Source organism: Grammomys surdaster, unplaced genomic scaffold, assembly GCF_004785775.1.
Source record: "Grammomys surdaster isolate TR1022 unplaced genomic scaffold, NIH_TR_1.0 126131, whole genome shotgun sequence".
Lineage (NCBI taxonomy): Eukaryota > Metazoa > Chordata > Mammalia > Rodentia > Muridae > Grammomys > Grammomys surdaster.
Genome location: NW_021620939.1, coordinates 4955313 through 5082717, shown reverse-complemented (window position 1 = coordinate 5082717; position 127405 = coordinate 4955313). Strand labels below are relative to the sequence as shown.

General features: G+C 43.2%; 2 protein-coding genes, 1 non-coding gene and 1 pseudogene across 5 annotated transcripts in view; all 4 read left to right on the top strand.

Moving 5' to 3' along the window:
• Positions 1-16131: 16131 nt before the first annotated feature.
• LOC114611987 lies at positions 16132-16633 on the top strand (annotated as a pseudogene).
• A 2049-nt stretch (positions 16634-18682) lies between these two features.
• Rad54l2 (RAD54 like 2) lies at positions 18683-118073 on the top strand. Its single transcript, XM_028756631.1, has 22 exons — positions 18683-18763; positions 56290-56480; positions 87483-87681; positions 89891-90030; positions 90686-90802; positions 91307-91533; positions 92925-93107; positions 93557-93690; positions 94650-94846; positions 97065-97407; positions 98299-98476; positions 99910-100161; positions 100380-100498; positions 102185-102303; positions 105585-105684; positions 106650-106855; positions 107232-107404; positions 108459-108655; positions 110427-110626; positions 112403-112492; positions 114323-114415; positions 116457-118073. Exons 2-22 carry the CDS (start codon positions 56342-56344, stop codon positions 117449-117451), a joined length of 4401 nt encoding a protein of 1466 aa, XP_028612464.1. The 5' UTR covers positions 18683-18763; positions 56290-56341; the 3' UTR covers positions 117452-118073.
• On the top strand, positions 104607-104709 carry LOC114612022. The gene has a single exon (XR_003709927.1). It is a non-coding gene; the product is annotated as a U6 spliceosomal RNA (small nuclear RNA).
• Positions 118074-124527: 6454 nt separating the features above from the next.
• The window catches only part of Tex264 (testis expressed 264), a 26944-nt gene continuing 24066 nt past the window's right edge, over positions 124528-127405 (top strand). The window contains exons 1-2 of one of the 3 annotated variants that reach the window (XM_028756726.1): positions 124528-124644; positions 125471-125539. The gene's annotated coding sequence lies outside the window, so the exon portion shown is untranslated. Of the gene's footprint in view, positions 124645-124667; positions 125234-125470; positions 125540-127405 lie in introns of those variants that run through there. The other 2 variants (XM_028756725.1, XM_028756723.1) reach the window with 2 other exon arrangements.

Sequence of the window (127405 nt, the reverse complement as noted above, 5' to 3'; positions counted from 1 at the left end):
TGCCTCTCTGCCTCTCTGCCTCTCTGCCTCTCTGCCTCTCTGCCTCTGCCTCTGCCTCCCAAGTGCTGGGATTAAAGGTGTGAGCCACCACAGCCCGGCAAGGCCACACCTTCTAATAGTACCACTCTTTATAGGTGAAGCATTCAAACACATGGGTTTATGGGCTCCATACCTATCCAGACCACCAGACCACCAGTTCCAGGATAGCCAGGACCATGTAGACAAACGCTTTCTCAAACAAACAAAAACATGAGATAGAGTATCACCAGACATTGTGCTACACACCTGTAATTTTAGCACTCAGGAGACTGAGGAACCTAGGAGGGTGGTGAGTTTGAGGCCAGTTGAGACTATATAGTAAGAACCCCCACCCCATCCCCATGATTTCTCTTTGTAGCCTTGGCTGTCCTGAAACTTGCTTTGTAGACCAGGCTGTCCTCGAACTCAGGAATCCACCTGCCTTTGCCTCCTGAGTGCTGGGATTAATCCTAGCACCACCACCCATCTTAAGACCTGAAGTGGAAATTTCTGGTTTCTTTGGAGACTTGGTTGTGTCATATGATTTTTTTTTCTGGAAACTATCTTATCAAAAAGATGTTTTTGCTGAAGCAGACACATGGGAGGATGTTTTGTTGAGAACAGACATGTGTTGTTTTTCTGGAAGCAGCCTGGAAAAAGGGCATGTGACGTTTTGGTAGAGCAAATACTTGAGAGAACACATGATGTTTGGAAAGGATATAAATGTAACCCAACAGACAGTGGACAATGCTAGGTGGTATTGGTATCCCTTGCCATTCTTTCCTGTTCATCAATGGGCTTTGCTGATGCTAGTTTTTGCTGATGATGCTGAGTGGTATTGATTCGCCTTACCATTCTTTGCTGGTCATCGTGTGTCATGACTTCATAGAGAGAAGTGCACAAAAAAACAAAACAAAACAAAACAAATCCTTCTGGTGGTGTTCCATCAGCTTGTTGCTGCTTCTTAGGACTTAGGCTGATTGGCAGAGCCTTGAGGTTTCTTCCAGATCCACCTGCCATTGCTGATTCGTGAATGGTGTTTGCGAGTGGATGGAACTGTTGCTGCAGATTCATTTGAACTGAACTGCTGATATCCTGACAATGTAGATTGGATTTGCTCCAAAACACTATTTCTAAACAGGTCCACATCCTCCTTTGCTCTATTAACCTTTCCTTTCCACTACCTCTGGTGAGTGGTGGACTAGAAGGGGGGTTAAAACATTTATGAACTCCAAGCCAAGCAGTGGTGGCGCATGCCTTTAATCCCAGCACTTGGGAGGCAGAGGCAGGGAGATTTCTGAGTTCGAGGCCAGTGCCTGGTCTACAGAGTGAGTTCCAGGACAGCCAGGACTACATAGAGAAACCCTGTCTCAAAAAATTAAAAATAAATAAATAAATAAAAATAAATAAAAATGAAAAAAAATTTTTAAAAATTGAACTCTTATTAAAAGTAGGTTTTGAAGCCGGGCGGTGGTGGCGCACGCCTTTAATCCCAGCACTTGGGAGGCAGAGGCAGGTGGATCTCTGAGTTCGAGAGTTCGAGGCCAGCCTGGTCTACAGAGTGAGTTCCAGGACAGCCAGGGCTACACAGAGAAACCCTGTCTCGAAAAAACCAAAAAAAAAAAAAAAAAAAAAAAAAAAAAAAAAAGTAGGTTTTGAATAATCTAAGCCTACAAAGACCCTTTTTCAAAAGAAAGACACAGAGACAAACAGACCACACACATACACACACACTCATTTTGCTGCCTAGGCTGGCTTAGAACTAGAGTTCAAAACAATCCTATCTCAGCCTGCCAAGTATCTAGGATTACTGGTATGTGGCACTGCACCTAGCTGGCTTTTTGTTTCATTGCTCTCTCTGACCCATGTTTCAGCTGCTACCCATGGGAGGGAAATCCAGAGAATCAGCCTTTTCTCTCGGTATGCTGAAGCATCAGAGCCTTTGTCACTAGCTCAGCTATGGGGCTTAGCTGATGCTTGCAAGCCAGGCCTTTGGGAACAACCACTGATCTGTCAGGACCAGGGCTCTCTATACTCTCAGACATCTAAAAGGCATGTGAACCCACCCATTTTATGCCATCTCATGCACAGTGTTATGGCTTGAATATGAAGTAATATCATAGTCTCCTATATCCATCCTTAATCATTGATTGAACTAAAGACACATTGCTCTATCATGCTCTCCTGATCTCACCTCTGAATGGGTAGGTTGTTTTATACAGAGGAGGATGGAGCCAGACACAATAGTCTAAAAGTGTACTTTCAAAAGTCTGGAGGCTGAGGCAGGGGTACAATGAGGTCTAGGCTAGCCTGGATTATGTAGTAAGACTCTGTCTTAAACAAACAAGAGAGGGGGAAAAGGAAGAACAAACCCACCAATGCTGGAAGTGCACTAGCTTTTTATTCTTACTCAGGTGGTGGCTATGTCTCTTCCCCATTGGCTGGAATCCTCTCTCATAATCTTGATTATCTAGTCTGAAAAGAAATGGCCCACCACACCAAATGGAGGATGGGGAAAGAATCACTACTTCTGGGAGAAGAGATCCCTGCTCTAGACCATCAAATTTCGAGAATGGAGCAGTGGGCCTCCGTGTAAACAAAATCAAGGGGGATTAAAACATTTGCATAAAAGTCTTACAAGATAGAGGAGATAAAGAGTGTACTTCCTTGTCCTAAACACAAGCTTTATAGTATTTGAAATCTTCTATTTGATATTTCTTACACTATGTAGCCAAGGGCCATCCTTGAAATTTCAATCCTTCTGCCTTAGCATCCAGAGTGCTAAAATTATAGGTATTTGCCACCATACTCAGATGTAATATGAGTGAAGTATTTCCTCCCTTGAGTTCCTGCTGATAGTTATGTGCTCACAGGAGTTAAGGTTTTATTATAATTAACATGTGTGTGTTTGTCTCGCCCAGTAGCCCCAGGGGCTATGTGGCTTTGTCTTTGTATAACAATTCCCCAGAGTGTGTTGACTGAAGCAGAATCCCCTTAGGCATACAAGGAACTAAAGTCTCCCCTGGAATACATGCTGATTGGACCCAACCCTGTACCAAACTCTCAGGCTATTGATATTGACCCAGCTGGGCCTATCTAGAGCAGACAAAATTCTATGAATGAGCCGGGCGGTGGTGGTGCACGCCTTTAATCCCAGCACTTGGGAGGCAGAGGCAGGCGGATTTCTGAGTTCCAGAGTTTGAGGCTAGCCTGGTCTACAGAGTGAGTTCCAGGACAGCCAGGGCTACACAGAGAAACCCTGTCTCGAAAAACCAAACTAAAAAAAAAGAAAAAAGAAAGAAGAATACAGAGGTTGGCTACATTTTATCGGAACTAAAGGACTTGTACATACATTTAGCAACCCAAACTTCACATTAAGCACTCTTTTAATTTTAATATTAGATTCCATAAACCTACAATTGATAGATTCATACCCTTTTAGTATGGAATTAGATACTTAGAAGTACTAACAAAAAATTATTCAAAAGGTTCATTTTTGCTTGTAACAATAAATTAGTTGAAATTCCAGCTTTGAGCTCAAAGAAGGCTTTCTTTTGATATAATTTAATTTCTTTCTCGGCACAGGTTCTCATTCTATGGTCTTGAACACATTATATAGGCCAGGCTGGCCTCAAGTCATAGCATCCTTCTACCTGAGCCTCTTAAATGTGGAGATTATAGGTGTCAGGTGTAAGCCACCATACCTGGTTTTGTTTTGTCATGTTATGTATTGTTATATTACTACAATGTTTGTTTGCTTGCTTGTTTGTGTGAAACAGAGTATCACAGTATCCCTGGCTTGCCTCTAACTTGTAATGCAGCTGAAGATGACCTTGATTTTTTTTTTTTTTTTGAGACAGGGTTTCTCTGTATAGCCCTGGCTGTCCTGGAATTCACTCTGTAGACTGTCCTGGAACTCACTCCGTAGACCAGGCTGGCCTCGAACTCAGAAATCCACCTGCCTCTGCCTCCCAAGTGCTGGGATTAAAGGTATGTGCCACCACTGCCCGGTGATGACCTTGAACTTATGATTCTCCTGCCAAAGTTATGTTTTAAGTTTAAATTACTGCACTTAAGATATCTATAAAACAAAAATCCTTCTAACCAGTAGGGCAAGTAGGCTGCACTGCCAGACAGGGGAAAGAACCAGTGAGGTGGGGTGTGCTCAAACCCCAGGAACCTCAGAGATCAGAGAGGAAGGTAGAGTGGAACTGCCCCCTCTCGGCCTCTCATGTCTGCTGTGGAACACACAACCAGGACCACCAACTGGGAGGACCATGGGCAGTCAGTCATATAATGCAGCACCTGGAGTTCTCCTCCATGCAAATAGAGCATCATCAACATCCCAAACTCAGCCAATAGAAAACATTTACCACCCTCCCAAATCATCCATCCCACTCCCCAAGATTCATATAGTCCCTATCCACATGGAATAAGATACACGTTATTTCACTGAGGATCGTCTGAGAGTGGCTGTCTATACTGAGCTGTAACACTTGGAGGAGAGTTCCCTCTGCTGAAGCATTCATCATGGATCTTGGACCCTCCTGGCTGGCCAGGTTCTCCCTACCTGCAGAGGCTCACTCACATCATAGCAGCGGGTGCTTAGCCACATCCAAACCTCTTTATTCCTCTTTTAAGAACTTTAACACCTCCAGCATTCCAGGCTAGACAGGAGTCCTGCTTATCCCAGACTCTGTTTCACCTTCCTCAGTCTGGCATCTCACACCCCAGAAGAAAGTGGGCAGACTGTGGCCCACACTAACCTGTAAGCCCCACTTGCCCAAGGACAAATAACTTCCTGTAATGCAGGGGGCTGTTCATGTAAGATAACAAGCCACATGTTTTCACTTCTGTGAACAGGTTTGGTTGCCCCAACACCACAGGATGTACTTGATCACATGTAGGTGGGAGGTACATAGACAGAAAGTACATCAGGATGAATGCTTTCTCCCAATTGGACAAAGGCAGAAGAATATAAGCCTGATGGGCTTTGTCTTTATAAGCACCTAACTATAGTGGTTCTGGTCATTTTCTGGGAATTCTGGGTATGTACCAGTGAGTATCCATCTTCTTAGTTTGTATTGAATAAAGCTCATTTCAAATTTGGTTTAAAAACTCCGGTAGTGGTCTTATTTTCTCCTGGTGGGATTAGCAATGTGTCTACCTCCTAAGTGCTAGGATAAGGATCAGTCCGTTACTGTGGTACCAGAGTGGCCCAGGGTTACAGAGAAAGGGTTGAGGGAGCTTCAACCCTAGATACCTAGAACATGAAGATGGCAGAAGTTGGCTACCTCCCTGCTCCCAACCTGGCACCATAAAGCCAGCATCAACTCTAGTAAGAATTATTACCCTACAAGCCCCTACGTATGTAGAGGAAGCAGCACCCCTGCCCTGGCCAATGATACATGGCTACACAAACTTTGCTCCAGAGACCCTGGCCACCTCCCCAGAGGCAAAAATATCTCCCTGACCCCACTAAATAGAACCAGTTCTCCGAAGCTGTTCCCAGATGTTTTCATTGTCTACACACTCATTGCCCCACACTGCACTCACCTTTGCCCAGCTAAGCTTCCCTCTCTCCAGTCCAGTACAGTGTGTAATAGGCCTGGCTCCCCTGAGTAGGAAGCTTAACTGGAAGCTTGACCCAATGTGGATGTTAACAGGGTCTCTGCTACAAGCAGGTGACAGGTGAGCGCCCCAGCCTTCTGGCATTTGCCCAAAGGCCCTAAGCCTCCCCACACTGAAGGCTGGCAGTCTATCTTTTCCTTCTTTGATTTTGGTTTGCACAGTGGCATTGGGTTTAGGCACATTGAAAGAGCAACTGACACCTTCTGGCAAAGGCTGCTCCTTGGCATCGTTAAAAGGCTCCAAAACCTCTGTCTAAACCTTGACAGCCCGTATGTATATTGGCAATAACCCATATGTATGTATATATATATGTATATAGGCAATAACCTGTCTTCTATCTATCTATCTATCTATCTATCTATCTATCTATCTAGTAACATACCAACCCTTAAACACTACTAAGGTAGTTGCCATAACTTTAAGAACTGTGGCCAGGCTATGTCTGGGACTTTGAAGAGTCTCCTGGCAGCCGTAAGGCTGTGGGAACATTCTCTGGCCCTGGAATTTCCTTTCCTTTTCTGTCATGGGAAATACTCTATCCCATCAAAAGAAACCTCAGATTAGGGAACTATGGGCCCTATTGAAATCCCATGCAATAAAACTCGCCAGAAAACAAGCCTCCTTGTTTTGGGAGGAAGTCTTTGAACTAGTGCAGTGTATGGCCACAGGAGATCTTACAGGTGTGACTCATGGACTCCAGTCGATTACCTCATCTGGTATGAAGACACCCAGGAAGGTAAAATTCCCTCCATCTATTTTCTGCCTATTATAGCTTCAACCTGCCAATGCATATGAACCCCTAACATGGGACCCACTAAGGATGTGGCATTCCCCTCATTCAGTCAAGTCTGTGAATGATGGTCCTAAAGACTGCCCTGTCTTAGATCTCACAGCCCTTGAATGGGAAATTAAAGCCATACATGAAGCCATCTCCTCCTCAACCTCGACACCATGCTCTTGCCAGGTCCAATTCAGTTTATATCCCCCCCACACACCTATATGACTCCTTGGAGGAAACCCAACATAAGCCTTTGGCCTCATCTATTCTTTTTCCTCCTCCAAGCCCCACCCCACCACAACTACCCTAACCCTAATCCTAACCCTAACACACCCTAACGTTTACCCCTACCCTTACCCGTATGCTAACTGTACTCTTATCTCTAACCCAACCATCGTCCCCCAGAACCCTGCCAAGACTGAAGGAAATGTTGCATAAGCCTTCAACCTCCACCCCGACCCTCATCATACAACAACCTTTTTAATCTCCACAATCCCATTACAGAGGTAGAAAAACACCACTTCAGCATCTGGATAACTCTGCCTCTCCCTCTACTGTCCATAAACTTCATGACTTTCCTATGAGCCTGGAATTTCATACATTTCCAGTCAATGTCCACCCCTTGTGGACTAAACCACTTAATTAGTATCCCTATCAAGCTACAGATTTAAAAGAATTCAGATAGACAGTCAAGGAAGATGGTATTCACACCATTGAACTAAGTCTCTCTTCCAAAGGAAAATTACCAATCTAAACACGCCCTGAGATTGGCTGGACATCTGTGGCTTTTCTCTGTTCAGCCCAGTTTTTATCTTCTGGAAGGACATTCATGTCCTAGTGACAGCCACCCAGACCATGCGCCCTCCACAGACTTCCCTTTCCTCTGTTCTTCTTTATTTTTTTTTAAGATTTATTTATTTATTTTATGTATGTGAGTTACACTGTTGCTCTCTTCAGACACATCAGAAGAGGGCATTGGGCATCAGATCCCATTTATAGACGGTTGTGAGCCACCATGTGGTTGTTGAGAATTGAACTCAGGACCTCTGGAAGAGCAGTTGGTGCTTTTAACCACCGAGCCATCTCTCCAACTCCTCTTTCCACTGTTTTTATGGCTGTTTTTGTTATTCTCTATTCTAACTCTGCCAATGCCCAGCCTCTTCCTAACCCTTCCAATACCCACCAGTGGGGATTCTTTTTGAGGCAGCCTTATAACAAACACAACAAAATCATAGGAACCAGGACTGCCCACTTGAAGGATGCCAGACCAAGACTGTGATTCCTCGATATTCTGATTCCATCTCCACTGCCCCCACCCCTTTCCTCTGCTTTCTTTACTGAAAAACAGGTGACTGTCTCCAGGAAGCCTCCACATATGGAGGTTGCCGATGTTGGAGGTGCCGAGTTGAATCCACCAGTCATGGTGGCACCATTCTTGCCAACCTTAGTAGGCATTTTCAGCTTTCCATTTCAGACCCCTGGAACAAATGATGGTGAATGAGAGTTGAAGGTAAGCTCTACCCTAATGGCTACACCAAATGCCTCGTAACCGACCTGCATATCTCTCACTTGCTTGTCCCTGCCTCCAAGTTGGTCTTTACCTACATTAACATTCTTCAACAGGAGGATCAAACTCAAAAGGAGGTCCAAGCTACCCTCTCCTGGGTACAATACATCCAATATACAGCCATTGTCTTCCCCTAGCCACCCACTCTAACTCCTCTCAATGCCTTTTCTTCTGGGCTTCCCTCTTCTAGCCACTATTGGCAGCTATTTCCATTAACATTTTATGAACCCCGTGGGCCTTCCCCACACAAAACTTATAAAACATTCCTCTTTTTCATCTATCCTTCCCCCTTTGCACGTAGGGCCCTCTTCAAAGTCCCATCCTAAAGATCCCTTAACATCACTGTCACCAACTAGCCAATGTGGTACCACTGCCACCCTGCTTTCCTCTGGTGCAATATTACCAGTCCCTGCATTAGGCCCCCCTTTTCAAGGTTTCTGCAGCCCCATAATGATTGTTCCCCAGAGTTATCTTTATGAGCCCAAAGAACTCATTTTACAGCTGGGAGAGAAGGGAGGTCTTCATCTCTCTGCTCATTGGATTGGGTCTCACTATCTCACTGGGTGACATGGGAACCACTGGAGCAGCCCTGGTCCGAACATACCATCCCACATGCGACTTCCAGGATAAGTTTATTCCATGTATTACCTCTTGAGTTCCTCCAGTGACAATCACCTCCCTAGCAGGGGTTGTTCTACAGAATTGGAGAGCTCTGGCCTTACAGAGTCTTGAACAGAGAGGGACTTGAACTGTGTTGGGGGGAAGAATGTTGCTTCCGTGTCAGTGAATCTGGATTTGTGGAACGAAACATACAAATGCTCAAAGATCTCCAGCACAACCTCTGGGCATGCTATGCACCCAGCACCCCTACCCCACGGTACTCAAAACCCCCTGATGGCTTGACTCCTCCCCATCTTTGGTTCTGCATTGGCTTTTGGGATCCTCCTCCTCTTGGCACCCTGCCTCACTGAATTTCTAAAACAACAAACAACAGACTAATAGCATTGCAACCAACCAGGTTCTGTTTCAGTATCAAACCATTCCCAACATAGACGTTGACTATGATACTGCTCCTTTATAAAACAGGGAGGAGCTGTAGGACCATGATGGCCCAGGGTTATGGAGGAAAGGTCAAGAAAGCTTCAACCTGGGATACCTCAGACGTGAGGATGGCAGGAGTTGGCTACCTCTCTGTTCCCAATCTAGCACCATAAACCCAGCTCCCCCAACACCAACCTTAGCAAAAAGACTAGTTATAGTCTCACAATTAAACTTAAGCGTTTAACTGTTAAAGAGTGTGTTCTAGATTAAAAGATGGTTTTCAGATGGTAATACAAGTTAAAAATCAAAGATGATTGAGGTAAACTCATTAAGATAGATGATACTTTATTTAAATTGCTACATATAATAGACTAGACATTATAAATGTATATCAGACTTTATAATTTTCACAATTGTTATAATTATATTCAATTTATATCTGAGGAAAAAGAGCCATAGACTAAAAAGGGAAATTGTTGAGGTTTGATTTGTTGTCTATTGTAATGCTAAGTGCAGGACCCCAAGACCTGGAGTCTGCACATAGACTCAAGTGACCCTACCCCCAAGTTATTTCTGATTGGTAAATAAAGATGCCAATAGCCAGTAGCTGGGCAGAAGAGACACAGGTGGGGTGTAGGTTTTCTGGGCTTGGGGTTGGAGGAGAACAACAAGGAGAAGAAGAAAGGCAGGGGAAGGAAAAAAAGTTGCCATGGATTAGGTGAGCCATAAAAACGTGGACCTGAGAGTGGCCAATCAAACTAAGAGCAGCCCAGATGAAACACAATAAGTAATAACTCAGGGTTATTGATAGGAAAGTAGATTCTAACAACATACAGGGTAGTATCTGCCCAGTTATCTTGCTGTTTAAGGCTTATTGTAAATATAAAGGTTGTGTGTGTCTTTTTCTTTTTTTTTTTCCGAGACAGGATTTCTCTGTGTAGCCTTGGCTGTCCTGGAACTCACTCTGTAGACCAGGCTGGCCTTGAACTCAGAAATCCACCTGTCTCTGCCTCCCAAGTGCTGGGATTAAAGGCGTGCACCACCACTGCCCGGCATGTGTGTGTCTTTTATCTGGGAACTAAATGGCCAAAGGCAGGGTAGAAACCTTGGGTCCGGATTAAATAATTTCTCCAACATGAAATTAAGCAGAGCAACTCAGAAGAGGCTAAGAGAGAGAGGCCAAGTTGAATCAGTCAGGTTGAAGAGGAGTTTTGAGCCAGAGCAGCTGAGTTAAACCAGCCAACAGAGTTAAAGAACTAGAAAGGATGAACTTGTTCAGCAGCGAGTCTCAGAGATTGAAAACATTCTAGGCTTAGATTAGATTGTATTAAGGCTAGAAGCTTCCAGAACTGGGTTAAGGTTAGCAGACAAAAGTAGTAAGATTCTGAGATGACAATTACATCAGGAGAATAAAGATGATTGCAGGCATGAGTCATCTTGTTTTCTAGTGTTCTTCCTTTCTCTCCTCAGAGCTCAGCCTCTCCTTTTTTATCCAGAGGTTCCTCATTCATGTCACATGGAGGAAATGTTTGTTCTACCACCTTCCCCTAGAGCATCATTATATCTTTATTTTCCCTTCCAAGCATGCTTCCCCCCCCCCCACACTCATGCTTTTGGTTAAGACTTCCTCATCCTTTTCTTAACATTAAAAGTAGACTATTTATTTATTCATTTTTATATATGTGTCTTCCATGTGTGTAAGTTCACACGTGCATGCCTGGTACTCTCTGAAGTCAGAAGAGGGCATCAGATCCCCTGGAACTGGAGTTCCAGTTATAGATGGCTGTGAGCCACCGTATGGATACTAAGTATCAAACCCAGGTCTTCTCCAAGAGCAACAAGTGCCCTTAATTACTAAGCCATCTTTTCAGCTCCAAATTCCTTATCCTAAAACTCCTTACCCTTCTTTAGCAAGAGTTTTTCCTTTTTTTTTTTTTTTTTTTTTTTTTTTTTTTTTTTTTTTGGCTTTTCAAGACAGGGTTTCTCAGTGTAGCCCTGGCTGTCCTGGAACTCACTCTGTAGACTAGGCTGGCCTCAAACTCTCGAACTCAGAAATCCACCTGCCTCTGCCTCCCAAGTGCTGGGATTAAAGGCGTGCGCCACCACCGCCCGGCTTGCAAGAATTTTTCCATTGTTCTACATTTCCACCTCCTGCCAGAGAGCCTCTGCTTGCCTCAGAGAGATCTCTGCTGGAATTAAAGATGGGTGCCAACGCTATCTGGCTCTGTGCGCGTGTGTGTGTGTGCGCGTGTGTATGTGCATGTCTTTAATCTCAGCACCATGGAGGGAGAGGCAGAGGCAGGCAGATTTTTGAATTTGAAGCCAGCCTGGTTTAGTGAGTTCAGGACAGTCAGAGTTATAGAAAGAGACCCTGTGTTAAAATAAACAAATACAAACCAACCAGTAAACAAAATAAAAGAGAAATACAAATGGGTAATCATAGCTGCTGAATGTGAACCAAGATGATACAGAGTCTTAGGATTTCTGTTACTGGGATGAAACACTGTTGACTAAAGCAATTAGGGGAGGAAAGGGTTAATTGGCTTACAATTCCACATCGTTGTTCATCATGTAAGTAAGTCATGAAAGCAAACCAGACAGGGCAGGAATTCGGAGGCTGGAGCTGATGTAGAGGCCATGGAATGCTGCTTACTGGCTTGCTTTTCATGGCTTACTTAACGTGCACTCTTTCTTTTTCCTTTGAGACAGGGTTTCTCTGTGTGGCCCTGGATGTCCTCATGGTCCCTTTATGGATCATTCTTATGGAACTATATTCCCAGTTGAGGTTCTCTCCTTTCAGATGACTGTAGCTTATTGACATCAAATTAGCCAGCATAGACAGATTTCCTTTTCTGTCCTCCACTTTTGCGATAGAGTCTTGCTATATAACTCAGGCTGGGCCGGGCGGTGGTGGTGCACGCCTTTAATCCCAGCACTTGGGAGGCAGAGGCAGGCGGATTTCTGAGTTCGAGAGTTCGAGGCCAGCCTGGTCTACAGAGTGAGTTCCAGGACAGACAGGGCTATACAGAGAAACCCTGTCTCAAAAAACCAAAAAAAAAAAAAAAAACCAAAAAAAAAAAAGAAAAAAAAACCCACTTAGGCTGGTCCAAAATTTACAATCTAGTGTGGCTAGCCTCAAACTAGTGATCCTCCTGTCTCATCCTCCTGGGGTTTATAGGCATGAACCATTAACCCCAGCTCCGGGAACAGATTTCTGTTTGTCACATTTTATAAATTAAATTTCTCAAAAGAATTTTTGGACAGAGTGCTTTATTTGTTTTAGGACATGGTTATAAGCATGTGCTCTGAACTCTTCCCCTCTTTAACCCTCCAGCTTTCCTTTTCCATCTTTGGGGTGGGATGGTCTATAATTTTAACACTGTTGATGTAAGGATTAAATAAATAACATCTGTAAGATATATAAAGCCTTGCCTGGCATGCCCTCTTCCCAGCATCTAGCACATTGTTCAGAGTAAGATTGATAGCTGGTAAATAGCTGCAGAACGGGGGATGTTATGGCCTCACTCCCGTCCCAGGCCTTGAATACTGAAATGGATTAAACAATGTCTCCCAGGAGACTATAATCTGGGTGATATGAAATGTATGCAACTAGAAAATGGGGGCGGGTAGTCCTTACGCCAGGGTGTAGCTCATAGGTAAGGTTGCTTTTCTAGCATACACAATGGCCTTAGGTTTGATCTCCAGCATGGAAAGCTAAAGCCACTATTTTAGAGGAAACAGACTATGTCTTGCTGGTCATGGTGGTGCAGTTAATGTATACCAGTAGTCCCAGCTACTTGAGGGACTCAGGTAGAAGGATTGCTTGGGCTTACAAGTTCCACACCAGCCTAGGCAACGTGCTGAGACCTTCCCCCAACCCCCCTTTAAAAAACCCACAATAAAACTCAAGAATGGGATTGCTGGCATATTTGTTTTATTATTTTATTGGGTTCTTATACATCTACCCCCCTTCCAATCCTCATTCCATCCTAATCTCTCCCAACTCCCCAACACTGGGTAGGAGAGAAAGAAGGTTAGAGGAGAAAGGGGGCATAGACCTCTATACGCCACTTCCTGCTGACCATGGGGCAAGTCCAGTCTTTGTCTTCAGAATATCCAACAATCTAGCAATAGTGAACACAACAGCAGTGGGCGGCGGCAGTAGCTGCCTGCCACAGGCCCTCTTCTCTCGGGGCTCTTGAATTATTTATACCCTTCTGGGGCTCTGGCATTTATACCCTCTCCAGTGTCCCCAGAATTAAACTATCTGTAGCTATCAAAACCCATGCTCCTCCCCTCCTCGACCCGACCGAGCATGAGACAATCATAGTTAAGGACTGTGGACAAACTGAAGCAGCCCCATATCCCCACACATACTTGGGATTTAAACACAAACATATTCATATACATATATACCATACATACATATTCATAGTGGGTGGGTTTTTTTTTAATCAAAACTCACTACAATGAGATGGCCGTTGAAAAAAATAATACAATTCTCTGTCACATTTAAACGTGTTTTAGAGGGACAATGGCTTTGGTATTCAGAAGTGGGGGTGGGCCAGAAGTCTAGCTGGTGTAGGCACTACTTGGGGTTGGGCAAAACACAGGAAAAGAGGAATTCTTTCCCCGCCGGCAGGTGTGAATTCATAGCAATGAAGGCCAAGCTCTGTCTCTCCCTTCTCTTCCCTTGTAGGGGTTGTGGGACCAAGCTATCAGACTATCAGACTGGCATAAGAATGTGTGAAGAAAACAAAACAAAACAAACAAAAAAAGAATGTGTGAAGCAGGGCATGCTCAAACCCCTAGAATCTCAGAGGTCTGCAACGGTAGGAATGGAGCTACCCACTCCCAATCTCCAGTGACTGCTCTTGAGACCATCAACTGAGAGGACCAAGGGTACTCAGTCACTAGTCACTTAGCTTAGCACCTGGAGTTCTTCTCAGTTCTAATGAGGTACCTAGATAGCCTTAGCCTTTGGCCAGTGACCTTCCCTTCCTGGATGTTCTCATGCCCTTCCCCCAAAAGTATATAATCCCTGGTTCAACCCGAATAAGATGTATGCATCTACATCCACCCCCAATAAAGCAATGTGAACAAGGAGGGATTGTCTCAGAGAGCTGCTTCATTAAAGATCGTCCCCGGGAAGGCTTTTGCCTAAATAAGCCTTGACATAAAGACTCCAGAAGAAGACTTTTCTTTCTTCTCCCGCCCCTCCAGTACTGCAGCACTTGCTCTCAATCGGACTGGATCCCTGGTTCCACTTTCGCCTTCCTGCCTGATGTGCAGATGCCCTAAGGGGAAATGTGGGCCAGGACCCCAGTTCCTGATTTTCTCTCCAGGTGGAACACTGGCAATGTGCGGGTACTCAGAGGAGACCGGGAACCACTGCGTTTGTCCCAGATCCCGCTTTCCCCTTCTGGTCTAGCTGTGGACTCCTGGACTTTGCCCTGTCTTCTCTGGGCAGGCGTATTGGCAGCGCCCAACACTTCTGGCAGACAGGCAGAACTCGATACCACACTCCCCTCCAGTCTCCTCTTCTCTCTCCTTCCCTCCCCTCCCCGCCCCGCCCGTCCTCTCATATTTGGCGGCCTTTCCCTCCTCTCTCCTCCGTCCCCTCCCCCTCCCCTCCCTTCTACTCTTTTCTCTACCCTTCCCTTTCCTCTCCCCCTCCCCTCTCCACATTCCTGCTCTCTCCCTCCTCCTCTTCCTCCTCCTCTTCCTCCTTCTCCTCCCCCTCCTCCTCTTCTTCCTCCTCCTTCTCTCTCCCCCACTTTCTCTCTTGCCCTTCCCTTCCCCTCCTTTCTCTCTTCCTTTTTTGAGATGGCTAGCCTTAAATTAGAACTTCTCCTACTGTTGCCTTCTAGGTATCAGGATTCAATTTGAGTTTCCAAAAAGCCTAATCCATTTTAAATTTCACGAGGAAAACAAAGTAAAACTTTCTCTCTCTCTCTCTTTTTTTTTTTTTTTTTTTCGAGACAGGGTTTCTCTGTGTAGCCCTGGCTGTCCTGGAACTCACTCTGTAGACCAGGCTAGCCTCGAACTCTCGAACTCAGAGATCCGCCTGCCTCTGCCTCCCAAGTGCTGGGATTAAAGGCCTGCGCCACCACTGCCCAGCTCAAAGTAAAACTTTCAAAAATAGATCCACTTGACTAAGGCAAGGAAGAAGGTCCCAGCTCTTTTAACCTTACTTGAATGAAGATCCATCAATAGACACCTATATGTATAATCATTCTGGGGATGCATCCTGATCTAATTCACTTTCATACAGATGAATTTGAGGAGATCACGAACCCCAAAGATGACAGTGAAGATATAACATCATTCAAGTAGTCAGGGAAGTTCCAGCAGGCAAAACAGTAGTGATGTTTCAGAAGAACAGTGGCTTCCTGGGAAGAAGGAATAGAAGAGACTTCTATCACTAGGGGAGCCATTTTTGGTTCTTGTTACTCTAAGCTCAGCTATGGAAGAGAAATAAGTTCTTCACATAAGCTCACATGAAGAGAGGTAAGGCTTCTTTCCTGAGCCTCTGGCTAGTCTTACCAGTTTCATTTTTATCCCTATGGTCCTTTATGGGACTATTATCTGTACATATTTATCCCTATGGTCCTTACAGGACTATTATCTGTACATATTTAAACTTTTGTAATTTTGAGAGATGGTTCTAATAGATGGGCTGGTGCCACAGTTTTTAACCCAAGAACTCGGGAGGAAGAGGAAGGCGGATCTCTAAGTTAAGGCCAACCTGGTCTACAGGGCTATACAAAGAAACCTTGAGTTAAAACCCCTACAACACCACAAATAGAAAGAAAAAAGAAAGAAAGAAAGAAAGAAAGAAAGGAAGGAAGGAAGGAAGGAAGAAAAGAAAGAAAAAGAAAACAGCCCAGGCTCTGTGACAATCCTCCTACCTCATTTTCCCAAGTGCTTGGACTTCAGGCATATATTATGGCAAGTTTTTTAAACTTTTCAACTTTTATTTTTTTGAGTAAGGTTTCTATGTGTAGCAGCTCTGGCTGTCCTGGAACTCCATCTGTAGATCAGGCTGGTCTCAACTCACAAGAGATCTGTTTGCCTCTGCCTCCAGAGTGCAGAAATGGCACCTGGCAAGGGGAAGGAAAAGAAGGAAGAGCAGGTCATCAGCCTTAGCCCTCAGGTGGCTGAAGGAGAGAATGTATTTGGTGTCTGCCACATCTTTGCATCCTTCAATGATACCTTTGTCCTTGTTACCGATCTTTCTGGCAAGAAAACCATCTGCCGAGTGACTGGCGGAATGAAGGTAAAGGCTGACCAAGATGAGTCCTCCCCCTGTGCAGCCATGTTGGCTGCCCAGGATGTGGCCCAGAGGTGCAAGGAGCTGGGCATCACTGCCCTGTATATCAAACTCTGGGCCACAGGAGGAAACAGGACCAAGACCCCTGGACCTGGAGCCCAGTCAGCCCTCAGAGCTCTTGCTCGCTCTGGGATGAAGATTGGGCAGATTGAGGATGTCACCCCCATCCCCTCGGACAGCACTCAAAGGAAGGGAGGTCGTCGTGGTTGCCGTCTGTGAACAGGACTTCTCAAATTATTTTCTGTTAATAAATTGCTTTGTGTAAGCTAAACAAAACAAAACAAAAAAACAAAAAAACAAAAAAACAAAAAAAAAACCCGAAAAGTTTAGGCCCAGGCAAGATAGTACATGCCTTTAATCTCAGGAGACTGAGGCAAGGAGATTTCTGAGTTCAAGGTCAGCCTGGGATAAAGCAAGTCCCAGATTCAGGTGTGGTGGTACACACCTTTAATCTGGGCCACACCTTCTGCTGGAGGCCTACATAAGGATATTGGAAGAAAGAAGACTCTTCTTTGACTGCTTGCACTTACTTGCCAGCACATCTGTTAGAACCTACTTCTACAGAAGACCAGCTTAAACAGCTAGCCTCGTGGGACTGAGCAACTACTAGATTCTTGGACTTCCCATCCACAGCTGCCCATTGTTGAGTTAATTGGACTACATACTGTAAATCATCACAGTAAATTCCCTTAATATAGAGAGATATTCTATTAGTTCTGTAATTCTAGAGAACCATGACTAACACATCACCTCTTCAACTCTTAAAACCAAGTTTGCTTTATCTGTCATCCAAGGGAGTCCCTACTAGGAGGACAATGGAGAAAATGAAGGACTGACCTCAGGCTGCAAAGGGAAGTAAACCAGGTTTGAGGCATGCTTTGCCCATTTACAGCCCGGGATTAAGTTGTTCTTACAACAGCAAAGAATCTGAGCATGCAGTTCTCTAACCCATGGTCCTGCTTTTCAAGAGACACTAGAATGGTTTTAGACATCAGAACCCATTTGTAATGTCCAGAAAGATAATCTAAATGAAAATGTATGTGTACAAAGTGATTAAAAACTTCAGGTGCAAATGACTGCTACTCAGAGCCTTTCAGAAGAGTTAATGGGGATAAGGGAGAAGGGTATCAATGAGTGTCAGAAGTCAAGCAGATGAGTGAGAATGGAAATTTGAGAATATGTCATATTTTTGTTGCCTTTTTTGGGGGGAGAGTATCTGCAGTATATCTAAATTCCCAAATGATAGTTTGGGAAAGCACACTTGTACTTTGATAACCTAATCTGTTCTGAAAGTAGCCATTTCTGATATGTGGAGTTATGAAAGCTCAGAATAGAGATTGGCTTGAGAAGGGACTTTTTATACTCTTACAGGAAACTTAAAAGAAAACTTTAAAAAACCAGACCCATTTACCCAATATTTTCATCTTTCACCCATATTTACGGGGGGTGGGGAGAGCCAAGGGAATGTAGAGGAAAGAGACAATAATACAGCTCATGAGAAAGTACAGCGTACTTGCTAACAGTCTTCAACTTCAGGGAGAAAAATCCTGTAACCTTAACCTGCGTTTAAGTGTCAGCGATCCCCTGCTCTGCATTCCTCACCTCCCCCAACTCAGCCGCCGCTTCTGCTAGTCTTCTAGATAATTCTGAAGACAGCTGCAGCCAACAGGAACCCGGGGCAGGTATTGATGAAGAGAGGATAGAGCGAGAATTACAATGGCATGCACCAATTCAAGGGAGAATAACTTCTGTTGGAGGCGACAGCTGTAGTAACAATGACTATCGACAGCACCTGCAACGAACTTACACCTCATTATCCTCACTATCTCGTTCCCGGTATATTTTGACGCTATTCCAAATTGAGGAGTGTAGGACTCAGACTCATTTGTACTGATTAGTGTGTGTTTTTGGTAGTTAGTGAATGCAAATTTATTCAGTTGACTCTGCTAATTCCAGGCCGGTTCTAGCATGGAATTGTTTTTGTTTTCGTTTTATTTTGGTCTCACTTATTCCTGAAAAGGTCCTCTGTAGTAAATACACCTTATTCACGCAAGAATCACCGTTTAGTGTCGTCTTTCCTTGGGAAAGAACAACAGGACTCACAGCGGAACTTTGCTACGGGTGGCTTGTGTTCCCGTCCGGGTGGCCGGGTGAGAGGGCCGGGAGGGGGAAGCTTTCTGGCGCGGACCGCGAGCGGAGGCTGAGAGCGCCGCCGCCGGAGAAGACCGACCCTCGGCCAGAGCCAGCCTGCGGCGCCCGGGCCTGGCTGGCTGCTTCCCGCCTCAGCCGCTTCTCCGGCTTCTGCCGCCGCAGACACCGTCCAGGCGGGTGCGGCAGAACGCGAGGTCCTACGGCCCAGCCCGGTCCGGTGCGGCCCGGATCCGTGGCACGGGAGGTGAGAACCCCTGCGATCCCCTTAGTCCCTGCCGGGGCCGCTGGGACCCGCAACAATGGGGACGCGGCCAGAGTCCCCGGCGTGCATCAGCCTAGGGTAGCAAGCTACTCCTGGCGGTTTGGGCCTTGGGGGAGCTGGATCCGACCTGGGAAACTCCAGCGACTGGAGGCTTGGAGGAGGTCTTGGCATCCACCCGGGACTTCAGTGGCTTGATATTTGGGGATTTTGTTGTCAGGAAAGACAGTCGTAATTACCGCGACTGAACTACAGTGGCTATGTGCTCTTGATTTTTTTTTTTTTAAATAACACCAGCACCTAGAAACTGACCATACCGTGGCGTGGTTTGAGGGAGAGGGGTTGTGGTTCGAATTTTAGGGGCTTCTGTGGCTTGGTCCCTAATGGACACAGGAGTGCGTCTCTGTACTCCCTCAGGCGGTCTGAGAATGTTAGGCTGGGTCGGGTTTGGGTAGAAGAGGCATGGAGAGTTATCTTCTCTGAGGTAATAGGTGACTAGTTCCTGGAAAGGCACGAGCTTAGTTGGGCACAAAAGAGTTGAAGCTAAGAGCTAGATAGATCTTTCACGGCTAAGATGTATCTGAGTTAAGAGTGGTTCTCAGGTAGGAAACTTGTCATAGGAGTAGTGTTAGCTGCCTTGGATTAGGATAAGGCCGATGCGAGCTGAGGAGGGAGGGAGAAGATGGCCGGCAGCTGCTGGGGTCGAAGAATTGGCTTTATGTGGGTCATGCTGGCTGTCTGGGAGTAGAACAAGAGCACTTTGCAGAGTGGGCTTCCTGATAGAGAATGACCTCTTACTGCGGGGGAGTGTGTGACTCAGATCTGTTAGATTACTGCTCTTGCTGGCGGATGTGGCTGACTGTGTTGGTGCCTGGACTTTGAAGCTGGAATGGGTATTTGGGGGGGCTTAATGAATTTGTTCCAGAGGAGAGGACAGTGTGGACCTTTCCTTCTTACTCCAAAGGCAGCATGGTGGCTGTCGCTGGCAGTCATTTAAGTAAGGAATTTCTTAGTGGTATTTGACTTTAAAGCTTTTCTCTGTTCATTTTTTCCCCTTTTCCCTCTTTTTGAATAGTGACTCATACTTTGTTTTTAGCACTGTGGCTATTGTTTGTAATGATCCACAAACTTAGAACCCATAGTATGTTGTAATTCTTGGAGCTTTCAGTACAATTCTTCTAAGTCCAAACTAATGTAAAAGGCTTCGTTATCTTGTTTTTCTTGTATTTTAATATATGTAACTATAGAGAAGGATGTGAAAAAATCATATCTGCTACTCAAAGCTCTTTAGACCCCTAAATTCACAAAATTTCATTATCTCTTACTGTCATGAAGTGATTACATTGAATCTGCTAAATCTTTGTCATTATCATTTCAGTATCCTTGCTCTGAAAGGATATTATCTTCACTACAAATATTATCTGTGTTCAGTGCTTTTGATCTGTACTTTATGTTTCCATGCTACAGTCTACGTACGTCATGAGAGGCAGTGTGTAAACTCCTGCTCGGAGTCTTATATAGCCTTGTACCAGAGCTTTGCATGCACTATTCAGGAAGAAGTTGGCCTGTTATTTATGTATGTTAAAGGGAAAGCTATATGAACAAAGCCACATCAGGATCAGTGCACCGTCTGCATTTATCTCGTGTGTATAGGATGTGTTACCTAGTTGCAAGCTAGTATTGTCAAGCAAGAAGTGAAGTAGTTCTTTGTGTGCCTGTACTGATAGTTCTAATTCTAGGAATTTTTTTCCCTTAAATTTGAGAACAGTTTCTTAAATTATTATTTGCCAGGGCACGGTGGTATACACCTTTTGTCTAGCACTCTAGAGGCAGAGGCAGGTGGATCTCTGTGAATTTGAGGCCAGCCTGGTCTATAAAGTGAGTTATAGAACAGCCAGGGCTGTTTGTTATACAGAGAAACCCTGTTTCAAGAAAAAAAAAGATTCATTACCATTATTATTTTAAATTTGCCTATGTGTGGGTATGGACTTGTATGTATGTGAGTGTGTGTGTGGAGGCTAGAGGTGTTGGTCTTCCAGGAGCTAGAGTTACAGGCAGTTGTGAATCGTGAAGTGGGTGTGGGTCCTCTTCAAGAGCAGTACTTTTAACTGCTGAGCCATCCACCCTGCCCAGAGTTTTTAAAACTCCCTTTTGAGACAGTCTTGGGATTCGCTATATATAACAAGGTGGCCTCAAATTCACAGAAATCTGCCTGCCTCTGTCTTCAGGTGCTGGGCTTAAAGATATGTGCTGCAATGTCCAGCTCTGGTTTGTTTTTTTTGAGAAAGGATCTCGGACTGTAGCTCATGTTGTTGTAGAAATCAATATGTTGTCTAGACTCCAGCCTGGCTTTGAACTCATCCTTCTCAGCCTCCCAGTGTTGTGATTACCGGTTCATACTTTGCAAGTGGTTTGTTTATGCATAATCTGGTGATCTGTTACCTTGCACCAGCAGCTGTGTTAGGCAGCTCTATAGTGGTGATATTTTGACATTCTAATAGTGCTAGTGTATAGTTAAGAAGCGGTGACTCAGGCATGGGAGAGTTTTATTAAATATAGCAGTTAAGGTTTTCTTGTTTGTTTTTATTTTTTGGAGACAAGGTTTCTCTGTGTAGACTGTGGTGGCCTCAATCTCAGAGATCCTTCTGCATCTGCCTCCCTAGTCCCTAGTGCTGAGATTAAAGGCCACCAGTTACCTGGCTTAACTTTTTTTTTTTTTTTCAAAATAGCACATTGATTTCCAGTAATGACAATTTCGAGTCTTCACATGTTTCAATGCAAAAAGCTTAGCATATATTCATTGTGGTATGGTATTGATTTGTGTTATTTTATTTAAATATACTTGTTAACTTTAAGTACTTCTGTAGGGGGAAAAAGCCAAAGGGTAAAACATTTGTTTCTGTGTACTTGAGCGAATAGTGATTTACAAATATTATGTATGTATTTAGGTCTTTAAGGATGCCATCACATTGTAGCTTTGAGAGAATGAAGGCTTTGCTTACTGTCTATTGATGGCTTGGGGTACTGTCCCCTGTGATAACGGAAATAAGTTGGGGGTAAGGCCTCATCTCTTAATTTGTCCTATATCATGTAGAGTAAACCAAAGTTTTTCCTTAGTTAACCTTCATCCTAGTAAAAATTTTTCCTTTGCTCTATTCTGTTTTTGTGTCTTGATGAAAAATAAGTTTAAAATCAAGACACTTAGATACTAAATACTTCTAAATAGAGTTTTTCTCTCAACTGAGATTACTTGGTGAAAGTTAAAACCTGTCATACATTGCTCTGAAGGCAAGGTGATTACTTCAAGTACTTTTTGCTACTTGAATGACTCTAATTCAGTTTTAAAGATATTTCTTTCTTGTTGCTTTTGAGACGGAGACCTCATGTAACCCAGGATTGCCTATAACTCTGAATGTTTCTGTTTCTAAGTCACAGTTGCTGGGATATCAGATATTTGCCATATCTGGCTAGACTTTTCCATTTCCTTTAGAATACCTAGTACAATGAGAAGAACAGCCCTTAGGAGTCATTCTCCCTTTGCCTCTTTTGTCTTTGTTTTGAGATCACCCAGGCTGGCCAGGGTCTCATGGAACTCAGATTAGCTTCAAAGTCTTATATAGTTGATGACCTTAAACTTAAGACCCCCGACTTTACTCCTGAATACAAGGGTTACAAGTGTGTACCACACTCTGGTCATGCTGTGCTGGCAGTCAGACCCAGAGCTTTTCCTATGGCAAGTAGCACTCTACCAACCAAGTTGCATCCCAACCTTTACATTTGCTTCTTGCTTGCTTTTTTATTTGTTTTTGAGACAGGTCTTAACTATGTAACCCTGGTTGGCCTTGAACTTGCTATTCTGCTTTAGCCTTCCAAGTGCTGGGGTTACACACATACACCACCAAACTGATATTTCTTGCCTTTGACCCTAGGAAAGTTTGTGTGTGTACATGTGCATATGTATGCATGTTCCTGTGTATATGTGTGGGTGTGGAGGCAAGAGGTCAACCTTGGCTACCTTCCTTAGGTTCCAGCCACCTTTGGTTTTTTGTTTTGTTTTGTTTTGTTTTTGGTTTTTCAAGACAGGGTTTCTCTGTGTAGCCCTGGCTGTCCTGGAACTCATTCTGTAGACCAGGCTAGCCTCGAACTCAGAAATCTGCCTGCCTCTGCCTCCCAAGTGCTGGGATTAAAGGCGTGCGCCACCACTACCCGGCTCCACCTTGTTTTTTGAGATATGGGTTTCACCAGGCAGTCGCAACACTCAGGTTTGAGACCAGAATGGTTCCAGGCTGTTTCAGAGCAAGTTCCAAGAAAGCCAGAGCTACACAGAGAAACTGTCTTAGCAAAACAAATCAAGGACCTGGGGAGATGGCTCATACGTTAAGAGCACTGGTTGCTCTTCTAGAGGACCTGGATTCAATTCTCAGCACCTACATGGCCCCACACAGCTGTGTTCCAGTGGATATGATATACTTGCACAGACATCCACGAAGGCAAAGTAACAATGTAGATAAAAATAAAACAGAAACCAACAAAACAGAACAACAAAAAAGAAGGAAATAGTTACAGAGGCCAGACTATTGGTGGTATGTTGCCTTTGATCCCAGCACTCAGGAAGCAGAGGCAGACCAATCTCTGCATTCAAGGTTACCCTGGTCTACAGAGCTTGTTCCAGAACAACAAGAGTCTACAAAGAGAAACCCTGTCTAAACAAACAAACAAACAGAAATAATCCCAGAGATGGAGTCTCTCACTGACCTTGAACTTCCTTAAGTAGGGTAGTTTAGATGGCTAGCAATCTTGGAGATCCACTTTCTGTCTTTCCAGTTCTAGGATATCATACTTAGACTTTATATGTGGGTTCTGGTGATAAAACTCTGGTCCTTGAGTTTGCTCATCAATCTCTTTACCAACTTGACTGTCTCTCTCGCTCCTTGTGCAAGCTCTTAACCTCTCTAACCTACAAGTTGTAGTGAGGAATGGAGATGAGGGTGTAAGTATTTTATAGATGATCAGTGCTGTTAATACACATGAAGCCAGATGGTGGTGGTGGCACATTCCTTTAATCCCAGCACTGGGGAGGTAGAGGCATGTGAAGTTTTGAGGTCAGCCTGATGGAGTTCAGAACAGCCAAGGCTATACAGAGAGACCATGCAAATTAATATGTATCACTACCATATAAGGGCTGCGGCCACACCACCTTTTCTTCCTCTTCTTTTTTTTTTTTTTTGATGAGACAGGTTCACACAATAGCCTACACTAGCTTTGAACTTACAGCATTTCACTACTTCTGCTTCTTGAATGCTCAATTGTAGGTGTCAGCCACTGCACCTGGACTCAGGAGCTGCTATTCTAAGTAATGATAGTCAAATGTAGCTAGGTGTAGTGTAGCAATGAGGGACTCAGTTATCTGGTCTAATGGAAGGCAAGCTGTGTAGTGTGCATCTGCTGGTGCTCAGATGGCAGGAATCGTTGAGATTGTTTTTTTCTTTTCTTTCTTTCTTTTTTTTTTTTTTTTTTTTCGAGACAGGGTTTCTCTGTGTAGCCCTGGCTGTCCTGGAACTCATTCTGTAGACCAGGCTAGGCTCGAACTCTTGAACTCAGAAATCTGCCTGCCTCTGCCTCCCAAGTGTTGGGATTAAAGGCGTGTGCCACCACTGCCCGGCGAGATTGGTTTTTTCTAGTACTGGCAAGTAGGAGCACATAGAGCCTCAAGGTCATTATTGGCACTTCTAGATTTTTCCCTGGCAATTTCTGTGGAGAAGCAAGAAGGAAACTACTTGGCATGCTAAATGTAGAATTTAGCACTCTGTTCAGACGTGATTTTTATAGTTTGTTTTGTTTAATATCAGTCATTACTTTGTGTGTGTGTGTGTGTGTGTGTGTGTGTGTGTGTGTGTGTGTGTGTATAGGAGAAGGGCAGAGGGGTATCAGATCATCTGGAGCTGGGTTATAGGCAGTTGTGAGCTACCTGATGTGGGTGGAAATTCCAACTTGGGTCCTCTGCAAGAACAGTATGTACTCTTAACCACTGAGCCATCTCCACAGCCCTTAGACAGGCGTTAGATGGGCCTAAGGTTACAGGCTTTGTTAGAGAATTATTCAGATTGATCTGTCTGTCTGTCTGTCTGTCTTCTCTATGTAGCCCTGACTATTTCTGGAATTCAGAGATCTGCCTGCCTCTGCCTCCCAAGTGCTGGGACTAAAGATGGGTGACACCACTGCCCAGATCAGTTTTCCTGACTCAGTTTTTCAAAATTCCATTAATATTCAAGGGGAAAATTAAGGAATGATCAGAGTGATTTGAAATAAGTGACTCCCCCCCCCCTTAGTGGAATCATCCCTTCATTTGAGAGTGGTCTTTGATTCCAGTTAAGAGTAAATAATGTTTTTCCGGCTTGGAAATCCCATGATTATCTGGCATGTCTGATTCAACATATTTTAAAAAGATCTTTTGACCTGGCCTCTCATATCTTTTAGTTTCTCTTCTACTGTAATTACCCTGATACCGAGTTACAATAAAGTTATAAGTGGTTTCGAGACTGAGTGATATAGACTTTTCAGAGGCCTAACAACTCATTGTTACCATATTCAGAAAGTAAGATTATTTGACCAAACTTTATTGGGGAATTTAAATCCAGTGATTACATAGCTATTTATACCATTGGTCTAATATTGTACAAATGCTGAAATGTTTTTATGTTGTAGTGAACTCTGAATACCACAACATGCTTTTTTCTTTTCTTTCTTTCTTTCTTTCTTTTTTTTTTTTTTAAAGTGTATGGCCAACTTTAAGGCTTGAGTCAAGAATTCAGACATCTCTTTTCCCTGCATATATGCTCACCTTCCTGCGGGACTGAACTCAGGCTCGCTGTGTGTAGGACAAGTGTTCTATCATTGAGTTTCAATCCCAGTTTTGGCTTTGTTTTGATTTGTTATTTTTTTCCCCCTACATCTGTTCCTAATGAAAACTTTCCTTGGATGGCTATCTTTCCTTTGTGAATGCATTGCAGTTTGGGGGTTCAGTTTTGGTATTTTTGCATGTTTTTCATAACTATTCAATCAAACCTCATGTGTAAAAAGTGACTCTTCAGTTTGTACCACCGGGTCCAGACAACTGCTGCCAAGCTGCTACTTATTTCAAATTACACAGAGATAGGACTTAAAAAGAGATTTAATGTTTTAAAAATGTATGTATGTGTGTGTATATCTATGTGTGTGTGTGTACTGCATGTATACCTGGTGCCCTCAGCATGAGATCCACTGGAAGTAGCCACCTGGTGTAGGTACTGGGAATCAAACCTGGTCCTCTGCAAGAGCAGCAGGTGTTCTTAACCACTGATCTCTCTAGCCCAAGGATAGGATTTTTAATTTATTCCCTTTAAAAACATTTATGCATGCATGCATGTATGTATGTACTGTGTATGTGCATCTGTGTGTGTGCACATGTGGAGGTTAGTGAAGAACTTGTAGGGAACTTGTGATTCTCTTCTCTCAATCTTTCAGTGCTAGGATTACGTGAGTATCACAACACCCAGTTTTTTGTTTTTGTTTTGTTGTTGTTATTGTTTTTTGTTTTAATCTTTATATCCCAGGACCTTACCATTACTGGCACAGAGAAGCTGCTTGGCAAAGTCTGTTGAGTGAGCAATTACATGACCTGTGCTTATGAGTGATCTGAAGTCACTTGGTGTACTAGTGGTGAGGACAGTGCTAACTGCAGTCACATGTGACCTACCCTGACACTGAAGCAATGCCTCTGTTCCCATGTTCTAGGTTACTGAAGGCATCGCCTTACTGTTTGTGAGAACAATATTTATTCCATATCTTTTTCTTTAATGCAGGGTCTTAATGTGTAGCCCAGGCTGGATTTGAGCTAGCAGTGCTCCTGCTTCAGTCTTCCAAATGTCGGGAATACTGACATATGCTACCAAAGCTGACTGTGTTGATGGGTTTGAGGCTGGGGACTGTTACCTTTTGAATCTTAAATTTCTATGGTGGCAAATATGGCAGTTCTTCCTTGGTGCTGTCTAGATCTTCCAGGGCTGTTTGTTTATTGCTGTAGGCATTTTGCTGTCGTGTGTAGAAAGTGACTATTCAGTTTGTCCCACCAGGTCCAGACAACTGCTGCCGAGCTGCCACCTATTCGTGAGTGGGAAATGAACTCAGTAGTAAGATATTGTGACTTCTGCTGGCTCTGGTGGACTTTTTGGAGGCCTTGATAGATTCATTGCCACTTTACTTGGGAAATAGGATTATTTCACTAAACTTTATTAAGGAATTTGAATTCAGTGGCTTTGGAACTATTTGTTCTATTCTGCTCAGCCCAGTAGTGAAATTGATAGATTCTTTTTCCAGATACTTTGGGTTCTGATTTGTTTACCTAGAAGGTACAGAAGTATGTTGTACCTATATTCTCTTGATTATTAAAAATAAAAACATTCTACCTACCTACCAACCTACCTACCTTCCTTCCTACCTACCTTCCTACCTACTGTGTGCAAGAAAATGTGTCATGGCACATGTGTGGAGATGAGAGGACAACTCAAGGGGTTGATTTTCCTTCTGCTACTGTGTTCCACCATGTGTTCCAGGAGTCAGCCGTAAATCCTCAGGCTTAGTGCAGGAGCTTTACCAGCTAACCCAGGCTTCCCGTCTTACAATCTTTCTTTCTTTTTTCCTTTCTTTTGAGACAGGATTTCTCTTTGTAACTTGGACTGTTCTGGAACTTGCTCTATAGGTCAGGCAGGCCTGGAACTCAGAGAGATTTCTCTGCCTCTGCCTCCCAAGTGCTGGAATTAAAGGCATGTACCATTATCACCTTGTTTGTGTGTGTGCATGTGTATTTGTTTTTTTGAGACAGGATCTCAGTGTATGTAGCCTTGGCTGGCTGGGGAACTCCACATGTAAACCAGGCTGGTCTTGAACTCTTGATCTACCTGCCTCTGTCTTCCAAAGGTTTTCCCAATGTTGAGATTGAAAGTATGTCTCACTACAAGCTACTTTCTTAACTCTTAGCCGTAAAATAACATATCATTTAAATTAATGTGATTTGCTGGCACGACGGTAATTCCAGCAGAGGTAGGTGGATCTCTGAGTTCAAGGCCAGCCTGGTCTACATAGAGAGTTCTAGGACAGCCAGGGCTAAACTCTTTTTGTCTTGAAGAACCTCTCCCCACAAAGGAACTATTGTGATTTAATTTTCATGGCTGATCAGATCATACAGAAATCTTTCTGGAAGTTGAGTGTTAATAAGATTATTGAAACTTTAATATTGCAATTACTGTTCTCATGCAGGTACCAGACTGCAGCAAAATGAAGTTTGAAAAAAAATTACTGTAATTAGGGTAATTATGAAAATTCTTGCTCTCCTATTAAGTATAGTTCATATATATGTCCTTTTTGTCTGCTGTGCGTCATTTTGAGACAGTCTCATTCTGTTTTTTTTTTGTTGTTGTTGTTTTGTTTTTTTGTTTTTCGAGACAGGGTTTCTCTGTGTAGCCCTGGCTGTCCTGGAACTCGCTCTGTAGACCAGGCTGGCCTCGAACTCAGAAATCCGCCTGCCTCTGCCTCCCAAGTGCTGGGATTAAAGGCGTGCGCCACCACCACCCGGCGACAGTCTCATTTTGTAGCCAAGACCATCCTGGGAATGCTCTGGCATTAGTCTCCTGCTTGCTAAGATGATAAGCACACGCTATTACACCTGTTATACTTTACTTTTTTATGGGGTTAGCAAGATGGCTTAGCTGGTAAGGGTTACATGCCACTGAGCTTGATGACCTGATAGAACTCAAACCAAAACGTGTCTAAACAATAATGTTAATATATTTATTTTATGCATTTACTTTATCTTTTCTCAATAACCCAGAGGCAGACATTCCCTCTTCACAAAGAAACAAATAAAAAGAGATGAAGTAGATTCTTTTTTTTTTAAAAAAAAGATTTACTTATTTATTTTATATAGGTGAGTACATTGTTGCTGTCTTCAGACACACCAGAAGAATGCATCCGATCCCATTACAGATGGTTGTGAGCCACCATGTAGTTGCTGGGAATTGAACTCAGGACCTCTGGAAGAGAAGATGGTGCTCTTAACCACTGAGCCAAATCTCCAGCCCGAAGTAGATTCTTTAATTTTATTTTTTTAAAATTATTTCTATTTATTTATTTTGTCTCTTTTCAGACAGGGTCTCACAGTGAATATCTGAGTGGCCTGGAATTCTTTATATAGGTCAGCTGGCCTCAGACTCACAGAGATCCGCTTGCCTCTGCTTTCTAAGGGCTCTGGGATTAAAAGCCAGTACCATTAGTCTCGGCCATAAATTAAAAAAAAAATTCTTATTAATGTGTGTGTATACATGAAAGCAGGTGTCCACTGAGGTCAGAAGAGGGTGTCAGATCCCTCAGAGCTGGAGTTGCAGGCAGCTGTCACAGGACGTGTATGCTGGGAACTGCCTGCAACTCCAGCTCTGAGGGATCTGACACCCTCTTCTCACCTCAGTGGGCACCTGCATGCTCTTGAAACCTCTCTCCAAATCTTGCCATTCAAAGGCAAATAGAGGCTGGCTTTTTGGATGCCAGAGGAAGGCCACAAAACCATTCAGTGGCTGAAGCTTCTGATGGATGTCAGGGGCAGCTCGGTATACAAAAGCTATGTTCACAGCTGACTGGTGCTCTCTGGCTTCTGGGTCAAAGGGAGTGTAGGTCCTATAGGCTTCAAAAAGTTTTTCTAGATATTCCTGGGGGGCTATCATTCTTTCTCTGCATCACCTGGCTCACTTTAGATAAATTTGTGGGCTGTCTGGTGGTCTCTCGGAGGCAGTAGACCCAGAATCTCTCCTTACTTTCAGCAGTGTTAAAATCTCAGTCGGGTCGAGTCAAAGGAAAGGCTGTATCCATATCAGCATGGACTTGGGTAGGCAGCCCATTTGCTCCCGGAACCAATTTCCAGGTGGCTCCCATGATCCTCTCTGTCGTGAAGAGGACCTGGAACAATTGCTAACAGTCATCCCAGGTGGGCAGGTGAGTCAGCATGATTGAATCAAGAAGACCCGTGACACCTGATGGTCTTTCTAAAAATAGGGAGTTCTGCAACTTCCAGTTGTAAAGATCATTATTGACAAATGGCGCATTTGTCCTGAACTGTCTTCCCTGAGCATCTGGAGTGTCCTATAGCCAGAGGGGTAAGGCCATAGTAGAGTTGGCTCTCTGGGCAGTATGGGCCGAGTGTGAGGCGGACTCCAAGTGGAATCAGGAGAGTCAGGGGCTGCTCCTCCCTCTGCCTATACTGGCTGGGCAGGGGCAGCAGTGGCAGGAGCAGGAACATGAAGAGGGGGACGGAGAAAAGGGGAAGCAAGGGACAGAAAGGGGGAACAAGGCAGAGAGCCAAGGCTGACCTTCCTTTAGAGAAAGAAGGGTGGGCAGTGTAGCCAAAAGGTCTCATCCAAACAGGGGGCTTCTCAGTCAGGTATTGCCATGTATATGGCCCCAGGCCTCATAAACTAAACCTTCACCCTGTAAGTGGTGGGGAGATGGAAAGTCTCCTCCTCAGGCCATCCTACTTTATAGGTAGGCCATTCATTCCTGCAAAAGATGGTTAATTTGTGAGGATGAACATCTAGACCAGAGTCTTCTGGGACTCTGCAAAAGTCCTTAAAATGGTTCAGCACCCAGTGGGGTGCTTTGAGCCTGTCCCATTCTAAAGAAAAATTTCTACTAGAGGACAAAAAGCACAAACAGAACACACAGGAACAGACACAGAAGGACGTTCTCTGGAAAACAAAAAGAAAATGAAAGGCTGTCTCAGATGATCTTCCTCCCTGCGCATGGGAGGCCCATAGACCCACAGCCAATTCAGAATCCAGATGAGAACTAGCAAGTTCTCTTGCTTCTGGTAGGGGCCTGGGAGTGTCCTAGGTTATCCCCGTTCCTGCCTGGGTAACAAACTAACTCATCCACTTTATCCCTCTTGGCCTCCAGATAAAACCTGAAACAGAAACACAGATATGGACAAGACAAAACACTACAGGGAGCCTGGACTTATTGATTGGAAAAAACATTCCACTATTTGGGTTAGGGGGTCTCCAGTGAATCCTGGACAAGAGCCCCCAAATGTAAGGGTCTAAGATTCGCTGAAGAATGATACCCCAGACTCAAATAGTATTTAAAAGCAATGAGTGTTTTATTCTGCAGAAGTTCAGCATGTTGGGTTCTCCCATTCCAAGATGGAGATACCCAAGCTCAAAGGCCGGATTTAAAGCACAGTAGAATTCAGGGGAGAGGTAGGTAACCTCTATCATTGGCTCTATCTCTGGTGACATTCCAGAACCATTGCTGTGGAAGTCTGGAAACTGTTACTGAGGAAGTCTGGAAACTGCTGCTGACCCATTGTCCTTGCCTCAGGCCAGGTGGTGGGGCAACTTCTGAGGCCTGGACTTGCCCAGTTCTTGGAAACAGAGATTTTAGGTCTAGTTTCCTGAACTGCCAGTTTGAAGCCTGTCATGGAGTTAGCTTGTCTCAAAATCATTTCTCATCCAAAGGATCTCCTTTTTAACTTTTTAACCAAAAAAAGCATGTATTTTCATGCTTGTAATCTTAAAATATCTTTTTCCTACTTAATATTTCTGTTCTTCCTTGTTTCTTTTAAATTTGTAATTTGAAACATTGCTTACAAATCCCCTAATTAATTAACTAATTAATTAACTATCTTTTAAAGAATAGCCCAGGCTGGCCTAGAACTCCTATTCCAAGTGTTGGGATTGTAGGCATGTGCTACACTCCTGACCTGAAATTCCCAACTCTAGGCAGGTGGAAAAAAACCTTCAATAAAATAATTTTCTCTCTCTCTGTCTCTCTCTGTGTCTCTCTCTCTCTCTCTCTCTCTCTCTCTCTCTCTGTCTCTTCCTTTCTTCTTTCTCTTTCTCTCTCTTTCTCTCTTTCTCTCTCTTTCTTTCTTTCTTTCTTTCTTTCTTTCTTTCTTTCTTTCTTTCTTTCTTTCTTTTTCTTTCTTTTCCTAACTCTAGGCAGGGGAAAAAACTTGAATAAAATAATTCCTTTTCTTCCCTCCTTTCCTCCCTTCTTCTCCTCCCCTCCCCCCTTTTCCCTCCCTACTTTCCTCCCTCCCTCCCTCTTTCTTTCTTTCTTTCTTTCTTTCTTTCTTTCTTTCTTTCTTTCTTTCTTTCTTTCTTTCTACATACCCTGGCTACCCTGGAATTTAGGCTGGCCTTGAACTCAGAGCTCAATCTGCTTCTGCCTCCTTAGTGCTCATATCTGGCAATAAAATAATTTTTTTGTTTGATGTTTTTTTGAGACAAGGTTTCTCTGTGTATCCCTGGGTGCCATGGACTCTAGACCAGGCTGGCCTGGAACTCTCAGAGATCTGCCTGTCTCTGCTTCCCTGAGGCCAGCAGGAGATACTCTTACAAGTTGAAATATCTAAGCAAGTGTTAGCTGTGCTGTGGAGACTTTAAGGTAAATATTTTGTATAAATTATAATATCAGATAGAGCCCTTTCGTGAATAGGGCAAAATATACTTTCTCTGTTCACCCCAAACTGAGGACGACTCCTTTGCATTTTCCAAAGCTTTTCCTTCTATTTTATTGGTCCAAAGTCACAGGAGGAAACCTAAAGAACATGAGAGCTCTTAGTGAGCTGGTGCTAAGGAGGACTCCAGACATGTGGCACAGAAGTGTCCTCAGCCTAATAGGAGCTCCTAGCCCACAGAGTGGCACCCTTCTCCTTGCTCTCTTGGATCAGAGGAGGCTAAGCAAAGAGCTCTAGAATGTAAGAGTGCAAAGGAGGAAACAATAGGAAAGTTCTCAGGTAAGAGAAACATGGAGTGGAAGACAGGATGTGGAGCTGGGGGTTAGGAAGCAGGAGGATCAGGACTTCAAGAGTGTCTTACACTATTTGTGAAGTTCAGGGCATCCTGGGCTATATGAAACCAGCTCTCAGATAGGGTATGTAGATGAATGTAACAGGACCTACCAGGAACATATATGAAGCTATCCACAAATCTTATGGACAGGAGGTTTTAGGGGGGTCCTCACAGGATGAAGAAGAGAGGGAGGGCTGGTAGAAGAAGAGGGAGGAGAAAGAGGGTTTATTAGAATGGCTTAGTGTTATCCAGCTAGCCCAACAGTGGCTGTCTACCAATAGAAGGTCCATGAATCCCGTAGTTGTTCAGTTCTTGAGGCTGGATGTCTCAGCTGGTCTTCAGTTTAGGCCTGAGTCCCAAAGAAGTAGGCTGTAATGCTAGTGAAGAATGGATTTGTCAGGGATGTGTGTGTGTGTGTGTGTGTGTGTGTGTGTGTGTGTGTGTGTGTGTGTGTGTGAGAGAGAGAGAGAGAGAGAGAGAGAGAGAGAGAGAGAGAGAGAGAATATGCTTCCTTCCTTCATGTCCTTTATATAAGCTGCCAGAAGAAGGTGTGGCCCAGATCTTTCCACCTCAGAAGATGAGGATTAAAAGTGGGTCTTCTCATCATGACATATGATTTAATTAAAAACAAAACAAAAAAATCTCTCACAAGTGTTAGAATGGCCACCACACATCGTGAACATCTTTTAAAAAGTCCTCAAAGTAACTAATAGAAGATGGCCATAATAGTATTTCTCTCTCCTTCCTTTCTTTCCTTTAAAAAATTATTCTGGTCTTTTGAGACAGGCTTTGCTTTGTAATGGAGGCTACTCCAGGCTCTCCTGTCTCAGCCTCGTAGGTGCTGGCTATAGGCATGTACTACCATACCTGGCTTATTTCCATTTCAGAGAGGAAATAAGCATAAAAAGACAGTCTCTTGTGAAATATCCCCTAGTTGTGGCCGGTGTAACAAAATGACATCAGTTAGGTAAGCAGATGTAGTCTCAGGTTCCCAGAGCACCAGTGCTGGGTCACTTGGTCCCTGGTAATAGCGTCACCTGGTGAGCAGGGGAGGCCTTTACACTCGGATGGCAGATAGGTATCTCTTGGTGTTTCTTCTAAAGTACTGCTTCTGTTTAAGGGAGGCTTGTACCTTTGTGATTGAATTACCTCCCAAATGTCCCATCTCCAAATATATTTAAACATATTAAAAATTCAATGTAAAAACATGACTGGAAAGAAGGCTCAGGAGGTAAGAATGCTTACTACTCTTGCAGAGGATCTGGGTTCAGGTGGTCCACAACCTTCTGTAAGTCCAATTCCAGAGATTCTGATGCCCTCTAGCATCTTCAGGCAACTGCATGCAGGGGTGCACATAAACTCATGTAGGCATTTATACATACACATAAATAATGAAATCAAATTCTATAAAAACCTCAAGGGTTGGGGGAACACAAAAACATTCAAAACATACCATTAATTATTAGTAGAAATGGGATTTGTGTTTTCAGGGAGACCCAGATTCTGACACACTTAGAAACAGGCAGTCTTCAGTTGTTGGAACCCCAGCCCTAAGTGGTGCAATTCTCTGCAATTCCAGCAACTCTCCCATCGAATGTCCATGCATTGCTGTAGAATTTGATCCTTTTGAGCATATGCACCTTGCTGCTGGCTTTCTTGAAAGCTGCTCTGGGCTCATTGTCTCCTTCCCTCTGTGACTTTCTGTGTAGACTCTTGTTCTTCACTCCCGCGTTAGCTCACCTCTAACTGTCCTCTTCTCACCACACACCCTCCCTTGCATTTAAGGCTCCAGCTACCAAAACACAGAACATGGAGTCTCTGACCTCAGTCTGTGTTTTAGTTGTTTTTGTCATTTCAGTGTTAGCAATCCTATTGTCAGCCTGCTGTTCAAGTTGGAAGCCAGGGTCACAGATAAAAGCTTGTTCTTTGGAGTTGGAAATCTGTCAGAATTACATTTTATTGTTCTCTATCTGTGTGTATTTGGGCAAGTCACTTAACCTCTTTAACCTCTAGATTCCCTTTCTATGGACTGACAATAATATTACCTCTATTCTGGTTTTGTGAAGATACAGTGGAAGACAATTGTCAAATATTTATGGAATCTTTGATACATGCTAGGAACATGGATGCTGGGACTTACTGATGAGCAAGACTGCCACCGTAGGGCTCCACTGGCCATTGAGGTCTTACAGTTTGGCTTCCTTAGTCTCTGATGCTGTTTTTGCCTTTCTCATTGCCATTTTTGTAGTTCAGGCCTCATCACTGTGCTCGGATGGCCACTGCAACTTTCTACCTAGTTCAATCTCCTTGCTTTCATGCAGCCACCAGAGGATCTTGTTTTTTCTTTTAAATTGAAAATTTATATGAAGCTACTTGCTTGCTTGAGATCCTTCTGAAACAAAGGGTTGTGGAGGATTTTGTGTATATAGCTATGGACAGCATAGTTGTTAAAACCTGCCAGTGCCATAGGCTGGGAAGTGGTACTAAGGACTGCGCATTTGCCAGTCTTTGTTCAAGACAAGCTCAGGTTCCTTAGCAGGTACCCGGCATATACATGGTCAGAATGTCTTGTGACGTCTGTTGTTCTTCCCCATCAGTCTCCACCGTCATGAGCAGTCATGAAGTATGCGGTGTTGTTCCTAGGTCATTCCTATCAGAGCACTGAGTAGTCTGAGAATCACATAAATGCAATTGTCCAATGGGTGGCTTTTGTGGTTTGTTTTTGTGTTTTGAGATAAGGCTTCACTCTAAGGTCAGGTTGTCCTGGATATTCCCTATGTACCCTGAACTGGCCAGCCAAATGCTGGGATTACAGGCATGAACCACCATGATGCCTGGCACTTTATTCTTTTCATTCCTGAATAATATTATATTTTCTGAAGATTGTATTTTATTTCTCTATCCTGTCATTGGGTAGGAGACCCTTATTATTTTCTGTCAGTGCTGTACTTTCAAAGCACATGTTCTCATATTGGTACTAGTTGACTGGCCATCTCAGGCGCCTGCAGTCGTCACTCTATGGCCAGCATGCACTCTGTATATTTTTAGTGTCAGCCATTGCTAGTTAATAATAGATGTTTAGTGTTTATACTCATGAATAATTTTATCTTCCATTCCAGAAAACCTATCACTTTGTATTTCCAGCACTTTTCAGATCTAAGTTTTGCTTCCTACCTGGCATTTCCTCCTCTTTGCATCAGTTGTATAATTTAGTTCTGCCTGCTTTAGAGGTTGTCTGAGTCTGTCTCTTCCAGGAGCACTAACAGTATCTAAACCTCAGATTCTCTTGCTTCTTTCACTGACCTCTGGTGCACTTATTTTAAGCACTTAATACATATAACCTTGAATTGTTTCCTGAACTAGACTGACGTTAAATCCATGAATACCAAGACTTCCTTTTGTACCCCTCAGTACAAAAATGTCCCCCACCCCCGTTTTTTTTTTTTTTTTTTTTTAAATAGTTTTGCTATGTAGTTCTGGCTGGCTTGGACCTCACTTTGTAGACTAGGCTGGCTTTGAACTTGAAATGATGGACCTGCCTCTGCTCTTGAGCATAGAAGTTATAAGCATGAGCTCCTATGCTTGGCATAGTGCTCTGGTTACATACAGTACACCTAACATTTAGATGTACTTAAGTTTTAGTGTGTATTTGAGGAAAGAGGAGAGGTGGGCGGAGAGAGAAGATTTTGAGGTTACTTGTTTATTTACTTTTTTGATTATTTATTTTTTGATTATTTATTATTTTGATTATTATTTATTTATTTGATTTTTGATTATTTATTATTTTGATTATTTGATTATTTATTTAGACAGGATCTTTCTGTGTAGATCTTTCTGGCCTTGAACTTACAAAGATCTTCTGACTCTGCTTCCCAAGTGTTGAGGTTAAAGGTGTATGCCAGCCACCATGCCTGGCTATTTATCTTTCTTGAGACAGGGTAGTGTGTAGCTGAGGCTGTCCTCCAACTCACTGTCTAGCTTTGGCCTTAAACTTCCCATTTTCTTGTCTCTACCTCCTAACTCCTGGGATTACAGGTGATAATAATAACTTCTTGAGAACTGGCTGGAGAAACTGTTTATGTGGTTAGGTAGTGTTGTGGTTGGTTATTATTCTGTAGGAAAAATAAAAGATAATTGAGGCCTATAGAGAATTATTGACTCATATACAGAGAAATATTGACCTACTAGAATTGATGAAGGGGAGTAGGAACTGCTTACAGACTGGAATGTTCATAAAATTACTGTATTGATCGAAGCAGCAAACAACACAAGTAGTTTAATTTCTGAATATTAAATTCTTCTGGAATTGCCTTTTCTTTATATACCTGCAGGAATACTTACATAAAGCGATACTGTATTAGCGTGGACAATTCAGAAGCTTTTTAAGATTGACTTTAACTTGAATGATGAACACGTCTTTTTTTTTTTTTTTTTTTTTTTGGAGACTATAACCCCCAGGGCATCATTGACTAACAATGGCTTCTGTAATAGAACCTTGTTGGCACATGCCAACCGTAGTTGATCACTGCATGTGGATGTGAGTAAAAGCAGGCACAGGCACAGCCTAAGAAATAGGGTGCTTGTAAAAATGTAGTATGGCTAAATTTTAGTCAAAGAAATCATCCCTGATGACTTCATAAGTAAAGCATACCTGTGTAAAGATAAAATAGCACTTTTATATAGTTACTATGTTATTCATTTCTTTTTAAAAAAATTTTTAATTGAAAAAAATTTTATACAACACTTTCTGCCGGGCGGTGGTGGCGCACGCCTTTAATCCCAGCACTTGGGAGGCAGAGGCAGGTGGATTTCTGAGTTCGAGGCCAGCCTGGTCTACAGAGTGAGTTCCAGGACAGCCAGGGCTACACAGAGAAACCCTGTCTCGAAAAACCAAAAAAAAAAAAAAACAAAAACACTTTCTGATTATGGCTTCCCCTCTCCTGACTCCTCCTAGATGTCTCCTATCTCCGTATCACCCAGCTCCACACCGTTTCTTTCTCTCTCTAGAAAGCAAACAAACAGGCAAACAAAAATCCAATAAGAAAAATATGTATGCATATATACATACATATGAAAAACTACAAATTATTTCAGGAATACATACATGAAACCCATAAAAACACAAAATATTTTGTTTTGTTTTTGAGACAGGGTTTTGTTATTTAACCCCGACTAGCTTGAAATTAGCTATGTAGAACAGGCCAGCTTTAAACTCAGAACGATTCATCCACCCACCTCTGCCTCCCAAGTGTGGGGATTAAATACACCATTTAAACACTAGTTACGTGTACCACTCTGCCTGGCCTTTTTTCTTTAAAAATTACATGTACTCTTGGTGCCAGAAGAGGGCATCAGATCCCCTGTTTACAGGTGGCTGTGTGCCATCATATGGGTGCTGGGAACCAAACCTAAGCCACTGAACCCTCTCTACAGTCCCTATAGGGCTTTTTGTTTTGTTTGTTGGCTTTTATAGTAAAAGGAAAAAGAAAAGACAATTTATTCACCATGAACACACCGAAAAAAGGATCTAATGACATCCCTCTTTCTTTCCTTCCTTCCTTCCTACCCCTCCCTCCCTCCTTCCCTCTCTCCCTCCCTCTTCTTTTCTTTCCTAAACAGGTTAATACTTTTTTGGCAGAATGATTTGTTTTAGATATTGGTAGTTTTCTTTATGTACCTTACCAGCTTTGTCTTGCCTGCTCAGATTAGGGTGAAGTCACTGATTAATGTAATTGCGTGTACCAGTCCTTCCAAATCCTTTCCTTTTTATTTAATTTTTTAAAAAATGTATGTGTATATGTGTGGTTATGTTGTATGCGTGTGTTTTTGCACATGCAAATAGTACATACATCATAGTACAGGTATGAAGATAAAAAACTTCGTACAGGAGTTGGTTCTCTTCTTCTAACTTTATACAGATTCTTGGCTTCAGCGAATCAAACTCAGGTTGGCAGGTAGGCAGGTACCTTTCCTGGTTGAGCCATAGTGATGTTTAGTATTAAATGTAAATTTGTCCGAATCTTACGTCTCTTTGGAGAAGGATCTCTAGGTCTGCTTATAGGGAATTAGCTTGGTTGTATTAACCGAGGAGGCAAAGTATGTCAACTGTGGGTGTCACCATTCCCAAGGCTGTAGCTACATGCATTCCTGCAGTTCTTGTTTTCTGATTCCTGTCAGGGGAATCAAAATAACCAGTTGCTGAGAGCTCCTGCTACCAGGACTTCCAGCAACCAAGGACTATATCCTTGAACTGTGAGCTAAAATAATTCCCTCCTCTTTAAATTTCTTTTGTCAGTATTTTATTACAGCATTGCGGAAAATAACTAAGATAGCCATGTTGCTGGCCCTGTTCTCCCATTTAAGATAGTCTCTAGTAGCTCAGGTTCACTTCTGTTATTATTCTAGATAATCTAAATGACCTGCAAAGAATACTTTGCCAAATATATACAGGCAGTTATTCATTAAAAGAAACCAGCCTGAATAGTAGCCACCACCAACAAAATAATCTATTCAAGTGAAAAGTGTGACTCTTTCACATCTATAATTTCTACATTGTAGTTGATGCAGAATGAAGAGATCTAATGACGTCCCTGTTTCCCCTTCCTTCCTTCCTTCCTTCCTTCCTTCCTTCCTTCCTTCCTTCCTTTCTTTCTTCTTTTGGGGAGTTAGGATCTTTTTTTTTTTTTTTTTTTAGGTTTTTCAAGATAGGGTTTCTCTGTGTAGCCCTGACTGTCCTGGAACTCACTCTGTAGACCAGGCTGGCCTCGAACTCAGAAATCTGCCTGCCTCTGCCTTCTGCCTCCCCAAGTGCTGGGATTAAAGGTGTGTGCCACCACCGCCCAGCTAGGATCTTTTTTTTTTAATAATTTTATTTTTTTAGGTTCATTAGTGTTTTGGCTGCATATATGTCTGCATAAGGGTGTTAGATTCCCTTGGAACTAGAGTTATAGACAGGTGTGAGCTGCCATGTGGTGCTGGGAATTGAACCTGGATCCTCCTGGAAGAGCAGCCAGTGCTCTTAACCACTGAGCCATCTCTCCAGCCCCTAGGATCTTTTCTATAGGTTATATTTCTTTACCTTGCTAGCCTGTCATGAGTAATCTTGACTCCTAATGTAGACAAAGCATTTAACTCTTGCTGCTTCTGTAAACTCCCCTTGGCTTAACATAAACATTATTTATGTTTTCGATGTTTTCAATCTAGTCTTGTTGGTGTCTTGCACTTACTCTTTGCCATTTTAGACTGGTGTAGTTTAGGATCCTTGTCTCTAAAGTAAGCTCAAGGTCAGCCTGGACTTTGTAAGGCCCATTCAGAGACGGGTGGTCATGTATCAGAATGAGCTAAATTTATAATTAAGAAAATTAATTTTGTTTACAATCTTTAAAATTCTGTTTGTAGAAACAGCAACCAGGCCAGGTGGAGGTGGTGGCACATACCTCTAATCCCAGCACTTAGAAGACAGAAGCAGGCGTATCTCTGGTCTACAGAGTGAGTTCCAGGTAGCCAGAGTTACACCAAGAAACCCTGTCTCAAAAGAGAAAAGGAAACAGCATTGTCATGCACAGAGTTGCCACGCACCTGTACCCCACTTCTTGAATATACCTTTTAATTTATTTTTGCCACTTCCTCCACTTTTTATTTAGTGAGGTTTGAACCCAGAGCTTTGCATGTGCTAGGGAAGTCCTCTAGGACTAAGCTATTTTTCAGAGCTCCCTGGGTTTTGAATTTTATGGAAGTGTTTTTAAGCATTCTTTGAGATAGTTGTGTAGCTCATCTCCTTTAACACAGCTCTGTCATCCGTAGATTGTAAGGGTCTTACCCTAATTTGTATTCCTGTTTGCTTTTTCTTGATTGTACTTTGGGATTATGAGTTGATCATTTTAGCAAGGCTTTGTCTGAGGAAAGCTTAAGACCTATATTGGAGATACTTTGCATTTGCTGTTGGGCAACATGGTGCATCACTCACTGTGGGGCTACTTTAGTTTACCTCATGTTTTGAGCAGTATAGGTAAATGAATACTTAAAACTCAGATTGGTTGGAAGGCTGACTAGTTGTTCCAGATTCCTGTTCAATAGCCTTTTCCCCTGTCTTTATGGTTAATTTTAGCCTTCAGTTTGATTAGATTAAGAGTTATCTAGCATATCTTTGATTATATCTATAAGGGCATTTCTGGAGATGATTGGCTCATGAAGTTCTGATCTAACCAGTGTTTTAATCTGTTGATGGATCAAGTTATTGTTCTGCTTTTAGTTATTTTATTTTATGCATGGGAGTGTTTGCTTGTATGTATGTTTGTGCACCATATGCTTGTTTTGTGCCCACAGAAGCCAGAAGATGGCATTGTACCCCCCTAAGGATGGAACTGTAGACAGCTATGAGCTGTTGTATAGGTGCTGGAGATCAAACCTGGCTCCTAGAAGAACAGACCACTGAGCCAGCTCTCCAGCTCCAAATTATTATTACTTTTAAAAATTATTGTGCCGGGCAGTGGTGGTGCACGCCTTTAATCTCAGCCTTTGGGAGGCAGAGGCAGGTGGATTTCTGAGTTCGAGGCCAGCCTAGTCTAGTCTACAGAGTTGAGTTCCGGGACAGCCAGGACTACACAGAGAAACCCTGTCTCAAAGCACCAAAAAAAAATAAAAAAAAATATTGCATTATGTATGTATTAATTTATGTGTGTGTTTATATGTGTGTGCATATTAATCAGAGAACAATTTGCAGGTTGTTTTTCTCCTACCATATAGTTCTGGGGATCAAACTCATTGATCTTGGTGGCAAGTTCCTTTTTACCTACTGAGCCATCTCACTGTTAACCCCACTGGGTGAGAATAAGATCACTACCATTATTTTTGAAGTAAATTTAAACCAAGCTTTATTAAATACTAGCCAGGATAATGTATGCTGGACAGGTCGATACCTGAAGAATGGCCATGACCTACATTAGTCAGGTACTTATAAAGACAAACTTGCTGGGCAGTGGTGGCACATGCCTTTAATCCCAGCACTTGGGAGGCAGAGGCAGGCTGATTTCTGAGTTTGAGGTCAGCCTGATCTACAGAGTGAGTTCCAGGATAGCCAGAACTATATACAGAGAAACCCTGTCTCGAAAAAAGGTGTGTGTGTGTGGGGGAAGACAACTCTATACAAGGCTATGTAACTTTCAGCCTTCATCTAATTGGGAGCAAGCACACATTTAGATGTATTTCCTGCCTACATATCTCCTGCCTACATGTGATCAAGCACATTCTGTGCAGCACTTGGGGCAACCAGCCTTGTTTACAGAAGTGAAAACATGAGGCTTGCTATCTTACATGAATAGCCCTCAGCATTTTAGGATGTTATCTGTCCCTGGCAAAGTGGGGCTCACATACTAGTTTATCTGTTCTTGGGCAAGTGGCCTTACAGATTCGAGGCATTGTTGTTTTATAGATTTTTTAAGCACAGTAATTTAAACTTAAAAACATATCTCTAGCCCTCAAATCACTAGCCTTCAAATGACTTTTTAATTTTTGTTTTTAGTTAGAGATAGTTTTCCTCAGTCTGGCCTTAAACTGTTAATATTCCTGCCTCAGCCTCCTTAAAGTTGAGTTAAAAATCTGAACAATGTGGCTGGAGAGAGGTGGCTCAGCAGTTAAGAGAACTGGGTATTCCTCCAGAGGATCTGGGTTCAATGCCCAGCACCCACATGGCAGTTCACAACTCTCTGTAATTCCAATTTCAGGGATTCTAACACCTCACACAGACATACGTGCAGATAAAACATTAATGCACATAAAATAATAATAAATCATTAAAATTAAAGTAAAAGTCTGAACAGATTATTGGGGGGTTCAACCTAGTTGCAAGAAGTGGATTGGTGGAAGTTGTGTCTTGCTTGGCATTGGCATTTCCTATTTGACCTTCTGTGTTTTTCTGGCTATAATGTGGTAAACAGTTGTCATCCTCCATGTCATTCTACCATGATGTTCTCATCAAAGGAGCCAGTTGGCCTTGCACACTTGATCCTCTTGCCTCTACACTCCTCTTGCCTCACCAAGTGCTGAGATTTCATTTGTATGCCACCATACTATCTAAAATATAATTTTTTGATGCCTATATTTTTTTTACTATAAAAGTGGTAAAGTCCAGAAGCTGGGGAGATAGCTCATTTGGTTAAGTGCTTACCATGCAAGATATCTTGCAAGAGGATATGAATTTGATTCCAAGAATCCTTGTTAAAAGTTTGGGTATGGTGGCATTTTCCTGAAGTCTTAAGTGCTGGGGCTATGGAGAGAGGTGGATCCTTTGGTTACTCTGGCCAGCCAACCTGGCCTTTCCCTACTGAGCCACTGGTCAATATCCTTGGGTTTGTTATACTCTTTCATTATCACCATTGACTTACTGGGCCTTTTGTTCAGCCTCACTATTATGTAACTATGAGTGGTGCCGTGGTGAGTGGGAGGATCAATTAGCTTGCCCTCCTGCCCTTTCCCCATCCCTCATACCCCCTCTAATTTTTGGATAGATATTTTTATTTTGGTTGCAGTGCTGGGAAAATGTATATTTGAGAAGAGGTCACAAGAGTGTTTAATGACTGTCTGTTGACTGAGTGATGAGGTATTGTATCTCATTAAGCCTCTTTTTCCAAAGTAGGCCTGGAAGTTTTTTGTAAGTTGTGTCTAGTGTTTCACTTCTCCTCTGTGCCATTGTGTGTGTGTATGTGTATGACCCTGTGTGTGCGCTCATGTGTGCAAGTCAAAAGACAACTTAGGACTTGTTCTTCTACTGTTTGGGTTCTGGGGTTCAAACTCAGGTCTTCAGGCATGGCGGCAGGTGCCTTTACTCACTCAGCTGTCTCTTGCCCTGCAGTTCACTCTTTAACTCTGCTGTCCTATATATGGCTGCTGTCAATTGTAGGTTGACCTAGTGAACACTTAACTCAGAAGTAGGTTCAGGATACTCTTTTTGTATTGTTGCTGGTTTTTTTTTTTTTTTTTTTTTTTTTGAGACAGAGTCTCTGTGTAGTCAAGGCTGCCCATTCCCCTGCCTCAGCCTCCCACATACTTTAATTATAGGCACGTACTAGCACTCTCAGCCAGATGTTACTATCCTGGGCTGGGGGTTGAATCTGGGAGCTTTGAAGGTGAAGGACTGTACCAAAGAGCTATACAGCCCCACCCCCCTTTTAAAAAGAGTCTTGCTATGTAGTCTAGGCTGGACTCAAACCTGATCCTCCTACCTTAGCCTCCTAAGTCCTGAGATTGCAGATACGTGCCACCATGTCCTTCCAGACGATGTTTAAACTGTACTAGGATATTCATATCTAGTGTATCTTTGGGTGCCTAGGGGACCAGACGAGAGTGTGAGTATATTCAGGCAGCTGTTTAGTGTAAGAGGGAAGAGACTGAGTTATAATTCCCTAGTAGGGCAATAGTATTGTTTTTCATTTTTCTATTAAGGATATGATTTTGTATTATGATTAGATGTAATTTGGTATTTATTAAAATGATGCTGGCTGCTTTAGTGGCCCCCAAATGACTTCTTGTTGATTGTTTCTGCTTTGGGAACACAGACTCTTTGCTTCTTGTTCTACATCTGCATTTTCATCTATGAAGCATGTACCTGTCTACCTCCCAGTGCCTGGCACAGCATCTTTATACAAAAAGGTTTTGGATTGAATAAATTGCTAGCCTTTCGCTCTTCCTTTTCGTTAGTCTTTCTCTAAAATAATTGTTAGCCACTTAACCCTCCATCCTTTGTGTGTGTGTGTGTGTGTGTGTATGTGTACACGTGTTCATGTGTGCATGTGTGTTGCATGTGCTCATGTGTGTTAATGTGTGTGGAGCTGTCCATGTTCATGCTGGAGGCTGAGATTGGGTATCTCAATTGCTTTTTCATCTTAATTGTTGAGACAGAGTTTCTTTTTTTTGTTTGTTTGTTTGTTTTTGGTTTTTCTTTCTTTTCTTTCTTTCTTTTTTTTTTAGTTTTTCGAGACAGGGTTTCTCTGTATAGCCCGGGCTGTCCCGGAACTCACTCTGTAGACCAAGCTGGCCTTGAGCTCAGAAATCTGCCTGCCTCTGCCTCTGCCTCCCAAGTGCTGGGATTAAAGGCATGCACCACCACCGCCCGGCTGAGACAGAGTTTCTTAATGAAACTCTGACGTGTGGCTGGATTAGCTGCCAGTCAACCTCTGAGGATTCTCCTGTCTCCACTCCCCAGTGTTGGGGATACAGGTATGTGCTGCTGCACCTGACTTACTTTCTTGGGTGCTAGGGTGTTTGTGTGACAAGTGCCTTACTGACTTGCCCTCCACAGCTTCCCCTTTTGAAATGTATTCTTTGACAGTTTTACACATCTATAGAAAGCATTTTGATCATATGCACCCCAATACCCACCCTTCTCCCTCCCCAACTCCTGCTGCTGATTGTCTCCCTTCCTAATAACTCTCCCTCCTAGTTTCATGGTTTTTGTTTTGTTTTTTTCTGACCCACTGGGTTTAGGGTTGCTTACATGAGCTTCAATTAGGGGTTCTTTACTGGAGCATGGGCAACTTACCAGTGGTTACATTGCTGAAGACAATGACCTTTCCTTTCCCAGCAGCCACTAACTGCTTCCAATAGCTCCTGAGTGAGGATGGGGCCTCGTGGGTCCTTCCTTATCCCTGATGGAATGTTGGTAGGCCCCATCTTGTGGAGGTGGCCACAGCTGCTGTGATGCTGTGAGTACAAGGTCAGTCATAGCCAGAGTGGCATTTCAGGGCATGCTTCTCCAGTTCTTAATGATTTCTATTTCATCTTCTTTGATGTCCCATGAACTTTGGAGATGGTGACAGAGGTATTTTATTTATGGCTGAGCATTCAACAGTCACTGTTTCTTGAGTGTTGGCCAAGTATAGACCACTGTGTAAGTGAGGCCCACTGCAAAGCCTAAGAGCAACGATTTTCAGTGGATATAAATTTGATAAATGTCTGTTTAGCAAAACAACAGTAGTAGATTTTCCTACAACTACCCTAGCCATGTTCCCTCCTCATTCCCCAGCAGAGGGACTCTTAGATTTTTGACTAGGTTTATAGTTAGTATCAAGCTTTTTAGTTTTTAATTTCCTGAGAGAGGATCTCATACAATGTAGGCTGGTCTTGAACTCTCTGAGATGCTGAAGATGACCTTGAATTTGTGATTATCTTACTTCCAGGTGTGGGAGTGCAGGACTGCCACTCTGCCTAGATTTATGTGGTGCTGAGGATTGAACCCAGAGCCTCGTATGGATTAGGCAAGCACTTTGCCGACTCAGCTATATTTCTAGCCCTGGCTACCAGCTACCCATTTCTTTAAGATATTTTCTCAAGTTATTCAACCTTTGTTCTTTGTTCTTTTTGTTTGTGTGTGTGTGTTCTTTGTTCTTATGACTGTGACAGTGTCCTTTGTGAACTACTTTGAATGTCATTATTCTTCATTTGGCCCAATCAAGTTTGGCCTTATCTCTGTGTACTCTAAGTGAATTGAGGTGGGATTCACATGACTTTCTACATGCAGCTACATACAAAAGCTGTTTTCATCTTTGGTAACCCCTCTCACCCCACCCCCGCCACCCCCAGGGTCTCATTATGATGCACTCACTCTGTAGACCAGAGCTCATGGAGGTCCACCTGCCTCTGCCTCCTGAGCACTGTGATTAATGGTGTATACCACAACACAGGCAATAAATGGCTCCTTTAAAAGTTTTTTTTAAATTCTTTTTCCCCCCCAAGATTTATTTATTTTATGTATTCATCATTGCTCTCTTCAGACACACCAGAAGAGGGCATCAGATCCCATTGCAGATGGTTGTGAGCCACCATGCAGTTGCTGGGAATTGAACTCAGGACCTCTAGAAAAACAGTCAATGCTCTTAACCACTGAGCCATCTCTCCAGCCCTTAAAAGATTTCTTTTAAAAATCACATATTATTAATTTATTTATTTAATGTGTGTGTGCACAAGTGTATGTATATGCCTGCTAGTGTGGGTTGGAAGACAGCTTATGGAGTTAGTTATCTCTTTCTGAGATGTGAATCCCAGAGATCAAAGTTATTTGTTGGGCTCAGCAGCAGGTGCTTTTATCTACGGGATTATTCCCAGACCTACAGCCCTCTCAAAACTGAGTTTTCCTGCAGTACCTTCTCCAAGACAGGGTTCCTCTGTGTAACAGCTCTGACTGTCTTGGAAATCACTCTGTAGACCAGGCTGGCCTCAAACTTATATAGAGATCTGCCTGCTTCAGTATCCTTAGTGCTGGGATTAAAGGTGTGAGCCATTGCTGCTGGCTCTACAACTCCTTTTACTTCCAAAATTCATGGAGCAGGTTTTGTCTATCCTGCAATACTTTTCCTCAGAGAACTTACAGGATCAATATGAAAGAATAGCATCTCTCTTCTCCATTATGTTAACATTAGGCAAAGTCTCCATTTTCTTTCAAATCTTATAGTGAGTGTCACTGGTTTCTTGAGTATTTATGTCTGTTGTTAGGCCAGATATAGGTATATTGGACAGGTTTATATATCTAGCCTGAGTGGGGGATTAGGGAGGGAGGAGAAAGAATAAGTCAAAATATATGAATGAATCCAGAGGAAAGGAGAGCCTGGATTAGAATTAACTTGTCCATAAAATAATAGTGACATTTGTAATCTAGGCAAATTATATAAGTCTCCTTAGACTCCTTAGATCTGGGTCACATCTCTACAAAGGAAAGGAAGCTGATGAATTCAATTTCTTCCTGCTTGTGGGATGCCATTTATTTGTGTCACTGATCATGCCTAGAGCCTTTCAGAAACAACCCAAGTGAGACTCTTGTCTAATTCCTGCTGGGCTCAGGGTAAAAGAAATAGACCCATCTCTTAGCCAGAGGATAGCCTGTCCATGTGTGGGGACACCAAGAGACTTGGTTAACCTTTTTAAGCCCCAAGGCAGGAAAGTCTGAAAGGAAAGGAAGTGTTTCCAGTGGTTATACTCAGCAGAGGAGACAACTAATATTTCAAATCTGTACTTTGAAATAAGGTATGTTTATGCTGGCTAAAGTGCTTAAACCTAGGAACAGAAAAATATTTTTTCTTTGTTGCCATTTTTTTCTAATTTTATTGATTTATTTTTGAATCTGAAAGATTAGACTAGCGTTGGAGTAGCAGTTTACTTGCCTCAGCTGCCTGAGTGCTGAGATTATAGGTGCGAGTCATAATGGTCAGTATTCTTTGAAAAGAATTGCCAGTTTGAGATCAGCCTGGGCTACATAATGAGAAACTGCCTCCAAAAAAGGGGCTATTTCTTTTACTACTAAATTCTCCTGTCGTTTGTTTCTTGTTTTTTTGTTTGTTTGTTTGTTTTGTTTTGCTTTTGTTTTTCGAGACAGGGTTTCTCTGAGTAGCCCTGGCTGTCCTGGAACTCACTCTGTAGACCAGGCCGGCCTCAAACTCAGAAATCTGCCTGCCTCTGCCTCCCAAGTGCTGGGATTAAAGGCATGCGCCACCATTTGTTTCTTAAGGTTGTTTGTTTGTTTGTTTGTTTTTGAGACAGGGTCTCTCTATGTAGCCCTGGCTGTATGGAACTTGCTCTGTAGACCTGGTAGGCCTCAAACTCAGACATCCATTTTGCAGTAAATCTCCAGCCCCAGTAAACTGTGCAAAAACACACAACTCAAACAACTTACAATATTTACAAGCTGCACGCCTAGATTGGGCAGATTCACCACTACACTACTCAATTCCTGAGCTAGGAGATCCCTCGCTACTGGCAGCTTCTCTGGGCCGTGTGGTTCTGCTCCATCTTCCTTCCACCTCCTCTTCCTCTGTCTTCTTCCTCTCTCTCCCTCTCGTCCCCTACTCTCTAAAACCTCCAGCCCCACCTTTCCCTTCCACTGCCTGATCACAGACTCTAGCCTTTATTTGACTAGTTAAAATGGGGAGAAATTTCACATGAAATCACCTGAGTACTTGGTCCACTCCTTTTTGGGGCAGCCCCTCTTGAGGAAGCAGAATTAACATCAGAATACAACAGCACCAGGGCAACCCACAACATTTCTCCCTTTTTGTCCAATTAAAAGGCTTTTTCTTTCAGATATAAATTGAGTACAACCATTACAATCATGCAAATTCTCAAGTATAAGACACATTTAATACCCAGTCCATCAATTTTGTCAATTTAGATAAAGCACTCTACTTTCTATCCTAACTTAAAAAGCTTACAATTCTATACCTGAATTATATCCTGGTTTTTGCTTGTATTACATCTGAAAATCATCCTCTCAAATCTGTATCATCTTTCAATGCTAAACAGCTTGAGTTGACTATGAGACTACAACCAGTCTTTAACCCGTTAGAAGGATGAGAACAACTCAAATATTACCTGAAAATATAGAAGCACAAAACATAGCTTCCATACAACTTAACCAATTTGTATGTAGAGATGGATGACTACCTGGACAGTCTCTCATTCCTCAAAATGTTAGAGCATCAGTCTTCAGCCTTCTGGCCTAGGATCATCTGACAGACTTTTGTAAAGCAGAATTATGAAGGACTTCTTACCCTGTCTTGGCAGAGCTATCAGTTGACTCAAATAGAAATGACTAAGAATAGTTAAGGTGTAACAGATCAGATATACTTTGCATAGATAGTTTTCAAAGCTTCAGAGGTCCACAGAATAGGACATTTAAGGCCATTTCATTATTAAAGATCATTTGACTAGAGACATATCTGCTTCTGATACACTCCCTTCTTGGTTCAAAGAAGAAATTGAGCATCAATGGAGATGCTCCAGTTGTGGGGAGATACCCACTAGGCAAGAATTGCCTTAATTCATCTATAGACAAAAATACTGTCCAGGAAAAGGGCACTCGAACTCAGAAATCCGCCTGCCTCTGCCTCCCAAGTGCTGGAATTAAAGGCGTGCGCCACCACTGCCCGGCACAAAAAGTTTTAAATTGATGCTTTATATGATTAGTATCAATTCAAAAATCACTGACTTTTATTTATTTTACTAAAGGATTCATATAGACTTCCTACCGCAGTCCTTTTTAGATTTTATCTTATTTATTTGTGATTTTTTTTGGCCTGCATGTATGTATGTATATACATTAGTGTGCATACCTGATGCCCATGGAAGCCAGAAGAGATCATTAGAGCCCCTGGACCTGGAGTTACAGGGGGTCATGGAGAGTTTTCTGAGACAGACTTCCTACATAGCTTAGGCTAGCTTCAAACTCACTGGGTATTCTAGGCCGTCTTCCTGCTTCAGCCAAGAGCAGAGATTATGAATATGAGATCTGTACTTGGCTGGCCTGGTGTTTTAATGTGTATCTAATGTGAGCATTGTTTTTGTTTTGTTTTGAGGCAGGGTCTCACTATATAGCTTTGGTTGGCCTGAAACTCACTTTATAAACCAGACTGACCTGAACCCAGAAATCCACCTGCCTCTTCCTCAAGAGTTGGAACTCAAGGTGTGCATTACCAAACCCGGCTATGTGAGAAATTTTCAGAGTCTAGATTTATATCATATCTTCTTGACCCCTGTTGTCATGTCTTCCTCTCTGCTGCTTTTTCCCTGTGGCCATGATTGTGTAGAGAATGAAATATGTCCTTGACTAGTTTCTCCTAGTGGTTTCCCAGAGTTTTATGCTGCAATTCATTAAAATGCTTCCAACTCATAACATTTTAAGTGAAAAATTTCTTTTCTAAAACAAACAAACTAACTAAAACTAGAAGAGCTTAATTATTTTGCACATTTGAAAGTGTCTAGCTAAAGAGAAACAGCTAAATTCTTGGTTCTTTGTATCTAAATACTTTGTTGTTGGCATTTGCATCATGGAAGGGCATAGGCTCTATAGAAATAAGCGTGGAAAGGGAAGAGTCTTAATGTGTGGATTCTGACAAGTAATGGTGGGGGTTTTGTTTGTTTGTTTTTTGTTTTGGTGGTATTTTGAAACAGGGTTTCTTTGTACAGCCCTGGCTGTCCTGGAACTCGGTAGACCAGGGCTGGCCTTGAATCCAGAGATCTGCCTGTCTCTACCTCTGAAGTGCTGGGATTAAAAGGTCTGCCTCCACCACCTTAAGTAGTGGTTTCTTTTTTTCTTTTTCTTTTTTAAGTTCCTTTTTAAAGAATTATATGTATGTGAGTACACTGTCGAAGTCTTCAGACACACCAGAAGAGGGCATCGGATCCCATTGCAGATGGTTGTGAGCCACCATGTAGTTGCTGAGAATTGAACTCAGGACCTCTTCAAGAGCAGCAGGCAGTGCTCTTAACTGCTGAGCCATCTCTCTAGCCCTAAGTAGTGGTTTCTTAAAAGTTAGCTGTGGTATAGAATTTGAACATGTGTCAAGGACCATTCTATATTTATTTATCCAAAAATTGTTGGTATGTTTTGCACTTTGAATGACTTTGTAAATTGTGCATAGTTTGACTTTGTGGCTGACTCCAAGCCTCTGGATCACTCTTTGAGAACTGCTGTTTTAGAATCGGGATGATACCTTGAGGACTGATGTAGGTTCCTCTCTCTCCTAGGCTGGAATAAGAAGGGTGGTTGAAGCTGAGTGAGAACAGCCCACCCTAAAGTCATGTGGCTGGTTATCTTCCAGAGCTGTGGTTTGGAATCTTCACTAACTTTTATAAATACATCTCTAATGTTTTTACTGTGTCTGTTTTACTGTGTCTGTTTCCCTGGGTATTACCCCACTTCATTGCCTCTAGAAAATTAGTTGTCTATCATGGCCCTGCTACTGGGAGTCTTGAGTGTATTTGTTTACTCTTCTTTCTTATTTTCTTTTACGATCCAATTTGCCAAAAGTCTTATTCTGTTTTGAAGTAAAATATGTCAAGTGTGTCAGTTTAGCTTTGTGGCTGCCATGATTGTATCTTAGTGTTTTCAAGTAACTGGTGTTCACTCAAAAGGCTATTCAAGCCTAGCAGGAGTTTGAAATACACAGCAGGAGTGATCAGAGCAGTGTCCTTATCGTGTATGAAAAGGTTTTGAGGTAACTAGTGATCCATAGTGGGCTTCTAGTGGGCTGGACAGATTGCTATGACATGTACTAGACTCTTCCCTTGTCTTTGAATTATGTGAATTCTTTGACTAGTGGGTTTTCTTATGTGGTGTTGCTCAATGCTATAGACTGAATGTTCCCTTGTAAATTATTAAATCCAGGGTTATGTTTATATTTTATATGTGTGCATATATAGTTGTGTGTATGTATATGTAGTGTTTATATACATTAACTTTTTATTGATTTTTTTTGCGTTTCACACTATGTACCCCATTCCCACTCACCTCCCCATCCCTTCATATTTGCCCTTTGCCCTTGCAACCTCCCCCTCCAAAAGACAACAAAAAATAAAACTAATAAAGACCATCTCACTGTGGAAGCTATGGTGTATCATGCTGTGTGACACAGCACACCCTTTTGACCAAACAGCTTTACTTGCAGTGAGTCATTGCTCTGTTTCAAGGCCTCTGGCTTCTGTTACTCTGTCAGTACTGGATCCTCACCTGGACTCCTTGGATATTCTGCTGTTGTCCTGTGTCATGGAGATCCTGCAGCGTTGGTTCTGTAGGATTAGCCCCTTAGGATCTCAAGCAGCTCATAGATGGGGTAGGTGTTGGGTTGGGCCAACTCCAAGCCCTAGATCTGGGCATGGGTGGTAGCTGAGTTGGCCAGCCAGCCAGCCAGCCAGTTCTTCTGGTGCTCATGCCACTGGGGCCAGGTCTTCAGCACTGCCCCAGTGAGGAAGTGGGGCCAGCTCACCTGAATGCCACAACCAGCAAGGGACAGGGCCAGCTCTCCTGCACCATGTCACTGGCCATGTCACCCCGGCCAGCTCAACCTTGCTGTCTAGGTGAGTTGTAAAGCTATTCTCTGGACTGATGCAGCTGTTAAGGGGTGGGGCTGGCTCTTTAAAGCCCTTGGACATTAACATGGTCCCAGGCAGCAGTCCAGACTAGGGAGTCAGCATGGCCTTTGGTGATAACATGGGTCAAGAACTGAAGAACATTGACACAGATCCCCCACTAGACATGGTCCTCTGCAGCAGCTCAGGCCAGGTCCTCACCGTGGCCTCATATGGCAGTGCAGGCTACTCACATCAGACTGTTCTTACCACCCTTGAGTCTTTAGTTCCTCCTTCACCATGTACACATCATTCTGCTTCTTTCTCTCGTATCTCTCCACACTTGCTCATCTAAGTGGTGCCTTGGCTGTCTGGGTATCCTCTGTCCCCCACGCACCATGTGGTGGCAGGCAGGGGTCCTAGTATTTATGTTTTTAATGAAGTCACATGCACTTGTTGTGGAATTGCACTGAGGTCATTTCAGAAAATTTAATACTATTCAAAGGCTTCAGAGTCTCCAGAGATAATGAAGTCATGCAATGAAAAAGATGCTCTTTCTAAATCAGGGTTTTGTTTGTATCCTAAGCTGGTCTCAAATTTAGCAATTCTGCATCTTCTAATATTATTACTTTTTTAATTTTTATTTATTTATTATATGTAAGCACACTGTAGCTGTCTTCAGACACCCCACAAGAGGGCTTCAGATATCATTACAGATGGTTGTTAGCCACCATGTGGTTGCTGGGATTTGAACTCATGACCTCTGGAAGAGCAATCAGTGCTCTTAACCACTGAGCCATCTCACCAGTCCAATTCTGCATCTTCTAAGTGCTGGTACTTATTCACGTGCCAGCATGGCTAGTAGAAAGATTTCTTTCATGTAGACAGGAACATGTGCTACCCTTACTGTACACCTTTGACATGTCATGGACTAGCCCAGTGATGGTGTGATTTTAATGTGGGCTCTCCAGCAATGTTCTGCTTTATGAATAGAGGCCTTGCATTCAAGTGTGTATGTGTGCCTGGATACAGGCGGGGGTACAACCTTGAGTGTTGTTTCTCAAGTATTAGCCACCTTTTTTTGAGACAGTGTCTCACTGGATTGAAACTCACCAAGCCAGCTAGGCTGGCTAGAGAGTCCCAGGGTCTATCTGCCTCTCTAGCACTGGGATTACAAGTACTACCACCATGCTCTACTACGTTTGTTGGTTTGTTTAAAATCAAGAGTTTGGGGGATCAAACTCAGGTCCTGTGCTTGCAGGACAAACATTCCTTTCTGACTAAACTATCTCTCAGTTATCCATTTGTGACCTTTTTGAAAATCAGCAATCCTCTTAAGTAGTTGGTACAGTTCTCAGTTGGAGCTGAGAATAGTGTTCATTATGTCATCTCTAACAAAAATTTAGTGGCCTATGGAAGAATGAGTAAAAGAAAAAAATTGATATTCTCTGAGAATTCAGTCACTTTCTATTGTATTCATCTAATGGTCTTGATATCATTTTTACTTTGAAAACATCCACACATAATTGTACATATTTATGTGGCTGTGTGATAATTTGATACATTTATGCAATGTGTAATGATCAAATCAAGGAGTTAGCCTTTCCCCCTTCTTCAAAAAGTGTTCTTTCCTTGTATTAAGAGCCTTTGAAATTCCCTTTTTCATCTTTTAGAAATAAAATTGGTGCTAAACTGTGAACTTTAATTACCTTATTGAACTGTGATACTTGCTATCCATCTTTCCCCATGCTCCCTCCACCTTGGCTCTGATTTAAAGTGTCCTGTTTTTTGTTTTGTTTTGTTTGTTTTGTTTTGTTTTTTTGTTTGCTGTTGTGCTGCTGCTGCTGTTGATGAGGATGGTAATGGCAGTGATGACATGGGGTCTTGCTGTGTAATCTTTGCTGGTCTGAAACTTAGGTAGACCAGGCTGGCATCTCCTGTCTTATGTAATACTTGGCTATTGAACTGATGTTTGCTACTGTCAGGAGCTTGAGGGCTCAGGTAGTATTTTGTTTGTTTGCTTGTTATTTAGACAGTCTCTCCCAGCAGCTCTGGTTGTCTTGGAACCCACAAGGTCCACCTGCCTTTGCTTGTGTGCTGGGATTAAAGGTGTGGGCCACTTCACTCAGCCTTTTTTTCTTTCCTTTTTCTTTCTTTTCTCTCTTTCTCTTTTTTTTTTTTTTTTTTTTTTTGCCGAGGTTGGTTTAAGTTAATGTTAAGTGAGGGTATGTAGAAGCCTATTCCTTGTCACTTTGATTGTTACTCTATTGCTCTAATCCTTATTTCCTAGAATGATAACCACCTGGGTACCTAAAGGTCCTAATTAGAAATTTTCTCTAAAGCCAGTTGTGATGATTCATACCTAGAATCCTTGGGCTTGGGAGATGAAGCTATGAGGATCTGGAGTTCAAGGATAGCCTTGGCTACATTGTCAGTTGAAAACCACACTGAGCTACATTAGACCCTGTCTGAAAACAAACAAACAAACAACAAAACAAACCATTCCCTACATCAAGCAAAAAAGGAGGAGGAAAGAGATGCCCTCTGTCTGTATTTAACAATAAAGTTGTGGGGATGGGGAAGGGATAAAGAAAGAAAGAGAAGGAAAAAAGAGAGAGGTAGGTGACAAGAAAGATGGTTTTGGTATATAGGGTATGTGACATAGCAGATTGGCAAGTAGACAGGGAATACAGACAAATGGATGCCCACAGTATAAAGATAATTTCCATTTACATACCTGCCCTGGAGGTTCACTGTTGGTTAGGAGGTAGCCTGTACCCTTCAGGGAAGAGTCACAGTGTTTAGTATGGCTAGTGGAATTCAGAAAGGGCACTTTGCAAAGCTTTTTGATAGATGTGGTTGGAACTAGGCCAAGATGTAGAGAACACCCTAAAAGCAGACATGGCCACTGAGGCCTTCACATGAGGCTTCCTACAAGCTTGGGCAGAGTGACAGTATGGCCAACAGTCAACTTCTCACCATCTGTGTGGTGTCCTGTGGGCTGTATTCGCCCTATCCCACACAGGACCCATTCCTTATATTCTGAGTGTTCCCAGTTGCCTTGATGCTCACTCTGCCTGAAGTATACACTTCCAGGTGTCTGTGTGGCTTCCTGTGTCCTCTGCTCTCTGCTTAGTGAGGATCTCCTTGACACCCAGTGGAAAGTAGCAGCTCCTCCTGGCACTCGCCAGGCTTCACGCTCTTGCTGTACCTGGAATAGTGCCTGGGGTTATAAATAAGTGTGTGTGTGTGTGTGTGTGTGTGTGTGTGTGTGTGTATGTGTGCTCAAGTGTGCGTCTGTGTGTCTGCGTGTGGACAGGTAGGCATGGGCATAGGAGATGGTTTTCAGCAAACTGAAAGGAGCAGCAGGAAGGCATGAGCAAGTGGGAATTCTAAGACACTCAGTTTTTATTTTGTGGCTGTCATTTTCTTGTCAAAGTAGCCCTGAGATGCTTGAACTGGGCAACTCATCAAAGTGTGTATGTGACATTCTCATATAGAAGATTGAGATTTGGATTTGGTTACTTTGCCTTGCTTTAAAAAGCTCCAGGGAAGCCAGGCAGTGGTGGCGCACGCCTTTAATCCCAGCTCTTGGGAGGCAGAGACAGGTGGATTTCTGAGTTCGAGGCTAGCCTGGTCTACAGAGTGAGTTCCAGGAAAGCCAGAACTACACAAAGAAACCCTGTCTTGAAAAACCAAAAAAAAAAAAAAAAAACTCCAGGGATTCCTCTTCAGTAATATTTTTCTTGGAAAAGCTTGTACTCCTAAGTGAAACTTTGGTGATTCTGATGCCTCTTGACCTCCTCTTAGGACCCTACTGTGGACATGAGTCGGTAATGCCCACTGAGGACTTCTGGGAGCCATGTCAGACGAATCCGCCTCAGGGAGCGATCCAGACCTGGACCCGGACGTGGAGCTGGAGGATGCGGAAGAGGAGGAGGAGGAGGAGGAGGTGGCAGTGGAGGAGCATGAGAGGGATGACGAGGAAGGACTGCTGGATGGTAAGTACCTGTACTGGTAACAGAGATTGCCATATCCTTTCTTCTATGGAGTTTTTCCTGGGAGACCATGGTATTTCTAGTTTTTTTTTTTTTTTTTTGGAGGGCTGGGGTTAGAGGGTATTGAGACAAAGTCTTGCTCTGTATAGCTGAGGCTGGCCTGGAACTCACTGTAAACCAGGTTTACTATGAACTACTGTAATCTTCTTGCCTTATCCTTCTCTAAGTTCTGGGGTTGTAAGTGTATGTTTTATGCTGAGGTTCTGGTTGGATTTTGTAGTGAGAAGAACAGGCTGAGGATAAGGCCACAGAACTTCTGTGGTCATTCTCAGAGGATGGATGGTTGTTCTCTCAAGGAAACCTTGTTTTAGTGGTAGAAAGATAAGCATTTAGTCCATCTATGACAGAAAGGTAGGCTCAAATCCAGAGATGGAGAAGTCTGTGGTAGAGTCCCTGTGCCAAATCTGCAGTCTTGAAGTGTGAGCTCTCAAGTATAGTGATAGCTGGTGAGTGTTCTGTGAGTTTCCTGAAATCACAATTAAAATTCTGCTTGTATGTTTGTAATGAAGGCATTATGTGAATAGAGATTCTCAGACAGATGGGCAGTCCCAGAATGTTAATCTTCTGTAGTGCCAGTGACTTGTAAGTTTCTCCAGTTAGCAGGCAGCTGCATCTCTGTGGCCAGTAGGCTTCCCCCAGATTACCTTTACATCCCTGCTTCCTTTGACTTTCAGCCTGTTTGTTTGTTTGTTTGTTTGTTTGTTTTGGACAGGGTCTCACTTTGTAGCTCAGGCTGGCCTCAAACTGGCAGTCCTCAGGTGCACTAGGCTAACATCTGATTTTTGAAATAGCATAGAAACTTTCTTTCTTTCTCTTTTGTGGCACTGGGAATTGAACCTATGGCCATTGCCTGGTAGCAAAGCCCTTTATCACTGAACTATATCCCACCACTTTTTGTATTTTGTTTCCAGACAGGGTCTTACAAAGTTGCCAGGCTGGCACTGAACTTGGTTCAGGCAGATCTTGAACTTGAAATTCTCTTCCCTTAGTCTCCCAAGCATATGAGATTCCAGGACTGTGCCACCAGACCATCGAAGCTCTTTTGATATTTGTGTGTACATGTGTTTGTGTGTGTTCAGGTGTATACATGGAGGCTAAAAGTTGACATTGGGTGTCTTCCTCAGTTCTCCTCACCTTCTTTTTGAGACAGATCTCTCATTGATTGAGCCAGACAAGCTGGCCCATAAGCCCCAGGGATCCTCCTGTCTCTACCTTCCGCACTGAGATTATAGATGAGTACTGTCATGCCTGTCTTTTTTCATGGGTTTGGGGGATCCAAACTCAACTTGTCATGCTTGAGTAGTAAGCACTGCCCACAGGCATCTTTCCAGCTTTCCACAAACCTTTTCTTTTGATCTTTAGTCTATGGTTAGGTTATCTAGTTGGTCTTAGGCCTTCAGTTAATTCTGACCTTTCGTGGCCTATAGTACTCACTGAGGAGAAAGCTTTTGGTGATAACAGACTACTGTTCTACTACTTTGTAGAATTGAACATTACACTAGACCATCACTTTTTTGAAGGAGTCTAGGGAAGTGTGCTCCACCCTTCAGATTCCAATCCTGAGCAGCAATCCTCTTTCTGCTGTTACATTCTTTCGTTTTCATTCTCTCTAACCTCACACCTGCTGTGTGGTTCAGAGTCAGATTTTCTCTTTATTACACTGCTCACATCTTCTCTATTTAACCTTCGACTCCCGAGTAGATATCTGCAACACTTCCTGTTTCTCATCTCGGTTCTCAGATTGGTATTTGTAGACACCCTTAGAACCCTGTGAAGTTCACATGGGTTTTAGATGCTGCTGATGAGTATGACACATATACACAAATATATGCATATGTATACATCTCCCTTTAATGTGTGTGTGTGTGCGTGTGCGTGTGTGTGTGTGTCCCTAGCTTCTTGGAACGTTGCCCGGTCCCTTCTTCTGTCTCTTTCTTCTTCACTCCTCCCTCCCTTCCTTTTGAGACAGGGTCTCCATAAATTTCAGTCTGACCTCAAACTTGACTTTCTCCTACTTCAACTTTGTAAGAAATTGGATTATAAGTCTATTCCTCTGTACCTGACTTTACTATGGCATTTTCTTCCAGGCATGAACTCTCCCACCAACCAATAACTGTGCAGATAACAGAGTCCACATATACCTAAGTCTCATGTATAAGGTTCAGGTCCATTTTGTGTTAAAAAACAAAAGTTACTTTGCACCAGACATAGAGATGTACACCTTTAATCTCTACACTCTAGAGGCAGAGGCAGGAGGATCTGTATTGAAGGCTAACTGGGGCTAATCTCTACACTCTAGAGGCAGAGGCAGGAGGATCTGTATTGAAGGCTAACTGGGGCTACATTGTGAAACTCTGTTGCTAAAAGGTAAAATGGTACATTTCTTCAAATATTACGTCAAGGCTTGTGTGGTTTTTAATTATGCTCCATAATCTCTAGCAGAAGAGAACATTGAGGAATTTTTTTTTTTTAGGATCCACTTAGCAGAAAAAATTGAGAGGCCTTGGATGCATCTGTCAGCATCTCTTTAGAGTATTTTATAATTCTGTTGCATTTTGTGGGAGATGGGGTACTAGATGTCCAGCTTAGGGCTGTGGGAATGCTAGGCAAGTCCTGCCTTCGTTTGATTCTTATCTGTTTTACGTGGCATATCAAGGCACTGGAATTCTAACCTACATGCTTAGTCCCTTCTGGGAGCTGCTTCCTATCCAACAAAGTAAGACTTTTACCTTTGGCCTGAGGCAGAACCACTTCATCTTAGACTACTGAATAGGGAAAGCTGGTCTCCTCTATCTCTGGGCTTTTGACCCTCTTCAGGAAGTTTGCTTTTTTGCTTTTCTTGTGGTCCCCTTCTATTTGTTCTCTTTGAAATTTGAAGTATCAGGGATGAAGTGTTCTAGGCAAACAAACAAGGAAAGGCCTCAGGAATCAACTTGATTTAGAATCAGTAACAATGAGTCCCATTGTGGCTAGATCATAGTGAGATAGTTACAAATCAAGGGACAGAATCGTCTAGGATAAGATAGGCATGGTGTTCTAGTTTGCTTTTCTACTGCTGTGATAAACACCATGACCAAAAGGAGCCAAACAGGAAGTAAAATGTTTATTTGACTTACACTTCCAAGTCACAGTTCGTCACTGAGGGGAGTCAGAGCAGAAGCTTGATGCAGAAACCACAGAGGCCTGCTGGCTCTCTTCCAGGCTTGTGCTCAGCTACTTTTCTTATACAGCCCAGGTCTACCTGCCTAGGGATGCACCCACTTATATTAATTAGTAATCAAGAAAATGTCCTGCAAGCTGTCTACAGGCCAGTCTAATAGAGGCAATTTCTGAATTGAAGTTCTCTCTTTCCTAGCTGTATCAAGTGGCATCTAAGATTAGCTATCACACAAGAGGTATGAAAATGAGACAGCTAAAATCCTGAATTAATTTACATATTTATATATTATATATATTTATATGTTTTTGTATATATCCATGTGTGTGTGTGTATGCTTCTGTTATAAGTATATGTGGAAATCAGAGGACTACTTGTAAGAGTTGATTCTTTTTTTACAGTGTGGGTCCCAGGGATTGAACTCAGGTGGTCAAGTTTGGCACCTGACACCTTTACCAACTGAGCCATCTGGCTGGCCCCCACAGTTTGGTCTCATGGGTTAATGATTTCAGACCCTTATTGAAATCTCACCATGTCAGTAAAAGTAAGTAGCGACAATGTGCAGGAAAGATCATGCTCTTCAAGTAGCTGGAAGCAGAAAAAGTACAGAGGGCTCCAGAGTTAATTTAACCAGAAGCAACATGGGTGGGTTTGGTTTTATTCTCAGTTCTAAGGAGGCTGAGGCACAAGAACCTTGAGGCCAGCCTGGCTAGATAGTGAGACCCTGGGAACTGCTAACTCCTCTACCTCACGGGATGGGGTAGGAAGTGTTACATCAGAGAGGACTGTGCATGAATATCACGTTGCCTAGCCTGCATGTGTAGAAGGCCCTGGGTTCAGTTCCAAGCACCACGGGACAGATGAAAGTTCTACTAGGGAATGGCAGCTCCCTGTACTTGTAATTCTAGAATTTTGGAGGCTAAGGAGTGAGGATTGGTATGAGTTTGAAGCCAGCCTGATCAATGTAGTGAGACCTGTTTTGAAAAAACAACAAATAAGAAAGGGCTAAGTATGAGAGCTCAGTGGTAGACTATTTTGCATGCACAGGGTCTTAGACTCAGTCTTTTGTGTTTCGATCCTCCAAAAGTCTTCCAAAAAGGGCTGGAAAGTTGTCATGTCACAACTGTCTGTAGCTCCAGTTCCAGGTGGTCCGAAGACCTCTTCTGACCTCCTATGGCAGCCGGCATGCACGTGGTGCACATACATACAGGATACTTGTAATATAAAATAAATCTAAAAATTAAAAAACAAAAAGTCAAGGGCTTGGGCAACCACATGGTGACTCAAAATCATCTGTAATAGGATCTGATGCCCTCTTTTAGTGTGTCTGAAGACAGCTACAGTGTACTCATATACATAAAATATGTCTTTTAAAAAAGAAAAGAAAAAACAAAAAGTCCCCCAAACAAAACTGTACCTGGAAGGAGAGATTTCAGAAATTCCTGCTTTTTGTCATAAATTATTAATTTGTGTATATGTGTCTGTGACAGAGGAGGGGAGGGGCAGGCCTGTGTATTGGGTTGGGCTTTTACTATTGTTTTCTACCTTAAAATTTAAAGGTCCCTCACTGTATCCAAGTGCTCCTCATTCTGGCTAGATTGGCTGGCCAGCAAGCCCCCAGGATTTATCTGTTAGTCCCTCTAACACTAAAGTTACAGGTAAGCCTCACTGGGTCCAGCTTTTTACACAGGTGCTGGGAATTCAAACTCCAGTCCTCATTCTCACAGCCAGTTCTAGCTCACCAAGCCATCTTCCCAGCGCCGCTTTCTAGAATCTTTTTATAAACGGAAGCACATAGTATATTGCATTCTATATTCTTTCTACCAGTTCCACTTCATTTACTCAACATAATTATTTTGAGATTTATATGTGTTTTCTGATTCAAGATGAAAGTAGGGAAGAATGGGCATGTTTTTAGGAACAAAAGGAGTTAGCAAATGGGCCTGTCATACTGGTGCACACTTTTAATTCCAGCACCCCAGGATGGAGGCAGAACTCTGTGAGTTCAAGGCCAACCCAACATAATGTAGTGACTTCTAGGCCAGCCAGGGCTACCTGTTTCAAAATATGCAAACAAAAAACTGCAGAAACATTGAGTAAGAAGAGCCTTGGAAAGCCGGGCGGTGGTGGCGCACGCCTTTAATCCCAGCACTTGGGAGGCAGAGGCAGGCGGATTTCTGAGTTCGAGGCCAGCCAGGACTACACAGAGAAACCCTGTCTCGAAAAAACCAAAAACAAAAAAAACAACAACAACAAAAAAAGAAGAGCCTTGGAGGGTAGTCAGGCCCTTTTAAACAACAGACGAGTGCAGGCGCTAATGTCCCTTTATGACACCGAACGGGAATTTTTGGGGGTGGGAGGAGGAAAAGGTTTATTCATCTTACATTTTCACATTGCTGTTCATCACCAAAGGAAGTCAGGACTGGAACTCAAGCAGGTCAGGAAGCAGGAGCTGATGCAGAGGCCATGGAGGTTATGGACTAGCTTGCTTCCTGGAAATTTTTTTTTTTAAAGACAAATTTCCTATAGCCTGGGCTTGCCTGACTGACTGTAGTTTAGGTTAGCCTTGAACGCATAAATTGTTGATCCTTCTACCTAAGCTTCTGTAGTGCTAAGATTATAGACCTGTTACACCACACCTGGCCTTTTTTTGTTTTGTTTTGTTTTTGTTTTTTTGGTTTTTTTGAGACAGGGTTTCTCTGTGTAGCCCTGGCTGTCCTGGAACTCACTCTGTAGACCAGGCTAGCCTCAAACTCTCCAACTCGGAAATCTACCTGCCTCTGCCTCCCAAGTGCTGGGATTAAAGGCGTGCGCCACCACTGCCTGGCTTTTTTTTTTTTTTCACACCTGGCCTTTTTTTCCCTCACTGAAATAAAACTTCTATAAGTAACTGTGTGCAAGTATCTTATGAAGTTGGGCTTTCATCTAGCTTAGCCAGTGGATTCCAAGCCAGGGATGCAGCTCAATAGTTTCATAGCAATTATTGTAGCCTTGAGTTTTTTCCCTAGTGCCTCCCCTCTGATGGATTGGATCTGTCACCTCTATTATCTACCAGCCAAGTCTTGGGGAAAGCTGGAATAGAATAAAACTGAGAATAGAACCTGGTAGTGTTTTGTTAGAAACAGTATTTAAGTCGGACAGTGATGGCACACGCCTTTAATCCCAGCACTTGGGAGGCAGAGGCAGGTGGATTTCTGAGTTTGAAGCCAGCCTGGTCTACAGAGTGAGTTCCAGGACAGCCAGGACTACACAGAGAAACCCTGTCTCAAAAAACAAAACAGAAACAGTATTTAAATTATTAAACATTTATTGCACGTACTAGCAGGACTCATTGTGATGGTGCCAAAACATGGTGCCAATGCTGATCATGCCCACCTCTTCCTCCTCCTCACCTTCCTTCTTTGTCTTTTTGAGACAAGGCCTTGGCTACATGGCCTAGATTGGCCTTAAACTCACTCTGTAGTTCAGATCAACATTAAACTCACTCTGAAGTTCATGCTGGCCTTGAACTTGTGATCTTTCCTTCTTAGCTTTCTGAGTACCAAATTCATTGTTCTCTTCACATTCTGTCTTTGCCTTTTTTTTTAAGTTGAAATATAATTACATAATTTCCCTTTTCTCCCTCTAGCCCTTCCCCTGTACTCCACCTGTTCTCTCTCAAATTCATGTCCTCTATTTCTTTGTTATGTATGTATTTATATACGCATCCATGCATAACCTGTTCATTCTATGTAATGTAACTTGTATGTATATGTTTTTGCTTTGTTTAGGTTTTTTTTTGTCTGTTGGGTTTTTTTGTTGTTGTTGTTGCTGTTTTTGAGACATGGTTTCTCTGGCTGTCCTGGGACTTGCTCTGTGACCAGCTCAAACTCAGAGATCCTCCTGCCTCTGCCTCCCTGAGTGCTGGGATCAAAAGTGTGCACCACCACTGCAGAGCTTGTAAATGTGTTTCTAAGGCTGTCCATTTGGTATTAGATAACCAATTAGTGTGTTTTTCCCTGAGGAAGAATATTTATCTTACTCTTAGCATTCCTCAGGAGATTTTCCCATTTCCTGTTAGAATGTCTATTGATGTTGGCTTTGGTCAGGTCTTGTTAAGGCAGCCATGAAAATGAGACTTCATAGATATAGCTTTCCTGAGATTTCTAGGTGATGAAATTGCAAAGCAAACTTCTGTTTCTCTGGCTCTTTGGATCTTTGTTTCCTCCTCCTCTATGATCCCTGAGCTTTAGCTTTTTAGACGTGTTAATCAGAGTTGGGCACCACACAGTCACTTATTCTCTGTGTTTTTATTGGTTGTGGTTTCTGTAATTATTTCTGTCTGTTACAAAGAGACATTTCTTTGTTGAGGGCTGAGATGCATATTTATCTGTGGAATAAGGATACATATTTAGAATGTAAGATCTTTGCTGGCTTTGTAAAGTAGCTATTGTAGGCTTTCTCCGAGATCCATGATCTTAAACACCCTGGGTAGGTGACGAGGTTTCCAGTACTAGGTATGATTTCCCTCTTGTTGAATGGACAGTTCCCACTCTTGTATCTTAGAGATGTAGTAACAGGCTGATCATTGTTTTAGTTCAAAGATACCATAACTGGTAAGACTGTTGGTTACTTCTCGTATCCTGAAAGGTAGTCAGTCCCCAGGGAGGAGGCTTTCAGGTAGGAACTAACTAGGATCCTTTGGAGCTTGTGTCTGAAGTACATGATGTTTTCAGTAATAAGAACTTGCTTTCAACCTCTGGGAGGCAACCAAGCAATAGCCCATGTTTTGAGAGTCTTGTGGATAACCTTGACTAACAGCTCAATGGGCTTTTCATGTTAGGGATTTTGTTAAAAGTCCATGGGACTTGTCGGGAGCATTGCCATCCCAGATGGGAAATTTTCCTTTACACGTGCCTTTCAGCCCTAAACCTCCTTTAAGATGAAGCATTACCACCTAGAATAAAGTCACTCCTTCTCCATGTATCTCGTTGACTCCTATTTGGTCTATAGATCACTATAGACTTTGTCACATATCAAATAATAGTTGAGATTAAGTGCTTGTTAGACAGATTTTAATTGAATCTGTGAGGATTCAGAGTTGCTTAAAAACTCTAGAGACTGTCAGTGCCTAAAGTGCTAACAGGTCTGAGAGGAGCAGGGGATCTTAGGAAAGGAATCTAGTGTAAAAGAACCGCAGGGAGTCTGGGTGTGATGGTGGTTCATGCCTATTTTAATCCCAGGATTTGGGAGGCAGAGACAGGCAGGCTGATCTCAGTGAGTTGGAGGCTCTCCTCCTGGTCTACAGAGCTAGTTCCAGGACAACCTGGGCCACACAGAGAAACCTTGTCTCAACCTCCGACTCCCTTCAAAAAAAAAAAAAAAAAAAGAACAGCAAGGAAAAAAGATACATTCTTTCAGTCACTCAGTAATATTTGTGGAGCCTCTGCTCTTTGCCAAGCATTGGCACTGGCACTGGAAATACAGAGAGGACCAAACATGTGTTTCTGGATGAGATTCTCATTCCTTTTTTTTGTTGTTGTTTTTGTTTTTCGAGACAGGGTTTCTCTGTGTAGCCCTGGCTGTCCTGGAACTCACTCTGTAGACCAGGCTGGCCTCGAACTCAGAAATTCGCCTGCCTCTGCCTCCCAAGTGCTGGGATTAAAGGCGTGCGCCACCACTGCCCGACCGAGATTCTCATTCTTGTAAGGCATAAATACATAAATAGTGTCTGGTTTTTAATTATTTATCTTTGAGATATATAGTCCTGGCTGGTTTTGTACTTACTCTATAGCCCAGGCTGGCCTCAAGTCATGGTAATCCTCTTGTCTCAGCCTCACAAGTGATGAGATTATAGTGTGTATCACCGTACCTGTTTTATAAATAGTATGTCAAAAGATTTTTAAGTACTATAAAGAAACAGAAGCTAGATAAAATCTGAATGAAATATGAATGTGAGAACTGCTACTTTATGTGAATTATCAAGAAAAAAAAATAAAACCCCACAACCAACTAAAAAACCTTCTTGAGTAGATAAGTTTTGAGTTGAGATTTGAACAGTTAGGGGTTTGCTAGGAAATGGCCCAGTAGAAGGAGCAATCCAGTCAGATAGAGACACTGCAGAGTGTCAGCAGAGCAGCAGCAAGACCTGACTTCAGTTGTCAACGATCCTTCTGGCTCTTATGTAGAGGCTTAGCTACAAGGAGGGACCAGTTACAGCAGAGAACAGTTACAAGGATCTCACCAAAATCCAGTTACAGCAGAGAACAGTTACAAAGATCTCACCAAAATCCAGGTGGGAGGTAACAATGGTGACGTGCTGGAGGGGATAAGAGTAACTAGATTTTAGAATGTTTTAAAGATAAAGTAGAATGATTTTCTTCAAGATTTGTTTATCTGTATTTATTTTATATAGTGGGCATTATATTTGCATGGTGCGTATTATACCGTATGCATGCCAGTTGCCCTGGGAGGCTGGAAGAGGACGTCAGATCTCCAGAACTGGAGCCACAGATATTGTGGTCTGCTAAGTGGGTGCTGAGAATCAAACACAGGTCCTCAGGAAGAGTAGCCAGTGCTTTTAACCTCTGAGCCCATCCAACCCTGTATTGATTGACGGACTGATTTTTCTCTATCTCTTTTCTTTTTCTTTTCTTTCTTTCTTTCTTTTTTTTTTTTTTAAATCCAGTGGTTGTAGATTTTGTGAAAGAAATTAAGATGAATTCCAAAACTTGTGGACTGAAAAACTGCTGGAAGATTCCATGTCTGGTCTTTGGAAGGTTTAGGGTGGGGGTAGGGGCAGAAGCAAATGCTTATAGTGTTATAAGCATTAAATTCAGTATGGGTTGTACCATCAAGGTGAAGTGTCTGGACAGCAGATGGTTGAAGTTGAGGGGACTCTAGATTACAGATTAAAGTGTGAGTTATATCTGAGTTTAAATTGCAAGTAAAGATGGGTTCATCTTGTTGGGGTCCAGGAGTTGCCCTACAAACCACGTAAATACCGATCTCAGTCAGACAGGGATGGTTTATCAAATTCGCCCTAAAGGACTGATTGATCAGTGCTGTAGCTCAGAATTTGGGGGCTGAGGCAGAGGCCATGAATCCAAACACTTTTCTATGTCAACTTGTAAAGGCTAAAACCACAAAATTATAATGAGCTCATATGCAAGTTCTGGAAGTGCCGCCCGGTGGTTGGCCCTGACTCAAGACATTTTTAGACCTAACTGTTCATATTGACATTTAACTTGATGGGTCCTACATGAAGCTTATAGTTGTGGAATCTCTTTCTCTCTCTCTCTCTCTCTCTCCCTCTCTCTCCCTTCTTCCTTTCCCCTCCCTCCCTCCTCCTTCCTCCCTCCTTCCCCCTCCCTCCCTCCCTCTCCTTCCCTCCTTCCCTCTCTCCCTCCCCCTTCCTCCCTCCTTTCCCCCCCCCTCTCTCAAGATTTATTTCATGTGAGTACACTGTCACTGTCTTCAGACACACCAGAAGAGGGCATTGGATCCCCATTGCAGATGATTGTGAGCCACCATGTGGTTGCTGGGAATTGAACTCATTACCTCTGGAAGAGCAGTCAGTGCTCTTAACCGCTGAGCCATCTCTCCAGCCTGTGGAATTTCTTAAGATTAACAAACCTCAGAACATAACAGGGTGTGTGGTCAGCATGACCCTGATCTGAGTCAAGTTATTTTTGTGTGTCAGTGACTGGCAGGCATGTTACAGCAACAATATAAAATAGCTGGTGGGCATGGAACAACATGGCTACAGTTGTGCTAGGGAGTAGGCCTCAACACATCTGAAGAATAAGAGAAACTGTGAAAACAGATTTTACATATCAACATTTATAGAGAAGGCCTAGAGGAAGATCAACTGGAAAAAATGCTGGGAAGAGAAACCCTTTGTTACCTGGAAGTCAGGTAACAAAGCATTTCAAAGAAGAGAGTCTTTAACTAGAAGAGGTGTCAGATTCCCCTGGAGCTAGAGTTATACACAGTTATGAGCCACCATGTGAGTGCTGGGAATTGAACCTCAGCCTTCTGAAAGAGGAGCCACTTCTTTTTTCTTTTTTTTTTTTTTTTTTGGTTTTTCGAGACAGGGTTTCTCTGTATAGCCCTGGCTGTCCTGGAACTCACTCTGTAGACCAGGCTGGCCTCGAACTCAGAAATTCGCCTGCCTCTGCCTCCCAAGTGCTGGGATTAAAGGCGTGCGCCACCACCGCCCGGCGAGGAGCCACTTCTTTTAACCACCAAGCCATCTTTCTAGCCCCCTCCCCGGCTTTCAAAGTCAGAGTCTCACTTGCTAGTCTTGCGGTCTGGAACTCACTATAAAGCTTGCCTAAACTGGCCTTGAGCAGTCTTCTTGCTTTGACCTCCCACATGCTGAGATTACCCTCCATGTCTTGATGAACAGCTTCAGGGCAGTGGTAAAGACCTGAAGAGCAGGCGGATAGGAGGCCCTCAGAACAACTGTGTGTGTGTGTGCGTGTGTGTGTGTGTGTGTGTGTGTGTGTGTGTGTGTTACAGAGGATTGAACTTAGGGCATCTTTGATGCTATGCAAGAGCTTTACCACTGAGATACATCTCTAGCACTCTTCTTCCTTTAAAAAAAAAAAAGGTAATTTTCTTTCTTTTTCTTTTCTCCCCCCCAAATCCCTGTCCCCTCTCCCCATGTGATCTTACTGAGTTGTTCAAGCAGGCCTTGAACTTCCAAACCTCCTGCCTTACTTTCTTTGAATAACTAGGATTAGAGGCCTATACCACAAGTCCCACCTAAGAATAGATAGCTGAGAACTTTTGATACATACAAGCACAGATAAAAGAGGCAATAGTGAAGGGAGAAGTTGAAGTCAACAGATTTTTTTTTCTGGTTTGATGCTTTATTTATTTATATTATTGTTATTGCTTAAGTTGGCTTGAAACCCCTTGCCTCTGTAGGGCTTGGAAAGTGTGTGGGAGGTGGTTTTTGTTTCTGTGTTTTTCAGTTAGTAAGTTTTATCCTTTCAGCCACATGACAATAGAAATGATCAGGGAGGGAGAGAAACTGATGATGCAGGAAAGGCTGGGAACAGCCTATGCTTCCTTGATCCAGGCTGTGACTGTGGCCTTGAATTGCCTTCACTGTGAGATACAAATGCTGTACACTAGGCAGGAACATGCCTCGGGCAAGACAATCGTGTACTAACTTCTGTGATCTTGGGCAAGTCCTTGATGAACTTTTTAGTTCCCAAACACAAACTAAAAACTCTGGAACACAAATTCTAGGCCTTTTATTTTGTTGTTCTGTATGAAGATTGGGAAGGATGTACATTTAGGGAGAAAAGAACCCAAAACAAAAAACAACAACAACAAAAAAACAACCTGCTGTTGTTGAGCCTGGGGTAGCAGCCTGACTCTGACCAAATGGAAAGTTTCTTGTTGTGCTTCATCTAAGTGAGTTTCAGCATGTTGGTGTTTCTGTAGGTAGCCAGTAGCAGTCCTTAAGTTACAGTTTCCTGTTTGTTTGTTTGTTTTGCAATAGGGACTCTATGTAGCCCTAGCTGGTCTGGAACTATCTATGAAGATTAGCCTGCCTTTGAACTCATAGAAATCTGCCTGCCTCTGCCTCAGGAATGCTGGGACCAAAGGCATGCAGTACCCCGCCCAGCTTCGGGCCTGATCTCTTTGTTCTGAGGTGTTTGTTTGTTTGTTTGTTTGTTTGTTTTTACCATCTTCTCCACTCACTAGGAAGTTATAACACCTTTTCTTGGGAATGCTTGGTTATTTATTGTTGGTCTGCTTTTTTTCAGAATAGCATTTATCATAACTTCTCAGCCTTTTGGCTAAGATCAAATGTCAAATAGCAAAAGTCAGAATTTATGGCAGCCTTCCTGTTTGAGATGAAGCAGAGCCAATTTAGATACCAGTTGCTGTCCTCCCGTTCTCTGCCGGGCTGGAGGCACAAAGGGGCAGAGTGTTTTCGTCTGCCAAGGGCATCAGAAAACCTTGCCAGACATTGACCCACTGTTCACCACGACTTGGGAGGACCTTTAGCAGTCTTTCTCAGTTAGGGGAGGGGACTGTCTGCTGCTGTATTTGTATTTCTCAGATTATTTAATATATTGGGCTCTTTTTATACTTACGGCCATTTTGACATTTGAGAACTTACCGTTTCCTATTGAGTTATAAACTTTTTTTTATATGTAGATAGAAGTCTTTTCTTTGATATACATAACTATTCTCTATCACTTGATATTCCCCCCCCCCCAATCTTTCTGATTTTTTTCTTTTCTGTTTTCAGAAATATTTTTTGTTTTGTTACCTAAACTAGCCTTAAATTTGATATGGACCAGAGAGGTCGGCCTTGATCTCCTTATTCTCCTGAAACCCTTCCCAAGTACTGGGACTCTAGGTATATGCAGTCCTGCCTGAGACAGTCTTGCTGTTTAGCCCAAGTTAGCAGCTGCTGCTGTTCCTCCTTCTCCCTGCTCCCCTTTTCCTCTTCTTCCTCCTCTTTTTAAATAGTTTCATGTATTCTAGGCTGGCCTTGAACTTTCTAGCTTTATCTGCCGTGAAGAGACCCCATGGCCAAGGCAACTCATGAAAAAGGAAGTATGCTTATGGTTTCTAGGGTTAGTCCATGATCAGCCTGGCAGGAAACATGGCAGCAGGCATGACAGGCATGGTAGACATGGTGCATAGAATTTATATCCTGATCTCAGGCAGGCCAACAGAGAGACTGGGCCTGGCATGGGCTTGTGAAACCTCAAAGTCTACTTCCAGTGACACACCTCCTCCAACAAAGCTACACTTACTTAAAAAGACCATACCTCCCAATCCTTTCCAAACAGGTCTACTAACTGGGGATCAAGCATTCAAACATATGAGCCTATAGGGTCCATTCTCATTCAAACCAACAAAATGACCTTGAAGTCCTAATTTTTCAGCTACATCCTAAATGATGTACCTAAGACTTATTTTCTTTTTAGTATGGCCAATCCACTCCATATCATTCTGTCTTTCTCTGATTAAAGTTTAATAATGTAGCTAGCTCTCTTTATTAACAGAGTTAACATATAGGCTGCTTTTTTTTTTAAACGACAGGGTTTTTCCATGTAACCCTGGCTTTCCTGAAACTTCTTCTTTTTTTTTTTTTGTTTTTCGAGACAGGGTTTCTCTGTGTAGCCCTGGCTGTCCTGGAACTCACTTTGTAGACCAGGCTGGCCTTGAACTCAGAAATCCGCCTGCCTCTGTCTTCCAAGTGCTGGGATTAAAGGCGTGCAACACCACTGCCCGGCTAAAAGCCTAAATCTTGCCAAGTGTGGTGACGTCTTTAATCCCAGCATTTGGGAGGCAGAAGCATACAGATCCCAAAATTAGAGGCCAACCTGGTCTATAAAAGAAGTTTCAGGCCGGTCGGTGGTGGCGCACGCCTTTAATCCCAGCACTTGGGAGGCAGAGACAGGCGGATTTCTGAGTTCAAGGCCAGCCTGGTCTACAAAGTGAGTTCCAGGACAGCCAGGGTTACACAGAGAAACCCTGTCTCGAAAAACCAAAAAACAAAATTTAGGCTTTTAATTAATAAATTGAAAAGGCTCATCATAATAATGAGTTTTTCCTTTTGTCAAGGCATAGCTTCAAGTGTTGCTCTTGTTAGTGTAGGAAAAAGGGCTTACTATAATTTAGTTTTGTCTTTAATAGCATCTCCTTTTAATCTTAGTGTTCCCAAATCAGAAATTTTTTATCATGATTAAAGGTGTGAAAGAATCATTTAAACTTTTAAAATTACACCTGAATACTTTAGATAAAAGAATTTGTACCTAGTACTGCATATGGTAATCTGGGGGGTGGGGTAGTTTACAGAGTCCTTTTCTTCCTATTGACCTCTTTTGCTTTCCCATCACAGTGTCTGCTGCCAAGTTAGATGCTCATGGAACCTTAATCTTTGCCCACTCCTTTTTCTGAACTACAAAGTCCTTCTGGGAGTGATGTAAGAGCTGATGTGTTGTTTGTAGCTTAATGCTCCAATATGTTTACCAGTAGGAGGAGAAAATAACCTTGACTCCCGCTGGCTTTTTCTCCTTCCTGTCAGGCTACTAGAATAAATAGTTTTACTGTCTTTTGCTGTGCTGGGTTAGCTCATTAACAGGTGAACTGTTGTAGTTTCTCTTTGTCCCTTGTTTCTTGAAAGGGCAGCAGTTTCTTCTGATGTGTTGTGGCCACCCTTGCACAGGGCCCTAGTGGAGTTTGTGTTATACAAAGATTTGTGCCCTCTTTTTTGGAATGCAAAGGTCACATTTGCCACTCTCATGATTAGCTCCTGTGTTCACTTAAGATTCCGGGAGATTGTTTTTTGATAGTCCTCTTGAGAGAGGCCAGTTGGAGCGTCCAAAAGTGGGAAACACAGGTGGATTGAGGATTGACCTGGCCTTGTACCCTACCCCTCACCTCTCGATCTGACTATAAGAACAGGAGGCAGCTGTGGGGTGGGGGACTGTTTTATTACTTGTAGTATTTAGTGGTAAATAGAAGAGTATTGATTCTTGTTTTTTTTTTTTTTTTTTCGAGACAGGGTTTCTCTGTATAGCCCTGGCTGTCCTGGAACTCACTCTGTAGACCAGGCTGGCCTCGAACTCAGAAATCCGCCTGCCTCTGCCTCCCAAGTGCTGGGATTAAAGGCGTGCGCCACCACCGCCCGGCTGAGTATTGATTCTTTAGTGATTCTACAGTTTCTAGGAATAATGTATGTAAACCTTTTGTCTTAGTCACTTGTCTGTTGCTGTGCAGAGACACACGAATGAGCAAGGCAACTCTTATAAAAGGAGACATTTAACTGGGGGCTGGCTTACAGTTCAGAGATTAGTCTGTTATCAGCAGGACAGCATATATGACTCCAGTGCAATAGCTGAGAGCTTTAACTTCTGATCCACAGACAAGCACACCAAGAAAAAAAAAAAAAAAAAAGACTGCCCACCCCAAGGCCACACTTTCTAATCCTTCTAATATTTTCAAACAGTTCCACTCCCTGCTGACTAAGCATTCAAATATGAGACTATGGGGACCATGCTTATTCAAACCCCACATCTTCAATTTTTCCCCTCTATGGTTAGGTTGCTCATACCTGGAAGTAAACAACAAAGTATTTTATTGTCTTTGTCTTCCTATTCAAATCCCTAGCCCATTCCATTCTACAAATTTTTACCAAAGAGACAAAGGATCCTTAGAGGTAAAATTTCTAAGGTAGTGCTTGGTGGACAGAGTCACCATCCTGTTGTCACTATCAAGAAGCTAGCATTGGGTCATTCAGACAAGGACTTCTCTTCTGAATGAATGAGTGGATGCCACTTTTAGGGATGGCAGTGTAAAATGAATCATTTTTCATATAAATGTATGTAGTAAATTAATCCAACAGCTGTATTTCTTTACTTTTTTTAGTCCCTAATAACCACACAGAGAAACTTAAGATTTATTTCAAATTGTAAGTCAATACCTGGGCAGTTAAATGATCTACTTTAAGCCCCTATGCTAATCTGTCTACCTCCCATCCCCATCCCCATAATACTTGCAGTTTAATATTGTTCTGTCTCTCTCTGCTTCAGATGTTTCTTCCCGTGGTGTCTTCTTGGAGCCTCTTCCGTAGGTCCAGTTCCACGAGCTCTTCTCTCTCCTTCCCTTAGCTGGCGGAAATCCCACTCTATTTTCTCTTCTGCCCAGCCATTTATTGACAAGGCAAAGAATTGTTTACACAAATTTGAGACCGGAGATTGTTGATTACAGTGCTGAGTCTAGATTGAAAAAAGATTTGAGGGCAGAGAAAGCAACATTTGAATAGCACTAGGATGACTTTTACACAGTGCACAAAAATATGCCCACACCTTAGCTCTACACTGCTGTGAGTTCTGTAGTTTCACTTTCTTCCAGTGTGATGAGGCTTAGGTGGGCTTGTAGATGGAAGGGAGGACATAAAGCTGAATGTATAATCTTGTATTGGACTTCTTAGTTAAGGAGAGACTAAACTAGGTGGTCTTTTCTATTTCTTTCTTTTGCAGAGGGTATGGAATGGGGAAGGCATTTGAGACAAGGTCTCATAGCTCAGCTCAGGTGGGTCCCCAATTTATTATGTACGTGATGCTGGTATTGAACTTCTGATCTTAATGAGTTCACCTCTCAAATACTGGGCTTATAAACATGTGTTCACCACCATGCTGTAGTCTCCTCCCCACCACTGCCTGCCTTTCTCTTTTTTAAGATTTATTATTTTATGTGTACAAATGTTTTACTTGTATGTATGTATGTGTGTATGTGTGTATGTGTGTATGTGTGTATGTATGTATGGTATATCATAGTGTGCCTGGTGCCTACAGAGGTCAAAAGAGAACATCCCATCTTCTGGAACTGGACTTCACATGAATCCAAGCCACTATGTGGGTGCTAGGAGTTGAACCCAGGTCCTCTGCTAAAACAAGTGATCTTTTAACCACTAAGCCATCTCTCCAGGTCTTCTCTTTTTTTATCTAAAATTTATTCTTTCACAGTTTCATTTGTATATAACATACTTTAATCATATGTCCTACATTATTCTCTTAAATCTTCCCTTCCTCTCTACAAGTCCTCCTCCTCTTTCCCTGCTGCACTTGGTATGTGTCCCACTACATTTAATTAAAGTTGATTGTGTAAGCAGGAGTGGGGATTTTTTTTTTCCCCAGACAGGTTTCTCTGTGTAGTCCTGGCTGTCCTGGAGCTCACTCTGTAGACCAAGCTGGCCTTGAACTCAGAGATCCACCAGCCTCTACCTCTCGGGTGCTGAGGTTAAAGGTGTGCACCATCACCACCTAGCCAGTCTTCCAATCTGATGTTTTCTTTACATTTATCCCTACATGGTTTTTAGGGTTGAAGAGGCCTATAAGCAAGAAACTGCTCAGGGAAAAAGGCATTGGGAAGGGGTCTCACTGATCAGGGTTGGACCTGAACATGCTTCTGCCCACTGAGTCTAGGATGGACACTTCCTCACCCTTATGTTTGTAAGAGGTTCTGGTGAGGACAGGAGGCAGAATGAGCGCTTGCTGCTTAGTTAGAGCCTTCCCCCTGAACTCCATCTGTTAAAAGGCATGGTCCTGCAGGTGTGATTGGGGGTGGAGCTGGGCACTGGGCTTCACTTTTGTTTTAGTTACAGCTTTGTGGAGTAGCAATGGCTTTGCTATTCCAAAGGAATGTCCTTTCCCAAGCTGGTTCCTTGGAGCTCCTTTTTTTTTTTTTTTTTTTTTTTTTTTGAGGTAGAGGGAGATAATTTACTATGGCTAGGGTATAACTCCCAAAGTTTCTTATTTAGTGTCCACTATCTTGGGATTTATTGTGTAGACCAGGCTGGCCTAGAAGTCAGAGAGCTGCCTGCCTCTGTCTCCCAAGTGCTGGAATTAAAGGCATGCACCAGCACACAGTCTTGGAGGGAGTTTTTTTACTTAGCAAGGGTGACATACTAGTTAGTGTCTATATCACCGAGAAACACACTTCCTCAACCCTCTGCAACAATTAATTATCTATAGCTCTTCAGGGAGGGGTGCGACCTTGTGATCCCTTCCTTCATCTACGATGGAAGGTTGATGGATGGATCCAGTTTTGTACTGGTAACCAAAATTCTTCTTTTTCTTAAAAAACAAAGTGGGTGCATTTTGCTTGGTGTGTGTGTGTGTGTGTGTGTGTGTGTGTGTAATGTGTTTGTGAGTATGTACATTGTGATATTGTGCATAGAAGTCAGAAGACAGCTTTGTGGAGTTCCTTTTTTCCTTCCACCTTTACAAAGACTCAGAGATAACATTCAGTAGTCAGGCTCAGTGGGAATTGCCTTTTCCTGCTAATCTTTCTCATTGGCAGGTTTTTTTTTTTATTTTGGACAAGGGTTTTATGCCAAGATAGCCTACTACATATCTATCCCAGGATGGTACCAAACGCCTGGCAATTCTTCTTCAGTTTCCAAAATGCTGGTATTTGGCCACCAAAAATCTTCATGATGTTACTGGATAGCGTCAATTAAATCTCTGCAACACTGGGGTGAAAAGATCTGTTATGTTTACAAATGATTGTTTCTCTACTATTTTTAGCCTGGATTCTGCTAAAGCTCACAGGGAGTGACTGGCCCCGAGGGAATGTTTGGCAATGTCTTGGAGACACTGCTGGTTGTTGCAGCTGAGGAGTAGCACTACTGTGGGTAGAAGTAGGAAGGTCGTCAGACACGTCAGACACTCTGCAGTGCATAGGACAGCACGCAAACAAGGGTGCTGGCAGACCCCAAGAAGCACTGGTGCTTAGGAAACCTGTGAAGCTTTCTGGAACATTTACAAAGAATTTGTAGTTTTCTCTCTGAGGACTGAATGTAGAGGATAGCTATTTCTTTTCTTCCTGTCTTAAGTTGTTTCTTGAGTAGTCAGAGTTGGCATTGGGCCTTTACCACTTGATCTCTTTTTTTTTTTTATCTTTTTTTTTTTTTAATTTAAAAAGTTTTATTTTGAGACCAGATCTCAGTTTTGTGGCCCTTGGCTGGTCAGGAACTATCTTTGTAGACCAGGCTGGCCTTGAACTCATAGAGACCTATTTGCCTCTGCCTCTCTCTGCCTCTCCTCTGCCTCTGCCTCTGCCTCGTATGGGAATTAAAGACATGCCTCACATGGCTGCTGCTGCAAGACTTATTTCTATTTATTTGTTTTTAAAATAATATATTCAGTTCATTAATAAATCTTCAGTTATTCATCTTATGACATAAAATTGCTTTTTTGCTTTTTTTGCAAGACTTAGTTGTAGATCATTATGTGTGTGTATGTGTGTGTGTGTGTGTTTAATTGCAACATAAATAACTACTAAAATTATACAAAAAAAAGTACCAACAAATGTCTACAATGAGCCACATATGTTTTATGATAATGAACATTGCTCTAACTTCTAGGTAACGTGGAGCACAACATCACAATAGATTAGCAAGATATTATACAGTGAATTTACTTTTTTTTGTATTTTTGGGGTTTTTGTTTTGTTTTGTTTTGTTTTTTTGCTTTTCGAGACAGGGTTCCTTTGTGTAGCTCTGGCTGTCCTGGAACTCACTCTGTAGACCAGGTTGGCCTCAAACTCAGAAATCTGCCTGCCTCTCCCTCCCAAGTGCTAGTGAATTTGCTTTTTTACACGTTGAAATTTTTTGATTTTGTTTATTTGTATGAGAATTTCATAACTGAACACTGCATCTAAATCAGTACTTTTTCCTTTCCCCTCCAGCTCCTTCAGTGCTCTCCACTAAATTAATGATCTCTTCTTTATTATTGTCACATGTATATACATATGTGTGTATACATGTACATATATGTAGATCTGTACACATGCATGTATAGATGAATATATGTGTGTGTGCATACGTGTATATGTAACCTATGTGGTGTATTTAGCTTTGCTTGTATATTTTCTCACTTGAAGATTGATCACTTAGGGTTGGACATCCTATGTGGGAGCCTGGCCCTGGAGGAATCTTATTCTCCTGCTTTTAGTATTTAGTGACTTCTTGAAGCTCTTCTCATCTGGGTTAGATCCATGTGAAATCTGCATTGGCATGTTACTTAGTGTTGTCTTTATACAGGTCTTATTCTGGCAACCCTATTGTTGAGAGAGTATATTTTCCCTGTTATATCTAGGGGACATGATCTATCGACAAACACTCTTGGCCTCTGGATCTTATAATCTTTCTGCCCCCCTTTCCACTGTTTTCTCTGACCTTTAGGGCTAGAGATTGCATTGTAGATGTGTCGGTTGGGATTGAGCACCTCATATTTTACATTTTGACCAGTTGGAATCTCTAGTCTCCATATGTTCCAAATAGATGCTTCTGTGATGAAAAATAAGAGCCTCTTTTTTTGTGTAGCCCTGGCTGCCCTGGAACTCACTCTATAGACCAGAGTGACCTTGAACTCAGAATCATCTGCTTCTACTGATTAAAGGCACACATCACCACCTCCTGACATTTTTATTTTATTTTGTTTTGTTTTTTATTTTTTTTCCAGACAGGGTTTCTTTGTGTAGCCCTGGCTGTCCTGCTCTGTAAACCAGAGTGACCTCAAGCTCAGAGATCCTCCTGCCTCTGCCTCCTAAGTGCTGGGACTAAAAGTGTATACCAATCTGTCTGGCGATGAAAGCTGCTCTCATCTGTTGGTATAAGGTAGATACTTAGAAAATAGAAATTATATTGGTTAAGAAAAGTGGCAGTAGTAGCCGGGCAGTGGTGGCGCACGCCTTTAATCCCAGCACTTGGGAGGCAGAGGCAGGCGGATTTCTGAGTTCGAGGCCAGCCTGGTCTACAAAGTGAGTTCCAGGACAGCCAGGACTACACAGAGAAACCCTGTCTCGAAAAACAAAAAAAAAAAAAAAAAAAAAAAAACAAGAAAAGTGCCAGTAGTAAGCTCTCCTCATATGTAATAGAATTTATAAAATAAGAAGAATGTTATAAACTTCATACAAGTAAATTTGAACAATTACATTACATAGCCGGTTCCTTAGAAAAATGAAACTTTTTTTTTATTTTAGAATTTCAGTAAGTGCTGATATTGTGTCTTATGAACTTTCTACTGCAACAGTATTTGTTCTTAGTCTATTCTTTAAGACAGTTGTATTTAAAAGTTGAAAGTCTTATCTAAAACTTTGGTTGTGTGTCTATTTTAAAACACTAGAGAATAGCCTCTTAGCATGAATTGAAGCAATTCAAATAATACATAGTATCTATGACTTTTCCATGACTGTTGTAGCGATGAGTATAGTTGGCTAGATTTACAGTATCACACATTAATTCTCTCCTGTTAAATGGACCAATTAGACAGCTCTTGATTACCCCAAGACAAAGGTGCTGCTATTGCATCATTGCGGGTGTCATGCTAATCCAGTCATTGCTGTGGTGTGTCGGCTTTGCAGCTGTAAAGACTGTGAATTGACCCTTTCTCTTGGCAGCTTGCATAGCACCGTTCAATACTCTGAGAGCTGCTTCTGAGGGAGGAAGTTTCCAGGTCAGTTCCAGCACAGTTCCTCCAAAGTATGTGGTCTCTTCAGCAGTAGAGCCTTACCTTAAAATACAAGGGCAATGACAGCCTGACAACAACCTGAAAGTTTTCTCATGTGTGGTGCTGAGATTTTTGTTAGCTATTCCATGGCTCTTGGGGTGAGAACTATCATTCCATGTAGTATAACTTCTTTAAACTACATATCTATGTATATACATACATACGTATTATATGTAATTTTAGGTAAACATAAAATATGATTCCTGGTGCCTTTTAAAACATCCTTGGTGTCATTTATCCTACTATGCTATCTTCCCTCTCTGTTGCCCTCCCTTACCCCTCCTTAGCTACAGTTCATTTGGATTTTCATTTGTATGCATGTGTCTCTGTGGGTATATGCCACCCACATATGTAGGTGCTCTTAGAGGCCAGAAGATTTAAAGTGGTTATGAGCACCTTAGAGTGTGTTGGCAAACAAACTTGTGTCCTGGAAAAGTAGAATGTATTCTTATTAAACAGTGAAGCATCTTTCCAACCACATCTTAGATCTTGTTTGTAGAATTATGTTAATTTTGAATCTGCTAATGTTATGTAGTATTAATGTCATGAAGATTTCTTTTTCTTCCTGGAGAATAACTGTGGCAGAGTTCTGGTCTTTCTATAACCTGTTTTAAAGGTGAACCATATTTTGATTTATATGAATAGAAATTCATACAAGACCTAAGCTGTTGGCAGACTGTAAGCAGCTTGTTTGCAGTTGGGTCAGGCCTCTGCTCCAGGGCAGGCATTTGTATTGGGCATTAGATGTATAGTGGAGGGTCAGCTGGGAAGGGTCTCTGTTTTGAAGGAATCCTATGTTAAATGAGAAGATGGAGGATGAGTGTTCAGTTAGTAAAATAATTTCACGGGCTGCCAAGATGGCTGACCAGGTGATCTTTCTGTTGCTGTGATAAAACATTGACTAAAACCAACGTCAGAGGGAAATTGTTTATCCCACCTTATACTTCCAGGAGCAAAGCTGGAAACTAGAGTCAGGAGCTAAAGCCGAGACTGTGGGGGACACTGTTGACTGGCTTGCTCCCCAGTTACAACTCAGGCTTTCTTGCCCAAAGACGTGCAGCCCGCATCACTCATCAGTCAAGGAAAGGCCTCACAGACATGGTTCCTGGCCAGTTTGATCCAGGCACTCCCTCACTAGAGACTCCCTCAAATAATCTTGGATCTAGGAGACCTAACAACAACTTGAGTTTGATATCTGGAACTCATGGTGGAGAGAGAAAACAACTCCCACAAATCATCCTCTGACTTCCACCTGTAGTGATACTCTCCCAAAATAAATGTACAGAATCCCTCCATGTTTTAATAAGAATTATGTAGACAATAAAAGATAGGCCTGAACCCCACTAGTGGGAGGAGGGTGCATTTTAGCCAGGGTGGTGATAGTGGGGCCTGGTGGGGCTTGAAGAAAGAAGTGTTTGTAAAATCAATTTTGGTTTTGATAATAAAATTGTATTTCATTCAGTTTCTTTCCTTGTTTTGTTTTGTTTTGTTTTTGAGATAAGGTGCTATATAGCCCAAGGTAGTCTCAAATTCTTTGTAACCAAGTTACATGCTGCTGGGAATCTGAACTTGGCGCCTCATACTTTATCCACTGAGTCATTTCCTTGGCCCAAGATTTTGTTCTTTATGCAAAAATAAACAAACATATATACCTCAATGTGCAAATTTGCTTAATTTTCATAGATATACATACACAAAAGAATTAAAATTTTAATAGCATATATTGTGTGTGTTTGTGAATATCTTTATTATTGTTTTTTTTTTTTTTTTTTTTCTGAGGTTAGATCTCACCTCATAGCTCAGGCAAACCTAAAAGTAACTCTGTAATCTAGTCTGGCCTTGAACTCAATGATCACCCACCTCTGCCTCCTCAAGGCTGTATTACAAGGCATGAACCACCATTCTTGTCCTCCTTTCTCCCTCTCTCCCTCTCTCTCCCCATCCATCCGTCCATCCATCCATCCATCCATCCACTGCCTGTTTTTTATGTCTATCTTGATCATATTTTTTGTGTTGCACAAAAGTTTTAAATTTTCATGAAGTCTGGTGTGCGTGTGTGTGTGTGTGTGTGTGTGTGTGTGTTTGTGTGTGTGTGTTCGTGTGTTGTTTGTCTTTGGAATCATTCTAAAAAACCATTGCCAAATCCAGTGTCAATAAGCTGTTTACTGTATCATCACTTCTAAGAATTTTATAGTTTTAAGTATTAGGTTTGCTAGCCTAGAACTCTGTGTAGCCCAAGACTGCCTAAATCTGGTAATCCTTCTGCCTGCCTTTCAAGGGCTGGGATTATAGTCATTCAAGACTTGGTCTTGACTCTGTGTGTGTGTGTGTGTGTGTGTGTGTGTGTGTGTGTGTGTGTTTTGGGGTGTTTTGGGGTTGTTTTGTTTTTCTTCCCTGAGACAGGGTTTCTCTGTGACAGCCAGGTAATCCTGGCTGTCCTGGAACTCACTCTGTATATCAGTCTGCCCTCAAACTCAGAGATCCAGCTGCCTCTGCCTCCTGAGTGTTGGGTTAAAAGTGTGCACCACCACTGCCCAGCTTGACTCAGTTTTACTATATGACCCTTGTTAAACATTCAGCTTTGTTATTCTGCATGTGTATTTCTCAGCATTAGTAATTGAATGACTGTCATTAAAAACCACTTGACCTCATGTCTTATGGGAGTTTGTTTTACCTTTTATTCCATTAGTCTTCATATGTGCTTTATATCTGTATCTCATGGTTTGATTATTGCGATTTGCACTAAGTTTTGAAATCAAAATATGGATCTTCCAACCTTGCACCGTTAAAAAAATGTTTTTGGTTAACTTTGTAAGTTAAGTATTATTGGAACACTTTTTTCATTTGTTTATGTGTGGCTTTTTGTAAGATGCAATAATAAAATTAAGTATCTATGATGGAGATGTTATTGCCTGTAGAATGTAAAATCTTTATTATCTGACTCACTATTGAAGATATTTGCAGATACCTGAACATTAAAGCACTAATAGGTTAGAATAAAAATAAAAGGGTGTTGGAGAGATGGCTCAGCAGTTAAGAGCACTGACTGCTCTTCAGGAAGTCAGGAGCTCAAATCCCAGCAACCACATGGTGGCTCACAAACATCCACAATGAAATCTGATGCCCTCCTATGGGTGTCTGAAAACAACTATAGTGTACTTTGGGCAGGAGCGAGTCGGGGCTGGAGGCTGGAGCAAACATGGGACCAGAGCAAGTGGGGTCAGTGCAAGAGGGAGAAGGGAAGTGGGGGAAAAAAGAATAAAAATAAAAGGAAGGGAAGGGAAAATATACAAAGACATGTAGTTCACTGTAGATAGTCCAGCAGCAGGAGAATGGTGCTCTGTGATTTTGCTTACAGTGTACCATGCAAGTGGCAATTGTATGCTCTTTGTCAAGGAACCACTCAGATACAAGGCCAATCACAAGGCTCAGTGGGTAAGTGTGCTTACCGTTACGCTTGACAATCAAGTCTGATCACCAGAAACCATGTTAGAAGAAGAGAACCAACTCCCACAAGTTGATTTCTGATCTCCAAATGTACATGCATGTTTGCACATGAACACACACACTCACACACTCAAAAAAATAAAAATTTAAAAGAAATATTTACATATATGAGGCAGCCAACAGAACACAAGAAGGTATAAACTGACTAATCACTATATGAAAAATATAAATGTGTATTAACAAATGTGAAGAAGGGCTGGAGAGATGGCTCAGTGGTTAAGAGCACCGACTGCTCTTCTGGAGGTCCTGAGTTCAATTCCCAGCAACCACATGGTGGCTCACAACCATCTGTAATGATCTGATGCCCTCTTCTGGTGTGTCTGAAGACAGCTACAGTGTACTTACATATAATAAATAAATAAACCTTTGGGCTGGAGTGAGCAGGGCCAGAGCAAGTGGGAGAAGGGAATTGTCCTTTTGCCATTAGCGATGTGTCCAGACAGGAATTTTAAAAAAAAACACAAATGTGAAGAAAGCCGGGCAGTGGTGGCGTACACCTTTAATCCCAGCACTTGGGAGGCAGAGGCAGGAGGATTTCTGAGTTCGAGAGTTCAAGGCTAGCCTGGTCTACAGAGTGAGTTCCAGGACAGCCAGGGCTACACAGAGAAACCCTGTCTCGGGGGGAAAAAAAATGTGAAGAAATTAGCATATAAGTAGCTTAGAGTTTAGTACTCATTTAATTTATTTTCTCTTAGACCTTAAATAGCTGCCCTTGCATATAGCTCAGCAACAGAGCACTTATCTAGCATGTCCAATATTATATCCTTAACTCCCTGCACTACAAAAGCTAAATAAATAGATAAATAAAAAAATAAAACTTAGAGATAAAAAATTACTATTTAAATTATGGAATTTTGAAAGACAGTAAACATAGTGACAAGATGAACTTGCTGTGGTTAATATTCTGGGTATTGTCATACCCGCCACGTTGCCAGGCACAGAGACCTTTAGATTTATAATAAGCCTTTTAGCACTAGAGCTGGGCAGATACCAACCCTCTATGCTATTTTGTCTACTTGCCTGTGGTGATTCCCAAGATACCACTTGCTGTGTTCCGCTTGACCATTCTGAGTAGGCCAGGCCTTGTGGCCATGCATTCAAGATCCACCTACCCCATGGCAACCTCCTCTTCCTTCCTCCTCTGTCTCTTGGTTTCTGCCTGATACTCCAAGCCCAGGAACCTTCACTCTGCCTCCCTCTCTTCTGCCCAGCCCAGGCTGTAGGCATTTTTATTAACCAATCAGGGATAAGTTATGGGGCAAGGTTTATATCTAGTCGGGAACAACCAAATCTTGGAGGCCAATATTTAGCATTTGAATACATAGCAGCATCAGACCAACCCCCTACATTAAGTCTTTGTCTGCTTCCAGCTCTCTGAGTAGCAAGCCAGTCTGGCATTTGTTCTCAGATCTTCCATCCTTAACATTATAAACCTTTTTTCCCTTGATAAGAGCTGATTATAAACCTCTAGCTGTCTTGGAATTCGCCAAGTGGACCAGACTGGCCTCACACTTGGTCTAGTGCAAGCTTTCTGCTTCTGCCATCTGCTGCTGGGATCAAAGACATGAGCCACTGTGCCTAGCTTTCAAATTAAGAAAGGAGCTCCTGGGGCTGGGATGCTGCCTCAGCTGTGAATTTCTTTTGAAGAGGACCTGGGGTTTTTGTTCCCAGCACTCACAGAAGCAGGCTCACAACTGCCTGTAACTCCTGCTCTAGCAGAACTGACACTTCCCCTCTGTAGGCACCCACAGGCTTGTAACATACCCTTCATACAGATTTGTACATATACACATAGTTAAAATTTTTAAATGTACTTGCTTATATTATGAAATACTGAGATGATCCTCAATTATCTTTAAAATTATTTTTATTGTTAATTTATTTACATTTCCACAAGGACCACATATGGTTGGCTTCCTTTTACATCTCTTTAATTTATTGATTTTTACCTTCTTTATATAGTTTTCCTTGCAACTTATTTCTAGAGGAAAAGAATGTACTGGCTCTATAGTTTTATATATTCTAGATTTCACTGATCATACCCATGTAGTCTTGTTTAACATAGTTCTTTGTCCTTTTCAATTTTGTAAACCTCAAATGTGTTGATATTAGGGCATAAACTTTTTGGTGCATAAATAGCTCATAGATTGTAGTGCATGCATAATTTTTATTTGTTTCTTGAGGAAGTATCTGTGTCTGGGATGTTTTCATTCTCTCTTTTTGCCTCAGTCTTACTAAGTACTGGGATTACAGGTGTGTGCATTTATCATTATATAATGCATTTATCATTATTATACATTTTATCATAGGAGATTAGTAGAAAATTCTAAGTCTTAGAGGCCACTGGTCTCTGTAGAGCAGAGGGAAAAGGATTGGAAGCTCAAGGGTGAGCCCTGGAAGTATTTGTATTTGTGCATTCACTGAATGAAATGTGGTATGGTGTGTTCTTCTCCCCTTGACACCCAGGCAAGGTTTATCAGTTAAATTTTTGGTGGTGGTGGTGGTATTTATAACTCATTTCCAAGAAGCTTATGCAAGTGGTCTTTGTTTATATAACTTGTGATTGCTACTTATAGCTGACTTGAGTGAAAGAGAAGTTAAAGGCATTCAGGTCAAAGAGAAAGTTCAGGAGTATTTATGCCCAGGTCTGAACCTATGATCTTAACCAGGGTAGTAATAGCCGTTGACTTTTAAGCTATGCAAACACTAATTACATTTGTTATATGACAGAACACAGGACTTTTTATCTTCTTGTTTGATTATACGTCTACCACAACTGACCAGTGTCTGAGCATTTAAAAAATTTTATTGCTACACTCAGCCCCCTGCTAGACCCTAGGTAATAGGCTCATAGCTTGGAATGGATATTTGATAGTAAATCTGTCTGTAACTCTGAAAGACTAGCAGTTGTGTTTTCTCCTCCCAAGAACAGCCCATTCTATGAGGAAGCACAACAGCCAGAGCAAGAAAACAGCAGTTAGCAACAAGTTCTCATTGTCCAGCAGATCAGTTTCAGCCCCCTTGGTTTGACCTTGCAGAGCTGCCCCTTGTTAGGACTCTGTCCTGTCTGCCTACTCTTTAACCTTGCCTCCAAGTGTTCCTCCAAGTAGTTACTCAATAAATTTGCTTGTGAAATAGAAACAAAACATAGGAAGATTTGGAGAGCATCAAAGGTCATTATCCCGGAGTGGGGTATAGCTCAGTGAAAAAACAACAAGGCCATTGTACAACCAGGCCAGAGAACCAGCAAAAAACTAAGTTGCCCAGTCTCAGCTCAGCTACAAGTGTAGTAGGCCATTCTGCAGTTTTCATCTACTCTGCCCCCAATAAGCCACCTCTCTAGGTGCCCACTTAGCAGTGGATATCCCCCTCCTAGGGGGTCTGCTATGTAAGCAGCTGTTTACTTGGGGCATGGTGAGATTGGGTGTAAAAGTTCAGGGCTTTTCAATGCCTCCCTTTGCTCTAAAATAATGACATGGAGACCTGGTATATTTATTAATAGCTTCTTGCACTATAGCTGGGCAGGGTTCTTATCTATTCTAACCCAGCTATGCTAATCTGGCCTACTTCCCAGCCATATGGTGTTACCTGCCATCTTGGTCTTACCCTGGCTGCTCCTGCTCCATTGGTGTCCTCCTTGACTAACCCTCTCATGGCCACTTGCTCATGGCAAATTCCTCTCTTGCTGGTCTTTACCAGCAACCCTCTCACTGGGATCGGAAGTTTCCCTTTACTCTCTCTTGCCCAGATATTGGCTGATCAGCTTTTTATTAAGCAATCAGAGGTGATGAAAAACAACTTTTACACAACATCAAGACAGGAGATACTTGACAGTGCCAACATCCAGACTCCAACCAGATTTCTGGACTCAGTAATCAGCACCTAAATACACAGTGCACAAAAACACCCCCCAATATTGATGGCTCTCTTTTTTAGGAGATAAGAATTTAGGGCAGAGAGCTGGACAGTTGTGAAAATGTTGTCCATCTGTGTTTGAGAGGAAAGAGTGCTAAAAGGAAAGGTTGGTTGGTTGGTTGGTTTATTTACTTTTTTCTTTTTTTCCTGAGATAGTGTCTAACTATGTAGCTCTAGCTATCCTGGAGCTCAATATGTAGACCAGGTCAGTCTTGAACTCAGAGAGGTTTGCCTACCTGTGCTCACTGAGTACTGGGATTAAAGGTGTGCACCACTAAGTCTGGCTGCAAAATAGTTCCTTTAATGGCAGACATTTGGCTTTTCTTCAGAGCTGTTTGGAATAGAAACAGACTTGGGAGAGCAGCTAAAAGTCTTGGTGTTCTACTTTGACTCCACTCCTCCTTCAAGATAATTCTGTTGATTGTTAAGATTTAAGATGGTGAACTGGTACAGGCCTTACTTCAATACAGTGTCATGGGTCCAAGGACATAGTTTCAAGCATGAAGGGACACAGATGATCTTGTTTGATAAATCCAGCCTCTTAAACTGTTCTGCAAAGAATGACAAGGCAGATTGACACAGCTCCCCTGTGTAACATATTTCCTGTTCTGTTTCATTACTTTCAGCAGAAGGTTCAAAATCAGTCTGAATAAACCCCCTGCATCTTCTGAAGAAAATAACTTATTTTGGGGCTGGAAAGAACACTTGCTGTTCTTATAGAGAACCTGTATTCAGTTCTTAGCACCCATGTGGTGACTTGCCCTTTGTTTAATATTTGATATATATTGCTGTGTTGTGTCTCAGTATACATGAGCCATCTCTTATAGAACACAATATTCTTTGAAGGAAAAGAATCTTAAAACTATCTGTTGATACATCTGGGGCAGAGCTTGCATTTGTAAGTCGGCACTGAATGGCTGACAAGTTGAGCAAGTTCCTACTCCAAGCACTGAAAGGAGCAGTGTGAGTTGTTGCAAACTCCCAAATGCTGGGACTGCAGGCATCCCAGCATAGCCAGCACTCTCAAGCATTCTGAGGCCAGAGGTCTCCTAACTCCTACCATACCACTCAGTGTTGTCATTTGTTATGTGCCCTTCTCTGGTCAGGATCAGGTCTAAGTACACACACTATCTAGCCCTCATATAGCTCTGAAGTATGAGCACCATTGTCTTCTTTTAGGTACATCTACTGACATTCAGAGAGATATCACCTTGGGTTATCATCTAATAAGGTGCTGAGTTGTAATTTGAACCTTAGGATGTCGGGCATCAAAATCCATCTCCTCCACCGACCCCAGTAAGCCACTTCTTTCTCCCCACTTTTTTCTAGACCCATCCCTGGAAGGCATGTGTGGCACTGAGCATGCCCAGCTGGGGGAAGATGGGCAGCGGCCGCCGCGGTGCACTTCAACTACCTCATCTCAGTCTGAGCCTTCAGAGCAGCTTAGGCACCAAGGCAAGATCCTGGCATCCGAGGACCCCAAAAAGAAGCGAGCTCAGAAGCCCTCTCACATGAGAAGAAACATACGGTAAGCTGTGCTCTGGGTAAGGAGAATTGGAGAAAGTATTACCAGTAGTTACAGCAGAAAAATTAATCTGGACAAGAATGTCCTTTCCAGTGGAGAATAGTGTCCAACTCTGAACCGTCATTAATAGTGCAGATGGCACATGCGGTGACGCATGCCTGCAATACAGGCACTCAAGAGGCTGAGGCAAGAGAGTCATAAGTTCCAGACCAGCTAGATTACATAAGGAGACCCTGTCTCAAAACAGCAACAACCGCTACTAAAAAACAAACAACAACAAAACAGTAGTGAAGGGGCAGTTCAGACCTACTGTTGAGCTGCAGAGAATGTAGGGAGGATGTGATGGGAGTGGGGAGGTGCAGCGGCGGGCAGCAGCGCTTGGCCGTTGAGAGGCCTTGCGTGGCAGCTTGATGATAATAGGGTTTTCGGACTTAGACTTTTCTTCCTTTATGTCTCAGAACATGAAGTTTAGCCAGGCGGTGGTGGCACACGCCTTTAATCCCAGCACTTGGGAGGCAGAGGCAGGAGGATTTCTGAGTTCGAGAGTTCGAGGCTAGCCTGGTCTACAGAGTGAGTTCCAGGACAGCCAGGGCTACACAGAGAAACCCTGTCTCGAAAAACCAAAAAAAACCCCAACAAAACATGAAGTTTACAACAGATCTGTAACAATCAATCAATCAGCAACAACTTCCCATAAACTGGGTCACTGTTTCCTTGGAATTCAATTTCAGATAGTTGGAGACTGACCCAGGAGTGGGACTTCTTCCTTGACCTAAAAGATAATCAAATATAACATTCTTAACTTTCCAAATCCCCAACAATCCTTCCTTCTGCCAAATAACAACTTGATCTATACTTTTGTTATACTTTGTTGTTCTTCATTTGTTTGTTTGAGGCAGAGTCTAACCCAGTAGCTCAGGCTGCCCTTGAACTCACTATGTAGCCCTGGCATTGAACATGTAGTAATCTTCATACTGTAGCCTGTCAAGTGCTGGAATTACAAGTGTGGGCCACCATGCTTGGTGTTGCTCCACAGCTTTCAAAGCATGTAATGGAAACTGGAAAGTATTATTCTAAGCTTAGAAAATAATGATACAGAGGCCCTATTACCCTATTTGTCTGCCTAACAACTTTTACTTTGTGTATGTACATGCGTGTGCATTCGCATGCCCACGTACATGTAAATACCCATGTGTTGTGTATTTATGGCATAGTGCAAGCACTAGAATGTGTGGAGGCCACAGTGAGACATCAAAATATGTTCCTTTATTGCTTTCCACCTTATTGCTGTGAGACAGTATTTCCCATTGAATAGGACATTCTTTTTGGCCAGAAACTCTTAGGATCAGCCTGCCACTTCCCCCGATAGTAGAGTTATAAACAGGCTCAGCCATTCCTGGCTTTTTACATGGGTGTTGAGAATTTGAACTTCAGTCCCTACCCGTGCAGAGCAAGCTCTCCTAACTACTGAGCTGTCTCTTCCTCTGTCTAATAGCAATGCACACACACACACTATTTTATTTATGTATGGGGGTGTGTGAGGTCAGTGGAGGATGTTATGTGTCTTCCTCTCTTGCTCTCTACACTATACCCTTGAGACAGAGTCTCTCCCTGAACCTGGAGCTCAATGTTTTTCAAACAGCACAGGAGAAAAACCAGGCATTTGCTGACCAGCAAGCCCAAGCAGCCCTGTCTTTGTCCTGTCCCACCTTCTTGTGTCCACATCACATGGCCAAGCCCAGCTTTTTAGATGGGTGCTGGGAATTCTCACTGAGGCCTAATGCTTGCACAGCAGCTACTCTCACATCTGAGATATCTCCTCAGTCCCTCAGACAGCTCCACAGCCTCTTGCACTCCGTCTTTAATATGCAAAGTCAGATTGGTAGGGCTGTCTGTGAGGAGAACAAATGAGTGAAGTACGGCAGTGCAGAACCTTTGGAGTTTTACCCAAGTCTTTTTGTTTGTTTGTTTGCTTGCTTGCTTGCTTGTTTTTGTTTCTTGTTTGTTTGTACTAGCTTGATTTTTAAGACAGTGTCTCACTATGCAGCGATGGCTGTCCTGGAACTCACTATGTCTTTTCATGATGTGGAACTCATAGAGATCTGCCTGTCTCTGTTTCCTGAGTGCTGAGATTAAAGGCTTCCACAACTACACCCAGCTACATTGCACAAATCTTAAGTTAACTGAAGGGACATCTCTTTTTAATGTTTAGAAAGCTACTCCGGGAGGATCAGTTGGAACCCGTTACCAAAGCAGCACAGCAGGAAGAATTGGAAAGAAGAAAACGCCTGGAGCAGCAGAGGAAAGAATATGCAGCCCCCATTCCGACTGTCCCTTTGGAGTTCCTACCTGGTAAGCAACCTTCTGTCAGAAATTACTAAGAGTTCCAGGAGAAAAGGCCCTTAGCTTGCAGAGTAGTCAGACAGGTCTAGCTTGTGGCCTAGGAGGAATCCTGAAGGCCCTTGCTTGTTGACAGCCCTTCACAGTCAGAAGCGCTGTCATTTAGAAAGTGGAAATAGATTAAAACATACTCAGGTGAATTTTATTGAGGCTTGTTCTTTTCCCTGTAGCTTTAGATCTTAGAATGCCAGGAGAACTTGGGAGGGAGACTGGGAGGGTTTTTTTGTTTTTTTTTTTTTAGCTTCCCTCTGCTTTTCTTCTCAATGATCATTCCCTCATTAGAGCAGCAAAAGAGGAAGGTGGCAAGCACTTGGGGAAATGTTTCAGCTGAATGTGGGGAGGTTTTGTTCTTTTTGTTTTCTTAATTCAACTTTAGTTGGTGTGTGTGTGTATGTGTTTGTGTGTGTGTGTGTGTGCACGCATGCATGTAGAGACACATTTGTGAATTGTGTAGAGGCCAGAGGACAACTTGGAAAAATTGGCTCTCTTCCTCTGTCATGTGGGTCCTGATGACTACACTCAGGTCTCCAGGCTTGGCAGCAAACACTTTTACCTGCTGAACCACCTCACTGGTCCTAAATGTTCACTTCCATCTTTCTTTTTCCAGAGGAAATTGTCTTACGAGCTAGTGATGGTCCCCAGCTCCCTCCTCGGGTTTTGGCCCAGGAAGTTATTTGTTTGGACAGTAGCAGTGGCAGTGAGGATGAGAAAAGCAGTCGCGATGGTAAGGTCAGGCCTGGGCTCCTCCACGTCCTCCACGGCCATGCTCCTCCTGGTCAGTGCTCCTCCTGATCAGGGCTCCTCCTGGTTAGGGCTCATCTTTACATTCAGTCCCTCCCTCCCTCCCTCCCTCCCTCCCTCCCTCCCTCCTTTTAATTCTCTCTCTTTCTTTTTAGTTGTTAGTGGTAGAGGTATTAAGGTCTTACACTGTAGTCAAGCCTAGAACTCATAGTAATCCCCCTGTCTCTCAGCCGTCTGAGTATGGGACTCATTGTACCACTACACCTGACTTTTGAAGAATCTAGTCCTTGTTCATTTAGTTTAGAGTCTACTTCTAGCACACGCACTGTGTTAACTTCCTTGCCTTGTCTCTGAAAGAAAGAAACTTTAAAAACATTTCTTTTGTAAGTGGTGTCAAGTTTTAGCTAACTACCTGTCCCTTTTGCTCTGAAAAACCACACAGTACTCTGCTCCTTTGATTCGTTTTTTTTCTTCTCCCATGACTCAGAGGTGATTGAACTGAGTTCTGGAGAGGAGGATACTCTGCACATTGTAGACAGCAGTGAGTCTGTCAGCGAGGAGGACGAGGAAGAGGAGAAGGGTGGCACCCATGTGAATGACGCCTTAAACCAGCATGATGCTCTTGGGCGGGTCCTTGTCAACCTGAATCACCCTCCAGAGGAGGAGAATGTCTTCCTGGCCCCACAGTTGGCTCGGGCTGTGAAACCTCATCAGGTACAGCCAATCTCGATCTTACTCTCGTTTCCTTTTTCTGTGCTACAAGCATTGCCTGCTGCTGGTTATTAGTATTATAGCCTGTGAAGTACTTGTTGGATCCCAAGAGTAGCTAGTGGAAAACTCTGATCCAGTTGATGTTTGAAGAGTCCTTTGAATATGGACATAGTGGGGAGAGAAAAGAGATAAGCCAAGCCTCGGGCTAGCCCTGTCAAGTAGAAATCACTGTAGGGACTGGAGGGTGGCCTGGCTGTTAAGAACACATACTGCGTTGGGCGGTGGTGGCGCATGCCTTTAATCCCAGCACTTGGGAGGCAGAGGCAGGTGGATTTCTGAGTTCGAGAGTTCAAGGCTAGCCTGGTCTACAGAGTGAGTTCCAGGACAGCCAGGGCTACACAGAGAAACCCTGTCTCGAAACAAACAAACAAACAAACAAAAAAGAGCACATACTGCTCTTGCAGAGGACTCAGCTTTGATTCCTAGCACTGGCACAGTGGCTCTGTAACTCCAGTTTCAATGGATCTGATGCCTCTTGACATCTAAGGGGTCCTTTATGCACTTGGTGCACATACATGTACTCAGGCACACGCACACACATACAATGAAATAAATACTAAAAAATGTCACTTGCCACATCTTGGTTCTGATGGATCAACAAGGAAAAGTTTGGGAGGTATAGATTCAAAAGACATGAAAGTCAGACATTAGGGAATTTCTGAAAATTGAGAACATAATAGTTTTATTGATCTAGTGCTTGGAACTAGGACCACTGAATGACCCACACAGTCAGAGATTGACTCAGTTTCAGAACTTCCCACAGCAAGAACTATTGGGTTGCTTAGAGGAGGCACCCCTTTAAGCACAGAGCAGCCAGGCTGATTGAAAGACCTTGTTAGGAGTTTGATACTAAAGACTCTTTAACTCCTGTGGGACCTTATACAAGGTCAGTGCTATTGCCAAGATGACTGTCACCAGCCAGAGTGACAGAGACACTTCTATAGACCAGTCAGGGTATAGGGAAACTTCCATCTCCAGTCATGCAACATCTGACATAATACATGCTTATTTACTGACCATTCCCAAGTGAGTAAAACTCACTTATATGTAACCCCAATCTCTGGTAGTAGTTCTTTTCTTTTTGTTTTGTTTTTGTTTTTTGTTTTTGTTTTTTCAAGACAGAATTTCTCTGCATAGCCCTGGCTGTCCTGGAACTCACTCTGTAGACCAGGCTGGCCTCGAATTCAGAAATCTGCCTACCTTTGCCTCCCAAATGCTGGGATTAAAGGTGTGTGCCACCACTGCCCAGTTTTTTGTTTGTTTTGTTTGTTTTGTTTTGTTTTGTTTGGGTCTCTGGTAGTGTTTCTAACATTTTGTGGTTTGTTTCTTGTCAGATTGGTGGGATCCGGTTCCTATACGATAACCTGGTAGAGTCCTTAGAAAGGTTTAAGACCAGTAGTGGCTTTGGCTGTATTCTGGCCCACAGCATGGGTCTGGGGAAAACTCTGCAAGTCATTTCCTTCATTGATGTACTTTTCCGCCACACGCCAGCCAAAACAGTCCTTGCCATTGTGCCGGTAAGAGCTCTTAAATCACCCCTCTGAACATCTCTGGGTACCTAAAAGCTTCTTGAGTCTAACTTTGAATGCTCGTGTGTGTGTGTGTGTGTGTGTGTGTGTGTGTGTGTGTGTGTGTCTGTGTGTCTGTGTGTGTGTCTGTGTGTGTGTCTGTGTGTGTGTCTGTGTGTGTCTGTATGTTTGTGTGTGGGTGTATCTGTCTGTCTGTATGTGTGTGTGTTTGTGTGTGTTGGGGACAAGGGACAGTTTTGTTTAATGGTAAAAGTGATGCTGACCTGGATTCAGGTCTGGGACTCTACATGTTGTCAGGAGAGGAAAGGAGAGGAGAGGAGAGGACTGGTTCCCACAGGTTGTCCTCTGACCTCCACATATATGTACATACACAAAATAAATAAAAATATTTTTAAAAAGAGAGAAAGAAAAAGCCAACTCTTTTGGGCTTGTCATAGGTGAACACTCTTCAGAATTGGTTGGCAGAGTTCAACATGTGGCTCCCGGCTCCTGAAGCTCTCCCAGCTGACAGCAAGCCTGAAGAAATCCAGCCTCGATTCTTTAAAGTTCATATCTTGAATGATGAACACAAGTAGGTGGCCTACCTGTCCTCTCTGTTGTATTCATTGTAGACTTCTCTGAGACTACTGAAGTATGTCTCTGTCTTTCCAGATTTGATTTTTTGATGTTTCTCTATCTCTGTTCTTGCTCAACCCTCACCCCAGCCCACACACTTGTTTAGTACAGTCAGATTTATACAGCCTGGGAAGAGGGAAGTTTCTTAGTTCTGCTCTGGGATGCTTCTCTGTCATAAGACATCTGCAGCCTAGACATATTTTCTGTATTAAAATTGATTATATCAATTGATTATATCAATTTAATATTGTCTAATCTGGCCTACGTCTATATCACTGAGTAGGGGAAGAAGCCTACCATATCAGCGTGACACAGTGAACCCAGCAGAGTGAGACTCTTAGTGACCCAGCAGGTGGTTGATCCCTGCTCTGCTTTGTCAGATTTTAGTTAGTGCTCAGGTGTGAGTAGAGGTACTGCCAAGGGGCTTTGGTTCTCCATTGTCTTTCCCTTGTACTTTTTTGTTTTCTTTTGTTTTATCACTGGATCCTGGTCCTATAAAAAGGTGGAGTGTTGCCTTTCTTGCCATGGCTTGTGTTTACCATGGGAATTACCTGAAATGCTTTCTGGAATGTTGTCTTGTGGGGATATGTGCAAGGGCTTAGGATTTCCTTTTGCCTTCTTCCATAGAATTACTGATTCTCATTGTTCAGCCTTCATCAATGATCCAGCTCAGTATAAAGTAGTATTTCTGGGATACTAGAAAAGTCCTTGGTTAGCTAATCTACCTTGTGCTCACTGCCAAACAAAATCTTTGCCAATAAAGCATTCCAGATATAAATCAATACAGCTTTGATTTAAAAATTCTTACTGATTAGCAGCCAAAACAGCAGTATTTTCTTTCTGTTTCCTTTTTTAAAAAATGGAAAGCCAACTTTATAGGACAGTTTATATCTCACAGAGTTCTCCCTTCTGCAGGACTGTGGCATCCCGTGCTAAAGTGACAACTGATTGGGTTTCAGAGGGTGGAGTGCTGCTGATGGGGTATGAGATGTACAGACTGCTCACTCTGAAGAAGTCCTTAGCCACAAGTAGACCGAAGAAAACCAAGAAACGCTCTCACCCAGTCATCATTGATCTGGATGAAGAAGACCGACAGCAGGAGTTCCGGAGAGGTGGGTGGCTTATCCCGGGGATGCTCCTGGAGATGGCAGGGCAGAAGAGGCCACGAGTACCAGTTATGTTTGAAACGGATTGTTAACATAAGCCAGCTAGCTGGGTGGGACAACCTTCAGTGCCTTTCAGAACAGCTGTATTTTCTAGAAGCCACACCTGGGTTCAAAGGACACTCCCTGGCTTTGTGACAGTGGAAAGTGACCACTGCCATTACCAGTTTATAGAGATATTGTGAGAAAGTATTAAGAAAACATATGTTTTTTTTTTTTAATGATTTATGTATATGAATATACCATTGCTCTCTTCAGACACACCAGAAGAGGGCATCAGACCCCATTGCAGATGGTTGTGAGCCACCATGTAGTTGCTGGGAATTGACCTCTGGAAGAGTAGTCAGTGCTCTTAACCACTGAGCCATCTCTCCAGCCCAAGTTGTTTTCTTATAGGGCATGATGGTGTACATATTTAAATCTCAGCACCTGGGAGGCAGAGCAGGCAGTTCTCTGTGAGTTTGAAGCTATCTCTCTTTTTACATAGTAAGTTCCAGGCCATCCAGGCTTACATAGTTTGACCCTGTCGCAAACAAAACAAAGCAAACAAAAAATCCTCTAAAGCCAATATAAAGACAGAAGAGTAGTGATACTTGTGAATTTATAAAAAGGAATAATCTCAGTTGAGTGTTTATAGTTTTATTCTATCTTTAAAAAAAAAAAAAACAATATTTAGGGCTCTAGAGATGGTCCAGCAGTTAAGAGCACTTGTTGCTCTTCTAGAGGACCCAGTTTTTCCCAGAACCTACATGATGGTTTACAACTATATATAATTTCTAGTGTCAGGGGATCTAGCGCCTTCTTCTGACTCCTAGAGGCACCAAGTATGCACATGGTCTACAAGCATACATACATACATACATACATACATACATACATACACACACACACACACACACACACACATACATACATACATACATGTTGGTGATTCTTTGAGAATTTCATGCAATGTATTTTAGTCATCGTCACCCTCTTCCAACCCCCCTCCCCTCCAGACCTGCCCTCTCTACCCTTAACTCCCTACCCCATCCCTGAAACTCAAATTCATTTTATGTTGTTCTTGGGAGTGCGTGTGGTGGACCCTCCAGGGGTGATACCATTAAAGAAAACTGACTGGCCCCATCCCAGCCTCTCCCAAATACCAGTAGCACCTCAGCTAACGTTGGGAATCCTGCCCACCTTTCCTCCTCTATGCTGAGATTTCACCTGGCTTGAACTTGCCTGGGTTTTTTTGGACGCTCTCACAATAACTGAGTCCCTATGCTCAGCTGCTCTGTTGTATCCAAAAAATAGATTTATTGGAGTTATTTTCCATCTATGCCTCTTAATAATCTTTCTTCCCTCTCTTCCACAAAGATCCTGGAGTGTGTGTGAGTGCGTTTGGGGTGGGGGGAGGGAGAGAGATGTACATTTTGTTTATGGCTGAGCACATTACAGTTTTTTACTCTGCATGTTGACCCATTGTGGGTCTCTGTGTTAATTGCCCTCTGCAAGGAGAAGATTCTCTAATGAGGAATAAGAGATGTACTGACCTATGGGTATCCATTCTATTTTTTAAAGAGCCTTTCTTCATTGAAAATTTTTAAGGATTTAGAAACCATTCATTTTATAAGTCTTCATTCTGTGGTGTGTCTGTCCTGGGTTTGCTTCTGTGGCAGGGTGAACATGCCATTTACAGTGACTGGTGAGACCATAACCAGCTGCTGTCAGCCAGCCTTCAGAAGGACCAAAAATGCTGGATGACAAGAGCCTACTGTGGTGTCTAAGTTATTCATATGAATTTTATCCAAGCATATTTTTAATCCTATTCTCACAATTTGTGCAGGACCCCCTACCTAGTCCCTGTCCCCCAAATGATTTAAACCTCAGGATTGCAAGTAATTTTTATTTTAGCTTGAAAAAGAAAATTTTAAAGTGAATAAGTAAAGTAAGGAAAGGAATGGGGATAAGAAGATATTAATGCAAGAGTCAGTGGCAAGGTTAACCTCACACAGAACATGTAGGAGCATATCTGGCTGCTTCCCCTTTGTCAATGGGGGCTGACTCTTGCTTCCCTGCTTCCTTCATTTCTTCTGTCTCTTCCAGGGTTCTCCCCTACTTCTCATATTATTGACTAAGAACAGGCCCTCCCACCCTCTGACTTCGGATCCTCTTCCCTCCTTAGAGTTTGAGAAGGCCTTATGCCGCCCTGGTCCTGATGTGGTGATCTGTGACGAGGGACACCGCATCAAAAATTGCCAAGCCAGCACCTCACAGGCTCTGAAGAACATACGTTCTCGTCGGCGGGTAGTGCTGACTGGCTATCCTCTACAGAACAACCTCATTGAGTACTGGTGCATGGTGGACTTTGTGCGCCCAGATTTCCTTGGTACTCGTCAGGAGTTCAGCAACATGTTTGAACGCCCTATCCTAAACGGACAGTGTATTGACAGCACACCTCAGGATGTTCGCCTCATGCGCTACCGGAGCCATGTTTTGCACAGCCTTTTGGAGGGCTTTGTGCAGAGGTGAGGCCTTGTTTTCTGAATCCTTCAGTGGGTAGTGGGCATGCTGCCAAAGCTCTTATGAAGGGGAAATGTTACCACTAGAGGACTCTTCCTTGTGAAGCAGCAATAAAACTGAATGATCGTGGATGTGCTAATCGTCTCTGGACGATTAGCCTATAAGTTCCTGACTCAAAAGTTGTCTTTGAGCCGGGCGGTGGTGGCGCACGCCTTTAATCCCAGCACTTGGGAGGCAGAGGCAGGCGGATTTCTGAGTTCGAGGCCAGCCTGGTCTACAGAGTGAGTTCCAGGACAGCCAGGGCTACACAGAGAAACCCTGTCTGGAAAAACAAAACAAAACAAAAAAAAAAGTTGTCTTGGTTGAATGTGATGGCACGTGTCTCCTAGCACTCAAGAGGATAAGGTAGGTGAGTCTGAGGCCAGTGAACTCAAGCTAATGTTATCAAAAGTTGCTGAAAATACCTGTTTTAACTTGTTTTTAAAAAGTAAGAATGAACCCGAATTCTGCTGAATCTGATAAAAGAATAAATATGATTCTAGAATATTGATTTACCAGTTGTAGCATCCCATTCGATGTGGTGTAGGCTGACCTAAAGCAGCTCTTCATTTCCTCCTGGTAGGATGACAAATATGGAAAAAGCTCAGAGAGGCATCCCTGAATCTGGGCAAGAACCTAGAGTTCCTTTGGCCTTAGTTACCCAGTTAGTGTGACTTGGGGCAGGGCCACGTTGTCTGTACCATCCTGTTCCAAATCAAGGGTGCATTGCATGTCATGAGATTTCCAGAGGATGGTGTGGTAAGAGTGTAAGGCCTTGTTTTTATCCTCAACTAATCCTGGCCACAGTTTCTGGGTGTACTTCTTATAGGCCACTTCTGATCTCTTTGCCTCTGTAGGAGAGGCCACACTGTGTTGAAGATTCATCTCCCTGCCAAAGAAGAGAATGTGATCCTGGTGCGGCTTTCTCAGATCCAGCGAGATTTGTACACACAATTCATGGACCGTTTCCGGGACTGTGGCAGCAGTGGCTGGTTGGGGCTGAATCCTCTGAAGGCTTTCTGTGTATGCTGCAAGGTGAGTGGGGCCCTCAGGGAGTGGGTGGAAAGTAAGGGTGCACATAAGTCCTAGGGCTGGATCCTCATGGGAATTCTTGGTGAAGGAAGGCTAAAGGCTAAAGTGTAATGGCTGCCCTCATTCACAACACTGGAGTAATCTCTGGGGGCTCCAAACATGACATGTTGATTGTATGCCACAAAACTTCTTAGAGTGCTGCTCACAGAATGTGCTGAACCCCAGACACTATCCTTTCTTACTGACTTTTTGTCTGGAAAAGAAGGGTGCTAGAGGCACATTAATATGGGATGGAGGCATGCTGCTATATGACTGAGGCTGGACCTAGTGGCGTATGCCTGTAATGCTAACATTCAGGAGGCTGAGGTAGGGTGTAGCGATTTGGGGCAGCTTTAGCTCCATAGGGAGACACTGCCTCCCAAAAGTAGAAAACAGAAGAAGTTATAAAGTGCCTTTTGTTTGGTCTGTATTTAATAGGTGGAGATCTTTCTCATACCTGCTATTGATCCTATTTCTTTGACTTAGTGTCTTTGGTTATATTCTTGGAAGATCAGTTAGGTATTGTTCCTGATTCACCACTACTTTAGTAAGTTGGCTGAAGATATATCTCTGGGATCAGGTGGGATTCATTCATTCATTCATTCATTCATTCATTCATTCATCTACCCATCTATTCATTTAGATTCTCATTATATAGTCCAGGCTGTCTTGGAACTCGGATCCTCCTGCCTCAGCCTCCTGAATATGGGAATTACTGGTGCGTGCCACCACACCTGGCAGTAGATGGGATTTCAAAATACCTCTTTTGTCTTTCGAAACAGAGTTCTACCACATTGTCTTGACTGGCCTTAAACTCTTGGTAGTCCTCTTGCTCTCAACCTTCCAGCCACCATGACACGTGGCTTTCAAAATACTGCTTTTGTAACCACTGCCCTGACCAGAGCCGAGAAACAAAAGCAGAAGCACTCTTTGGCTAATGCTCTAGGCTATGATATCCTTCCTGCTTGCTCTTTTGCCAGGAATCTTAACATTGCCTAGGAGTCGTCCCTGAAATTACACCTGATTGGTTATGTATCAGTTAGATATCTTTTTTTCATAGAGAGAGATTCATTTTGTTTTGTATAGTAGCTGAATGTGGCCACACAATGAAAACAAAGCTTTCTTTCCCCATTTGTTTGAGTTAAGAATAAAATGCTAGTAACACAGCCCTTTTGATTATACACCAAGCACAATGACACTTCCTGTTCATGTGTCATGGTCATCAAAGCTAGCAGTGAAATACAAGCTCTTTGACTAGGAAGGATATATTTGCGGGTATATTAATTTTGGGTATGCAATGTGAACTGTAACAACTGTTTGTTTGAGCATGTCTCCATACTCCTTGGCACACATTTGGAATGTTCTCTGCGCTATACTTTTCCTTTGTTTAACTTTAGATATGGAACCATCCTGATGTGCTGTATGAAGCCCTTCAGAAGGAAAACCTAGCCAATGAGCAGGACCTGGATGTGGAAGAACTTGGCTCAGCAGGGACTAGTGCCCGCTGCCCACCACATGGCACAAAAGTCAAGGGAGAAGATAGTGCCTTGCCTTCCTCAATGGGAGAAGCAACCAACAGCAAGTTCCTACAGGGAGTTGGCTTTAACCCTTTCCAGGAACGGGGCAATAACATTGTTACATATGAATGGGTGAGTTAAGCAGAGCCTTCAGTAGCCATAGCTGCTTCTGAGGAGGGATGGTGACGACCAGCCTGGGGAGAGGACAGTGTACACACGCACTGCACTGAGAGGAACTATGAAAGAACTCTAAAGCAAGTTACCAGGCCACACTGCCTTAGCGGAAAGAACTTTATTTCTAACCATTTAGCCTTGGATATGCCCCAATCTTCCTTGCTTCTCTTCTTCAGGCCAAGGATCTTCTGACTAATTATCAGACTGGAGTCCTGGAAAACTCTCCCAAGATGGTCCTTCTTTTCCACCTGATTGAAGAAAGTGTGAAGCTTGGGGACAAGATTCTTGTATTTAGGTAAGAAGATGTTGACATCTGTAGGAAGGATGAGTGCAGCTTGTACAGAGGCAGACCATCGAGTGTCATACTTGCCCTTTGCCTTTTTTCCAGAGTGCTCTGTAACCAAGCACTTGTAGTTAGGGTTTTCTTACATCCCAGCACCCAACCCACAGAAAAGATTTAAAACTATGTATTGACATTAGAGATTATATTCTCAATATTCTAGTTAGTTTTTCAGACTGTGGCCCAGACCAAACCTGGCTAGCTTTTATTTTTTAATTTAGCATTTATCTATGCATTTACTTTGTTTATTTATGTTTAATTTTTTATTTTACTTTACTTTAAATTTGTGGTGCTAGGAGTTAGGCCTGGGACCTCATTCATACTAGGCAAGCACTCTAGGCTTGGCAGAAAATGCCTTTATGTGCTAGGTGTCTTGTCAGCCTTCTTTAGATTTTTGAGACAGGGTTTCAATAGCCAGGCTAGTTTGAATGCCTGACTCTTCTACCTGCATTTGCCAAATGATGGGATTATAGGTATATGCCACCACCCCTGGTGTTATTTTTTAAAACTTTTTAAAATAGAGTCTCATTAAGTTGTCTGTTATCTGGGCTGATGTTGAATTTACTCTGAAGCCTACGCTGGCCTTGAATTTGTACTCCTCTTGCTTCAGCCTTCCACAAAGGTGAGATTACCAAGCCCAACTAGGCACACTTTTTTTTTTTTTAAATACACTTTTAGTCTTGTAAAAAGAAATGCAAAGATTAAAGAGTATTTGTAGTCAGCCAGGTGTGGTGGCTTTTAATCCCAACACTTGGGAGACATAGGCAGGTGTATCTCTGTGAGTTCTAGGACAGCTTGGTCTATATAGTAAGTTCTAGCACAACCAGGACTATGTAGAGACCCTGTCTCCAAAAAAAAAAAAAGACAAAAACCAAACATACACAAACAAAAGGACCTATATATGGCCTATAAAGCCTAAAATGTTTTCTGTTTTGCCCTTTATAGAGCGCGTTTGCTGATCCTTCTTTTTTCACTCTGCCTTTTTTAAAATAAGGTTTTGCATATAAGGCTAAGATAGTGATGTGATTTTTTTGCCAGGGTCAATCTGACTGGGGCTTTGAGTCTCATCAAGACCTGACTATATGCAAGGAAACAGACCTAAAGTAGATTGCTTTTAGCCACAGTATACCCCAAGTACCCTGATTTGGAAGCGTCAGGTGAGGGCTTCCACATGTGACAGTTGGTAGTGATTCAAGCCTGTCTTCCTCATTTTCATAATGCTTTTCAATTACTCAGCTCTCTAAATGTCTTGAAAACAGTCAAGTGGCTCTGTCTCCATAGGAAGATACTTGAGATTGCCTGTGGTCCGCAGTTAGACTCATTTGTATCTCCATGTAGACTGCACTACTGAATACTACTGAGCACTGAGTTAAACCCACAATTTTCAATTGAGAGATTAAGGGATCAGAGAAATAGTTATTTTGTTTGTTTCATTTGTTTGTTTGTTTATTTGGCTGTTTTCTGTTTTGTTTTTATGGGTTGGTGCTCATAAATACAGGAGTTAGGGAGAATATCTTAGTTGGTTAATGGAGTTCCATCTCAGGGGAGTAGGTTGTGAACTCTGTTTAGAAGGTTGCACAGGAGTATGAGAACACGTTCCTTAGGGCTTGGGAGCCATCTGAATCACCTTTTTCCTTTCAGCCAGAGCCTCTCTACCTTGGCTCTCATCGAGGAGTTCCTAGGGAAGCGAGACATGCCTTGTCTGCCCGGTGCCGAGGGACAAGGAACACAGAAGTGGGTTCGAAATGTCAGCTACTTCCGTGAGTTTATTGCTACTTTACTTCTGGAGTCTTGGCAAGATCTATTAAGGGCTTTCTTTCTTTCTCTTCTCCAACTCCATACTTCTTCAAGTGTATAAAAATATGTGATTAGCCAAGAAATAGGGAGATATTGAGAACCAGCTTTTAAGAACCAGTACTAGGGCTAGAGAGATAGCTCAAGTACTGGGGTCAAAGCATGTGTCACCAAAGCATGTGGAATCAAAGCTGGATTCTAGGAGGCCAGAGCCATTGTGTAGCAGTGGCTGGAGGAGCCTTTTGGGAGAGATGAGAAGAACTTGAAAGTTTAGAACCACTTCGGTTCAATGACCATCAGGGTCAAGTGAATATAAACCTAGGTCATACTTTCTCTATGGGGGAGCTCTTTCTCTATGGGGGAGCTAAGTACCCCCAAGAATGAAAGTTTGTGTGATGGGGGAGGGGAAATCCTTTTTTCAGATGTATAACTTATAGTTATACATAACTATGTATATATTATATCTATAATATTTATATTCATGGAAGACATGATGTGTTGGGTAAATTGTGGGGTCCTGTGTCTGCCTCGACATGGGACTAGGGCCCCCCCTGCTCAGGGAAGCGAGACTAGGGAGTTTGACGGCACTCACTCTACGCCAGTGCCGGGCGGGCATCAGACTATGGGAAGCCGTGGACCGCTCTGCAGTTGGGGGAGCACAGTCTGAGGTGGGGGGGGGCAGAGCTGGCTGGGTGATCCCCAGGCCAAAAGGTGGTCAGGGACTGACTGGTTCTCAGGCTCTTGGGCACCCAGGCCCAACTGGAAGCCACCAGAAGAGCCGAGAACAAAGTGGGAGCCATGGGCTGGATTGGCCCACAGCCAAAGCTCTGAGAGAGGGGGGAGAGAAGCTCCGGCTTTGCCCAGCTGGGAAGAGAGCCTTTGGTTTGGCACGGTGGTCGGTGGTTGGCGGTTGGCTTGCTTGGATTGTTGGCCGCTGTGGCTGGGAATGCAGAGAGGTCTTCTGTGGGAGATTAGACAGAGGCTCTGTAGGCGAAGGCCTTCTCCATTGCTCCTCACATCGGATCCTGATGAAAAGAAGCAGTCCATGGTTTTAAGATGTTTATTGTCATGGTGGAAAGTAGATGATAAACTGTACCCCAGTTTCTTAAGGCAGGCCTGAGGTTAAATACCTTTTGCAGGGAGGAGGGTCTGTAAAGGAAAGCTTAATTGGCTACACCCTTCTGGCTTAGGTACCTCATTAATACGGAGATCTGTCTTGAAAAGACACAAATCTATGGAGGGCTGCGGCCTCCTGTCAGGAGCCTGGGGGCATGGCCAAATGCCTGCCATCCCTTAAGATCACCTGGGTTCCATCTGGGGCCCCTCAGGATCACCTGGGTCTCTGGTGGTTTCTAGCCTGTGCTCAACCAGAAACCAGGCTGCCTTTCAAGGTCCTACAATGTTGATTAAGAAAAGGTATCTAAAAGGATTCCTTAAGTGCTAATAAAAAATAAAATTTCAGAAATACCATGATAACATTTGGGCCAAACTTTGGCTATAGGTGTCTGACATGTCTATTATAGGATATTCAGTAATATTTGTGGTTTTTTTTTCCCCAACTTGATGTCAATAGCATCTTCAATTTTGAGAACTAAAAATGTTCTGTCATTGCCCAATTGTTCCCTGGAAGTATGAGGGTGGAGTAATTACCCTTTGAGAATCACTGGCCTAAAGAATTGATGTACAGAAATAAAGGTTCAGAGCTTGTATTTTCTCTAGGATTGTCCAATGGGACAGCAGTGAGCTGTATTTCAGTATTATAAACTCAGCTGGGAAGTAGACCGGGGTCCTCACTGAGAACACTAACACCAGGTAGCTAACCTGAGCTTCCTGTAGCAGTACTAAGTCAGCTGCCTGCCCAGCATCTCATGATTTGTCCTTTACTCAACCTGACAGACAGGTGGTGTCCCTCTCCTCTTACTTAAGTTGCTTCAGAAGGTGGTTGTTTCTTCCACTTGTGAAGTTTTGTCTTTTTGTTCTTAAAGAATGACAGGCTTCAAGTCTTGTTTGTTTGTTTGTTTGTTCATTGTGTTTTGAGACAGGATCTCACTATGTGACCATGGTTGGCCTGGAGCTCACGGTGTAGACTAGCCTGGCCTTGGATTTTTGTTAGGGATCATTCTACCTCTGCTCCTCAGTGCTGGGATTAAAGTTGTGCATCACCACACCTGAGCCCTATGGTTGTTTGTTTGTTTGTTTGTTTGAATTTTTGTTGTTGTTGTTTTATGTTGTCTTATAGCAAGTTCTTATCATCAAGAGCTTTAAAAGTGCTCGCTTTGGCAGCACATGCTAAAATTGGAACGATACAGAGAAGATTAGCATGGCCTCTGCGAAAGGATGACACACAAATTTGTGAAGTGTTAAAAAAAAAAAAAGAGCTTAAAAAAAATGAGTGTCTTTCTGGGCTTGGTGGCACATACCTATAAAGCATTTAGAGGCCAAGGTAAGATGCTTGTGAGGTGAGAACTAGCCTGGACTATATAGTGACACTGTTTAAAAGGAAAACAAAACCCTTTCAAGGAAGAGGACTGGTAGAAGAATGCTGTCCATATTAAAATACAAAATCCTTAGTGTTTTTGCACTCACTAGGAGTCCCAAATAAAGCTTACTGGCATCCTGAGCCAGAGTTTTCTAACTTCTGTGAGTTGAATGTTCTCTTAAGTCTAGAAACCTTTGCCATAATTCACTAGAGGTAAAAACATATTTATAGGGTTATTGTTGTTGTTGTTGTTTTTGAAGATGGGGTTCCTCTGTATAGACCAGGCTGGCCTTGAACTCTGAGATCTGCTTGCCTCTGCTTCCCGAGTGCTAGCATTAAAGGTGTGCCCACCACTGCCGGTCTGTATTTTATAGTACTGTGTTACATGTGAGAATTACTGAGTAGTTTAACAGTGCTGATGTCTAGGACATAGACCATAGGGCCATGGTATTTTAAAAATACACTTGTAGGGTTAGAAAGATGGCTCAGTGGTGCTAAGAGCTCATGTTGCTCTTGGAGAGGATCAGAAATCCTATTATCCATGTTAGGCAGGTTACAAACACCTGTAGCTCTAGGTCTGAGGGAATTTGATATCTGTGGCCTCTGCAGGTACCTATGCTCACATGCGTATACCCACACACAAACATATATACAATTAAAAAGTTTTTTTTTTTTTTGAAAACTGGAACATTTGCCCAGTGACTTTGCTGAGTTTCTCTGCCCTCATCTATTCACTTCTGTTTGTTTGTTTGTTTTCTTTCTTCCTAGGGCTAGATGGTAGCACCCCTGCCTTTGAGAGGGAGCGGCTCATTAATCAGTTCAATGATCCCAGCAACCTCACCACCTGGCTCTTCCTTCTCTCTACAAGGTGAGTTCATGCAATTTGCCATCTGGGCAGGTACCACAAAGGCTTATCTAAATCTGAGATGAGATCCGTTCAGCTTTGTAATTTGTTTTTTGAGATCAGAAAGGGAACCCCAGGAGAAGTTGTTATGAAGTTAGTCACCACAGTGTTATAAAGTTCTTTGAGACCTTCATTAATATTTGTCATAATTAGATATTCTCTCAGGAGTGCTCTATGGCAAGGAGTGTTTTATCACATTAGATAATGTGATTGATGTAAATAAGAATGCTTTAAAAAGAAAGTACCCAGTTTTAGCAATCAGGAGGCAGGAAGATTTTGAGTTTAAGGCCTTCCTGAGTTCTATCAGTGAGTCCTGCCTCAAAACAAACAAAACAACAAACCAAAACAAAAAAATAAATTTAAAGTGTGGTGTAACTATAAAAGATTGATGTTTTCTGCCAAGTACCTTGAAGGCTCTGTAGCTTTCTACCAAGAGAGTGTTCAACAGTAGAGGGGTTATTTTCCTCTTTGTTTGTTTCAAGTATGTTCTGATGTAGCCTCGGCTGGTGGTTAGCTCTTCCTAATCTTCCTGCCCCTACCACCATATATTGGGACCATAGGCTTGTGCTATCACTCCTAGTATATATGAGTCTTTCATCCCTCTTAGGTATTAAAGTAAAAATACTGCACACAGTTTATTACAGACATTTCCACTCATTAAGGCACAGCACTCTGGAGCTTCTTTACTGTTTGTAGGGCTTTACCTTTTACAGGGATGAAGAATTATAGAGACTGTTGAATTGGACATCAGGGTATATGCACTTCTCAATGCTTGAGGAACAAACAGTATTTATCAGGACATAAAAATTCTTGACTTGATTGTGCTTAAGACAAGGAGTGGTACTGGAGTAGAAGTCACAGAAGGCAAAGCTTCTGAGAAAACCATCTTTAAGACTAAGGGTTACATTTTGTTGGCTTATGTTTTCAAGGGCTGGATGTTTGGGTGTGAATCTGATTGGTGCCAATCGAGTGGTGGTATTCGATGCTTCCTGGAACCCTTGCCATGATGCCCAGGCAGTATGTCGGGTATACCGTTATGGCCAGAAAAAGCCCTGCCACATCTATCGACTTGTGGCTGATTATACTCTTGAAAAGAAGATCTATGACCGGCAGATCTCCAAGCAGGGCATGTCAGGTGGGCTATTTTCGAAGTTAGTCCAGATATACTTCTGTATCAGCTTCTGTCTTATAAGGGATCAAGGGTATGAGGGGAGGAGCAGGGCATTGGAACACAGATTGGCTTTGAGTTACAGAATACCAGAAGTTCTTCCCATATCATTCTAGTTCAAGTGATTAAGGAGGTGGACCTCAAATTGTGGAATGTAGGCTTAATAGGCGCTAGTAGTTTACCATGATGTTTCCGTTTTCCAGGCTCTTCTGTCTGTCTTTTGACCTTTGTATGTGGAAGGCTTCCTTATTGTCAATTAAACCACTTTCTCTGCTGACCTTTGTAGTTGTATTTTTAGACTTTTTGATGAGTGCTGTCTTTGTTCTTATCTCTTGCCTTCTAGATCGGGTAGTAGATGATCTAAATCCAATGCTAAACTTCACCCGGAAGGAAGTGGAAAACCTGCTGCACTTTGTTGAGAAGGAGCCAGCTCCCCAAACATCTTTGGATATAAAGGGGATCAAGGAGTCAGTCTTGCAACTTGCCTGCCTGAAGTATCCTCACCTCATCACCAAGGTAAGCTTCTCATGTATGTGAAGTCCTTAGTATGACAGACCCAGCCAGTGAAGGCTTGTTTGGTAAATCTGCTTCCTTCTGAAGTGGTATTTAATACACACAACTGGGACAGAAGTATCTTTTGCTGAGCCCAGCACCTTTGGTCATTGGAGTGTTGAGCTTAGTCAGCCATGTACAATATAATCTGACAACTGTGAATCTTCCTAACAGAAGGAGCAATGGGCGCTCTCTCTCTCTCTCTCTCTCTCTCTCTCTCTCTCTCTCTCTCTCTCTGTGAGTGTGTGTTGTGTATTTGAAACAGATACTAGGTAAGAGTTGTGAACTCTTATTTTTTTGTAAGATTTTAGTTATGTGTGGTGCGGTGTGCATGTGCATGCATGTGTGAGTGCATGCGTGTGCGAGTGCCTACACATATGAGTGCCAGGTACTTATGGAGCCCAGAGGTGTCAGATCCCCCTCACGCTGAGGTTTCAAATAGTTGTGAGCTGCCCAACATGGATGTTGGAAACTTAACTTAGGTCCTCTGCAAGAGTAATCTGTGCTCTTAACTCTTAATCAGAGGTTTTTTTTTTGTTTTTTTGAGACGGGGTTTCTCTGTATAGTCCTGGCTGTCCTGGAACTCACTCTGTAGACCAGGTTGGCCTCGAACTCAGAAATCCGCCTGCCTCTGCCTCCCAAGTGCTGGGATTAAAGGCGTGCGCCACCACCGCCCGGCTGACTCTTCTCAGTTTTTGAAGAGTGCATGTATGTGTTTTATATATGTGTGAATTCATGCATCCACCATGGCGTGGATGTGGAAGTCAGAGAACAACTTTGTAAAGTTGATTCTCTCCTTCCTGTATGTGCATTCTGGGAATTGAATTCAGATCACCAGGATTTATCTTACCAGCCCATAAACTACACTATTGACAGAACATGCTTGTTTGCCTTTAAGTAGGCTTTTGCCAGTGTTGGAGAGCATCAACATCTTCTTGGTTTCAAAATAAGGCTCACTATACATCAGTTGTATTTGCAAAAAGACTGGTAATTAAACTCAAATCCCCTGTGTCTCCAGGAGCCTTTTGAGCATGAGTCATTGCTCCTCAACCGAAAAGATCACAAGCTGACCAAAGCTGAGAAGAAAGCAGCAAAGAAAAGCTACGAGGAGGACAAACGCACATCAGTACCCTATACCCGCCCATCGTATGCGCAGTATTATCCTGCCAGCGACCAGAGCCTGACCAGCATCCCTGCCTTCAGTCAGAGGAACTGGTGAGCTGCTGAAGGAAGAGTCTGGCCACTCTGCACCAAACTCCTATCATTCAGTTCCTATTTCAAAGGGAGAATCTACAGCCTGTTCCTTGGCTGCTATAGAAAGGTCTTGCTCTTGGGTCAGGTGTCAGAGCAGTTCAGCTGCCCTAGTGCTCTGAGCGGCTCTGATTCTGGCATTGTTGACTGGAGAAATCAGCTGCTGGTTTTGCCTCTCAGAAGAACCTTCTGGGAGAATGGTATAAGATGGCTTTCTTATGGGCCAGCTTTGAGTCACATGGGAATGTGTACACACAAAGAGGGTGTCTTCCTCAGAAAGTTTACTGACAGGTAGGGTTGTTGAGATGTTCAGCAGATAGAGTACTCTGTATGCAAGCCTGAGGCCTTGAGTTCAATTCCTGGAACCTACATGTAAGCAGAAGGAGAAAACTAACTCTACATAAAGCTCTAACTTACACACACATGCTTTGGCAAGTATGTACCCACATAAACACATCAAGTACACACATGCACAATAATCATCATTTTTTCATTCATTATTGAACGTTTACTATGTGTAAAGCATTCACTCATAGTCTGGCAGAGTACATTTAAGTACAAAGAATCAATGAAGCCATTCCAAATCAAATGTAGGAACACTCTTGAGAAAGAGTACCAAATGGTCAAAATGTCTTGTGGTAGAAATACCAAAAAATATAATAAAATTTTAAAAGCTCAGGAAAAGTAAGTTTCTTCAGAAATCTGCAATCAGAAGAGCAAATGTGTTGCACACACACCTGTAATCCCAGCACTCAAGATGTAGAGGCAGGAAGAGAATTTAAGGTTATCCTTGGTGAGCTTGAAGCCAGCTAGTAATATGTAAGTATGGAAGTGGTGATGGGGGGGGGAAGACACACACACACACACACACACACACACACACACACACGGGGTCGAGGGGAGGGACAGACAGATATGCAGGTGGAGGGAAGAGGAAGATAGTGTAGTGGATGGATGGATATGGGTGGATGGATGGATGGATAGATGGGTGGCCATATCTTGGTCTTGAATCAGTGAGAACTTTATTGCAGACCATCATCTAGTTGAAAGAAGGTGAACCAGAAAGGGTGCACCATTGACCATAGGTGACAGTTTGTTAGTAAGAGATACACAGCCAGTTCTCTTTCTGACTATGCCTGTGTCATTGAGACGTCTGGCTTTGTGCAAAGGCTCTTTCTGTGGTTGTTTTTGTATGGTGGTCATAACTAGAGGGACAGTATGGAAACCAACCCAAACAGGAGCCAGAAGGAACATCATGAAAAGTGGTCTGGAGGAGATAAGGACAAATGTCTAACGTACTCAGGTTTGAGGTATGTGTGTGAGAGAATTCAAGCGTGAGTAGTTGAGCTAGATGTCTCTGATGCTCACCTGAACACGTGGCATCACATAGGTGAGTCAGGGTAAACTTTCCCCTTCAGATTTCAACTTAAATGGTATCAAGAACTTGCCCTCCCTTTTATATTTTTGTATCATCTTATCTTCCTTCTAGATCTAGTTTCTGATGTAGATGGTCCGGGTTCCAGAGAACCAGATGGTATCTTCCATCTCTGAAAGGCATTCCTCCACTAACATCTTTTCTGCTGTTCAATCATGCCTCTAGTCTCCTTTAGAATGGACTATCCTTGCATTTCTTCCAATACTTCTCAGTGATAGCTAAGTCAACAGGGCATGACAGTTTCTAGTAATTTAGTGGCTGTTCTGCCCAACTGTAAATGTGCTTGTCTTTTTCTTGCAGGCAGCCAACACTGAAGGGTGATGAAAAGCCTGTGGCCAGCGTTCGTCCTGTACAGTCCACCCCCATCCCGATGATGCCCCGGCATGTCCCACTCAGTGGTAGTGTAAGCTCTGCCTCCAGCACAAATCCATCCATGAACTTCCCTATCAACTACTTGCAGCGAGCAGGAGTCCTTGTGCAGAAAGTGGTCACCACGACAGGTTCGGAATTCCTGCTTTCTCTTCTGGGAATGTTGTTTAAACAACCTACCTATTTTCCTCTCTCTCTCTTTTAAGATTTATTTATGTTTATGGGTATTCTTTTTTTTGTTTTTTTTTTGTTTGTTTGTTTTTGTTTTTGTTTTTTTTTTTCGAGACAGGGTTTCTCTGTGTAGCCCTGGCTGTCCTGGAACTCACTCGGTAGACCAGGCTGGCCTCGAACTCAGAAATCCGCCTGCCTCTGCCTCCCAAGTGCTGGGATTAAAGGTGTGCGCCACCACCGCCCGGCGTTTATGGGTATTCTTAAGTGTACCTGGTACCTCAGAAGAATATATATTGGATCTCCTGGAACTGTGGTTACAAATAGTTTTGAGCTTCCATGTGGGTGCTCTGAACCAAATCAGGTGCTCTTAACCATTTATTTTGTGTTCATGTGTGTGCCAGTGCCCATATGATCCCTGGGGATCAAGCTCAGGGTGTCAGGTTTGACAATAAAGTACCTTTATTCTCTAAGACACCTCACTGGCCCAGTGTTGTCTTGTAACTTGATTTTGTTCATTTAATAGGTGTTCATTAAACACCTTTTGTGAACACCTTCCTATGTTGGCATTATCGATAAAAATGAAGATCCTCTGATCTTGAAGAATTTACATTCTAATGAAATCATTCTGGTGAAGTCTCAGTCTCTTCCCCCACTACCCCCCAGGGGGACAGGGTTTCTGTGTATAGTCCTTGCTGTCCTGGAACTTGCTCTGTAGACCAGGCTGGCCTTGAACTTAGAGATCTGCCTTCCTCCTGTGTGCTAGAATTAAAGCCATGAGCCACCACTGCCTGGTGAAATATCTTAATATATGGCTTGAGTTTTTGTTGTTTTTGTTTTAGAATGATTGTGAGTGGAATTCTGTGAATACCACAAGGATTCTGGAACTATTACTGGAATATGGGTTTGGACTTTTAAAGTTTTCAGAGATGTGAATGTGCTGAGCTCTGCCTAAATGTTTGCAGGGTATAAAATGTCAGCTGGGCATAAAAGGGCCAGCCTGCAGAGCTAGGAAACTTGAAGTGTTACTTGCTTTTTTTGTGTGCCAGTTGTTGTAGATTGAGTATGTTAGGCCAGGGGCAACAGGGGAAGATGGGCATTTCAGCCAAGCCCTAAAGTTAGTTCCGAGTCTCAGTGACTGGGGAGGAAAACATTTCTGGATTTTACCTTTCGTTTTCCTGTTGAGAAGTATCCGTGCTATATACATTTTGATGAAAACATCTTAATTGATTTTTCTGAGAATGAAAGCAATAAGACATTTATTAACAATTTTGAAATAAACTAAACAGAACCCTTGAAATCTTATGTCTCAACTGAATCGTAAAAGTCCTTCTGCACTTCTAGGAGTTGTGGGTTAGCACCAACAAGGAAGGTCATACCACTGTTGTTGCCTAAAATGATGCAGAACAATTTATGCAAATAGTTCAGAGTGGGAAAAATAGAAATAACCATTGGGACTGATTTTTTTTTTAAACTAAACACCTTATAAATTTTTTAATTAAAGCAAAGGTAATCGATGAGCAAGGTGGCCCGATTGGTAAGCAGCTTTGGTGTTCTCGGTGTTCTTTGCTGTGACAGTTGTGAAGTTTTCTGCTTGTTTGTTTCACTGTCTTTTGATTCTAGCTCTGAAGAAAGGCTGTGGGAAAGACAGGACCTGGGGTGGGTGTGAGACTTTAAGTTTCCTTCTTTTCTTCAGTCAATCCCTGTGTCATCTAAATGCACTATCTGTTTTTCACTAGATATTGTTATTCCTGGACTCAACAGCTCCACAGATGTTCAGGCAAGAATCAATGCTGGTGAGAGCATCCACATCATCCGGGGCACGAAAGGTGAGAGAGAACCTAGTGAAGGCGTGTGAGAGTGCCAAGCTAGGAATCAGAATATACTGAGGGCTTAAGTGAGAGAGGGTACAGACAGGAATTAACCATAAGAGCCTTGCAGTTGGGAGAGACACGAGGACGTGACATTTCTGAAATGACATAGAACTTAGAGGAAATTGGTGGTCTCATGTTTCTCTTTGTTTTGCTTTTATGGGAAACCTTGGGATGACTATGCGTAAAGAGGCTAAAACTGAGAAGAGTTGTGGAGTGGGTTGTAAGCCATTTTGTCATTTATACACAATTTCCTTGGGCCAGGGTGGTAGCCCCCAGCTGGGAAATGTCTACTGTACATGAATTGGGTTACACACAGAGTTTTTAGTGTGGTAATTTTTAAAAGCCCAATATGTTAGCTGGTGTAATGGTGCATGTTTATACTCCCAGCACTTGGCTGGCAGAGGCAAGTGGATCTCTGTGAGTTCAAGGCCAGCCTGGTCTATGTACTAAGTTCCAGGACAGCCAGAGCTACATAGTGAGTCCCTGTGTCAACAAAACAAAACACAAACCCAGTAAATAAATAGACCAGTATCTTTCTGGTATCCTTACAGAGGACGATAAGATCATTGAAATAAAAACTGTGAGTAAAATAGAGTTAGAATACAAACAACTGAGCTTGTTTCCATAGTAGGTTTTGGGGCGTGGGGGGTTGGTGTTTTGTTTTTGTTTTTGTATCACCACACCCAACCTCATAGTAGTGTGTAACTAAGTTCCATTGCTGAATGAGGCTGCTCGAGGCTTTACGTTCATGAAGATTTTGCCCTAGCTTGCACTAGATCAAGTACCTTTAGGCTTAGAGCACACGGAGCCACAGATAACTCTACCCAGCCTTACCTGATTCTCCTTAGTTTGGAGCCCAGCCTTTAACTGTGCTCTCTCCAGAGCAGCGATCGGTCAGCTGTGTGTCACATCTAGCCTGCTTCTAGTACCTTACCTGAAAGCTAGAATATATTTTATGTTTTTAATTAGTGGGGAAAAAAAGAAGAAAATCTGGAATAATACTTTGTGACATGGAAATTATATGAAATTCACATTTTCTTTTTCAAGAAAGCTTTATTTGAAGTTCAGTGATAATTCAGGTGAGGCCAGTGGGCTGACCGAGCCAGTAAGATGACCCCCCGGAGACTCATTCCTGGGTCCCACATGACACGAGCAGCAAAATGATTTCTACGAGTTGTTCTCACACTCACAATAAATAAATGAAATAAAAAGATTTTTTTTAAATTTTTCTTTTAAAAATGTATTTTATACATGTGGGTATTTTGACTGCATGTATGTCTGTCTGTATACGATGTATCTGCCTGGTGCTAGAAGAGGGCATCAGATCTCCTGGAAAAGAACTGGTGGGTAGAGTACAGGCCTTGAATTCTCCCAGCTGAGCAGTAGAGGGTACTGAAGCAGTCAGACCAGGAAAAGGATCCTGCCCCAGAGCACCCAAGAGCACAGAACTTGTTCTTCACAGGTCCTCCTTCCTTCCGTCATTGCTTTGGTACTTTCTGGAGTACCTGCATTCTTTTTTAGAGGTTAAGCCCCACAAGACAGGCCCTTTTCTGTTTTAAGGATTCCAGTATTAAAACTGCCTGGTATGTGGTAAGTTAGCAATTGATGTTTATGGATCGATGAATCACCATGGACCCAGACTTCAGTTATCCTCTCCTTATTGTAGGAGGTTTGTAGGGTGGGGTAATTTTATAGGTTTTACCAGCCCATGGTACCTGGAGTTTCTCAGGGCTAGCTAGGTATATTCTATGCAGGCTTCTGACAGTCTTTCTCATTATCTCCTAGGGACATACATCCGCACCAGTGATGGACGCATCTTTGCTGTCCGGGCGACTGGCAAACCAAAGGCCCCTGAAGATGGTCAAATGGCTGCCTCAGGTGTGGTGGCCTATAGCTTTCTATGGACCTATACAGCATTTGTGTGGCTTATCTATAATTAATGTAACTTTTTGCATAGCTGACATATAAGATTTATAATTTAGAAGATGAAAAAGGGATAAGGTGATGAAAAGTAAGTTTTCTGTCCTTTTCCCAGTCAGCTATTGGTCCTCCCTGGAGGTCCTCCTTCTCCAAGTCAGCTATTGGTCCTCCCTGGAGGTCCTCCTTCTCCCTGTCAGCCATTAGTCCTCCCTGGAGGTTTTCCTCTTTTTTTGTTGTTGTAAAGATAGTCTAAACACATGGTATAGGGTTGTGTGTGCACATACAAATAAGATTGTGTGCATTGTAAATAGATATAGCTTTTTCTTTGCATTTTAAAAATAAACACTACTATACTATACTTTTCCTTTTTCACTCCCCAGTGATTGCTCATTTCTTAGTCTTTGTTCTAGATATGCTTCAGTGAAAGTTTACTATTGATTTACATCTAGGTTATTAGGATTGGCCTGTGGGTATGGTGGCGGAGGGGCACACTCCCAGAAGTAGAAATTTTGAGATGGGTGGTGTTGGTGCACACTTTTAATCCCAGCACTTGGCAGGCAAAGGCAAGTGGATCACTGTAAGTTCACTGCCAGCCTGGGCTATACAAAAAACAAAAAACAAAAAAAAACCCTACCTTGAGAAACAAAACAAAAAAACAAGCAAGCAAACAAAAAATCAGTAGGATTTTTAGTCAAGGGTGTATTCATGGCAAATGAAAAATGTTAAGGATTTCTACCAAGTTCTCCTCAATAGAAGTGGATTTGATGTATTCTCCCACCTCTGGGATAGAAGAGCTAGACTGTCCCTAGCGTTGGTGTTCTAGCCTTCACTTGTGGGCTAGAAGAAAAGAACTACTGAATATCTGTATTCTCTGCACCTAGACCAAAAGATTTTTAATTTCCCATTAATCTTCTGTTTTTCCTTGCCTTTCTTTTATATGAATCATTTGTAAGTGGAAGATACCATGCTATTTTATTCATAAATACTTAAATATCCATCTCTTAAGAGTGAGGACATTCACCTCCTAGCTACAACTTCATTATCATACTAAAAGAAAAATAATAATTCTATAATCTTACATAATTTCCAAGTTTTATCCAGATTTCCTAGTTTTCCAAATTGTCTATAATAGCTAGATTTTGTTTTTTTCTTAACTTGCATAGGCTGAATTTTAACTTCATTTATATATTTTTATCCCTTGATAAAAGTCTGACTAGTTAGCTTTACAAAAAAATTTCCATCTGGGCATGGTGGTGCACACTTTTAATCCAGTGTTCAGGAAGCAGAGGCAGAAGCAGGCAGATTTCTGTGAGTTTGAGGCCAGCCTGTGCTGCATAGTGAGTTCCAGGCCAGCCAGTTATATACATTAACGAGACCTGGCCTCAAAAAAGTAAGAATTTCCCATTATTTCATATCCATTATTTCCTAAGATTTACTTTGTAGAATTGTCTCATGTTCTTTCATGGGTAGGCTTATGTGTTAGTTTTATTGTTGCCGTGTCAAAATACCTGAGGAGAAGAATGTAAGGGAAGAAAGGCTGATTTTAGCGGATAGTCCAAGGGGATGTTTAAGTGCACTGGGAGGTCACAGCAGCAGTCTGAGGCAGCTGGTCATCGTATGTTCACAGTCAGGAAACAGTAATAAGTGCAAGCCCTTGCTCGCCTCCCTTTCTCCTCTTTAGTCTGTTTCCTGCCCTATCCCATGGAAGGATGCTGCCCACGGTTAGGATGGGTCCTTCCACCTCAGCTAACTTAAGTGTACAAGCTCCCTCACAGGCATGACCAGAGACTTGTTCCTAGGTTAGTCTTGATCCTGGTTAAGTTGACAGAATAAACCCGCACTTGTTTCTGGAATGAAAAGATTTCTGTCTTTGAGAGAGGGGAAGTTGACTGGATTTGAATTTCACAGTACAAGACTTATACTCAACAGGATTGGTATTACCTGGATGCTTCTTTTTCCCTTCCCATTCTGGTTTCAGTTACCTGTATTTTATCTGCAGGTTCCCAGGGGCCTTCTCTTGCGTCCACGAGCAATGGCAGACACAGTGCCTCATCACCCAAAGCCCCTGACCCCGAGGGGCTGGCCAGGCCCGTCTCTCCTGACAGCCCAGAAATCATCAGTGAGCTCCAGCAGTATGCAGATGTGGCCGCTGCTCGGGAATCCCGTCAGAACTCCCCAAGCATCAGTGCTGCCCTGCCTGGCCCCCCGGCCCAACTTATGGACAATAGCACCATTCCTGGGGCAGCTCTTGGAACTGAGCCATGCCTTGGGGGTCATTGCCTCAATAGTTCCCTCTTGGTGACTGGCCAACCCAGTGGTGGCAGGCACCCAGTGCTGGACTTAAGGGGCCATAAGCGAAAGTTGGCCACTCCATCTGTCACCCAGGAATCAGTCCGTCGACGGTCCAGGAAGGGCCATCTGCCAGCCCCCGTGCAGCCCTATGAACACGGGTATCCAGTCTCTGGCGGGTTTGCAATGCCGCCTGTCTCCTTAAATCATAACCTCACCGCCCCCTTCACCTCCCAGGCTGGGGAGAATTCCCTGTTTATGGGCAGTAACCCCTCCTACTACCAGCTGTCCAATTTGCTGGCAGATGCCCGCCTGGTGTTTCCAGTGACTACTGACCCTCTGGTGCCAGCAGGCCCTGTCAGTTCCTCTTCCACGGCTACCTCAGTCACTGCCAGCAATCCCTCCTTCATGCTCAACCCCTCTGTACCAGGGATACTACCCAGCTACTCACTCCCATTCTCACAGCCACTCCTGTCCGAGCCGAGGATGTTTGCACCTTTCCCTTCCCCAGTTTTGCCCAGCAATCTTTCGCGGGGCGTGTCTGTGTACCCAGGCTATATGTCTCCACATGCAGGCTACCCAGCTAGTGGCCTCCTCCGGTCCCAGGTGCCTCCATTTGACTCGCATGAGGTTGCCGAGGTGGGGTTCAGCTCCAATGATGATGAGGATAAAGACGACGATGTGATAGAGGTCACTGGGAAATAGCTAGGAAGCCCCTGCCCACCTCACTTGGGGCCCCTGGAAGGTTGCCCACCAAACTGGAAGGCAATGAACCTGGTCTTTCTGAAAATAGGGTACTTGGCAGGAGGGAAAAGAAGACAAAGGAGAGTGATTGGCCATAACGGCAGGCTCTATTGTTGTTCATTAGAAGAAGAAAAAGAAAAGACCCCAGAAACTCCACAGAGCTGTAATAGTGAGAAATCAGGGACCGAAAACAGGGATGGGGTGTGCGGCAGCCTGCCCCTTCCTTCCTGCCTTTCTTATGCTGTCTGCTTAGATGCCCACTGGAGTGTAGAAGTGTATATCCCATTCAGCCTTTGGGAATGTATCTCCCAAGAAATCTGCCTGAGTTACTTAGTTTCGCCTGAGGATGGGAGAATCAATCGTGAGGAAGATGAGGGTGGGCATGGGGAGCAGACTAAGACTCCATAGGAAGGGGTGTCTCTTTTAGGAGGTTGGAAGGAAGTGAACCAGGTCGTGTGTGTGTATGTGTGTGTGTGTGTATGTGTGTGTGTGTGTGTGTGTGTGTACGCGTGCGTGTGTGTACATGTGTGTGTGTGTATACATGTACTCATGCACGAAAGAGAACATGTATGTAGCAGAACAAGGGTGAAAGTGGGAGGGGAGGGAGGGGAAAAACTAAGGTAAACTAAAAAGAAATGAATTTATCTTTTTTGAAGTGTAAATCAGAGTGTGGTGGTTTATGGCTACTAAGTTAAACATCAAAGTGAGTCCAGGAGAAGAGCCATGAAAGCCAGTTTCCTTCTGGTTGGTGAAGATAAGGTCGGGCTAACCTGAGTCCCTAGTCCCACGTTTGTTTTTTAACTTGGGGGAAATCATGAGAAAGTGAGTGTTTCCAATCTCTTATTCTCTCCACAGTGGCCATCTCTAAGCAGATGTCCCTTTCCACGTGGGCGCAAAGTGCACTGCAGTGTGAGAGTGAGGTTGTGTTGTGGCTGGAAAAGACGTGCTTCCCCAGGACAGGGCTGAGCCCCTTGGCTGCCCGTCCTGGTGGCCTTTCCTCTTCTTCCCTTCCCCATTAGAAAGCTCCATATTAATTTATTTCTTATGGACAATTATTTATTATTTTCATTTGCGGGCAAGGGTGGTGGTGGGAGGTTATAAAGAAGATAGCAGATAGTAAAGGAAGTTCTAAAATATTCCAGGAAAAAAGGAAAAAAAAAAGAAGGATCCCAGGTAGATGGTGAATTAATTGACCAGGGAAAGAGAATTAGAATTAACTAACCGTTCAATTAAATAGCTATGTTGTGGGGGAAATGGCCTCTCAGGGAAATCAGGGAGCCCTGAGACCGGCTAGCTGGGGATGGTGAGACTCATTCCATAGAAATTGAAACTTGGGATCATGGACTTTGCTACTAGGAAATAAGTAACCTCCACATTTGGAACTATTGTCCTCTGATGATTTTACAGGCCAGTTCTCTGTTGAATGGGTAGCTGCTGGGTTGAGGAAATAGATGGTTGATTTTGAGTTGGGACTTGTCTTGGCCTCCCTAGCATATCAGGTGATCAGTATGGGCCTGTTCTGGTCCCTCCATCTTCTCTGAAGTATCACAGGGAAGCCCTTCCTCTGTAGGAGTTTTATACCTGGCTTTTGTTTTAAAAGAATATGAACACTTGAGTCATTCTGGTCTCCCTTCCCTTGTTCCAAATACCACGGCAGGGGTGTCTAGTGCTTAAACATAAACACTGGCTGTTTTCTATTATTGGTGTGTACTGTGTCTTGTAGCCCTCTGCCCCCCAAGTTTTTCCATGCAGTCCTTTGTGATGAATAACTCCTGTCTGGCTTTACTACCTTCCCTTGGCTCCAACCTGATTGGGCAACTGCTAGATCTGCCTCCTAGTCCAAAAAATATCTTAACTACTGTCTGTGACTCTTGACTAGCAACTTCTCATTGTTAGGGGGAAAGGAGGAGCTTAAAGGCAGACACTATGAGATTGTCCCAGGGACAAGGAGATAGATGGTTGATGGGGTATATGTACTTTCCAGTAACATCAAAAGTGGAACTTGAACTTTCTCTCTGTCTTCATGTGCACCCTGTCAGACACTTAACTCTTCTACTCATAGAAGCCTTAGATCTACAATTTAGCTATGCAAATTATTTTTAACAATTTAAAAATAGCAGGTTTTACCAGTGCTTTCTCAGTCAAATGTAGTCCAAGAAGCGATAGTCAAGGCATTTAATTGGAGTGGGCTCTTAGGCTGGGGCTGGCACAGTGGGAGTGAGCTAGTCCAGATCTCTAACTTGTAGAACACATACAGAACTTGGGTTACATGGACGCCTCTCAGACCTTGGAACACTGAGTTCCCAGAGCTGTCTGTGTCTGTGTGTCTATGTGTTACATGTCTCTCAGACCTTGGAACACTGAGCTCCCAGAGTTGTATGTCTGTGTATGTGCCCTGCTAGCCAGGAAAAGGGGTGTTTCTGTGTTCACAAACAGGAAATTAGTAAAAATAATTTCAGTAAGGAACTGGAACTGATTTTTAAGCTGCCAGGAAGTAAATGGGAATTCTGAGAGTTAGCACATGACTGCTGTACACTTGGTCATTCCAGGCTTGGAACTCGCTTCGTCTTTGCAGCAGCCATAACTCTAGACAGGTCTCCTGACTAAAGAAGGTTTTCTGTGATAACATGCAGCTTCTGTTGTATAAGGGTGGGGGAGAGCTCATAGGAGATTGAATTGCTTATTAGCTCCATGGGCTTTGGCAACACCCCTCCCCCCAAAAAACCTAAATATCCTGCTTTTCATGTGGCCTGGGGAAATGTGCATGCACACCAAGCATGAGCATGTGACAAGCAGGAACGTCACAAATCTATTGTGCTTAGATTGGAAACACGAGGTGGTAGGTAAGTATACCAATTTATGCTTGTAATCCTAGCCCTCAAGAAACTGAAGCAGGAAGATTATTTTGAGTTATGTATACAGTGAGACAGTGGGAAAAGGCAAAGGTCAGGCCCTGCATATTTTCTATTTGTCTTTCATGGAATATTTTAAGGGTCTCTCAAGAAGTCGAGTCACTCTGGTGTATTCTAAATTCTTATTATCTGTAACACTACTAAATGATTCAGGATGACACTTAAAATATTTGATTCCCTTAGGTCTCTATGTGCCCTCTAATGGGGATGGAGTAGCTATTCAAGAAAGTAAGTGAACCATATTAGGTCAGGTTCTTCTTAATGGCTTATCTCTGAAGTCCTCGCCCCTTGAGTTATGCTGTTTAAGTATCTGTATTCCTGGCTTAAAGATTTTGTCTGGCCCTTGGAACTCTTCTAGGAATTAATGTGTGGATCATATATTTATGACTTACAACTAAAAATGAAGTTTCCTACTCTGGGAGCATGTAGCAAAGAGCTGGGGTATGTTTTGCTGATTAGTTGAAACAAAAGGCCAACCATATAGGTGAGAGTACCAGAAGCAAGCAGTCAGTATCTTTAGGTGTGACATCACTGCTCTGGAACTGAGTCCTTATCCATGGGGGAAGGTTTTCTGGGGCATTACATTCCCTGTTCCTACACAGATCTTTTACTTCCCACTTCCCTTTGGTTTCCACATGTCCAGGTCTCCTGAGCCATTGTTTTCTGTGCATTCAGCTAGGTTGCTCTTTCCCCAGTATTGCTGCTGAGAGAAATCACCCTCCCCCAAAGGATGACTTCCTGGCTCCTCTGCTGACTAGTTCCCAGGAAATCAGCACCTTAAGGCGAATCTGAAAAGTGCTGAACTGCCTATTGCTCACCTTCAGACTCTTCCTTTTCACTGACTCTTCTTCTGCCCCTGTGTATTCAAATTGCTATAATCCCTCAAAGTCTGTTCTGTGCCACTAGCTTGGCTCTAGGCCTTTTATGAATACCTGAGTTCTATGATGATGAACTAATAAGCAGGCAGTGTCCACCCTCTTTGCTTTTCAGGGACCCAAGCCTGCGCCTTTCCCCTGCCACGAGTCTGTTTGCTATAGTCATCTAGTGTGCTGGGGAGAGCGAGCCAGGCAGGCTGCATAATCTACAATGTAGAGGGCTGAGGGAGGTTTGGGCACTCTCTGCTACCACTACTAGTATGATATTCAGACAAGAGGGGACCTTATACTGTGACCTGACCCAGGACCCTCCCTGGAAGAGAGCTCAGCCCAGCTGTGTTTGAGTGAGTGTGTGTATGTGTTTGCATGTGTGTGCTCATGTGCACTGTGGTGTAAAATGACTGTTATCTGGTTGTGTAACTCAGGGCAGGCTGGGGACTCACCAGAAGACTCCCTCAAGCCTGCCCAAGACAGGTTTTTTTCCTTGTACCCAGAGAGGGTCCAGGTGGGTTGAAGGGGTTGCAACAGATAACCACTAAGGCCACACTGCTGCCAGAGGAGTTGGGGGAAAGGGAGGGAGATGAGGCTGCCCCAAGGCTCTGGTACCTGGCTTTAGTTTTCTGTCTTCTTTCCTCAGGACGCCCCTGAGGCCCAGGACCTGTGCCTGGCTTAGAGGACCATCTGTGGCTGGGTGATCCAGCTGCTGGTGTGATCATGGGCTTCCCTCCTCTCTCATCAGGGCAGACACTTCTGCCCCAGGGACTGGGCAACTGGCTGTTTCTATGACGTATTTATTTTTACTTGTGTTTCATGTCACTTTTTTAAAAAAACAGAACAATTGTAAGTCAGTATAACTGCCTATCAGTTTTCTTTATTTCTCTTTTTGTAAAATAAAATTTAAACTCAAGATGTTGTTTGGTCAAGAAATTTTCTGGACAGTGACTTAGCTGGGTGGTAATGAAAGAAACATGACAGAATAATGGCACTTGGACAGTGCAGGAGGTAGGATGGGAAGGCTTTGAGTGGGTTCTGTGGTCAGGGGCCACTGGGCTTTTCCTGCTTTTGCTCACCAGAAGAGGGATGCGTACCTGGCTGTTACTACTGCATTTCCAGATTCTTGACAGAATAATGAAGCTGATTTAGAGTTTTTGAAGCTGGTTAAGTCCTAAGCTGTGGGGCAGCCCTTTCTAGGCTTGATGGCTGGATTGACCAGTTTCAGTCATACAGACAGTGAGGCTGGAAGTTGTGGGAAGCATTTTACACTGCATGGATATTCTCAGACTGAGTTAGGGTGCCTCTAATGGGAGAGGAGGGGAGGAAATGGACAATTCCCTCCAACCCCGTAAATTTGATTATTTTAAGAGGAGCAGCCCTGGGGACATATTCTCTGGCAATTTACACAGAAGCACCTCAGTTGCTGATTCCTGGGAAAGAGGAAGGGCAAGTCTGGGCTTACACTAAGCGGGTATGTGCTATTGAGAGAGGTCTGGGAATATATGGTGAGCTGATCTGACCTGTTAGGAGTGTACAAAGAGCCTGGTAAAGGAGTCTGCTGCCCCCTAGTGGTCACTTGATACCTGGCATTGTTAGAAGCACTGGGAGATAAGTCTGGCGGGCTGATTCTCAGTTGTAGGCCAATTCTTCTGCAGTATAGTGTGAAACTCCTCAGGCATGCCTGCAACTCTGATACTGAGTTCTGGAGTTCCCAACCAGGCTAAGGGAAGTGAGCCAAAACAACAGGATGAGGAAAGAGTGTCTCCCGACAATGATTTCCTGACACAGACTAATCAATTTCTGAGAGACAGAAGTAACGTGTGCTCTGAAGGCACAGGCTGTCTCTGAACCTGGACCATGTGCCCTTCTTGTGTCTCAAGAAGGATATCTAGTGTACAGTCCATCTGCCCGAAGCAGCCAATCATTACTGCGTTTGATGTTCACAAAACCAGCTCTCTGTAAACCAGTTCTCTCTACCTTGAAGACTTTTGAGTAGCCAGCTGCCTATTCTTACCAGACTGTCTAGAGCATTGGGACATTTGTCTTGTAGATGAGGTTCAAGATCACGTTACCCCATGGCTGCTGGCTTTTTCCAAAGTCATATGCTCTTTTTATTTTGTTTTTTTGTTTGTTTGTTTTGTTTTTCGAGACAGGGTTTCTCTGTGTAGCTCTGGCTGTTCTGGAACTCACTCGGTAGACCAGGCTGGCCTCGAACTCAGAAATCCGCCTGCCTCTGCCTCCCAAGTGCTGGGATTAAAGGCGTGCACCACCACTGCCCAGCTTATATGCTCTTTGGGTCATGATCTTTTCAAGCAGCAACCTTGTCAGAAGTACCAAGATAGTCCTTGGCCCAGTCTGTCTGGCATCGAAATGTATGAACAGCCAAGTTTATAAGCATAGTTACCTTCCTCACTCCCACCATAAATCTGAGTGGGTCAGGAGGTGCCCTTAGGTCATCAGATCCTAGCTCAAGATGGAACCTGTACTGAAGGAGCTTACACTTGGCTCGGGAGTTACCTAGGTTAAATTAAACAAGTAGAAACTCCCAGCAGCCACAGCCAGGGCAGTGAAGTAGATGCTTTGAAGAGAGGTGTTCCCTGTAGTGAACTTCTGGAGGCCAAGGCTTTCATTTAGTTCACTCAGTGTTTCCATCTCCTGGAACTGTCTTAGTAGGACGTAATAAATGTTGGATGGAGGGATGGTCATTCCTATGCTCACTGAAGAGCTGATGGGTGGGTGAGTGGAGACACTTATATTTGCACTCTCCAGAGGTCTTTCAGAGCTTCTTTGTTTAGCCAGAGCTTCCTCAGCTGTAAGATCTGAGCAAGCAGCCAGATTCTGATGGGTTCTCAGAACTTTCATAAAACCTGAGAGAGAAGGTGGCGAGAGTAAGAGTGGTACAATTACTAGTAGGCCGACCTTGCTGCGCTTATCCTCCCTAAAATGCACAAACACTATGCATTCCAGGTCTGACTTACTGGGCTTCTGGGGCTGGCAAACAGGCCGACTTTCCCGGTGCTTGGAGCCTGCCACTGTCGCTGGCTCCATTCCCTTCCCTCCCCGGCCAGGATACCTTGGGGTACTGGTTGTTGCTCGGTCACCTTCAAAAGTTCTCCTTTGTTGTTGGATGCAGGAATGTGTGTTGTGGGCCCAAACCAGCCAGGTGGGGAGGAGGGAGGGGCGTGTATGTTACCAAGGAGACGGGGCGAGGCAGGCCTCCGCCCTCCAAATCTGGAGCGCACGCGCCCACAGCCACGGTCACGTCCCGCCGAGAAAGGGGCGGAGCGAGCGTGAGGGGCAAGCGCACGCAGGCTCCACGACTGAGCCCCATCTTCCTCCGGCGTCCGTCCGCGTCTGTGGGGCCGCTGCTGAGGTGAGGGCGGGGCCAGAGGCAAGGCGTTCCCGTCGGGGTGTCTGCCTGGGCTCCCCTCATCCGCTCCCGTCTGCTTCCCGCGGCTTGAGCCTCCCTCTGCACGGCGTCTGGCTCACAGCCGGCCCGGCCTGCTTCTCGGGCCTGAAAGCGACCGTGAGGCGGTCCTGACCTGTCGGCGCAGCTCCTGCCTCGGTGTTGGGTGCAGGAACGTCCCGGGTCAGTGGGACTAGAGGGGAACGGGCGGGGCTCACCTTTCAGCAGCGCTTCCTGCGGCCGCGCGCCTGGTCCCGACTACAAACTTTTGCGTCTCTGAAGTTGCAGAGGTGCATGAGGCCGTGAGGCGAGCGGGGGGTCTGGAAGCCGACAGCACGAAGCTGCGCCCCCTCCCCAACACCCCCAGCTTCTAGCACCCAAGTTCGCCAGCGCAGGTCCCTTTAAGGGCCCGGCCCTCCGCAGAGCACACGTGAGCGGCCTCCGGAAGCCTGCGCGGAGCCACAACTCCGACGCTTGCGGGCCAAGGAAGTCATCTGCCCTGCACCTCTGACGTTAGTGGAAACTGAGGCCCAAGAGAGGGCACACTCTGCCCAAGGTCAGCAGCAGGGTCTGCGTTGGCGCCAAGTGTAGTAGTTGGGCCCAGTGAAGATCATAGGCATGACGTTGTGTAGTTGGACCTGGCCTGATTCCCCCGCGCGATCTGAGGGTGGGATTGGTTCATTTGTAGACGGTCCTGTTCTGTGGGCTTTCCCTGGAACGGTGTTGCTCAGGGCCTGCTTTGCTCACTGCCTGCGTCCAGGACTGGGATGACTGTTCCTTTCTGCCCCTCCAGCGCCAGAGAGTACTGGAGCCCTGCTGGACTGGATGCTATGAGTTGCTAAAAGTGAGCCTGGCTTTTTAGGTGAGCCTTCCCATCCCCTGTCCTTGCCTTTCTCTATTGGGTGTGGGGAATATTGCCTTGCTTCTCCTTCCTAGGCTGGCCAAAGCTCTGGGAATGGGCAGAAACATAGCCCCCTCTTTTCTGAACAGTTTGGGAAGTAGAAGGAAGAGAAAGATTGGGCGCTAAGTTCCCTTACAATAGAAATATGTGCCAATGCTTGTCACTCCCAAGACAGGCTATGGCCTAGATATTAAGAGCTTCTAGCCTTGAGATCAGCGAGGTCCAACATGGATGAAGTGCCTTTTTGGAAACCAGAGGAGGGAAAACTGTCAGTGGACTGTGGTTAGACTATTTGGGTTCCCATTGCCTGTGCTTTGGTCCAGGTGGCTCAGTGTAATACCTGTGTGACCTTGGACAAGCATCCTGACCTCCAGCCACTTATTTCCTGATGTGTACCTACCTTATTGGATTCTTTTCAGGATTAGTGAAGTAATGAGTTTCAGCATTCAGACAGTGCCTAGCCTATATCAGGTATGAGTAGAAGATTTGGTACCATCATTATCAGAGAGAAGAGTGAAACCAACTGGAGGTAGGATGAGTAGGGCAGAGAGGGCAAACGGAAAAGATAATGGAGCTTACAGGCAGGCCTACAGGATGCATGAGGAGACCAGTGGAAGTGTCCCAACACCAGAGTTGGCTTCTTTGTAAGGCCAGTTCTGTGCTGTGTGCTCATTGACTCCAAAAGCAGATTTTAGCAGATCTTATACTCAGAGCCTTCATAGATCCATAGAGCTAAGTTTTCTATAGGGCTAAATAAAGCATTGCCTTTTCAGCTCTAAAACCTTTTACTTTTTAAATAGACTTGTTTGTAACTTAAGTTTTTATGTCTATGGGTGGGTGTTTTACCTGCATATGTGTCTGTGTATCACTTGCATGCCTGAAGCCTGTAGAGACTAGAAGAGGGTGTTGGATTCTCTGGAACTAAAGTTACAGACAGTTGTTAGCCACCGTGTAGGTGCTAGGAATTGAACCTGAGCCCTCTGGAAGAGCAGCCATTGTTGTTAACTACTGACCCATCTCCCCAGCCTCTTAAAACACAATGTGCATGATGTGCAGGTCAGAAAATAACTTAAGGGAGTAGTGTGGGTTCTCTCCTCTCTGCACCCCATGTGGGCTCTGGGGTTGAACTCAGGTTGTCAAGCTTGTCACCCCTACTGCTATCTGGCAGCTCCTTAAGGAGGAATTTTAAACATCTAGAGTAGGACTATTTCCCTAGTGATGTTTTTGTTTCTCTTTCTTTTTAACTGTTCTTCTGTGTGCTGTGATCCTGGGCTACTCAAATGACACTCTCTGTAAGAGTCTGCCTAGAATGTTTCACACAGCTTCTGTGTCAATCCTGGGCTTATTCCTGAAGGCTCTCTGTCTGTTAGGAGTAACTCCTACCTTTCCCTCTCTTGTGTTTCCACTTCTAACAGTCTTTTCTTCCTATTCCTTTGTTTGTTTCTATTCTTTGTGGGCTGGCAAAAGTGGAATGAAGCTTATTAGCATTGGTGGTTCAAGTCTTGGAAGCCCAGGTTGGACTTTGTTCTGGCCTCTCGGGTTGTTTTTGATCTGGTCTCCTGTAGTTCTGGATAGCTACACTGTTGGCAAGTGAGGTCCCTAGAGACCAGATTAACCCCACCCCACCCCCCCAAAAAAAAAACAAAAACAAAATATGAATTTTTCTTCCTGTGGTTCATTTCTCCCTGAGATTTCATTTCTTATGGCACACTGTTTGTTAATCAGTGTTTGAACCCCACACCTGTCTGTCCTCTCTTGAACCCCACACCTGTCAGGTGTCCTCTCTCTCTCTCTCTCTCTCTCTCTCTCTCTCTCTCTCTCTCTCTC

Bases quoted from the DNA above. Each gene is read 5' to 3' on its own strand.
- Rad54l2 (XM_028756631.1), top strand. From the start codon at position 56,342: ATGTCAGACGAATCCGCCTCAGGGAGCGATCCAGACCTGGACCCGGAC. The intron at 107,405-108,458 runs GTAAGCTTCTCA...CTGTGTCTCCAG, and splicing joins ATCCTCACCTCATCACCAAG to GAGCCTTTTGAGCATGAGTC. The intron at 112,493-114,322 runs GTGAGAGAGAAC...ATTATCTCCTAG, and splicing joins CATCATCCGGGGCACGAAAG to GGACATACATCCGCACCAGT.